The sequence below is a fragment of the Gavia stellata genome, chromosome 13 (genome assembly GCF_030936135.1).
Source record: "Gavia stellata isolate bGavSte3 chromosome 13, bGavSte3.hap2, whole genome shotgun sequence".
Taxonomy (NCBI): Eukaryota; Metazoa; Chordata; class Aves; order Gaviiformes; family Gaviidae; genus Gavia; species Gavia stellata.
The window spans coordinates 20,861,385-20,967,541 of record NC_082606.1 but is presented as its reverse complement, the minus strand read 5'-3'; the positions used below and the strand labels follow the sequence as shown (position 1 = coordinate 20,967,541).

General features: G+C 42.0%; 2 protein-coding genes across 2 annotated transcripts; one reads left to right on the top strand and one right to left on the bottom strand.

Annotated features, from left to right (window-relative positions):
* Nucleotides 1-64,836: 64,836 nt before the first annotated feature.
* Nucleotides 64,837-83,071, bottom strand: ASB7 (ankyrin repeat and SOCS box containing 7). Its single transcript, XM_009808401.2, has 3 exons — nt 82,861-83,071; nt 75,237-75,842; nt 64,837-65,015 (listed from the first exon to the last, which is right to left on the bottom strand). Exons 1-3 carry the CDS (start codon nt 83,069-83,071, stop codon nt 64,876-64,878), a joined length of 957 nt encoding a protein of 318 aa, XP_009806703.2. The 3' UTR covers nt 64,837-64,875.
* A 13,911-nt stretch (nt 83,072-96,982) lies between these two features.
* On the top strand, nt 96,983-105,185 carry LINS1 (lines homolog 1). The gene is made up of 6 exons (XM_009811686.2): nt 96,983-97,387; nt 97,484-97,573; nt 98,735-98,876; nt 99,141-99,731; nt 103,108-103,288; nt 104,297-105,185. Exons 1-6 carry the CDS (start codon nt 96,983-96,985, stop codon nt 105,183-105,185), a joined length of 2,298 nt encoding a protein of 765 aa, XP_009809988.2.
* Nucleotides 105,186-106,157: the final 972 nt, after the last annotated feature.

Here is a 106,157-nt window from a genome sequence, read left to right as displayed (position 1 = left end):
CTGCAAATCCCAGCTCTCTCCTCATTCCTGAAAGACACAAACATTAAGGTCTAAGGATCTACAGTTATGTATTGCATAAAATATTTCCTGGCTAGGAAAATCTCATGGGACAATGATCAGGAACAAGATGGTGCAAATAATTAGTTTAATTGAAAGTAAAGGCGCACTACTAAAAATAAAGAGATGAAAGCGGTTTTTCCTTTGCCGGTTTTAATACGAGCAATATTAGTAGCAGCTGCATTTCAACCCATTTTGCAGATAACTGCGAGAGGGGCATTCTGAAACCTAAACAGTTTAATTGCATAGGCTACCCTTTAATTTAGGGTGGTGAGAATGATATGAGGGACTCATTAAATTGGGGCATTAACCATGGCAGAAAATAAAGTAGTTTCTTTGTTGCAGAAGATCTCGCTACCCTACAATCACTACAGTAAATTGTTCATGGGAACTGCGGCAGGGTAGGATGGGTAGATAGAGACATGTTGAGATAGAGGGAAGCAAATGAAAAATAATTGGTACAGGGCTCTGCAGATTGTATGTCACTGCAGACAGTTATTTAATAACTCTCCAATTATTGCTGCCAGCTGGGGCATATTAAGACACTGCGAGAAGTCAGGCCAAAATCCCCAGGGCATGGCTGCTAACCCGGCCCCGCGCTTCCTCCCCTGGGACGGCGAGGGGGCACGCCGGGGACAGACTGCGGCATGCCGGGCAGCGCGGGAGGGAGTGCTCCGCTTTTCCCAAGGGATTCCGGTGCTTCCCTCGCCCTTCCTGCCCGTAGCTTAAAATATGAGGTGGTATAAAGCCATTTTGGGTTCTCCTTTCCCTGGGACACAGGGCAACTCTCGGCAAGCGTTTCCTTCAGTGTAAGTGTAATTAAGTGCAGCCTGATGGGCAGTTCGTTCGGCGGCAGCACTGGTTTAAGCAAACCACGTCTCCCCGCTGCCCCTGGAGCTGACTCGGCTCTCACAGCTCTGGTCTTGTACTTACAAAGTCTGCGCGAGGCGCATCCACGATAGCTGGGAGATTGGAGCTTTCTAAACCATCTCATCTTGCTTCTCCTCTCAGCAGTTGACTTGGTGCTTTGAATATTTTGCTTTCTTGGATTTCACTGTCCCCTCCTCCTACCTGCTGCAAGAGCTCCACGTCACCCGATTCATCGGTTTATTGTGGGATATGGAGTCCAGGAGTTCATGCGCAAATCATGGGCAACCAGCAGAGCAGAGGCTACAGCTGGTGGCCAATGGCTGCTAATACCAGAGCGGGCCAGAAAGAAGGACCAGCTGCACTTGAAGCTTGGAGCAAGAGACCACTGGTCACCGTGACACGTCGAAGCAGCCCGGGGGACACCAGTGCACCCCGGGCAGCTGCCAGACATTTCTGCAGCGAGCCTCACAGCCTTAGGGGCTGTCACTTAAGCTCTGGAGACCAGAGTCCTGTGATTACACAGCCTTCCCGTCCTTTAAGCACAACCTCAAAGCCAACAACCACCACCATTTCTCTCAGAACTGCAGAATAAATCTTGACGTCGTGAACCTCAAGGGCTCAAAAGCCCGGCTGGAAACCAAGAGCCCAAAAACACATTAAGACCCACCGCTGTTGGGTGTCACCAACACCGCGGCTCCACGCAAAGCAGGTAGCACCAGCCCGATGGGGACAACTGGTGGGTCATCCCCCAGGTCCGTGGATCCCAGTCCCAAGGTGGATGTGAAGACGGAGTAACCTTGCCCTTATTCCCCAACAAAACAAAGCCTTTTTAACGACTCCTTCCCCAAGCTCAGGATTGGGTCCATAAAACAGAAACCTTACTTCGATACCAAATGAAAAACATTACTCACAGACTGTAATTCCTTTCTGCAAATACCGGAGGAGAATATTTCATTTGGCAAACAATTGAGCCTTACAGTTTAAAGCTCTTAATGTGATTAGGGACAGGTTCTGCAACACATTTGTAACTCCAGGTGATTTTGCTATATCTTTTTGGACTGTGACCAGACATAAAAATGCCCTTTTGCTAGATTTGGATCCAACTAAAATTGAGGAGAATCAGATGTCGGTAAGTCCTTTCCAGTTTGATCTTTACCCAGGGGTATCACAACATGCTTCAGCTATGGGCTGCGCCGAGCAGCTTTGCAATCTTGGGCTCTTTTTTGCATTAAGCACATATCTCCTCTGACGAGTGATAATTCTTCTGCAGCACATATTCTGTAAATGAGCACGTGCTACTCCTCTGAATTACCGTGATGTACTTATGGGGCTGGGAGGGAGCGCAAGTACTTCCGTTGGCTCTATGGACACAACTTCACTTCCTTTTAATCTTCCTAAATTGCTTCAGAAAATGCCAATCTTGCTTAAAATGAGCTGAGACCAGATGCCCCCTCCATTTAGAAGAGCCCAACATTCAATCCCAAAAGCAAAGCCCCAGCATTTTGCAGGATCAGACCCCTCTGGGAAATTTTCTGGTCTCACAGGCTGTCCTGCCAGTGGTTCTGCCTTGGCTACCAAAGGTGGGGCGGCAAACAAATTCAATTAAGAGCACAATTTACAGGGGAAGGAGGCGGAAGGACAGCACCACAGTGAAAAGCTAAATTATTCTGTACATGCAGCTGAGAAACAAAAACAAGCTTGACCTTTAAACTATCGATGAGAAGAAAATCCTTAGTTTCTTGTTTGTGAGGTCTCGCACGCTGCCTTCACTGGCACCGGTGGTGAGGCTGTCCACCGCCTTCCCCACGCCCCGCCGGCAACTTCTTGGGGAAGTAACGTCCACTGCTCAACCAGAAACTGGGTTAACCCCTTAACCACAACCAGCGTTGTCGTAAGATGATACTATGGAATATTTATGGCAAGCTATAAAGCAATAAATAAAAAAAAAAACAGGGGAAAAAGAAAGAAAATTCACATTCTAACAGATTTATCACTTTCTAAGAGGAGGAAAATTGAACTAAGGACAGAACCACATCATTCTACCAAGCAGGTAGGTCAAAGAAGAATCAGCAATGGGAAAACCAGACCAGGGCTGTGCACATTAAAGCCTTGCTTCCACTAAATGGCCATCACAGCCAAGACACAACACAAAGGAATACGCTTGAAGTGTTTTACGATGTCGTTGATCTTTCTGACCCCGATAGCTCTGCTTTAGTAACACCAAGGGAAAGAAAGCTGGTTTAGGACACCTGAGGTGCGTACTTCATTGGGTGGTAGTGGCAGCTTGGATATCTGATAACTTGGGGCTCTTCACCTCCCTCAGGAACAGGCAGAAGAAGGTCTAATGGCAGGAATTTGAAGTCAGCAGCATTCAAATCAGAGAGGAGACATCTGGTTTTGAACGAGGGCAGCCAACCGCTGGAACACGTCAGGAAGGAATGCAGCAGATGCCTCAGCCCTTGCTGTCTTCAAAGCAAAGAGTGAATTTCTCTTCTGGAACGATGTGCTCCAGTGCAGCTATGGGTTACCAAGGCCGGTGGGGGAAGTGGCTTGGTCACCTACTCCGAGCCCGCGGGGCTGCCAACGCTCAGAGCAAATGATCAAAATCTGTAAGTGTCCAGCTTGTGCTGTGTTTGTACTGGATGCTGTGAAGTTTCACTGAACGGGTCATATATGTGACTAATTACACACACGTGTGTACATGCATGTGCAAACCGGAGCCGGGGAGGGTTACAGAAACCCTGGCACCAGCAGCAGGCAGAGACAAGCCCAGCAGCACTTCAGCAAATCTAAATAAACCAAATATCTCAAGACTTTGTCCTTATGTGCTTTTCCAGATTTTTTTTTTTTAAATGCTGTGGGACAAACATTAAGACCAAAACAACATCTCTGCCCTTTACCGCACTTCCACAATCCGGGCAAGAGGCCAGACTGCAAAGCGGGACTGTCCAGGGGTGCGGTTTGGTGCTGCGGCTGTGCCAAGGCGATGGCCGCTGTGACCCCAAGGGCCAGGCTGGATCCCCCGCCAACACCACCCCGCGGCACCACCGTCAGCCCAGCCTCACCGAGAGCCGCTTCATCCGGCCAAACCAGTGGAAAACCCTTCCCTTCCTTGCACAGGGCTGGATTTCTGATCATTTAGGTCCCTGAGCCATCTCACCCTTGGTCAGTTGGGTGATGGACCTTTCAGCAGAGCCGCTGCTCCACTGGGTTTTATGGATCAGCAAACCCCAACTGCGGCGACTTGCAATGATGGCCACGAGCAAGGCTAGGCATGAGCTGTCGCTGCGGGGCTCTCCCAGCCCCATCCCTTGATCCTTATTCCTGCCACCTTTCTCCTGCCAGCATCAAGACTTGCCCATCCATACAATAAACTGAAAACCCATCTGCTTTTGGTGTGCAAGATTATCTCTCAGTGGATCTGAGGTTTCCCAAGATGGTTTGCCACCTGGGCAGCGGGAGCTATCACATGCAAAGGGTTTTCTAGCACACAGGTACAGGATCAGTTTCAGATAAAATGCTGCTTTTTTTTTTTTTTTTCATTCCTATTCTTCCCCCCCCCCTTTTTTTTTTTTTTTATTTAATTAAAGCATTTGTGTTATCCTTCTGTACCATAAACAGGCATCAGGGCGCTCAGCTGGGATGCGAGAGATGCAGGTCTAATTCCTCCCTCCGCCCCAGGGGGTTTCTTTCAGCTTCTGTCAAAACCATACCCAAGTGCAACAGGCACGAGAAAAGTGAAAATAAATAAATTAAAAAAAAAAAATCACAATTCAGTAGGTCAGAAAGCAACACACAAATAAGCCAGATCCCGTGCCCTTACTGTCATTCCCAGGAAGCAATAACTGGGAAGAGGTTGAAGCAGGCGCAGTGGCCGGGTTCACCCCATCACTGGGGTTGAATTCCCTCAGATCACTTCAATTTGCTTGGGGAACCTTCGAGCTACTCTCCGCAGCGCCTGGCTTCAGCTACCTGCGTCCTGGGGGAGACTGGTTAAAGTCTCACGGTTAAACATGCAACAGAGTGAATCTGGGCATGGTCTTCCACAAGAATATGACCATCTCAGAAGGAAAACAGAAGCTCCTCTTCTTCTGGTTCGTGCTTTCAAAGGTTTCTTGAAACTTTGTGATAAATTCTTAACCGGTGTAAATCACCTCTCTCTGCATAAGCCAAGAAATTAGCAACTATAATTTAGGATACTGAACCAGTTCTAATGAGAAAAGTATCTTCTGTTTATTCAGTACCTTAAAAATAGTTATATAAGCCCCCCAAATGATCTGCTTTTGATTGTAGTGGGCAAGAAGCTGGGTTATTTTTACTGCCAAGAATGAAAAAATTTCAACTTTTTCAAATATTTGCAAAACCAGATGCCCCAGTAAAATTTTTTAGTTGGTTTAAAAAACCCTTATTTCTTAAAAAAACCATTTTGCATAGAAAACATAGCAGATGTAACAAGTATTTGAGGCACTGCATAAGGACCGCACGCTCCCCAGCTTAGCCCACAGGCAGGACACCCAGCACTGCAGTGACGGACGCGGTTCGGATTGAAGCGAACGCAAAGCTCGGAGAGCTGTGCTGAGTTTGGACCGAATCCTGCCGGGTGCTCAACGCCCTCACCTTGCTCAGGCAGCGACCGTGGGGAGCGATGGAGACCGATAATGAATATTGGGAGAGTCTGTCCCAGTGGGAGCGAGGAAAATCTGAGGGACTTGACTGCATTGAGGTGTACGCACCAGCTGTCACATCTTTACTCACCCCTGACATTTTTTATTGCCCTGGCAATTGAAAGGCTATTTGCTGAGAGCCTGCGGAGGAAGATAAAGATGACACCGTACCAGAGCGCCGTCCCACCCGTGGCCCTCCGCTTTGAACCGTTCCCGACGCCTTTCGAAGGGATTTGCTTCCTAAGGACAAAACCACACAAGACAAACGTTTTGGAGGCGGGAAGAGAAAGGAACCAAATATCCCTAAAGGTGAAGGTCCACGCCTCTGTGTCAGAACACTGTAAGGGAACCGACCGGCTCCGAGCACAATTACTTTGCAAGCAGCACAGTCATTAAATGTGCTCTGTGTGCGCGGGTGCACGCGCGTGGCAGGGAGGGAGCGCGGAGGAAGGCAGGGGCAGCTCTCCTTGCACTAAGCTGAGCAATTCGAATTTTAATTAACGAAAGGTATTGCTAAATGAGGAGGTCAGAACAACAGGCTAATCACACAGACAGCAGTCTCCTTTTATCGGCTTCAGAGCGCTACTTGACTTCTCAGTGGCTTGCGATTAGAAGAAATAATTACCGTCACCACTGAACCTGCAAAATCTAAATACAGAGCAGGAGCTGCCTGCTCCCTACCAGCACGGGGGTGCTTACGGCGAGAGCGTTTCTGTAGCTGTATCCTTCCCCCAGTACGAGCCATCTGACAGAGGGTGAGGATGGAGGTTACACACAGCCTCTCGCAAGAGACAGGCTTCAAGGAGGTGTTTTATGAGCTTTTTCCATGGCTTGGACCCTCTGAGAAGCTTCCAGGTGCACTTTCCCATTGCTCTCTTTGTTCCGTGACCGCAGGGGCGTGCATGTGGGCGTACGACGGGGGGTGACAAGTAGCAGAGGGGGCTGCTAACCTGAAAAATTCTTCCTCTGACTCGGTCGTTCACCAGAGCCTGAAGAAAAACTGCTAGAGGTCATGAGGGAATCCCCGGATAATGCAAATAACAGCGCAAGCTGAGAGCTGCAAGCCCTGCAGATTCCTCTTGCTGGCTGTCCCCAGGCGGCCACCACCCCCCTGCCCTGGGGTGCTAAATGCTGCCTAAAACCTTCCACCTGCCCTCCCCTGGTCATTGCCAGCTTCTGTCTTGCAGAACCATTAATTAATAAGCTTCCCATCACTGACATGGTATTTAAAGGGACACCGTCATGTAGTATCTGTTTTCAGTCACAAATTTGGGAAGAATAAGGCTTCATATACCCTGAGACCCCAGGAGGAATGGATTGGTGATGACGATGTTCCTTTAAATAGCAGCAGATGTCAAGACCTGGAGGAATCATTTTTCTTCCAAAGAAGGAAGCAGTGACAAAAAAAAGATACCTTCATTGAGCAAAACCTGCATTTTCTCCCTTCACATTGGCTCTGTTGAGCCAACGCAAGGGAAGAGCTCAGGACATCACCTCCCGCCACCGAGCAAACCCGAGCTGGCCATGACGGCTGCTCTGCGGGACGTCCCCAGCTGTGCAGCCTCCAGGAGAGAACCAGCTCCTGGAGCACCATGACCCTCATTTCAGCCAAGCACCCTCGCTCCAAGACACCTTCAGCCAGGACCCAGCCAAACCTGCCCTGTCCAGGTCTTCCTAGCAGTGCACGCATGGGCACTTCCCTGGCATTAACACAGATTTTAGCTCAAGCTAAACGCTTCAGTGGAGAAAAGCCATTTAGAAATGAAATACCGTGGTTCCCCAGCACGACAGAGACAGATTTTTAAGGGCACCTCAGTAGAAGGTCGATGCTTAAAATCTGGACCCTGGCTTAGAGCAATTGGGCACTTATTTCCCAGTGCTGTGGGCACGGTTCACGTTTACCCTATGGTGCAAATCAGGTTTCAGTGCCGTCCCCTTTGCACGGCCAGAGCTGCAGGTTCCTTGGCTTAAGAGAAGCAGGTATTTTCCCTAGGGCATCTGTGTAGATGGGTTTAAACCAGCCTGATCATCTGAAAACTGGCAAAGCAGCTCAGCAGAAGGGAAAATAAACTAGATGACAGCCTGAGTTATTAACCTCCTTTTTTCCCACCCCCAAGAAAAAACCGCTACCCTCATCCCCTGGTGACATAGGCAGGGCAGAGAGCGTCCAAGCGCAAAGCAACCAGAGACAAAGCCCGTGCTCTGAAGCCAAAACTTTGAGTTCATTTAAGTAACCCTGATCTTGAATATCTGCTCCTGGAGCCCAGGACACAGAGCCTGGGCTTTGCCTGCCGCTGCCCCCATCGCTTCGCAGCCCCTTCCTGGGGCACCTATCTGGTCCCAAGGGATTTCTAACTCCTCGCTAGCAGGAACAGTCTCTGTTCTTCCCCCACCCACCAGAGTTCTATAATCAAAATGCTTTTCATGTTGCTGGAGCTTAATTTTCAGTCTATGAATCCAAACTTACCCTTCTGGGATTGGATTTTGAACTCGATTCTGTATTGGAAACCACTCCTTTTCTTAGTATCATTTTCGATGTGGTAGAACTCTGCTTTTAAAAGACTTGGGCACCAGAAAACCACTTATTTCCATTGTTTTTAATTAAAAAAAAAAAAAATCAAGAACAATGCAACAGATTTCATCCCTAGTGGCTCTCAACTCCAGATCTAGTTTTGACTCAAGTACAACCCTAAAACTTGACCCTCTATTCAGCCTCAAACCCCAAACCTTTCCACGGGTTCTGGGTGGAAAGTTACTGACCCTGTATCTGAGCCAGTTTTCAAAAAACACAAATAACTTGCCTGATGAAATTTTGTAGGGGAAAAAAAAAGTGTATATATACGCACACACAGGCATACACACACACACACGTGCCGTATATACCAGAAGGGATTAAATCCTCATGTTGCAAGAATTTAATTTAAAAAAGCTAAGACATTGTAGGAATGCAAAAATATCACCTCAGCCTGGTAACCTTTGGCTTAGGCGTGCACTTCCACAGCTAACAAACGGGAACGTTTCCTTTCCAGCGCTGGGAGGACCGGTGCCACTCAGGAATGCCTGGCTTCAGCCCAGTTAGAAAAGGAAACCAGCAACCCTTTACTAGCGGGGCCTCCGCGGGCTCCCGGAGTCAGCCTCTCATCCCACGGGCTTGTTATAATTCCCACTTTCTTCATCATGCTCCGAGCACACCATTTCCAAAGGCGCTGCTAGGGAGGACCAAAGAAGGGTCTTTGAAAAACAACACTATGTATTTTCCCATTGCAAATCCAGATTATTATTATTTTTTTCTTTTCGGGAGGTAATGCGTGATTTGCATCCATACGCTGAGCTCCGGGGCGTTAAAAGGAGAACCATGCCCGCTGCTGTGTCATCTCAGCGGTGTGAACGCCACCAGGAAGAACAAACCGGTGTCTCCAGGCAAGTGCATCCAAACCGGAAAGAAACGGTCCTTGGGAGATATTTGGTACCTGCACAGGGGCAGGAATAAGTTCATTTCACACCAAGGTTAAGCATTTAATAGGACCCTGTGTATTAGCAGAATTCCTGGCACGTCCGAGCCTCGTTTAAAAGGTGGACGGGAAACTCTCTGCCTTTTGGTCTGATATCAAGTTAATCACGACAACCAAGGGACTGACCTACAGGAAACAATCCTCTAGGTACTGACGTTACCCAAATAAAGCTAGCAGTTTCTGCAGTTTATTGGCTGTGTTTTTCCCCCCAGCAGGCTTAATTTATGGTAATTACTAGGAACTATGGATTAAATTAATAAAAAGGAAATTATTAAGGTTTCCTGACCCAGAGGCCAAAGGTAAGTAAAGAGAAGCAAACGGCTCTAGGTGGGAATGCTTCCCTGCTGCTTTCGGGGCCAACGGAGAAGGTCTTTCAGCGCAGCAAGAGAGAGGGTAGGTTTTTGGGAAGGAGCTGTCTCACCTCGGATGCCGGGGAGGACCGTCACATCCACCAGCCTGGGGAGCCCTGAACCGCCACGGCACAACTATTCCCTGGCAGAGCAGTGGGCTGCTGCCGCCGCCTCCTTATCTGAGCTATGTACAGTGTATGCAACACAGAGTCATACGCTTTATGTTAGCAAAGAAATAGAGATCTCTGTCGGACGGGAAGAGACTATAAAAATAATACAATGCAGAAATACAGCTTAATTCAAATAATACCAAAGTCCAGAGTCCTGTTCTAAATCCAGCTCTGCCAGCTGATCAGAAGAAGTAATTCTCTCCTGCCTGGGTTGGAGCACATTTATTACTGCTTATAATTCTTATATACATCTCATACTTTAAATTAGCATTTTGAATGCTCTTATGCTGTTGCAAAGTCAGACCGTTAGTATTTGCCAGACCTGGCCTCGCAATCTCTGCTGGCCGGGGTATAAATATGAATCATGTTCATCAAAGGCAGAGCAGGGCGTACCGACGGCAGGGGCAGAGGGGATGGTTCCTGCTCTGCTTTCCCTGCAAGGTCAGCGCAGAAAAAAAAAAAAGACATCAAGTTTTGCTCTCAGTAACGAACCTTGCGTTCATCGCTCCTCTCCTCTGCCGAGGCCCTCGGTGCGTACGTAGTTTCTGCAACGGGCGCTTTCAGCTTCGTTAGCTCCGTTATCTGCTCCGTCTCCAGCGTCAAGTCTATCAATGGCACAACCTGAAATTCATCCCCCGCTCTGCAGCCAACTTTGGGCTCTGCAAACAGCCTCATCCAACGTGGCCCACGCCCTACCAAGAAGTTGCACAATTTTTAATACCACATATATCTATCTTAGAGAAAAAAAAAAAAGTCTGGATAAGCTTTTGACACAAGGTTCAAAAGAATGTCTGAAATCACCTTCCTCCTTATACAGATTAAGTAAATGCAGCACACACCTGAACTTGTATTTAAATACACCCGAACTGTATTTAAGAAAGAACTGCTACAAGCTTGAATCCTGAGAAAGGCAGCGAAAAGCTCCTGGAAGCAGCTCCGGTAGGGCAGGCACGAAGAAGCGTAACCAACATTTACAGTGGGCAATTGTTATAGTGAAAACAAGCCTGCCAGATTATATGTCACCGGGGAGGGATATCAGCGACTGATCTAGGTAAGGACGGGACACAGGGTTACCTGGAGCCTTGTCAAACTCGACGCTTTTATGTAGTAGGTTGAATAACAGAACAATGTTTACATTTCCCCTTGTGCCCTAAGTAGTTTGGAAGCTGGACACCTGAAAAGCATGAATGATTTTTAAAGCAGCGCCAGTGTCGCCTCTTGATCACCGAAGCCTTGATTATTCCTTACCCGCATTGAAAGAAATAAAAAAAAAAAGAAAACTAAAAAGACCAAAACAATCCCAACTTATTGCTGCTTCTGAACCTGGACATCCAGTAAAGACAATATAAATGATGGAAAATTCAGCAGCTGGCTCATACTATGGGTACATCAGCCACGCGGCACAGTGAATAGAACAACTCAAAATGCAACCATTCAGCTGAGAACCTGATGAATTCCAGCCAAGAAAGAGGGTTTTTTGAGTTTCTTCCATATTAACACGTCGAAACTTAATATTGAAAGTTCTCTAAATATCAGAACAAAACAATATGCGTAGTTAATGGCAAAAAACATAAATTGAAGTATGTAGGAAACAAACATACTGCGTGCACTGGAGAGCAATAAACGTTGTTACAGGAAACTATATAACAAATGCACTAGAAATACTCGGTGGAGGTAGTAAAAACTTTAGAGCTTTAATCAAGAGGATGAGAGGTCACAACTGGATCTGTCCCTTGGTCTGGTGAAAGATGGGATGACTTATCTGATACATTTATTATTTCTCCTTACTGCTGCCCTCTATACAAAGCATGCCACCTTCTTCCATACTCAAGCTCTCAGCTAGCTCTGATCCGCACAGAGCAGGCACCTAGGATGCACACAGCCTTGTGTTAAGAGCAATGCTGCCCAAAAAATCCCCTAAATGATGAGGTTTCCCTAAGCAGCACCCACTGAGCTAAAGGCAGAAAGGAGAATTTTTTCCTCTAGGAACCGATTTCATGCTCACGTGTCTGCTGCAGACACCTGAGATGTCAGAGCCCTGAACTTACCCCACAGCACCATCAAGGTGAGCTCTCCATGTGCTGCACCTCCAGGCTTATTTGATGCAATCTAACAGGGTCTCCTCCAGCCTTGGTTACCACAAGACTCATTCAGTTCTTCACCCTGATTACCAACACGGTTGTGCTGAAGGTGGTGACAAACGCTGGAGTACGGATGCTTCCGGCGTTCCGACAGCTATCAACCAGCCACAATTTTCCATCATTGTCAAATTGGGGTGACCGCTTTGTGATGTAGAATTCTATTTTGCTCTTGCCAGCCTGGATCCCAACACACTTCAAAAGCCAAATTGGTAGTTTCAAAATTCAGCTTCATCAGTCTCTTCTAAACTCATGTGTTCTCCAGAACAGTGAGTCCTAATCCAGCTTGAATTGGACCATTTCATCTCATCCCGGGCTCAAATGATTGTCAGTCCATCAAACGCTTCTTTGAAAACTGATTTCTTTCAGATGACCGTGATTGCTATGAAACAGTATTTAAAAACATTTTAATACTTGAAAAGAACCTTCCTTTCCTCTTATATCAACCACAAGTTTGAGAAAGGGCCTGGGGTTTACCACTGCTTGGTGAGAAAATTAGCAAAAAAAGAGTAAGGATAATGGGGTGATAATGACTGGAAATGTATGGATTGAATTTGGGATCTATTAAAATACAAGATGACAATTTGCCACTCACTAGTATACACAAACACAGAGAAATGTTTGTGGCTCAAGTGTGTATTTGAACACAGAAAAACGTTTTGTGGCAAACTATTTTTCTTTCAGCGCAGACAAATTCTGACCAAGTTGCCAGCTGCTGAAGCTGTGCTACCCACCCCAGCCCAAGCAGATGGGCTGTGTCTGCTCGGGAATTTCTAAGGAGACTTCCTATTCCGGCATTACCGCTGTAGGATGGTAATGGTTTGCAACCACCATGCTGACCCCCACCACAGCCAGGAACAAAACTCCTCCCTCTGTTTGACCTATTCCTAGGTGACGTCTTAACTTAGCAGTAATTAGCAAAAGAGCCAACATGAATCTACACTTCAACCAGGAGCTTCATTACAATGGAATCATTTTAGTTGTTGGACTAGATGGTGCAGTTAGACTAGATGATCGTTGTAGGTCCCTTCCAACTGAAAATATTCTGTCCTATCCTATCCTACCCTACGGTTGGACTTGATGGTCTTAAAGGTCTTTTCCAACCTAAACGATTCTATGATTCCAACAAAAGAAACTAGAGGAACTAGGTCTGGTCCCACTTGACTCAGGTTAGCGGTGTCTTGTTGTTCTTGGAAGGCTCAGGGGTTTCTGCTAGTTTTACGGTGCTGCATTTTAAGGAGTTTGGTGACTGGTGACAACACTTAAACCTCAGGTGTAATCACTGCCAGGCTCCCATGAATCACATTATTTTGATAAACAGTTTGTCACTTGCTCCACCAGAGGCAGGGAAGTCAAGCTGAATTTTGCTATTAAAAACTGTAAAATGTTTTACAAAATAAAATTGACTGGAAGTGAATTGCGACTTCAGGGATGCTGATTTGTGATCCCTTACAAGAAGTCTCATTTTAAAGGGGATTCACTTTGAGTAGGGCCTCATGAAGGATTGAACTTGTAAGTCTCCCACATGGAAACTGAGGCACATTCAAATAAAAATGTTTAAAAAAATTGGTGTCTGAAGAGTACATAAAGATGTAGAAGACACACACAGAGCCACTACACAAGATCCTGATGGCTCTCACGATCGTTCCTAGATTCACTTGTTCTTTTTCTCCTTGGTGTGTCCCATCTTTCAAAAAAAAAAAAAAAAAAGATGTAGAGCAAGAAAAAGGCCAAGCGTGAGAGTACGGAGAGGCTTATAAAAACATTCTTCCCTATTAAGCAACTGGGCTGATTTTCACTGTATAAAAGATGAAGTAGATTGAACAAAATGCTTACCTATACATCTCCATTTCTGATAGAAACCCTAGATTGCCTTTGTCACTTTAGCACATGAGCACGAGGCCAAATGAAACACATGTTTACAACTATAATGAGGATTAGCTTTGCACTAAAAAAGTTGAACTACAGTCAAAATTAGATGGTGACATGGGTATTTGCCAACAGCATTAAATGAGAAATAACGGAGTATGAGGTTTCTGGAATGAATAGAAAACGTATTGTTTAGAGACCTTTTTGGCCAAGTATCAACATATGCCAATACTTAAGACTTCTTGTTCTTATTTACTTACCCCGCCAATAAAACAATTGTTGTTTTGTGCCAACAGCCTGACAGACCGGTCCTGTACCTTAAGAAATACAGATTAGATATTATTTCTCTCGTATCAGCTTCAACCTACTTTTCCAAAAAAGGAGATGCAAAGTAACTGAGTCCAGAGGAGAGGAAATAAGTGAAGAAGATAATCGATTTTAATAACATATAGCATCAATACACATTAAGAAAATACATAAAACAGAGGAAAAAAAGCGCTTTCCCATCTCAGAAGACTGGGCAGCATTTGTAGCTTCATCCAGCCCTGGGCAGAGGTTATTGGCGAAGCCTCAACAACAGCAGTGATTGATCTTCCCTCAGCACCCTCCATCAGCACGAGCCCAAAGTGGTGAGGTAACCACCATCGTTCCCATTACAAAACCAAGCAAACTGATGAATTAAAAACCTAGGAAACGTTCTCAAAACCAGAGAACTTGAAATGTATTTGCAGTTGAAACATTCAGACTCTTTCCTGGTCTAACCGCTTCTCTGCATGGTATCGCCCGCTGCCAGGCCACCCTTGTGTTCAAAATGAACTCGCTCCTCGCCGCATTTCACACCTAGGAGCGTGCCTCTGTCCTCGTGCCATAACGCTACAGCTGGAATAGATAGAGACCCAAGCCAGAGCTCGTTTGATTTTAAAACAGATATTGCTAGTAAAGACATCAGGAAAGCCGTCAATTTTGGAGCGATTTTCCCCAACCCTCTTTACTACACCCAGTCCAGGACAGGCTCACTGAGCTGGCCTTCAGGTGGCCTCTGCGTGAGTGTGACACGATGCGGGGCTGGACGGGGCTGAGCTCGTACGTGGCATAGGGGGATCCTGATATTTACACCGGGACAAGGTTCAGCTCTGTTAACGGTTGGGGGAAAATGGACAGAATTCTCAAGTTTTGTCGTGTTGCGTCCGGTCTAGTGCTCTGAAAAACTGCTTGTGTTATTGAAAAAAATTAAAATGACATATTTCTTTAACTTGCAGAGATAGAGTAAAGCTTAACTCATTCATGTTTTCAATCAAAACACCAGCAATAGGTCCTGTGGGAATGCATGTAGAAAAAGCATCATTAATTATTATTTAACCTACTCATAAGATCATTTTGCAAACTCTCTGGTGGAACATTTCTGGCAGAAAACAATTTGTCAACGATCAAAGTGCTCCATGAAAATGTCAATATGAACAACGGTCCAAGGGAAAACAGGCAGGGTCCCAGCAAAGCCCAGCCTGCCACACCGATCTCAGTCCTGGCTTTGTCCCACCAGACCATCTCCTAGACAGTCTTATGGGGAGGACAGGAAGCAAAGAGCCTATGAGTCCCAGCTCCAAAGTTCCCAACTTGTAGTAGAGTACCTGACCCTGGTCTGAATGGGAAAACAAACTATGGGCCTGATACAATAAGCACTTAGGACCTTCCCTCTCCATGGAAGATAACGTCAGCACTACATGCTCGCAAATCAAATCATCAAACACCTGTAAGTCCTGGATCTTTGTGGTCAACCCTTCTGTTGGTCTTATCAATTGAGTAAACCCTATTTGATGTCAGGAGGATCAACTCTGTAACTTGCAACACCTGGATCCTGAAGGCAGGGAGGATATATGAGGTCCTGAAGCAGTATCTCGGAGCCTTGCCAGTTATCTCATCTGTATTTAGATTGTGGTCTCATAGCCCAGTTCACTGTCCTCTGACGGGGGATGATCTCACACCAGCAACCCCCCGCCTCCCCCTCAGAAGACCCAGTAAGGCAGGAAATAAGGTTTTGTCTCTATTTGATCACTTACAGCAACAGAAAAGATGAAAAGTTCATGTTCTGTCACAACTAACCACCAGAGGACTCTTCCAGTGAGATCTGTGTGAGATACAAGTAATCACCAATCAAATATTTGAGATGAAGAAAAGACAGATTTATCTCTATGTATCCATAAAGAAAAATATACAGTCTGTGTAGATCTGTAAAGAGAGATGTCATGTCTGGGTATCATCATCATGGTAGTACATGGTTAGTTGCCTACAAGAGCCTGTAGCTTTTGGGCTACATAGTCTAAAAGCTTATGCCACGAGTCAGTTCCTTACCCCAAAAGTCTGCATCAACAAGGAAGAGAAAGAAAGTATTTTCAGCATTTTATAGACTGGGATCCGCGACACTGGAAGCAGTATAAGATTTGTGCCATTTAGCCAGGATCTCCTAAATCGAATTCAGTAGTCACAAGAGCACACACACTGCTGCTATACCCATCACATCGCTCACTCTTCGTGACCACGGAGACACGACCAGGACCACGATTCAGAGAGGAGCCCCCGCACAGTCTTTCACTAGTGGACCCCACGGCACACGTTGTCCTCTCATCCCTTTAGCACCAAGCCACCACGCTTGGTGCAGACACCGTTTGCTGAACAAAACCTCGCAGGTTTTTTGCAGAAGCCCAGCCCCGGGCTCCCAGGGCGCTCGGGAGGACCTCTGCGCCGGGGGCCTGGGCGCACTCCCCAGCCCGGCTTGTTAATGCCTGGGGCAGGCAGAAGCACAAGCAGAGGAGAATGTATCTTCCCGTTGGTGACTTGCTAAGAGGATGATTTAGCTTTAGAGATCCTGGTAGCTGGGTACAGACCCTTCAAGTCTATGTGATGCAATGCCTACAGTATCCACGTACGAATATAATGTGTCTATAGGGATTCTATACGTTCACCTCCTCCCTTACGTGAGCTGTCCTGCCATCCCTTAAAAATAAATAAATAAAGGTATTGATCGCTTACCACCTGCGCTCTGGACTACTATCCTGCAAATGTTTTTGCTCTGGGAACATGAAGCAACATATGTTAGCATTAACTTTTCTGCCTTTTTTATATAGCTATAAACAGACCCATTGACTTCTCCCCCCCCCCCCCTTTTTAATTTTGCAAAAATAAATGCTTTCCTGGACAGTCAGAGTTCATTACTGAGACAGAGCACAGCTCCCCTTCTCCTGCCCACAAGAGCCAGAGCGAGGAAGCTCACATGGCACGCAGACCACCCATCTTTGATTGTAGCGGGCGGGGGAAAAAGCTCCCATATTCCATACTTTTTTGAGACTCTTAAGATCATTTTTCTAGGAGGATTTTTTTTTAATGCATCTTCCGTATCATAAAACCTGTTTATTGTTATTTCTCTGAGCCATTTTTATTAGAGAGGTCTTTTTACTGAGTTTTATATTAAAGATTCTAACAAAGGCAAATAAAATTACATCTATAACTAAGTGCATACTGTTACAAGCCTGCGTCCGTCCCCACGCCAAGAAGAGGCTTTGCACAGTAAAGATACTATAACAGAGTCAGGATTTTCAGAAAGGCTCGATACTGACAGTCAGGGCCAGGTTCATGTAGGAGCTCAGTTTCCAATTAGGCACCATTAGCAGATGACTTCAACCGAAGTACATGTGCTGTCACCCTCCGCTTTGGCTAGACCCGGTCAGCCGCAGCTTGTGGTCAGCATCCCTTAGGTGGGAGCTTTCATGCCCTGCGCCGTGCGGAAAGGGAACTACGACTCAGCATAAGACCAGGGAATGGATAGTTATGCTCAAAACCAATGGTCATCAGGACTACGAAGCACGAGGACATTTCAGCTTCCTGGGCAACAGTTAAATGAGAGGTGAGTTTGGGTAAAGAAACCCAGTGCCCGAAAAGGCCAGCTGAAGTGACCACAGCTCCGCAGCACCTCATTCAAGCAGCCCCAGATTAATTTACAAGGGGTCTGCAGGGAATTGCATGCAGTATTTGCATTCTGCAGGTCCATGCACAACTGTGAAAAGCAGCAGGGTCAGGCAACAAAGGGGGTCAACCAGGGTAAGGGGTTTTTGCTTGTGGGTTGGGGTTTTTTTTGTTTGTTTGGGGTTTTTTTACTACTTTTCTTCAAAATCTTCATGAAGGTGGCAAATGCTCAGCTACAACGGTGAAAGGGAGGCAGAGCGCTGCTCACACCAAGACCCCTCCCGGGTAGGAACCAGCCCTGGGAGACTTGACCTTGAAAGAAGCTACTTTGTCCTCCAAGAGCTGCTCTCCTCCCACACGCTCGCATCCTTCGCATGGCTTTTGCCTTGGCAGCCCCCAGAAGACCCCAACTAATCTCATTTCGTTCACGTTGGGTCAGAGCACAAGCTTCCCAAAACCATAATTGCCTGGAAAACCCAATATTCCTGCAGCTGGGTCTCCAGGAGGGGTTTTCACACACCCTCTGATTTTGCAGCAGGGGACAAGGACATGGGACCGGAGGAGGCGGTTACGCAGCATCTCTTCCTACTCAATTAACTCAGCGAGCCTTGAGGAAAGTTCACCATCTGCACAGCCCGTGAGTCACCTCGGGACTCGGGCAGTTTACTGTATATATTAGTCAACAGAAACAAGTAACACAAATCCCTAGACATTAAAAGCCTTCTTAATTTTTTTTTCCCTCCCTCCCCAAAAATTTGGCTACAGATCTCCAATTATAATTTTCTGGAGATTTTAAAATATTTAATTGTGGTTTCTATAAACATGAAGATAAATTACTACATCTAAATATTGATTCTCAACAGTTACTAATGCCTCTCAGGGGGCTGCTTTTATTTTACTAAGACAGGAAAAATAACTTGTAAAAGATTTTCTTTGTCCCTCTCGCTCAGCATAGAGGGGAGTGGGGTTTGAAAAGATTTCTTGTAATCGCCACCGAATGCTTTCTAGCTGATGACTTTAGACAGCATTATTAAGTAAACTAAAGGGGAAGACTGATTTCCAAGATGATACATTGTAAAGTCATGAGAAATAAAAGCTTAAGCTTTTATTCCAGAAAATGAAGAGGCAGTAAATGCGATGAAGACACTAAGACAGACACTGTACCACCCACCAGTTCCCCTTTTAAATCTTCCAAGCTGACTGGCAGACAGAGCTGTAATTGGAAAATTTTAAAAGTTTTGGGGCTTGGGTTTGGATGAGCAACACAACATGTGTGAGCATCCCCGAGGCTTATCCGGACTGTACGAGTTTCCTGGATCTAACTCTGGGGTTGCAAGATTTACAAGGACATGCCAAGGTATCACATATTCACAGCTTCTCACTGGGTTAAAAAAAAGCTCTGAGAGCATCGTCTGTTCCAATATTGCCCTGTTACGGCTGCGGATTATCAGTCTGCAGGTATGGATGAGTGAGAAAATGGAAAGCAATAGAACAACCCTGAGCAAACCTTCCCTGACCCAAAGCAGCAGCGTGGGGTTGTACCAGCTGCAGTTACACCTTACAGAGTTTGACCTCTCAATGTTAAAAAAAAAAAAAAAAGCCCCTAAAAAGGGCGAATCAGGAACTGAAGATGTTACTGAACTGAAAATATTGTGATTGCATTGCCATAGCTGAAATACCGCTGCCAACCCCGTGACTCCTCCGACGCAGCCGCTGGAGGAAATTGTTTCTGTACCACGCGTGGTTTACAGCCGGTCTCCTCAGGCCACGTCACGGGTGGGAGCCCAGCTGAGACGCGGGTGCAAGGCACCCCCTCCCCGAGCATCCCCTCCCCTCCTGGTGCACAGCATCCCTCCGCCCCGCTAGCACAGCTCTGTGCGTGGCCGCGCTCTGAAGCAGCCTGAGGAACTGCTCTCGCTTCAAAATAACCTCACGAAAACATCCCGATTTATGAGTAACTTCCATGGGTTTTGGTTTTTAACGCCAGATCAGTTCCCTGGTCCTGGCCACAAGGCTGAGCACAACTGAGGAACGGAGGCTGCAGCTTGGGACCAGCAGCAGAGAGAGGAGGTGGAGGCATCAGCGTGACAAGCCGATGCTACCACCAAAGTGGACAAGAAATAGCCAGCCAAGACGGAGAGGGACCTGGAGCAGAAGCCCTGTGCAGGAGAGGGCACCCTGGGGTCTTTAGATGGGGATGTCAATCAAACCCAAAGCTTCATGAGCAGAAAAACTTGGACCCTCCGGGTGAGCAAGCTGAGCTGCCACGTCAGGGTACGGATGCTGCTTGCCCATGGAAACCCATCCATAGAGCACTAACGTGTTACCTCCTCCTCCATGAAGTAGGTCAGAGTTTGGTGTTTTTTTTTTTTTTTTTAAACAATGACATTTTTTGCATTGGGTCTTATGCAAACGCTACAGCTCAGCTGTCTTGTAAGGAGTTTGCCTGGCCCAAAGAAACCACAGCCCTTGCTGGGACAGAAACACGTACACGGAGAGGCAGAGCTCAGTGACGGAGCCGAAAGTAAAGCTCCTTTTGCCCGATTACAAGCTGAGCCACGGCCCCGAGCTACCCTGCCTCTTCCACCAGCCCATGGTGTGCTGAGCTCCCTCCAAACAGACCCGAGGAGATGCGGTTCCCACCCAAAACAGCTTCCAGGCTCCAGCTGGGCAGAATACAAGGAAAGCACAAACCACGTATACAGCTATATTAACCGTGCATTCATAGACACATACTAATAATAGAGCCCAGAAACTGCTCCCAGGTTACTCATCTTGCATGTCAAGCCAGTCCTCACGGTTTCTATAGGCATAGGGGAGAGGTGGGTGTCTTTCTTGGTTTCATAACAGTGCTGCACGCTGATGTGTAATAAATAAAGATGAAATGGAAATAATCCAACCCATTCCTCTTTGAGCAGAGTTCAAGGAAAATATTGCAGCTAGAGACTATAAGCAGACCCAATAAATTTGTTCCCCCCCGCCCCATTCCCCTTTTGTTATTAGGGTGTGACCAAGACTTTGCAGCATCAACTTTAGGCCTTAATTAGAGATTCTTGCTGCAAGCTCAAGGGATATTTTAAAAGGACGTTTAAAATATCATAGGAAGTTGCAGCATGCATGCAGACACAATGCAAACCTGTGAATCGGGCCGGCTGAAACACGCGGTCATGGTCCCAGGGTTTTTCCTTTACCTTAAGCCTTGGATTCCTCTGGTGTTATATTATCTCCTGTGGATATCGTACCAAGTGAAGGCAGAGGGGGTTTAATAGACTGCATCCAGCTGTCCTCAAATATTTATATCCAAAGGACTGCTTGGCTTTCTTGAGTCAAAAGTGGAGAAAGTGGGGCTGTATTATTTATAAGGAAAAGCTTATTGCCTGGGCTACTGCTTAAGACATTATTGTCTGACCATGCTTTCTACCCAGCGCTCGCTGCAGACGACTGAACTTGACCTATCCACCCATCATAAATTAAATTCTTTGATCTCATCTGTAACAACACAGAGCTCTAATAACAATAGATCAAACCGCGGCAGGGACAATATGCTTATTCTTTACCAACTAACTTTTAATTAGTAAACAGCGCAGGGGAAGAATCCACCTTTGCAGAACAAAAAAGGGAAAGAAAAAGCATTTAGTACTTGAAAGAAATCGCTGATAAAGAGCAGAGGCATCTTTCAGAGCTCTACATCCTTGTTCTGTTCATCTGAAAAACCACATCATCCCCAAACTATTAAAACCAGGATGAATTTCACATTGTCAGAAATCGCTGTGAAAGCAAACATCAAAAGGAGCTGGGGAGGAGGAAGGAGGTCAGGTGGGAGAGAAATAGCATGATGCCTTTTATCAGCATTCGTACAAAACCATCTCACCGATTATCCGCCCGTATCCTTGTTTGGGCTGCGCTGGTCCCTGCGGTTTGTACAGTAAGCCCGGCTGGAGCTGAGTCAGGCTCCCATACCTCACCGGGGTGGTTAATGCTTGCGAAGCAGCTGGGAAAAACCGCACGGCTCCCATCGTCCTGTTTATTTTTCGTTTGCGCAGGGTGGATTTATTATTGCAGAGCTCTTCGTGGGTTCCCCTTTACACTAAATAGCTTCAGTCGGCTCCTGATTTCCAGGTGAGCTTATCTGCTGCTTAGCAGCGTGGCTTCTTCCAGGCAAACATAAATACTTAAATGAAGTTTTCCTATCAGCAGTGCACTTGTCGAGGCAGGGATTTTCTGTGGCTGTGTGTCTCGGGTCACTTTATGCCAATGTGGGAGCAAATTCTAAGTAAAGCCGCTTTTGCTGGAGCACCCACGGCGTCTCCCTCCCTGCCTGCTCCCTGGCATTTCACAACAGGGTGCAGCGACAGCTCGACCGGTCCCTGGGTGGGATGCTAATACACACCCCTCGCCTCTCCCTAGACCACTGCTTTCACAAAACTGGTGTGTATTTGCAGACCATAAGGTGCAGAAAGTATCACTGGGGAAAAGGAACATAAACCGATGTAGACGGTGCGCTCACGTCAGGCTCGTTTCCTTAGGAAAGCAGGCTAAACCCCCAACACGGCTTATTAAAACCTGCCTGACGCAGGAAGAAGACAAGCCAAAACCAACCCAAACCATTTATGTGGTGTTACCGCGTCCCAAGCAAACAAACCCAGCCTGCCGCAGACCGCGAGTGGGAAGCGAGCCCACGGACAGCGATACTTCACTGCACCTCTCCGAGCGTTAAACTCCCTGAGTTTAACCTCCGCAATCACCCGTTGTGCCAGCAATGCCCTCACCGGGGCTTAGAAGATGCCATGGCACTCCACGTATTCTCAGCCAGGATTGATATTAAACCAAATACCTGCTGAGCCCAGCTACTGGGATTTCATCGGTGGTATGTGTCTGGTTGCAAACAGCTAGCTGCTACCTTAAAAAATAGCAACAATCCAATTTTTAAACAATAATTCAATTAAAAAAGGAAACTTGCAAGCAGCGAATAAATAAGCCAACTGCAAACCCTTTTTTCCAGCTGGATATCAGTGTACTTGAGCCATTTTACTAACTAGCTGTACCAAAACCCCCCACGTTTTGTTTACCACTGAAATGCAGCCCCTCTGCAGCGCAAGGCTGCAGGAAAAGCAAAGAAAAATCTGGGTTTCAGCTGAAATTATGGGATGAGTTTCATGTAGGAAAAATCTTAATAAGCAAACGGGAATTCAGACTGGACACTAGAGCGAACACTGTGGCTTTTATCAAATGTCAAGTGACCCTCAATGACTACAAGTGGACAAGGTGGCCTCATTTTTATCTGTCAGCTGCCGATTTCCAGGACAGAAGACACGAAGTGCGATACTCCACAAGTCCTCCCTCTGCTACCTGTGCTGTGGGATAGGAACCAACTCCCAGGCAGGCGCCAGGTACAGTTCCCAAACCAGAAACATTTAGATTTCCTTTCTATGTTTTGAATGTCCACTCTTGAAAAGATATTTCATTTTTACAAGACAGATCATACGCAGACCACTGACAGATTTCATTAAGATGACAAAGACGACTGAGAATATGACTGTGGCTATTTATTTAGTTGAGTTTTCAGTTGTTCCCCTAGAAGTTAAAAAAAAAAACCCAAAACACAAATATGGTAAAGCTCTTCCATTGAAGTCTCTGTGAGCACTGACACAGGATGAAATCCTGCCCACACTGAACCAAATAACTGGCAAACACGTCAAACTTTGTGTGGTGCACATACGTACATGTAAGCCTTAGGACACAGAAAAAGCACAAACCCCTTTGCGAATCGTGCAGCCGCAACACCCAGGAATAACACGAAACTCAAACCAGCAGAACCCACCCAGAGCACTGGCAGGACCCAGCCTTCGGTTTGCTCGCAACTGGAAGGATAAAAGGGGGAAATCCACCACCTCACGGAATTTCAAACCGCAGTCACAACTTGCATCCATTAATTACTGATAGGGTTATAGCTGCTGGGCAGTTTTCAGAACCAGAGGTAGACATCTGGAAGGAGGGAGACTCGCTTCTCCTCACATCGCCACCGTGGACGGTGCCGAGGCCATGCAGCAGAAGTCCATTTTGCTCTTCAGTGGAATAACAGACGGTTTTGCCACCTACCACTACTCGCCGCCTTGTCAAAGCCTTGCATATTGTGTGTGGTCCGGAGTTGGGTCATGCAACCAGCCAAAGCCCTCTAACTCCATTTCCAGTTCACATCACTCTAATAGGCCCTTAGCTGGCCCGAGAAATTCCCAAACATTTCTTTCTACAAACAAGGAATTGGGTTTCTTTTGTCTTGCAATCAGGGGAGACAAATTCTCTCCTTAACCACAGTTTAATTTATTCCTTTTGGTTGTTATTGCCTCCACCTAGTGCAGCTGTCTAGACTGGGGTGGTGGTGGGTTTGGTTTTTTTTTTCCTTTTTCTTTTTAGTTTGGGATTTTTGGAAGCTGCCTTTGCTTCTTTCCGAAACAAGTTTATTTTTAGTGTCACTTTTTCCATTGGCAAGATATTATGGCTGAGAGAGCTGCTCTCAGAGGAACTGCTCTGCTTTCAGTATGAAAATGAAAAAAATCTGCCTGGTTGGAGGGCAGGCGCAAGAGAAGGCAGCCGAGGAAACGGCGAGATGGTCCAAGCAAACAAGGTCCCGCGCACGTCAATGAAGGTTGGCCGCCGGCAATGCTGGCAGCACGCGCTGCCATCGAGAAGAGCACAAGTCCCTTTCAAACCCAAACCTCCTTAAGCAAGGAGGGTTGTGGCATCTTCCGACATCCTCTTGGACTAATCTCCTTGGACAGAGCTCCGTGTGGGAGGATGCCAACAGGACTTGCACCTGCCCAAGCCACAGAACTCTCAACTCTTCTCCTGTTGGCTTCCAAGAACAAGTAAAGACTTGTCAATGAGCCACCTGAGAGCTTTAAATAACGGGTAACCTTGCCACCTGAACCTTCAACCAGCACTAGGCAGTTCTCAGGTGATTTCTCAGGAAAGGGGGTCACAGACACACCTTCATTTTTTTCCCTTTACTGTTTACCACCCTACAATGTCCTGGCTGCCTTCTTGCCCTGCTGACCTTGCTTGCTCCTGCTATTTCAGATCAGTATTCACGCCACTCTTTCTCCAAAATATGGAGCCTCTCCGATCTTCCCATGATTTTGCTGGTGTGTGTTTTCAGAAAGCTTCAGCTGAGAAAGGGACAGCAGAGTTCAGCCCCGAGTCCCCTTCTCAACTGCAGAGTTTAATCCCACTGCAATGGTCATCTGCTTAATTACCACTAGTTTACTACCTTGCAAAGAGTAAGGGCGCAAAAGTCCAACATTACTTTTGTAAAGGAAGAGATAGACTTGAAATAATTGGATAAAAATAAGACTGGTCTCTTATTTTTTCAGCGCCACTTTCCAGCATTCACAGCCCCCAGAGCAAAGGTTTCCTAGCTCCTGACATCAGCCCAGCCTCACTGTTGAGCGTGACACAGCCCAAATACAGCAATACCAAGAGGGGAGAAGGAAAGAAAGTAATACATTTTAAAGCAAATCCTGCAGGCTTTTAGAGTGAAGAGGTGGGGGAGGGCATGAAAACACACACGCACACAAAACCCCAGAATTAAGCAAGCGAGACCATTCCAGTCGAGCTGTTTCAGCCATTGTCTTACAACAACTTTAAACCCAATTGCTTCTTTTTAATGAGGTATTTTCTTCCTCTTAACCACCCAAATCTAATCCATGATGTTAGTCCAACTCAGAGAACTTAAAGTCAGAACATTGGGGCCTTTCTTAATCCTCTTAACTTGCCAAAGGTTTTCTGATCACACACCTCTTCCTTCCTACTTAAGACTGGTTTTTTTCTACCACCCTTTGTCTTCTGTTTACAGCTGTGAAAAATTAGGATCCAAGCAGCAAAATCTCTACATAACAAATGAGCATTTAGAGATGGCTTGCACGTTTCATTGAAGGAAACCAAGCATCTTTTCTTAATTATTTCATCAAATCATACATATCTAACAGTTCCCTGGGCTCAGATACTCAGCATTTCTTGAAGGACATTCTTTAATCCACAGTCTTTGGTTCTACTGAATAATTACCTTCAAAAGATAAATCCTCTCTCATGCTATGGTCACTTTGCACCTCTCACATGATGTGGTAGGTCAATAAAGCTATTGTGGTGGGACAGGATCTCACGTGAAACACAGGAATCCTCGCCCCACACCTCTCACAGGCCCTCCTGCCTCCTGAAGCCCAGTATCTCAGAAGAGGATGCAGGGCTTGATCACTGCTATGGTCTGCTCATTCCAGGGTGATGTCAGGGCTAACTGGACTTCTCATACGATAAAGCTGGAAAAGCTCTGATCCAGCACTGATTGACTTCAGGGCTCACAACCAGAGGCAGATAAATACATCCAAGATCTACCGTCCCCCTAAAGTTCTTCATCAGATCATGGCTAGACTAGCACGGAAGACAGACACTGTTGGGTATCTAAAGGATACCCTGCTATGAAGACAAGGGAGTGAAAATTGCACGTCAAGGTCTAAGAGGAACCCGCTGTCCTTTATTAAGTTTAATGACCAGAGAGGGCAGCAGGTGACCTCAGCGATTTTCCAAGCCTAGCCACTTCCAGATTTCCCTTAAAACTTGTGAAGTGTTAGAGCTGCTAGCTGAGCACTAGCTCCTGGAGTAATTTCTTGCCGTTAGACCGCACTGAAGAAACCAAGCATACATTAGAAACCTTTCCTATCCCACCAGCAGTACACGCTGACAGCAATAGCTGCTTTTGAGATGAACTACGTGATAGAGAGTAGGAAGGGTGCTGAGCAATGCAAGAGCCATGAGTAAGCAATTGTCCAAGGGACAATCCCCGTCACGTCCTGGTCCAAATTATGGTTAAAAACAAAAACAACAAGAGACTTCCTTCCTGCCCCTCGCGGCATCGGTCTTCGTGGAGGTATGGCTTTTAGCAAGTGGGCCACTGGGTTGAGATAAACTAGGAGCCAAGCAAAGGGCTTGAACTAGAACATGACCTGGCACTTATCCCAAGTTCCTTTCGAGTTTGGTTAACATTCCCCACCCATCATTTTTCATGTGCATGTGCCACATCACTTCCTGGTTCTGATTTGCCTGCTATTTGCCCCACGGGTAGGGTGTTACCCATCAAGACTCGAAAACCAGCAAGTAACCCCTCCTCCCCCTCCTCATAAACCCCACACCCATCTCTGAGGGATCCAAGCATCCCTAGCAGGAAGGAGTCCAAGAATTCTTTATGCGCATAAGAATGTCCCCTTGCCACATCATAATCCTGTTTGCTACCAGTGCCACACACTGATGGTCCAGGTCAAACTCCAGATGTTAATAAACCTCAGTAACAACTGCTTGGAGAAAATGCAGATTAATTGGTCTCATAACTACTATTAGAAGAAAAAACCCAACAAAATACATAACAAAAGAAAATGTGCAATAAAAAAACGCATCTTGGTTGCTTTTAACATACTTTTCTAAAAGCTAATTTTAGCTGTACGGCTGGAGCTTAAAGGCAGATGCACATCTGGTGTAATCGGCCAACTTCCATGGGTCAGGCCCATAGCACTTGTTTCCTCCTTTGCTGGAAGTAGCCATCTCAGATGGCTTGGCATGCAAAACCGTAGAGGGTTAATTAATGGGGGATTCAAGATGTTTCCCTGTGCTTCTTTCAGCTTTGGACAAACTTGGATGACGATGGCCTCACTGTGGTCAGGTGCTGACTGTAAACCAAACTTCCTTCTGTTTCCCCCAACATTCAGAAAGTGCTTGGGCTGCTCTGTTATAAAAGCATTAATATCTGGTTTGTTGTCACCATTTGTTTCACTGCCTTTGCTACCACCGTGAGTTATACGAATGTGCTATACTCAGAAGAATCCATGAGCAACAGGCAGAAGACAGTGGTCTGGGATGCCAGCCGTGCTGTCTGTAGGTGCATTTCTTCTGTCTTTGAATCATCATCATTACCATATATGCCCTTCAAAAATAGTTTCCAGGCAGATGTTTATATTTTGCCATTGGGTTGGCTGGGGTTCTGAGCAGATCAGATATGGTCAAATTCTGCTGCTAGTGCAGATAATGCAAATCCCCAAAAGATAAGCGAGGTCAATTATCTGCAATAAGTCCCAGGAATTACATGCCAAGCAAGGAGTTTTGCATTAAATCAGGAATCAGAGTCGTACGGGCTAAACTCCCCATTAACCCTAGCAATTGGCAACGTTATTGATCAGTGTTATTTCCCAGGGTATTTCAGTCTTTGCTCACTTCCAGTCACGAGTGGTTCACATTATTGCTTTGCAGGAACATGTTGCTTATCAAACTTGCTGCTTCGCTGCACATACTATATTAACATGCAGCATCAGGGGCCCGCAAGCTGCTCCAGCAATGATATGGGCTGCAGAACACAAGTTAACAATTTTGGACACATGTTCCTATATGGGAATCATCACATTCAAATACCTGAAGCACAGCATCCACTTCACTACAGCTCTCGATTTCCACGGTGTGCAGAATAATTCTGCCCAGGGAGCAAAATCTGTGCAGTGGGAGCTTCATCGGGCACCTGAAGGCAAAGTGAGCAGGTCCCAGCATCACCCAGCTTTGGTGATCTTTCACAGTCTATCCACACAGGGATCCAAAACTGCCATTAGCCTTTTTGTAGATATTTTTAAAGCTCTTCAAGACAGATAACGGGGCTCCGGAGAAGCACTTCTGCAAGTTTGTCACCCATGTCCCTCCAGGGAAGGTGGGTATGATGGAATTTGTGAAGCTTCATATACACCCTGATCTCTGAGCAACACATTCATCCAGGCTTTCTCTACCTGCCACCACCTCATTCACTGAGTCTGCACGGGCCAGTCCTTCAGCGGTGCCCAGTGACAGGACGGGAGGTAACGGGCACAAATTTGGTCATAGGAAGTTCCATCTAAACATGAGGAGGAATTTCTTTACTTTGAGGGTGGCAGAGCACTGGAGCAAGCTGCCCAGAGAGGTTGTGGAGTCTCCTTCTCTGGAGATGTAATGGTTGGACTTGATGATCTTACAGGTCTTTTCCAACCTTAGTGATTCTGTGATTCTGAGATATTCAAAACTCGCCTGGATGCATCCCTGTGCAACCTGCTCTGGGTGACCCTGCTCTGGTGGGAGGTTGGACTAGATGGTCTCCAGAGGTCCCTTCCAACCCCTGTCATTCTGTGATCCCCATCTCCTCACCCCAAAAGCTACATGTCACATGGATACCCACAACGAACACCCAGCAGGCCATACCATGGCCAACGCTGCCCTGCTCCGACGCTTGGGCTTTCGCCTGGTTTCCCCTAGGACAGAAAACATTCATAGATGTCCGCCTTGTGCCCTTCAATCCATCCTGCCAAACTTTCTCATTACGTGTTGGGTTTTGACAGACAAAGCTGTGAGCGGCACTTATTTATCCTGCTATTTACAGGGAGGAAATTTATAAAAACATGTTAAAAACTTTACAAGGAGAGCAAGTCTTTCCAAAAAAACCTCAGGAGCGCAAACTCAGTTTTGCCAGAACTGGGTTGCTTCGCACAAGAAACGTGGTCTCTGCAGGGCTTCATACCAGTAAGAAAGGAACAACCTGAAGATGAGGAGGGGTACTTGTCCCTAGGGCACATACTTTGGCAATTAGGACTTTCTCCAAGCTTTACGTTCTAATTTAGCATCCGTAGATGGCCTGTTTAGGTGAAACAGGCTTACCCTAAAGAGGACAGTCAGATGCTGGAGCATGCAATAACTCCACTTACAAGGAGAAAGGAGGCAGCTGGAGAAGAGGGGGAGAGGATGTGTGAAACCCTGAATCAGGCAGTTGTTACCCCAGCATTCTTCAAGAAATTGCCGTGGTCTGTATAATGTGGGCAGTTTGGAGCAGTTGTGCAGTAAATATTTTTCCCCAAGCACTTTTCATGCTCGGGTTTTAGGTTTTCAGAGGGATTTTTTAAATAAAAAAAAAAGGTTTTTTTGAAGGAAGATCAACGACTTAATGAAAAAAGTCTGAGATGCAAGAGCAAGGCTATCGCTTCAAGAGTGCTTCCAGATTTACATAAATAACATTCCTGCTGCATAAACATCTTGGCAAAGGCAGAGCATCTAACCCCCTCCTACTCTATTGGCCTCCACTAAATTCTGCAGAATATTAAAACCCCTTGATGGTAACATGTTCTCGGCCAGAAACAAATCATTAGTTTGGATGAGGGCATCAAACTGCATCTGCTCTGTTCCCTGAAGTTCCAAGTGCAAGAGATTTAGTAGGGAGGGGAAAGGATTTCTTTGATAGAGGGATTTAGAAAAACGGCAATTGATATAATTTTAAAGCAGATACAGATATGAGGGGATGCGTCGTTTACAGACAAAGACACATGGGAATGGTCTGGTATAATTAAAAGTGGAGATGGGCTCAAGCTGTGGAGTTTGGAGGTGGATCTGAACACTCAAGATTTTGGGGTCAGAGCTTTTGTTCTGCCCGCGACGCACTGCTAAGATGGTCCATAGATCAATTTTATCAAGAGTCAGGAAGGGGTAAATCCAGGCTCATCTCTAAGCAAAAAGAAGAAAAAAATGGTAAGAAGAGGGAAGCTATGAAATACTGCAGGGGAGCCTACTTGGCTGGAAGGAAGCTGCAGTGAGGGAGCTGCCCTCCACGCTGCGGGCCCAGTTCAGCCCTTGGCATCGGGCTAGCAGAGCTTCGAGCGCGCTCCAACACGCAGCAGAAAGGGGCTCCTGTGGTCCTGGCTGTTCCTGCCACTGCCAGAACTCCCTGCGAGAAGACAGCGAAGAGGAGCAGTAAGGATGAAGCCGTTGCCCATTTTTAATTCGCCTCTAGGTTTTCTTGCATAGAAGGAATTACTCTGGGATCGGTTTTACTCTTTCTTGAAAGCGCCCCATGGCCAAAGGCACCCAAAGCAACTCCTACCCACCAGAGCAATAAATGGTTGATCCTACCAGAGGAGGAAATCTCCCTTACCAGGAACATTAATGAAAATTAGGGACAGTTGAGGGTCTTTTTTCATCTCAGTCCAGTCTGTGTCTCAGGTTTTTTTTTCCCCTCCAGAAACAGCTAGCTTTCTGCTTCCTCAAAGGTTCTTCTTTAAGCCCACAAGAACATCCTGCGTGGATCTGCAGGGACAAATGATTTCTTGAAACACACTGGTCTTAATCAAACCTAATCTTTCATGACAGGACAGAACAGCCTGGACAGCTATTAGATTTAGCACAGCTACTCTGAGCAGCACTGTTATGTCAAAATTATGCAACCTAGGCTTTGATAGGCTTTGGGGATTTTCTCAATGGTTCCTTATGAGCCTGTTGGTGCCCCTCACATTTCAATGACCACAATATGAACATTAAATGTATTTCCTTTCCCACAGCTGGATACTGTCCCATCTGTTCCGAGACAGCCAAAGTGTCAAGTAAGCCAGACAAGGCAGACAATTTTTCATGCAAATCTGTTGACTTTAGGATTTTTAAATATATGTCTTTTTAATAACCCACAGATTATCTCACAAAAAAACAGGTCATTTGCAAGAGTTCCTCCAGCAGTCCTTGGCATCGTTAGCTAACATTGCAACGCACATATATTATTCTCAGAAGAAAACCTGGCAAAAGGACAGAAAGAAATGCCATGTAGAGTCAAACTAATGGTTTAGCCTGGGATGTTGTATCTGACAGCGCTCGGTCTGGATGCTTGGAGAGGGATGCACACAACCCCTGAGCAACTGCACCCTCGAACCACTCTCCAGCTGTGCAGCACAGGTGGAAGGGAGAAAACCAGATTCAAAGCATTGCACCAGCCCCAGGCAGGGGGATCAAGATCCTGTTCCAGACATGGGCTCATTCCCTGGCACCTTCAGCACCCCTGTGCCATCCTCTGCAAGGGTGGGCAACTCCTGACAGCTCTTCAGATAACGCCGCATGGCGTGGGAAGCGGTAGCACCCACAGAATCGGGTCTCAAAACGGTTTACACAAAGCCAAGGAAACAACCTGTTCAATCGACCAATATTACAGGTAGCCAGCTCAGTATAAGCACAGAGCTCACAATTAACTTAATTCCAGGAGGCAGCCAATCTCGCAGCCTAGGAGCAGCCTCTGCTCAGCACACGCTGTGACTCATTTACTCATCAGCTCTCTTGGAGCAAGGTAGGGATTTGAACAAATGAAGTGCCTTGTGACTATGAAACACTGCACCACGATGACACAGAAGAGCCTTTCTCGCCTCTTGGTTTTCAAACCACCATTTAAATCCCCTTGCTTTTTAATGAGACGCTCCACAGTAAAACAGACTGGAAGAAGCAGCTGGCAGAGCATCCTGCGATGAAAGCCAAAGACGTTAATTGCCTTCCTGCCTTACTTTATACGATAAATTTGCAATCAGTTAGGGATGCAAGCCCCCCACCTGGCAGGAGAGGATGTTACTGGGAGGAGGTTGTCCACAGCAGCTTCCAGCCTCTGGATTTCGTGCCCCTTTCCCAGGAGAGCCTCCTCTGGTTGGCACCCAGAGCACACCTGGTCTTACCTGGGGTCTGATGAAGGACCAAACCGAGCAGAAACAGATACCTCGCTCAGACACAGACCTTGTTCTTTTAAAATGTACGTGGACATTTGACTAATCCAGGTGCAGTTCATTTCTCCATATTTTAAGGTGGATTTAACAGGACCCAGAATAACCCTGGGAAGTTCATGCAGCCGGGGCAGGACGCTTCCGTCCTCTGGAATAACTGGAGGAAAAGGAAACAAGCTGCAGCAAAGACCTAACTTCTGCTAGCAGCTTCTCATGGGGCAGCTCTGCAATCACGGAGAAGGTGCCTGCCCTTCTAGCACCAAAATTACCATGAAAGAGGCAGTCATGGGCTAGACGTGGAGTAAGCAAGCATCACGTAGACCTAAGGCACCGTCTTAGAAAGTAGGCCATTCCCCTTTTCCTAACACATGTTTTTCCTGGGAATGGAGGGACCATAGGTCTCTGGATATCTTGGGAACTTTGCCACTTCCTCCAATTCCCTCCTTTAAAAAAAAAAATACAGCTTATTTTCTGAAACTCTGCTTTAAAGAGCAGTTGCTAAACTCAAAATGCGTGATGCAGAACAGCTGACTTTATGTAAGACTTGTTATTAGAAACAGTTCATTGCTGAACTGCTATTTCACGAGATGCACCTCATTCAGAGCGCAGGCATACGCACCACGTACGTACGTACACGCACAACAGCCTCGCTAAGAAGTGCGGAGTTTGCTGCCTTTAAGTGCCTGGGGCAGATCCTGACTCAGAGATTCCTCCATGTTATTTTCCATGGGAGGAAGGAAGAGTTATTTTGCAAAGGGTCTGAACAGACTAGATGCCAGCTTCTTGCTGGTAAATACCACTTCCAACCTCACTTGCAGTCTCCAACAGATGTTTCTGCTTTTCAGAGTAATGGAAATTTTATGGACCATTTTCTCCTCCTTCTCCTGTTCCCTAGGAGGGAGCAGCAGACCCAAAACGCCCTTAGAAACACAGTGGTCTCCTCCTAAAAATGCACTTCAGAGCAGTGTCTCCAGCAGATCAGGGAGATGGAGTCAAACCGCTCAGTTGTGGATCAGGTTCATCTGGAGAACCAGACAGCATCTGCAACCAGACAGCCGCATAAAGGTCTCACTTGTCCAACAGCTTTCACTGGAGAAGCTCAAGATGCCTCCTGAAGGGTGAGCTAGTGGCTCCCAAGCTGGGTACTGAGCCCAGGGGTACGCACAAAAACGGGGTAAGAAGATTTGGGAACGGCAGCATTATTTTTACGCCCTTGTTTTCGGTTGGCGTTCGTTACAGTTGGAGAAACTGAGGCACGTGAAGTCATCTGCTGGAGGACGTACTGAATCAGAGCAGAGCTGGGACTGAATCCACAGGTATGAGGCACTGGTGTGCTCATCGTGAGACAGCATTTCCTCAGCAAGAGGAGCTGAAACACAACCAGAGTGACGGGACAGAGAGGGGGAAAACCTCTGCCGGTGTAGAGAAAGGATGGAGTAACAGGGTCTGATGTGCATCCTGAGAATCCACATCTTCCCTCACCAGACTCTCACGTCTCTGGGCTCACCCAACTGCGTGCAAACACCGGCATCTCCCCAGACTGCTCAAATAAACCGTGCGTGTCGTAATGCTCCTTAAGCAAAAGCCAAACAAAAGTTGGGGAATCCCATTGACTCACACCTGTTTTAATTATTATTTTTTTTAAGGGCCCAGGACTTAGTGAATGAGAATATTATCCCATGGGGATTGAGAACACAATGGAAACAGGAAACTTTTAAAAAGCATTTCTGTGGAGATATTATCTCACTGCTGTAGGACACAAGATTTACTTAATTGCAGCCAAGGAAGTTTTAGATTACACTTTGCAATGTCTGCACGAAAGTCTCAGCTATCATGGGCAAGGCTCCTTGCGTGGCTATTTCTTTTAAGATATGTGCCTTTCCCCGAACATGTTAACTGGAGGGGATTTGGTGATAATGCAAGTAGGTTCAGAATACTTCAAAGCCTTAAATTAGATTCAGGGCATCACAACCCATGATAAAGAATATAAAATTGCTTTTTTAGCAGATGACATCCTGCTTTCTCTCAGTGAAACACAAGCCTCTATTCAATGCCTTGGAGAAGTTTGAGAGGCTAACAATCCTGTTTCTCGTTCTTTTTGTGTGCATAAATATGACTAAGACCAAGGCAATGCCTCCAGGCACCTCCCCAGCAAAATCCCTCTTAATTTTCCATGCCAATAGTCCCTAGAAGTATTCAATCCATAAGAAGCCAAATCTCTCTTAACTTAAATAAACTTATAACAGTAAGTCTCCAATCCTTTTATGTGACACACATCATGATTTTCAAAGATGGTCTAACTCCCCATTATCTATGCTTGATTAAGTCCACTTACTGAAAATGGCTGTCCTTCTGAGTACTTCATTTTCTGCAGGGTCCCCCGGTACTTGAGCCTTTAACAGTACTTGAACCTAATCCCACTCCCCATCCCTCCAAAAAAAAGACAAAAAAGGGGAGAAAATTAAGTAGAATACTCAGCAGTTTTATACAGCCCTAGATGGGACCAATTTCACCCCAATCAGCATCTAAGAATCTAAGTTCCCCGTACTGCAGGAATGATGGGAACTGATTCACTGCAGGTTTGCATCCTCTGCCCCCAATTTTTACTCCTTACACTTCATAGTCCTACCCCTGTTGCCTCTGGTGTTCTCGGACCACATGGCCAGGTCACCGCCGCTTGCTTAGAGCTGTGTGTGAACCGACCTCCTCCAGCATCCCGACCTGATCGCCATTTGATGGTTGAGGCGACCAGCTATGACCACTCGAGCTCCTCCAACCTTGCCTGTGACAGAAAAACTACAGCTGGGTCCCCATTATTCACTCACTTGCCAATTCTACTGAAATCTGCTAAGGACCTCCATCCCTTTCTTACTTTGTTGAACTGCGTTAGTGGGTCCAAACATATTGGGAGAACTGATGGATAGAAACAAGCCCATTTGAAATTGGTTTAATTTTAAGGGAAAACTCAGGTTGTCTCCTCAGTTCCACACTGGAACAGCAACGTGTCGTTCTCCGTTTCAGCCCAACTTCTTGGTACCACTGTGTGGCCCCAAGAAAATCAGATCAATGCAGGGTCATTCTGCAAGCGTCCCGGCAAGTGCCTGTGGCAAAAGGGCAACAATGAACAAATAACCAGGTCTCTGTACACCAGGGGCTTCTCCAGTGGTCCAGGGAGATACCGGCCATACCCCCAGTGAAGCTATGTTGAAAGGTGTTCAAAGTAATGGTCAAAACCATACATTAACTTGCCGCAACAGAAGAATTGATTCTAACACTGAAAGGTATCAACTCCAGCCTTTGGAGCCAAGGTTAACTCAACAACCCCAAACTGAGCAACCCAACTTCCTTGGATTTCTGTTCATTTAGGAAGGATTCAAGGTTATCAAAACAGCAAGGAGATGACGGGTTCAACAGCACAAACTCTATGCACACATAGGTTGTGTATTACTACATTCCATATACAATGGGTCAACAGATCACTCGCATAAGCTCCCAAAAATCTCCAAGGCAATCATTCCATACCTCTAGACACAACAATTTAGAATTCAGAAGTCAAAAAAAAAAAACCAGACCCCCAAAAGAAAAAGACTAAGTTGTAAGAGAGAAAGTAAAAAGAGATGTTTGTGCTTACTTTGCTTTGAAGAAGAAAGCAAAGCTTGGTATTCGTATCCAGTGAGTGCTTCTGGATCTATTATTACATCTGTTCTACCAGATTTCCCCGCAACAGTTCCTCTTACTTCCCCGGAACAATAAAAGCCACGAACTGCATGCCAAGTGGCGAGTGTCCCATGACCTTCTCCAGCTACTAAGTTTGAAGCTACTGAGAGGTTTTGACAGCTACTATGAAATGATGCAACCAGTTATTTCCATGTGCTAACTTTCAAGGTATCAAAAGAAGAACCATCTTTCAAGTAACATAAGAAGAGTAAACAAGCATTAATTTTTCAGGCTCCTTACTTCTTTCCTGATGCTGGAATAGCAAGCTAAAGTGTTTCTACAGCTTTTTCTGTAAATTTCTGTGCCTTTGAATGTACCCTTACAGCACAGTGGGGCTTTGATGCTCCCACAGAGGTCACAGAGACCTTAAAGCATTGCCAGGGTTATCTACCAGTGGTTCTCTAGAGCATTGCAGTGGCGATCCACACGTTCAGCTGTGTCCAAAAAGGCACCCTTCCCAGGGGCTGGAGCTCTGAGCTTCCTTTCAAAAGGTGGCATCACCAGGTCTCAGCACTGGTGGTTCTGCTTCTGAACAGCCCTTTAAATAAATCTCTGAATGGCCACAGAAGAGTTTCACTTTTCTTTTTTCCCTAGGACAGTCCAGTAGGTCGACTCCTTGAATAACACTTCTGCAAGCTGTTGACTTTCACTGGCACTGCAACTGGAGCCTCACACTCATTTTAAGCTTGTCTAAGCACTGCCTCCTGACAACTCGGGTCGATCTAACTCCTCCTGGCCTCACCTCCTTCCTCCCTCCCTTCAGCCAGCACCAGATCTCGCACGGTTAGTCAAAAAAAACCCCAAAAAACCCAAGCCTAGTGCTTACCAGCGTTTTGATGGCCACACGGGTACATGGGTTTTAGTGCTGGCAAGAGAGAGCGGGTGGAAATCCACGATTGGGATGAAGAGGGAAAGTGAAGCCTTTCCTTTTGGCAGCATCTTGCCTTTGTATCAACTTGAACTGCTCAGAAAATACCACCTGAGGGACTGAAGTCACTGGCTGCTTTTTGCAAACTCAACCTTCTGCAAAGTTATGCAAACAAGAAGGGAATTTGAATGGAGATGCAAGAAACAAGTTCATTTTTCCATCCCTCAAAATAAACAAAAAATTGTTTATTTTACTTCATGCTCCAAACCAAGATTCAAAAAGCATACTCCTTCATCCAATTAATCCGTCCTTGATAATACGAGGAGCTGTATGAGGAGATATGTCCTATGGGAAAGGCTGCCCTCAATTGGCACACACAGCCATTTTAATAATATAATTTTTCTTTTTCTTTTTTTTTTTTAAACTAAATCAGAAATACCTGGTCTTTTCTACAGTGACCCGAGCAGCTTTGCTGCCCTGGCTCATGGTTACATGGCTTCCATCAAAATTCCCAGTGGCTTTAGACCAGAAAGACGACACACAGCTATTCCCCCATCACTGCTGACTACCACTGACCAAAAGTTACCGGCTTATTTAACAACAAGAAAGCCAATTCTCATCATTTCAGCGGACAACAATCCTTTTCAGTTTCTGCATCAACATCATATAAGTTCACTCTTAAAAACAAAGGACTTTTCTAGAATACTGATCATTGAAATATCTCAACACTTGAGCGTACAACATCAGATCTATTATTAATATAACCTTCATTTAGAGCTACAATCAGAAATAGTAACGAAAAACGTATCAGAGGAGTTGTTCGTCTGCAAATCAGATGTATTTTTGCAAAATAAATGAAGCGTACTCTGCTCTCTCCCTCTCTCCCTTTCAGCTTCCCCTGCCACAACCCCCACAACCAACCTCAAGCAGGGAAGAACAAGCCATAATGCAGAACAAAACCAAAATAAAATTGAAACCTGATAAGGCCACATTCTCAGGGAGAAGCCATGTGTGAGATATTTTTGCTTAATTATTTCAAGAAATGTATGGCCCCTTGGCTGTCACCAAGGTTGGCCTTGTCAGGCTAATATCGTGAAGAACTATTGTGCAGACAATCGCTAGATACTTCAAGTATTTGAGACCCAGCTAATCGGCTCGTGTTTCATATTCTTTTTTCAACTTTTACACTGAAATAGAGCCCTTACTGTTTTGTATCAAGCCCTGTTTCTGCTCTTACAGGTGTTAGAGAGATGTCCACTTGCAGAGATGGGAGACTTTGTCGGCTTGCACGCACACACTTAGGTTGCTACCGTCGCTGGTCCAAAAGCAAGTTTTCGTAATGCTTTTCAGTCTCACCAGGCCTATAGAAAATGCAGTATGAAGTCTGATTACAATAAATACTGATTGTAGATTACGGCTAAAGAAATAACTCAGCAGGAGGGCATTCCAGTGCCTGGGTTTCAGCGGTCATGCCTCGGTGCCTTGTACATCTGGTTGAGAAAACAGGTACTTTCAGTCCTAAATTACACGGGATATTGAAAAAACACCCACTGATGATATTAGAAAGGGAGCTGTTTGCTTTCCAAATAGATCATCTTTGAGCTGAACTAGGTTTTAATATCGAGAGGGAATAATGGCATGATTTTTTCCTCTGTTATATGGTGGAGTACATATTAAGTAACCTGCTGTATGATTTAACTCTGCTTCCACAACAGCTTCAGCACTTTTCTTACGGAGAATGCAAAGGAAAGTCTAGCTCAAACACGCCAGAACACCGTACCGTATAGAAAGTCTCTAACTAACTTTGTAAGTGCACTAGTAATAACAACAAAAAAACCCACCCTCATCCCAAGTCAGAGCTCATTAATGAGCTTTAATGTTTCCAAGTGAAGCAAATTAGAAAGGTAAGGGGTAGGGGATAGCATGGCATTACTGAATAAAACAGCAAAAGAGACTTTACCATTAAGTGGGACTTGACCATTCACGCACCTGCATTAAGAGCAAAGAGCACTTCTCTCTTGGCGAGCCTGGCAAGTGGCATCGCTGAGCTGACCCTGGACAGCCGATGCTTGGGATTCAAAAGTCAAATTAAATCATGGCTTTAGAGCCATGCTTGCTCTGCAGAGGATCAAAAATCCTGCAGTAAGATGGAAAGATAATTGCTGGGAATGACTGCTAAAAGTCAATCTAACAAAACTAAAAATGCCTTAAGCCAAAAAGTTTGGTTTCCAGCCACTGAGCCACTGACCCGCTACGTGGCGGCACGAACGGCTGAAGGAAGGGAGGAGAACAGGGCAGCTGGGGCAGAGCTCTCCATCCACACCAGCACACACATAAATTACAGGATATAGATTTCATCTCCAGAAGCAAGGGAATGTTATCCCATACAGCAGGAACGGCACAGAGGTGCCAGCACAGCTCGCTCTTCGGTACAAACCTAGCAGGGACCTGGCTCTGTACTATTGCTCGCTCACCCTGAAGAGTACTGGTTACAAGAGATTTGTCCATAAACGCGTACCCAGATTTATTCTGGTAACAGTCTTATGTGACATTTTCTGATTTTTATTTTCTTGGCTCTCATGGTGTCACTGTCACCTGCCCAAACTTCTGAGTGGAGAAGCAAGGTAAAACCCAGTTTCTAGTACATACAGAAACAGGATAAACAAAGGCATGGTCAGCTCTTTTCACAAATAGGCAAAAAGCACTATAATAAATACTTGTTTAAACCTTAGCAATTACTTTTTGTCATGGGATAAGTGACAGCTTGAGTTAGGGAAAGTACGCATGAAAACTAGAAATACAGCACCTACTAAGCTGGCAAACAAAGCCATTTCGGGCTAGAAAACTGAGTTTAATTACAAAAGAGAACAAAAGCAGTAGTTTCGGTATTTTCCCACTCTTATAATCACTGTAGACTTTATTATCACTTTATAGGTAATTGTTTGCAGTGACATCAAAGGTGGCACAGTTCATGAAACTGCCTCAAGATGCTGAAGTTCAACAGAAAGATAGTAACAATACGCCTTTACAGCTGGACGTTGAGGGGCTGGAGCGTGTCCAGAGAAGGGCGACGGAGCTGGTGAGGGGTCTGGAGCACAAGTCTGATGAGGAGCGGCTGAGGGAGCTGGGGGTGTTCAGTCTGGAGAAGAGGGGGCTGAGGGGAGACCTCATCGCTCTCTACAACTGCCTGAAAGGGGGTTGTGGGGAGGGGGGTGTTGGTCTCTTCTCCCAAGTGAAGAGTGACAGGACTAGAGGAAATGGCCTCAAGTTGCACCAGAGGAGGTTTAGGCTGGATATTAGGAAAAATTTCTTTACCAAGAGTGGTGGAGCACTGGCAGAGGCTGCCCAGGGAGGTGGTGGAGTCACCATCACTGGAGTGTTCAAGGAACATGTGGATGTGGCACTGCGGGACATGGTTTAGTGGGCATGGTGGGGTTGGGGTGATGGTTGGACTTGATGATCTTGCAGATCTTTTCCAACCTTAATGATTCTGTGACTTTTTCACGGTAAGTGATAACACTGTATACTTGCATTTCTTAGAAGGGTATGATAAAGTAAGCTATATCACAAAAAATGCTTCTATTACAATAATAAAAGGACACAACCACAGCACTGTCAGAAGCCATGCCCTAATTCCCTGGTGTATTGCTATGCTAAGGTTGATATTAGTCCTGAGCAGTGCAATACGGGAACAAATCCCTTTATAGCAAATAAGGAGAAGCCGCACAGGGTAACAGCAAGGATGAAAACCCACAAGCGAGAACTGAGAAACTTCAGGGGAGCACAGAAACCTGACAGCACTTTTGGATGGAGAAATATAACAGCAGAATGAAGCTTTGGATGGCACAAAGATCCATCATAAGGAAAAATAAAAGAAATCTAGAGCAGCGCTCCCTGCAAAAGCTTGTTCCAGACAGTCCATTCTGGGGAAGAAACATGCGTTGGCGAAGGGAAGCGGGGAAGTCTGCAGTGTTTACAAACCGAATGTGAAGAGGTAGCTTGTAACCGGAGTGATGCGGAATGTCCCTTGAGGAAAGGGAGGGCGGGGAAAATGAAGAAATTTGGTAATTTAACTTCCTGGAATAATGCTTTTTAAATCTCTCTTAATAAGGCATAGATTATGCCTTGTAAAACGTGAAAATAATTCCTCTGACAGTAAAAGGAATATGAATACCAAACTTATTCTTCCTATGAAGCGCTTACTATGGCAGCTACATAGCAGCTGCCTGTATAGCTGCACGCACTTGAGAACAAAGCCAAACACAGCTGCCCTGGGTAACAATTGCATCCTGTGTTGTATTTCCAAACCAAACATTTAGAGGTTGCAGTTTTGTGGATGTATTTTGTTTCCTTTGCACCACAGTAGCAATACTGGCATTCCCACCCGACAGAAACAAGAAATCGGTCTGGTATCTGCGTTTTGTGAAAAACAGCGTCCCCAGTTTAATGTAGGGGTGGGCTATATTGCTTATCTTACAGGATTACATAAAGATAATACATGGATCTTGTAGTTAATCAAAGAGCAAAAGCATCTATCAACTAACAAGACCAAAGCTTAGCAACTCGGGTAACCAATTCAGAAAGTTTAAGCAGCTCATTTAGCTCTGCTTGTGTAAGAGCATCCCTCCCGCAGGCACAAGGTAAGACCTCACAAGCTTACGTGCAAGAGGAATATCCTCCATTATATACTGGAAAATGCAAGATGTCCAATATTCCGTCTGTTTCCTTTCCAACATAAGGTCTAAAATTCTTCTATGCTGAAGCTACCGGCTACTGGTGTTATTCTTACTACTAGGAGCTGGAATAGGGATATGGTGACTACTTTTTTTTTTTTTTTGAGACTTCATCACTTAAGTTGGGACTTTCAAACTTCTTAAATCACACAAATATTCCCATTAAAATGTTTATTCGAGATGAAGATTGATCAGTTATTCTTTCACTTTGTTTTTAAGGTTTCTTTCAGCTACATACTCGCTTGTCTACCAGTACACTTTCAGCTCAAGTGGCCATCCAGAAAGTGGACTGGACATCCAGGAACCCACATTCCAAGCTTCACTCCTTGTTACATGTACATGTGCTTTTCTTGTTTATATCGCAAAAGATGGATTTCCACCCCAATGTACATTTAGTTTGTTTACGAGAAACTGCTTCAGGCTGCATGAATTCCCTTGTAGAAGTTTAGAAGAGGTCCTGCCCTCCTATATAGCCTGCTGAACTGCGAGGGCTTAGGGATGAAATTACTCCAACCCTTCCCATTAAACTTCAACTGAATCAAAACAAAACCACCCCACTGAAACAGAGGCAGTAGTGCTTGAAGGAGCAGATGGAGCCCCTGGATTCCAGAAAATATCTTAACCTAGTAACTTTAGTGGCTGACTACATTTGATAGAGGAAAAACCAAACCCCAAGAGCCAGACATATTCGTCGCCAGAAGTGCCCGTCCCCAATAGCTGCTCATGGATGCAGGGGAAACACCTGTATTTCTTCCGTACTTTCCATCCAAGCACGTTGTTCATTGCTCACTGAATGGCCACCAGCTCCCCAAATAGCTATTAAAGCCACCTCCAGTGAGCCCTGCTTCTGCCCCCTTCCCGAGAGCTGTGCCTCTTGTTCCTGGGCCAAAGCACCTCCTCTATCCCACTGCTTCTTCAGAGGCTGGAAGTCCCTGCTCCACTCCGGTCACTATTAATTTGGCAGCCCATTCCTTTAGTATTGATGTGTCTTACCGAATTGTGGTAAAAGCTCAAGTCTTGGCCTTTCCCATCCTCAGTCACTGAGGATAAGACACTGAATGCTCCACATTCATAACTGGCTCATAGAAGTGAACACAAAGGCAATTAATCTTATCGATAGTGCAAAATCCTTCACGGTATTCAAAACTAAAACCTACCGTGAAGTGTCACAAAAAACTTATGATACCCTGAATTTCACCTGCCTTTGTACTACAACAGTAATGCAGAGTAACGCACCTGGAGAAAACCACTACTGATGCCATACAGACAGTGGTGGTCATCAAATTAGCTATTGCCACTAAGAAAAGAAGGCTTGCCATTACCATGAGTAGTACTTTAAAAAATGCTCAACAGCTATCACAAATGCAGAGAGAACAGAGAATCCAGCCAAATAAGTGATGCTACACTGCTTTGTAAATCCACAGCTCACCCATGCCCTGAGCATGGCATTCAGCTCCAGAATTGCCCTTTCCTACACCTCAGGGGTTTGTAGTAAGACCAGAAAAGTGATAAAAAACAGGCTGTGTGCAAAGAGAAGAGTATGGGAGTGATGGCTGGAACTGGAGGTGAAGCACGAAGGCAGCTCGTCACATAAAATGAATGGAAAAGATGAAGAAACAATTCAGTTTTTTTCCTCATAACATCAAAAAATTAGAGAAAACCAATGAAATAATCAGGTGGAAGAGGAAAGTATGGTTTCCTGCGCAACAGTCATTCGACTGCGGAACTCATTGTCATGGGATGTTTTGGATGCCAGATAAGGGGATTCGAGAAGAGTACAGGCAGATGACGTGGTGAGGGCTGCTAAAACACAGGTATGGAGATTATGGAGATGCAACAGATTAACAAGAGCCACGAGAAGGGATCAGCGACCCGATGCGTGCCCTTTTCTTACTTTTCTCTATTAACAGCCACCAGCTACTGTCAAAGCAAGATTGGTCTACTATAAGTGGAAAAAAGATAGATTGTTAAGGAAGGAGCTTCTGGGAAGGGAGCAGGATGTCCATGGCCCCTGTGCTTGATCCCAGCTGACTGCAGACGGTGCTTGGGACCAGAAAGCTCCACGGTGCTCAGGGGCCTCTTACTCCTACAACCACCTCCCTTCCAATAGGAAAAAATAAAAACTGCTGTTGATTTTTCAAAGCTCTCCGGAGATTCAGTCTCTGTGTTGTCCTGCTCAGCCCAAAAAGGGTTGCTGCCTCTTCCAGACCCACTTTTGTTTACTAACCAACTTCCAAGATCAAGGAGCATCTTCACAAGACAGCAAAATACTGGCAGAAAAGCCCTATTACATGTACTTGCACAGCCTGAAATCTGCACAGACTAACTCACTCGACCCTCTGACACATTTTGTTTCTTGTTTTTCAATAACATGTAAGAATTCAAAACAACTCTATTTTAAAATGTATTAGCCACATAATCAGGTAGTCTGGTTCTTGGCTTTCTACTTAACAGTATTTTAGACAGCAACACAGATTGTTCCAAAGGCGATCGCCTGGGATTTAAGTGCCACATACAGCCCTCAACTGCTTTTCAAAAGAGAGTTTCAAAAAATAACTTAAGCATTTTTTCCCCCCCATTACAAGGTCATTAAACTATTAAGCCGTTGCCTGACATGAAGGATTACAGTTTTAGAGTTTGGCAAAAGACTGATTTTAAACTCAAAAAATCAAGGTCCGTCCTTGCTCCGCTTTGGACTCTGCCAGAAGCCACCAGCCCTGCCGGTGGCACCCCACCTTCGGCAGCTGAGCTCTCTAACGGAGCCACCTCACAGCAGGGCCCCTTCGTCTACAGTTTCCAGGAACATATTTACACATTCAGCATGTGATTCCAGATAATGTTTCCTACCCGCTACCTGTTTTAGGGCAATATGAGCATTATTTTCCTTGGCTTTCTTCAAGGCTTTTGCCACATTACCTTACTCCTTCCCAGAGCGTTCCTTTGCTCCCATCTCCATTCCTGCCTCCACCTTGTGTACTGAGAACATCCCAGCATCTAATATTTCTGGGTTCCGGTAAAGGAAAACCACATACCCTAAAATCCTACATGACAACACAGCTAACTTCTTGATAATGAAGATGACACGTGATGAAGAAGAGAAGTACCCTGACTGATGAACATCTGCTGGTTCAAAATGAAGCTTTGAAAGTTTTAGAAAGATCAGTTTTCTTTACACGGGCAACACCTACATAATCCCACGCAAAACCAGAAGCGGAGCTCATTGCAGGTATCTGCTATCCCCAGACAAGCTGAGAACCCACTACTAAATACACCACAGGGATCCTCCTGTGTGCAGTTCCTCATCCTTCGGGACCGATTTCCCTTGACCTTCAGAAGACCCCAATGGACAAGATGGATCGGATCACGGAGCTTCACTGTCACCAAGGTATTAATTTCCCAGTAAACAGAATATGACTTGTACTTAGTCCCAACCATCTCTCTGTCCTCCCTGACCCCCATTCACCCACACTCAATGTCTCCTCATAAGAGACAATCTGTAAACACTAAGTCAAACCAGTCAATATCAAGATCATTAGCTACTCACTGTTGGCCAACTGATCTTACAAGGCTGAGAAAAGATTAGCTCACATTTGCCAGATAAGCTAAGCACAGAATACTATTAGGTTGAGACATTTCACTGGGGGTGGGGTGGGGGAGTCTGTTTATCTTTTAAAGATCCTCCTAAGCACAATTACCTATTAGCAGCCCAGACAGGTGGGTTCTGTCTTAATTATCTTGAAATTATTTAAGTATCTTAAAATTATCTTGATTTCAACAGCTGGATGAAGCATGCACAGCCCTGGTTTATTTTTATGGTTCTGAGGATCATGATGGAAAGAAGTTGGATGTGTTATTAAGGTTCACCTGTAGCTCACTTCATTTATGTTGACATCGTGTACTCTTTTTGCCTCTATAATCCTGATTTTTTTTGTAGTTTCTTTCAGTAGAGGAGCTCAAAACAGCTTGCCCTTATGGGAGTATCTGCTTCAGCAAGAGTGATCCAGGTGTGTCCGCTCATGAGAATCCTTATCTCAGTGCTAGAGCAGTTCCTCCGCCCTCCCACCCCAAGGTGCCAAACCTTGTTGTGCATTTTCTTTACATTTATCACCAGTCAAGTAGATGTACAAATTCCCTGTCCGGTTTTTGCTTCATTTTAAGTTTGAAATCAAGCAACCGGCAAGTAAAATCCCTCTTGATATTTTGAGTTGTCTGTAACATCCAGAAAGTCTCTTACTACCTCCCAGCACTGCTGCTGGGCCTCTCCCATCAGGACTCTGCCCATGTGTTACGACTGAACGTAGACATCAAACTCGGAAGGTAACTGAAATGAGCAACCAGAAATCATCCTCCCCACTATGCAAAATGCAGGAGTCACCCTTCCCAAAAGCTCAGCAATGCAGTCTTCTTCCAAAACACGTCAGACATGCAAGTTGTCTGCTGTCTCCTGATCTTCCCCTCCCTTATGGCATTTTTGGGTGTTTCAATACTTTTGATTCATGAGTCTTCCTATAGAGAAAAAAAACCCTAAACCTAAACATTCTTGTATTTGATGGTAATACAGCTCAGACAATGCTCTCCGCTCCCAAAAAGACAAAGGTTAAACCACTTAATGACCCCATTTTAAGTTTTCCCACATCTTGACCATAGCTCCAGCTCTCACTCCCCCTCTCCTTAGTTGCCTGTAATTCTTACTGTTGCCTACAGAAAAGTTACCAGAAATCTTGATCTTGAGTCATATCTTGCCATTACTCATCCTTAATCACTTTACACCTGGACTACTGAAATATCTGCTTAAAATATTCCAGGAACTCTCCAACTCACTTAAAGCACTCGGGGTCTGGAATGCTTTGGCCAGAAACATCTCATTTTCCAGGAAATGGATGATATCATCCCATTATCTGTCAGCTGCGCGGCACTGCCCATCATCCTGAGCTTCGCAGCTCTCTGCTGATTTACTCTCTCATCCACCCACTTGACTCCAACACGAGCAGACGTAAGAAGTTACAACAGTTCGGCTAAAATTCTGCCATTTTCAAGTATTTAGCTGAAACCATCAAAATGTGCCCCTACAGTCATCTTTACTTTCCTCAGAGCAGAGGAAGGGTGAGCAGTGATCTCCTTCAGGACACTGGAAAGGTTGTCGTCCCCCAGTGTGTTTGATTGATTGAGCAAGTCTATCCACATTAGAATTTCAATAGATTAATTGCAACACGAGCTTATTGCATGAACAGCTGCTAGTCATAGTCACAGTTCTGCTGAGCTAAATTCAAGCAAGGTTGGGGAGAAAAGTAATGATTTGGGGACTGTTTCTTCCCCTCAAACTATTTAAGTCAAACCAATAGGAGGAACCTCTTTCCCTACAAATCTTGCCTTGCCTAAATGCCGAGACGATTGTCACTGTGACCAAACTGCACCAAACATGGTTCAGTGTTTGAACCAAACATGGTGCAGAGGGGTCTGGAGCACAAGTCTGATGAGGAGCGGCTGAGGGAGCTGGGGGTGTTCAGTCTGGAGAAGAGGAGGCTGAGGGGAGACCTCATCGCTCTCTACAACTGCCTGAAAGGGGGTTGTGGTGAGGTGGGTGTTGGTCTCTTCTCCCAAGTGACAGGACAAGAGGGAATGGCCTCAAGTTGTGCCAGGGGAGGTTCAGGCTGGATATTAGGAAAAATTTCTTTATGGAGCGAGTGGTGAAACACTGGCAGAGGCTGCCCAGGGAGGTGGGGGAGTCACCATCACTGGAGATGTTCAAAAAATGTGTGGACGTGGCACTGCGGGACATGGTTTAGTGGGCGTGGTGGGGTTGGGGTGATGGTTGGACTTGATCTTACAGGTCTTTTCCAACCTTAGTGATTCTGTGATTCAGTGCTTCTACAGCAAGAGACCTGGGAGATCCAATGAAAATCCTGTAACACAGTTAGCAGACGTCTCTTAGTGACTGCGCATTTTGCAAAGCTCACTTTTTCACCCCACCATGGCCTGGACAAGTGAGTAGCTGATACTGGAAAATGCCTGTGACTGGTACGCAAACTCCCTGCAGGGCTGATGCATCTGAAAAGTTTCTGCCAAGAAGGGCTCTGCAAAGGCACAACTCACTTCCAAAAATCCAGTTGCGAGAAAGGCAAGGACATGGGAACAATCAGCGAGAGCAGGAAATGTGTTTCTAACTTCTTATCTCACAGGGTTATGGGTTTTGGGGAATAACCGATAAATTTATGCATACTAAATTCAGGACAACTACAAGGCGGTTTTACTTACCAGAAAGCCAACTGTTCTGGGCTTTCCTTACCTGGTAACAGCAGCAGCATCTGGATTCTTGCAAATACACAAAATGACAGGGGGTAGTGGGGAAGACTAATTTTTTTTTTAATTTGTGGGGTTTTTTCCCCTGCAGAAGTGTGTCTGTAGAGAAAAGCATGCCCTTTGATCCGGACAAGAAAGCACTGCATGCTCAGCCAACGGAAGAGATCCTGAACTCTGGTTTTAGCAGGACCAGAGATTAAATTAAAATACAGCAAAACGTCACTGGAGCAATGAGAAAAACAGAAGCATCACCAGGCAACCAAACTGGGTCAGTGGGGCTGCTGCACCGACCCCACTGCCATCCTTCCAGAGAGGCTACGCAGGACAGGAGGGAAGTCTTGGGAAAGCCTCAGGGAAGGACCAGAATGGGATAATTCATTCAAAACCATATGCTGCGAGGACACAGCGATCAAGCGTACCAAGTTACATCAGTCACTAACGCAGCCCCTGACAGCTAACCACATGGATCAGAAACATCTCCAGCACACAGCTACACATGGCAATGTGATTACAAGAGTGTTTCCTTAAACGTCCCGTTCGAGACGACTGCACAACAGCTATCAACAAATAGCAGACTATCACCATATTTCACACCACACCTACGGCTCACGTTAGGACAATCTACCCAGCAGCTGTTTTAGGAGAGCTTGTTTAAATAATTATTTATGGGTGTATTGCATCCTTCACTTTTTTATTTCACCCTTTTGGAACAAATGCTTTATTTATGCTCCTACTGTCCACAGCTTATCTGGAAAGCTCCCCTGCCACTTGAAGCCAGCTGGTGTGACTGTGAGCAAAACATAATGACTCCTATTCTGGATCAGCTTTTACAGTCCCACCCTGGAGGTCCTTCTCCTTTATCTCCAACTCTTCCTTACTTCTTTTCAACATCTGGGTAGCTCTCCTGAGGCTCCAGAAATACGCGCACACTATACATCCTGTTTCTCCACCCCCCCATGACATATTGTAATGAATACAGAAAACACATGCTCGAGTATAATTTGTTATCTCATGCAGAGCCATTAGCATCAGCTTCCTTCCCTAGATGGAGTCAAGTCAAGCTCATAGGCAAGTTTTCCAGGTTGCGCATGCCACATGTCTCCTTGCTCCTTCTCTCCCTCTCCTCCCATTAGGGACTATCCTTCCTGCTTATCTAGCTCAAGGAAAAAGAGCCAAACTTAGGACATCTCTTGAGATACCGATCTGCCTATCCTATAACGCAAAGCAGCTTATTAGAGTCATTTGAACAACTCAAAAGCTATATAAAAGCAACGCAGGTTTCACTCGTTCCCCCCAGCACTACAGCACCTTGCGATTCCTAGTAATAAAAAGGTAACGGCACTGATGGGACATAGTTTGGAAGCTCTCCAGCCTGTCCCAGCTGAGGAACGGAGGGATGACCCAGGGCTCTCGTAGCTTACACCAGACACTGCAGGCATGAGGGATGGGGGAGAGGGATGGAAACCACCTACTCTGCAAACTCAAGGGATAGCTTTACCGTGAACCCAACAGATTCATACACTCTACACAAGTAAACTGAGCTTTGACACACTGGTCAACATGCTTCCTGTCCTCTTTTTTTTGCCAGAAGCTACAAAAACTGTTAATCTCTTCCAGTTCCAGCTAGAGCGTATGGCTCTTTCACACAGGCAGTACAGGCTCAATGTTTTCAGCTCCGGGGGTCACTAGATCAAGACAGCGGCTGATGCGGACGACAACACAAGAGTATCCAAAGCTGGGCTATTCTTTGGCTCTTATGAGCTGGTTTTACTCACGACATAAAAAAGCCTTCCCAATACAGGGAAGCTCCTGCTGAAATCGGAGTGGCTGGTAACATCTTGCTTCGCTGCTGTCTCAGACCCAAGTCAGAAAGCCAGCAGTGGCAGTGGGAAGACCCGCTGACTTCACCAGGCTTCGGCATAAAGCCTCAGTACAGAGAACTGATGGGGATGAAGTTTTGGAAGCATGGAGGTAGCTGGCAGATGCCAGAACATGACAAAGCACTAACAATATTTGCATACAAGTGCCATTTGCTTGCTTATTGCTCCATTCACTGCTCGTAAGTCTTTTTAAACACACCCTTTAATTCTGTTATTACAAAAAGACTGGATGCAAATAACTGCCTGAAGTGAACTCAGGCAGGGAACAATCCATTAACCACTGTGCCTATATTAAAAAAAAGTGTTAGAAACCCTCAATAAGAAATGGTGGTTTGAGGGGAAAACCCTTAGGATTCAAGCAACTGTTGTAAATACACGCCCTGAGTTACAGGAGCCGGAAGGCAGAATTCAGAATGCAAATGTTCAAATTAAAACAGACTGCTAATTCAGAGCAGGCTTCATTATAGAGATTATACATTTTTAAAAGACTCTTACCAGGCAAGCACATTTTCATCCTCAAGCACAAACTAGGAAGCTATAGTAAAATACTCGCAGTTTGAACCCATTCGTTTCTCATCCTTCCTGACCCTAATGGCCATTACACATCCCCTTCTGTTTAGTCTAGAAAATTCAGGGTCAGCCTTTGTGGGGGAGCCATGAGAAAGGAACAGCCGTAGCAGGGCCAAATGACACCGTGCCCCGTCCCCAGCACGGACGAGGACCCCGCGGGCGGCTGCCAGCAGCAGTCTAGCACCAGTTCCCAGGCCTTGATGGGGCTCCTGGTTCTATTTAACAGTATGAGAGCTGCAAAAACAACTCGCTCAAAAAATGCCAAAAGCGACCTTGTCTAAAGATTATCTGCAAAATCTCCCCCACTCCCTCTATTTTTAATGAAAAAAGTATTTTTAATAGTAGAAATGTCAGGTTTTTGGCCAGATAAACCAGCTACAGAGACGGGGGAGTGCTGAGTTTCGTGGATGCAGACTGGTGTTTAATTAGGGCCAAGTACAGAAGTTACTTGTCAGATTTTAACCCTTGAGAAATAAGCTCCAATGTTGATGTGAGAAAACAGTATTTCTCAAGTCGTGGCCTCATTTTACTCTCATTATTTACCTTCCTATTGCCACCTGTTATTTTGAGAACTGTTTAAATACAAGAAACACATAACCAAGTGTTAGATAAAGCAGACCTATCACATATGACATTTCTCTACTGCTAAAAATGTCTTTTAAAAACATACAGTTAGTCCAGTGTACGGAAACTTGATTTATAAAATAACTTGACAGCCTGAACACAGATTTTTCTGAACTTCAGAGAATTACCTTGCTGTTGAAAGTTGGGTCTCAGACCTCTATAACTCATGCCCAAAACCAGGTAAACATCTTTTACAGCCACATTAGGTTGCTCTTTAAAACTTCTCTTTCAAGACAAGACAATCAATCAAAAATGACAAAATAAAGACCTGCCACATTGTCCCAAATTGTATTACCTGAAGAAAAACTGTCGGTATCAGCTCTAGTTCAGCAGAATGAGTTACGGAGAACAAAGTTTGAATAACCTGTGCCATCCATAAAGAGTCAGGCAGTCTGTCCTGCGCAACACCAGCACTGAAATAAGCAGCTCAGTATCACAGTTAACCAGGGAAAGGTTATTTATTTAAAAATTATATCTTGTCCAACTAAGACGACAATGCGCCAATTGTTTTCTTCTGCACTGAATCACTACTCCAAGAGTAAGCTCAGCTGGAGCCTATTCCTAATCTCATCTCAGTCTTAATTACTGCTTAAGAAGTAGGACTCTGTTTGATACACTGATATTTTTTAACCATCTAGAGGCCTCCAATTACCCTCCAGAAGACGAAAAATGCAGAAACAGCTTTTCCATTTTAGGCCTCAGAGGAAGCGTTTGCTTTTGGATGGGAAGGGTGAAGAAGCAAGCAGGGCTCCAACGCTCGTCAGGCTGCGCGCATGAAACCCCGCGCTGCGAAGAGGCTTCCCTCTGCACACACTGACGGGCGCTCGTCGTGTATCTTACTGAGCAACTGAGGAAAAAATCTGGTTGGATTTAAAGACTTATATTAAGGAAAACAGAGATTTTTCAGCTGAAGAAAGCAGTATCTTTGCTCTACAACTTCTCTTTGCTTGCAGAGTAAGCACAAGTTCTGATAACTGAGTGTAGACCACGTAACCTCTTTGGAGCGAGACCACATACCCATGATTTACACTGAATTCAGAACAACGCTTGCAAATCTGACAGTAGCTTTAACGTTAACTTTCGACATGGGCAACCATAGCTTCTTTTGGCATAAAAAGCTCAATGATGCAATCACAGACAGCTTCTATTCTATATTCCGCACGCATTCTATATTCCTAACGTAGCTATAAAACGTCCGCTCTTGTTTTCAGCGCCATGCACCTTTTTCACGTTGTACTGAGAACGGAGAACAACCATTTTGCTTCTGAAGCACATGCAGCATGGGACTGAGAGCAGACACATTTTCATCTCTCTGCCTGCTGGAGACTTGTTCTTCTGAGTTATGCTGTCTCAAAGAAAGAAAAAAAACGAGTCTTTCTTTGAGCACACACGATCACCACTCAACACGCTATCAAAAATGAAGGCTGAATGTACAAATTCTTACTTAGCAGAACATCAGAAATTTTGTAAAGGCCCAGGGAAACAAGTCATCACATTCAGCCAGTTCCTTCCTCTCTCACCTCTAAATAGAGTAAAGCAGATTTCTGCTGGCATTTTTTTCTTTTCAATTAGCTAACAGTAATTTTTCCTTGTATGGTAGAGATTCTTACTATTACAGCTATCAAGGATCAGATCACAGAGCATAACCCCAAGAATGAGTAATGGTCTCATTTTCCATCTGTGATACGGCGCAAGAGCCGAGGGCAAGCCACTGACACTGGAGTATTTGGACTCGGAGTTTCAGTTTTGCCTCGTAGTTTCAGTTTTGCCTCATGCTCTTGTCAAAGGGCCACTGTTGAAAGCCTCCAAATAGGATCTTATAAAAGCGGCGTTTCTAGGTTCAATAGAAATTCAAATTAACTTATTTGCTTTGTGATGGATTTCTGAGTCAACTTTTCCAAGGCAGGGGAGAGGAAATATAATCAGAAAGGGGGTTATTACTATTCTAAAAGAGGGAGCAGATCTACACTAGTCATCCTTTATCTTGTCATCTTCCTGACCGCAGTATTGTGAAAAGCCCACAAGCAGAAATAGCAAAAAACATCAATGAAATACCATGCTCTTTGTATCATTAAGTCCTGCAATGAGGAGGAAGGGAAACCATAGTATCTTTCAACCCTGCCTTTGTTACTCACACCACGCCTTCTCGAAGGGACAGTACACAAAACGTTATGCAAAACCAAGTAATTCCTGGTAGCTTCGGAAGAAGAATGCATTATAAGGCAGAAAACTTTCATTTCAGTGACTTCTTGTTGACTGAGCTGACAAAACCTGGAAAAATCTGCCCCAAGACCGCAGCTATCCTATGGTGGAACATGACATAAAGCATCACACGGTCCTGCTCCCACCTCCCATAAGTTTCTTCAGAGTACATCGTAGCTCCCAAGACCAGAAAGTTGGATTGATGGGGAGATGGGTGGTGGGGTTGAGGGAAGGTTGTACCTGGGTCCTACCGACATGCCAACAGACACGCAGCTCGGGTGAAGTCACAACCTCAAAAACTCATTGGTGCCACTCTGCAACAGGTAATGATGCTGCTCTGCACTGAACCTGGGGTTACCCTGACAGCTTTGGAACTCTTCCCTTTAAGACACATTTTCTGGGAATCTGCCTATCTGGGAGCTAGCCATCATCACCCCAGATACTGGAAAAGTATAGTGCTTTCTAGTGAAAGTTAAACAAACAACACCCTCTCTCAATAACTGAAAGGAAGGCTGATTTGAATTTCTAGTCTGCACATTTCCTCCACCTTCCATCTAAAAGAAAGATTATTTAGATGCAAGGGTGTCAAGCAATATGAATCATCTTTCAAGTATTCAGTTTAATTAGACAAGGATAAAGAGGTTTAAACAGTGTCACTGAAATCTAATTCTCTGTATTAACCTCTGTCATAAAGCAGAAGAGTGAAATCAGTTAAAGTGAAAAAGTGATGGTTTAGCTAAGCTTATTTGTTACAGCCACTGCTCTTGAACAAAGTGATTTTTATGGCCATGAACCTCCGTAAGAGCAGAAGTCAAGGTCACGATAGCAATACATCATTCTGGGGGAAGAACTGTACTGTAACCTCACATCTGTGCACTGCAGGAATAAAAGGCAGCTGTGACTAGCTACTTTGAGAATAAATGCTACTTAAAAAACATGACTTATCTATGCTGCGGTATGTTCTGGTAAGACAGATGAGTCAAGGGAACTTCACTGAGCATCAGCTCATCTGCTGTCTTTACAGGAGATCATGCTACGCAGATCAATAGCAAGCTGTGGAGCTGTAACCAGACTTCATTTACACTCTATAATAAAAAATTAAGTTTCTTAATAGTATACAAAACAGATATTTAGGATTTCAATTCAAAGTAAACTTTTTGTTGCAGAATAGTTGACTTTGCTGATGCTATAATGTATTTGGGAAAAAGAGATGGGAGAGGACATGGATGAGGACAAGAAACAAGAGACGAGGCTTGAAAAATGAGCTGTGCATTTTCTTCTGCATGGACAGAAAGAGCTAGCACTTAAATGCTATTTCAATTCAAGATCAGTACAGCTTTATGCTTCAGCGAGAGTGTTTCTTCCAGCACCAGCTCTGAGTACGGCTCTTAGTCAAGGAAAAATTTTACGGGTGAGCAATTAGAGCAACCTCCAAGGTTTCTGCCTACAAGGGCACTTTTGCTTGGAGCACTTGATGTTCTCTTGACCTAGCAGATAGGCTGGAGGGGAAAAAAAACCCCAACCCTAACACCCAAAACCAAAGTCCATACATTTTTCATGTTGTTCTCCGGGCAACCAAGTGGCATTGCTTCTTCATTACTTCACAAGAGACTCCTCCAAAGGTTTGGTTTTATAATGCCTTGTCAGAATCAAACAGCCTCAGTAAAGAAGTGGTGGGTCTGTACCATGCAAATGTTTGATAAAGAGCATGGCATAAGAGATGACAGCAACAAAAATGATGTGGGGAGTGAGAGACAAACTCTAAGTCTCATTTTAAAGAGGAAGTCTGAGTAGTAATCATTTACTACCCCCATGATTATACAAGAAAATGATATCATCAGCAAGATGAAAGACTGTACAGAGAGACAGCAACATTCATTACTTCCCAGCTGAAATCTGAAAGACTCAACCTGGAAACAAAAGCTCCAGCTCCTCTGCGGTAGGGTAATTAAACACAGAAGTGGCTGAACAGTAAAGGCTTTTGATTTGCCATCATATGGACCTTTAAGGTGCATTCAAACTTCTTCCCAAAGATAAACTTTCATCCAGTTATCGGGATAGATTATTTGGCTCAAGTAGATGGAAGTCTGAATTTCCCTTCCGGTCTCCCACGACCCACTGAAGAAAGGGGACCGGTCCACACGGAGCTCAACATTCCCGTAATACTTTTGGCTGCCTATAAAGAGTCAAGGTCGCACCACCTTTGGAGCTTTAGAGCAGCGTTCTTGTATAGACAACAGCTCTGTCCACAGCAGAAAGGCCTGGGGAGGTTAAGCATGGCACTTTGGCTAGAGGAAAGAGCTATTCCTACTTGCTGGCGAGCTACGGTTTCTGACTCCGAGCCACGGGCAAAGACTCTTTGTAGTGCAAAGTACAAAGTATTATACAGTCCAGATGTAGCTTATAACAATGACAACCAAATTCTCACTGGAGGGATACAGTTTTGCATGGCATAATTCACTACAAGTGAAAACTATGCAAGCCAAGAGAAAGATATAATCTAATTATTGCTGGTTTCTCAGGACTGAGGGAGAGAGGGAAATTTAAAAGCAAACAATGCCGTGTTGCTCAATATGGAATGCTGCAATATAAAGAAGTGAAAATTAAAGCACTGCAAAAAACATGTCAATTTTCAACAGATATGGCACTAACATATATTAATATTTCTGACAAGCCAAGAATGTTGAATTTCTAAGTACATTATGAATCACATTAGAATTAAGAACAGCTGAGCCTGCACAACAGATTATATAAGTATTTATGAAGCACAGGAAATACTCAAAGCCAGCAAGTTCAGCTGTATATGCGAATATAACTAAAAACTGTTATACTACATGTATCTGACAAAAAGCCACTTTATTGACAAGATAACTACAAATTAACAAAGTACTAGATTAGACATTGAACATCTGGGCAAAATGTAGGGGCCATTAAAAATGCCCTTTAAAACAAGGAGTCTGCTCTCATTAAAAGCCATTCTCTTACCAAGACTGAAGAAAGTCCAATGAATTGTGAAAGCAATTCAAGTTCAGCAAAGTTTTTCTTTGCTCAAAATGGTAGATTTCAAAAATTTTGTTAAAATGTCTTGAGGGGAAAAATAAGCTTGGGAAGAAGAAAACACAAACCACAAGACTCAATTAGCAGCAAAGGTTATCTGAAGTTATTTACCAGGTAAGATTGAAATTGCCCCTATCTGGATCATCTTTCAAAGAAGTCTTACTCGGAATCGTTTAAAGTGTTTTCTGATATTGGTTGATAACAACTGATGAGACTCTTAAAGAAAGCCACTTAATTTAATTTACTTGGACATGAATAAATTAAAAGCAGAGTTACCGGATAAAGTACTAATAATGCAGATATGTCACTATAAGATTTTGTTGTGCCCTTAGTCAGCTTGATCCATTAAAATAGTAACTGGCTGTGATGAGAAAGAAGTTTGCTAAGCGTTTTTGAGTCTCAAAACAACACCACAAGATAAATCAGTGATCTGGGATGAAACATTGGAACTGAAGTAAATGAAAACGCAGGGTAAGATATTTTGGTTTTATAAAAAAGAAAAAGTATTGATTCTTTAGCCAAGCAAGCAGATTAAAATGAAATAAAACGAAGCATATAGGAGTCCTGAGCAGTACTACAAAACCTAGCACCACATTGGATTTTTCACTTAGATTAACAACAGATCAATAGCAAACTCAACTACACCGCAACAAAAGTGCGATCTTTCCCCCAACCACTGCTCGAGGCACACATTACAATTATCACTGCCACCTTAATTATCATCCCCCATCTCTTCTTCCTCACCACCTTTCCTTTTCAAGCTACTCTGCCTTCATACGGTGAGAAAATGGTGCAGAAGAGGCTGACACGGTAGGAAACTAATACCCCTGAGACAGGCAAAGGACAGAGGGGATGGCAGTAAGATTGACACACTACACCCACAATATACCAAAGTTGAGGTGATGGCACATTCCTCTGATGGAAGAACAGGAGGTATAAGCTGCCAGACATGTCGAAATGATAGCAGTAAATATATTTCAGACAATATCCCACCTCCCCTTCTCAATCCTGCTCTATACATCTCAATTAACATTTGCTTTGTATCTGCTTTCATTTTTCTAACCACACAATCTTAGGTCCATGCTCCTGTATGCCAGCTCAGCTGCCCACCCTACTTACGCACTCAACTGACACAAATAAATATGTATTCATTCTTTTCAGACTCTGCCTAAATACCCTTCCACGTGCTTCACCCAGACTCCTTCCCTCTTCCAGATGCCTGCAGAGATCACTCCACCCATTCCTCAGTGGTTCTGAGCACTGCCAAGCCCTAGATTTGGGACTGGCGAATGTCACCACTACATGATGCCTGAAATCCCACCATTCAATCCACCTGCTAGGGAGGTCTCCTTTGCAGCGAGGAAGGTCTCATTCCCTGCCCTCCTCAGTGACCTGGTGTGGAGGACAGGTTGTGACGAGGAAGAGAAGGTCAGCACTTATATCAAAGACTAGAGCAGGTAGGTGCCCATAAATACAAACACCACCAGAGCTCAAGGTAAGGTGCTCAGGGAACCAGAAGAGGTCTGAATTATTTTTTCCAGGTAGATTACAGATCAGCAGTGACAAAAACCCCCACGTGCATCAGTCGTTTGTTCACACATGCAAGAGACATAGGGGTGAGCTCCATCCAGCTGGGTACCTGCTTTGAATGACTTTTCAGGGTCAGCCTCAGAGACTGCGTAACAGTTTTGTTACGCTCTCTCTCTGTGGCAGTTTTAAACCTGTAATCACAGCACTAGAAGGTGGGAACATGAGTGCAAATCCTCATCCTTAATTGCTTTGCCTGGTTCAGAGTGGGAACTTGAATTAAAGTCTTCCACTCATCAGGAGGGTGCCTGAACCATCAGGAAAACATGGTGATTTTTTCTGGCTCACTAGCCATTAAATAGCTCACACAAAGTAGAAAAGGAACAGACTCAAATACTCATGCAGATTATTTTATATTAAGGACATTCAAAACTTCTGAGCCCAACAACCCACATACCAAACATTTCTGTAAGATCAAAAGCCACATTTTCTGCTCTCTCACACACAATCCCACATCTCAACTTCATCCTCCTACCAAACATCCCGGTCACTTTATTTTCAGACTGACTGCTCTCTAAAAGTTACTTGGTTTTACTCCCTACCAGCTATATTAAAACCCATTATGAAACGAGCAATACCCAGATAGCTAGGGGATGGGTCTCACGTTGAGCTGCTTGCAACAGGCGTAGCTTGGAAGTCACATTTCAATAACCCATGTCCTGCAGCTGGGCACTCTCTGAGGTTTAAAAATCAAGCACTACATGAAGTTGAATCTAAATTTCTATTACCCCAAATGCTATAGTCAGGTAGTAACAGATGAGTAAAACATGACCTAGACATGTAACTTTTCCCAGCCTTACTTTAGGCTTTGACATACCAGTGACAAGGGCAGCTCTAACTGTTTCAGCCAACAAGATGCTACTCAAATTCACAACCTCGTACTTTAAATACATTGTGAATGCAAACTGCTGGCTGCAAGCAAGCACGCATTCAAAGAACAGAAGAACCTGCTGTTACACTGACATATGTAAAATTTAATCTGTAATGGCTTTAGAATTAATTAAGCCTTTAAAATGAGTTTACATTTCATTGCAGATCTACTTTAACTAATCTGCTGTATTAGAGAATAAGCAGATATGTTAAGATTCTCAAGATACAAAATGGACAATCAAACTGAAATGTCTTTCACCAACTCAGGACTAGATGTCAAAGCATGTAAGCAACTCTATCAAAACAGGCCAAGTTTTTAGGGAAAAAAAAATTGTCTACTGGTTGCTTATAAATTTGGCCCCAAGTACAGAATCTCTCAGCACTCCTTCACAAAGTGTTTTGCAAATACTTTCCAAAAATACTCTCCTCATTAGGCCATAAAGCAAGGAGCGGGACTGCAAGCTGGCCATCCAAATCAATTATTTGCTCTTTCACACTAGATTAAATGTTGAGTAACCACCACCTTCAGTGGAGTTACAATGGTGTAAGTCAGAAATGAGGACAGAAGTTAGTATAATACTTCCATTAACTCTTAGTTACTTGTGACAGAAGCAGAGATGATCTTCTGATATATTTGGAGAGTAGTAAGACTGCAAATAAACCGTATTTTTGCAAGTCAGAACAGAAGACTTATGGCCAATTTTGTGGTCTTTAACAAAGAATAGATGCTCTTTGCTGTACATCAGTTGTTCACAGACTTAAATTTTCCTCTTAAAAGCATTTACCCTTGCATAACCTACTGCCTATAAGCTTGCTTTTCATTCACCTTTCCCAGACCTTTCAGGAATATTTCATGGATGCTGAGGGGTCTGCAAAACACTGCGATCGATCAAGTCAAAGTCTGGGAAATACTCCCTCTCTGTAGCACCCATCGCTCTCAAACACACTTGCTGTAAGACTACACAAACTCCACTACACAGAAAAACCTGGCAAATTTAGAGAAGGCATAGAAATGCTTTCAGACCCTTTATAAGCACCCTCTGTAGGTGTGTCAAACATCCTTCTTGCAAACATGAAGACAAGCCTTAACAGCATTCAAAACTTACCTGGGACCTCACAAACAGCAGTCAGCAGTACTAGAGAGCCCAGATGTGGAGGAAACAGCTGGAGTTCCGATTTCTTCACTAGACAGTTGGAGATTTCCCAATAAAAGTCAACGCAGCTTTCGATCCCAACTTTTTGCTGTTCCAGCTGCATGTTGTGGATCCCTAGGGAACGCACTGGCTGAGGAATTCCTGGTAGCATGGTTTCATGAAGCAACATATATATCTGGTTTGTTTCTTATTGTCAGGGGATTAAATCCCATGTTGAGCTTTACTTTGGCTAATAACATAAGTCAAGGAGTAGAATCACACAGAAGAGATTCAATATGCCAGTGATACAGGAAAAGAACGACCTTTAGCCTTTCAATACTAGTCCAGTTTCAAAGAACAGTTCAAAACCTTGAGGTGGTGGTAGCCCCAACCAAAGCAGAGGGGAGAGACTAGAGCAAAGAGAATTTAAATGCTTCAGTCCAGACCGTTTGGGGAAAGACATGGCAGAGCCTGTTCTTTGCTCATTGTCATCAGCTCCATTACTTTTGCTTTCAAAGGTACAAAAGTTTTGTTACACACTATGGTAAAAAAAAGTGTTTTGCCACATAAAATAAGTATGCTTCCTTACCGCACACTTATACCAATATATGGAAAGATTGTATATTCTAACCAAGTAATTTGTCAACAGCTTGTAGATCAGTTTAAGTAGTAATATTAGTTATTACTTGTTTTAAACTTAACAAGTGAACACTCACACAGGAAATATGATATGTAAACAGGAACAAAGTCTAACACAGCATTCAGTAAATACACCAGTCAAAGTCTGGCCAGTCTGTTAGTAACCATCATCAACAGCTCTAAACACAACTGTTGGTTGTACGTAGTCCCAGTGATGTTTGTAGTTTGCTACTGAGCAATGGAAAACATCTTTTTTTTCCCCTACTACCCTTCAGCAGTAATGTCTTTAAATCTAGTCTCCTTCCAGTCCAAATTTTTAGGGTCCAAAACCTTACCGCAACTTTTGGTTGTACATTACTCATGACTGAAACCAAACGCTTCCAGTTCCCATTTGTGTGCCAGGAATATTCATATACATCCCCCTTATTCAACTTTTATTAGTAGTAAACGGACACCAAACAGATTCAACTGCAAAATATGACCTCTTTGGTCCGTTTTCATATCTTAGTCAGTACATGAACTTGAGGAGGAAAGGTCAATCTTTCAGAAAACCCTGAAGCAGCTGCACTGGAATCTGAGCAGGGAAAACCCAACTACTCATAGCTAAAGACCAGTTTGTTCCCCCTTCTGAAGTCCAGCTCTAGAGCAAGTTTTATGCTCATATTTACTGGTAAAAAACACATTACAATTCATGAGATATCTGAACTCCTATTTGCAGGGGCAAATTTGAGTACCCAACGCATTACTGGAATCACGTGCACCGGAGAAGGGAAAAGGAGTAGAAGAGACAGACAAACATTGAGAGAAAATGTGTGAAGTGGTATTATGTTATTGAAACATTACATTAGAAATAAACAGAACATAAACCAAAAAAGGTTTTAACCAGGTTTAACTTTTTTCTTTTTTTTTTTTCTTTAAATTTGAATTAACCCAAAGCAAAAACTTACATTGCAAAGGAAGAACAAAATACATGATGATATTGGTAACACAGTGTTCCATGGAAGCTAGATCTGTGGGCAAGTTGCTCTTGTCACAACGTCACTGGGGGCTCTCGACAGATTTAACTGAGAAAGTTAGGATCCAATTTTTTTTTTTTTATCTAGCCCAGGTCCACCCTGGTAAACACGCTACATATTCTCTTTTGCCTCTGGGTATTTATCTGATGAGTTTGTCCAGATGTGTTCTCCTACGATTGCCAACTAGAGCCAGAAAACCGAATTTTCCATGCTATCCCGAGGAAGCCAGAGTTATTCCAAGCATGAGTGATAATAAATTTAAAAAAAAAACCAAACCCAAAACAAAAAAACACTCAAGAGCTTTTCAAACTAACAAGTATTGTCTATAATGTAAATAGTTTAGAAATATGGTAATTAAATAATCTAAAAAACACTCTTACTCTGCTGTACATTTATAAACATAAATATTTACAAAAACTTTCTGCTTTGTTTTAAAGGATGAGGTTTGCAGTTTGTTAATGATCAGAGTCTTTTACTCATATTGATTCTTTGGTGTATTTGCCAATTTTTTAAGGTTTCTTAAAGTGTTCAACTGTGAATTTTAAGGTAATGGAACTAGGCTACATAACAAGTCTATATTATGCACTTCTCCTTCCACATTCTAGTCCGAATGAAAAACAAAGTTCAGTTTGTTCTTCAAAGTATTGTGCACAATATTTAAAATAATTTAAAAAAAGACCAGATTCACCATTATTGAAATTCGGGTAGGCTTAACAACAAATAATCCTACTTCACTCACACTCGAGCACATGTATAACCTAAGATAGCGAACGGGACTATCAGTAGGTTCAGAGACACACATGTGCTGCGGTGCTTTGCTGAATCAAGGTCAGAGAAACCAGCTACAAGAGATGGCTTAGCATTGTAAGAAAGGGCAAGGGCTTCCCTCCACCTTGAGGAGGGAAGAGAGGATACAGTGAAAATCAATTTAAAAGAAAGCCTTTTTACTGGCCTGAAATGTATCTGTGTTCCCTTTAGATGTCAGTTACTTAAAAGAAATAACCAAAAAACAAACCTCAAACAATAAATAATGGAATTACACATTTCTTCATTAAATAGCATTCTTGTTACCAACAAAGTCTTCCATAATTTTCTCCAGTCACAGCAACAGATAGAACAAATAATTTGCCTTAATATAGATTGCAACTAAAATATACTCTAGATTACCTTGGAAAATATTACTGTAAAAATTCAGTGGGGAAGGACATTGGTTTAGACCAACTTACAAATGTAGTGAACAATACTAAGTATTTTTTTTTTTTTAAAAGGAAGCAATTTTAAGGTTCTGCTCTCATGTCACAAAACCGATGCATGCCTACGACCTGCCAGTTAATTCTTGACGTCGGTCCTGTCTCCATATTGCAGAGCTTAAAGATCATAACGGCCGATCTTTCTTGCTTCAGCAGGAGCCGACAGACACAAGCTCACACGCACAGCTCACCCACGCTCTCGGGTTGTCCCTGCTACAGTGCCACCACCATCACATACAACCTGGAGGAAGCACTATAAAGCTCTGCTGCCTAGAGGTGACCACTGCACGCACGGCGTCGTGTTAAGCTTGGACATACTTGCTTGCTCATGCTGCTGAGACATGAACTTTTGGTCACTGCTCACAAGCAGGCTGGACTTGAACCGATACAAGTTGGAGATAAAAAGGTTCAACATCCCGTTACCAATCCTCTGAGCCACGAGTCTCCAAAAATCACTTATTGTTTTGAAACCTGATACAATGCCAGGCACAACAGGGAGAAATAATCCTCCTTGCTTGCCATAGTGCCAGCGCATCCATTATCAGTGATAAGGTTCGTGCTCAAGGAACTGCAGTCCAGGGTTATAAGATATCAAAAGGAACTAGCATAGTTAAATAAATGAGTATACCTGCTTCACCTTGCTTTTCATATTTTTAATATTAAATATTTTGAAAGTGACAGTGTTAAACTTAAAAGCCACCACCATTCCTTTCATCTTCCCGCTTCCATTGGTATAATTGGTACAAAAGCACTCCTGACATTAGAGAGGCTCTGTCGGAGCCAGTAAGATGGCAAAACAAAAGTAGAGGACACTGGCAAGAACCTTATGATGACTTGGTAATCCCTTGAAAATAAGAGAGTGATGCAACTGCACATTTTGGCCCAGTCTTTTTTTGATAGCAAGAACTTTTTTTTTTATGATCAGAAACAAAACTCTTTAACAGATCTTTTTAATACCTAGTATGAAAAACACATTCGGTAGCCAAATTTCAGTACTCCTTTCAGTTGCTGCTTTCAAATTAATTGGAAACCACTTAATGTTTGCAAAATTTAAACTTTCAATATGAATGGGGCTTTTCTTGTTAGTGCACATATAAAATGCATCTTAACCTATGTGCACTTCCCTCTCCAACCTGAAACAAATTGAATTTCAGAGCAAACCAAAAATCCATCACTGCCTTTAAAATAAAAGGGTTTGGCCAATTTCTTTTTTTTTTTAAGTAGACACAATTCAGCTGAGAACCCATAGATAAAATTTCAACTGAAAGTGAAATAAAGCAGGTTTTACATTCATGAAATTCAGGGAGAAATAAGGAACAGCAACTGCCGCATCACTTTAGTAATATCACATCAACGCTACAGCGAGGCAGCAGTTCCTATTCTCACAAATAATGCACTGAGACTAAATGAGGAATAGGGGGGGAAAAACATCACACATAAAGGGAAAACACATCAGAAAGATTATTGCACAGGAGGCACTGTATGAGAAACAGAATATATTGGCTTAAAAAAAAAAATCTAAATTTGCTTACTCTTAAGTTAATGTAAAAAATACAGAGGCTATGTCTCTTTGTAGTGTACTGCCACTGTTAAAAATAGACTTACAGCCGCCCATTTAACAGGGAATGTCAGAAAAGAAGAGGGCCTGAATTTTATGGGCATCCCAACTACAGTAATTAGGAAAAGAATAATATAAAAAGAGCCAATGTATAGACCCTCAAATTGAATGGGGTAACTGCCTTTTTTTCTTTCATTTCCAAGTTATATTCATACAGTACCCTAGGACATGTTGATTATCAACTCTTCCTTCCATCCTGCAAAAACATATACCCTGGCATAGACAAGAGTCCTGGACAACAGGGCTCTGAAGGTCTTTCTATCGGTATCTTTTTGTGGGACTGGTGCCTTGATTTCCAAACTTTCTTGAATAATTGCTCAGCATACCAATTCACACCAACCACTTCCCTTGAGAGGCTACCTTCCATCTCCACTGCAAGTCTGCACACTTAATGTGAAAACAAACAAACAAAAAACCAACAGCAATTTTTAAAAAGTAATATTGTATAGAAAGCTTAGACCTTGTAAACTTGGACCAAGAAACCAAAAATTAAGACCTTCTAGCGTGTGGTATAAAAAACCCAAGGAAGTGTATACCTGCCTTCTGACTTCACAGAAAAATCAGAATTTGCATAGGATATACTTTGTGCAAGGCAACAGGCCTCTTCAGTATCTGGAATATAACTAATCTTGCTCAGAGTTCTTATCTTCATGGATATCAGATATCATCAAATTTGTGTTTTAAGTAGTCTTTCATGACCTTGGCAATGGGTAGTTCATCAAGTAGTTTTAGGTTTTGAAGGCCTATACACTGACGGATTTTAATTCGGCATAGATCTTGCAAGTTTCTGGGCTGTCCTGAAAAGACAAAAGGAACACATTAAAGTAAAATGATCACATTTTAAACATATGTTAAGAGATCATTTAGTCAGTAAAATCACAGATGTTTGCTGTTTTCTAAGAGGCAGAGGGACGGGAAAAATTACATGAGAAAAGGGTGGAAGTTAATACCTTTCTAACGAACAACAAATCAATGAAATCAAGGCAGGAATCCTAAAAACATTTTTACATGCACATAATTTTACTGATGCCCGTGTAAAGTGATATTGTCTATGTGAGGACTCCCCATGAGGTGGCAACATACGCTTAAGCACTGTAGAACAGCATAACTCCTCTGTTTAACTTATTGTGAATTTTTTTTCTATCCTGGGGGGAAAACACCTAACAGTTTTCTAACACCTGGGGGGAAAAAAACCCCCTCAGTCTTGCTTCTTTTCAAACATTAAGACAAAAACTTGTACATTCAACTGTAACAGGACTAGGCAGTCTCCTTAGAGAGTGAGGCTTTATAAAAGTTATTCAAGGATTGTGTGGCAGAGTCAAAGATTTTTTCCCTTCTAATGAAAAGATGAAGCCTTTAGGCTTTGGATGCAGCTACAACCTCGTCAAACAGAAAGAGATGAAAAGATGAGTTAACCACTGTCCACAGAAGAAAAGCTTTACTGACATGACATGAACTTCAGAATTTCTGGCAAGGATTTTCCAAAATAACCAATTCCTTCTCAAACTCATTCTTAACAGGAAACTGTTCAAAGTCAAACACCTTGAAAAATGGTCCCCGACACAACATAACATGAGACAGATTAATCTAGCCTTGTATCTGAAAGTACCCAGCAATGGATCCCAAGAAAGAAGGAAAAAAAGAAAGAAAGAGCAGAACAACAGACATTGAGAAATCCTGTCCCAATATACCCTTCTAGCTTTCAGCACTGGTGCCTTTGGGCCTTCCTAAACCAGAGATTGCACACAGATCTATGTCTTTAACAGCTGTGAACGAACTGCCCTTTGTAAATCTGTCTAATGTTTTTTGAACCCATTCATACTTTCAGTATCCAAAACATCCTGTGGCAACAAATTTCACAATATAATTAGGCGTTGGCTGGAAAACTACAAAGTGCTTTTATTTATTTTAGATCTGCTTCCTGATCACTTTGTTGCGTGCCTACCATTCTTTGAGTTACAAAAAAATAACGAATAATTGTTCTCACACCAGTCATGATTTTACATACCTTTATATTATTCTCCGGCCTCCACTCATGCTTGGTACCTCCTTCCAAAGCTGAAGACATTTGCTCTATTTAATAACCTCCCACCATGGGAACCGCTTCAAACCTCTGACCAAACCAGCTGCCTTCCTTTGTGCTTTTTCCTCATTCTGCTATATCTTTTTTTCAGTTATCCCAATAACACATTGAGGGTGTGCTAGTCAGTATTTTGATTATTGACTTAACTGTGTCATGGCCTTAAAAAAAAAAAAAAAAGGAAAGGGCTTACACAGTTATGGCACCTGACGGCTGTCCGAGTCAAAATATTCGGCACCATGAACAATGTAGGTGCTTATGCTGGTATCAAGATAATCTGTCGCCAACAGAGCAACTTACTGCAGTCTTTTATTATCTGTATAATCGTTAATGGTAGAAGACAGTGCTTGCTTTTGCGAAGAAAGGCATGGCGATTTTATTGAGCTGACTGCTTGAATCAATCATTTCTTTAAAAAGCTGTATAAAACAACAAAAGCGACTTTAAATAACTTAGGTGGACGTTTCCAATTAGCTTTCCTGAGCTGCCACCAATTAAGCAGGACGTTTTTGAAAAAGGAAATGCCTTCCGTATGGGGCTGCGACACAGGCAGGCTTTACGGTGGACAGTAGGATGCTGTCAGCTCACCGGGCACAAACCTGTTCGGAGGAGACGGGAGGATTTTTCTCACTCAAGCCAGTCCCAGAGCTGGCCCTGGAACCCGTCCCTTCTTCCATCCTCCTCCTTGTTCAGCAACAAACCTTCTATCAGCTAAACAGACACTGACATTATGAGTTTATTAGACTTCCCTGGTAAGCACAGAGAAAAGAGATTATGAAACTATTTCCTGTTTTCTACTTTGGGCATTTTGTACATGGTTTCAGTTACCCTTTATAGCAAGTTCCCCCTTTTCTCCCCTGCGTGGGTTTTTCTATAGAAATGGGCTGACAGACAGGTATACACTGGGATTTATCTTAAGCACTAAAATTATCCAAGGTAAGCTAGCAGAAGTAATGCGTGAAAATAGTCTCAGTCTGTTTTTAAAGAAATTAGATTTGAAATTAAAGAGCATAAAAATTTGAGTTTCCTTCATATAAGTTTAAAATACTTTTATTATACTTATCACCACAGTATCTAAATGTCGATTTATTTTTAATTAGATCCTTCAACCATGACTTAGAATACAGATCATTAGTTATTTTGTCCACTGGTGGTTCTTCTTAGCAATTTTTTTTTTTTTCCCACCTGAAGGAATGAATTTATACAACTTGGACAACAGCTGAATGCTCAAGCTTCAAGGAAAGAAAAGTTACTTCTGGTAAGAAACCAAGCAGAGAAATCTTTATGGTGATAAATAAATAGTTCTAATGCTTTAAATGTGAATGCAAACTGGGATCAGAAAGGATGCACCTTCTCCAAAGTTAACTGCAAACAGCAGCATTAGAGGGTATAGAGGACTACAGATCTACATGTTTATTTTCTGTAGTAGAGTACACAATAATACAGCTGTGAGACACTGATTTCTGGTTTCAGAAATGAATGCCTTTTAATTAACATCCTACGGGCTTTTTGAGAACAAAACGAAACAGACAACTTAAAATACCCAGAAGAAATTGGTCATCAGTTAATTCAAAAAGACCCGATTATCAACTGTATGACATTTTCCCCCGATAAGCCTAAAAATATTTCCTGGGAATGTGTTAACAATGGACATTTCCAGTGTTAAGCACCAGTTGCTACATCTAGTGGCTGTTAGTGTCTTAGGTCACGCCTTGCAAATTCCAGGGTTATTAATGCATTTGTGATTTATTAGAAACGGTGTCTAGAACACTTACTCATTCTTGGTTGCATCTGAATGAAAAAGAAAAAAATAGAGGATTACGGACCGATGTCAGTGAACCTTGGCTTGGCAAATGAAAATTGTTATTAGTAATTCGGCAAAGTAAGACAAGTTAAATGGTGAATAAAGTTCTGTTTAAAAACGCTTAGGAAGTAGCAACTTTGGTTATACCCTGCATCATAAGTTTGGAAAGTTATTTAGGCAAATAAGCTAGAAAGGAAGGGAATTAAAAAAGAAAGAAACAAAAAACCCACAAATATAAAAGGTAAGAGTGACCTAATTACCACTATCATGCAAAACAGTGGCATAAAACTATTGATCACCTTAAAAAAACCCAACACATCCCTGATTCCTCTCAAAGGGACACCTTGATGATGGCAGTGCTGTTATTCTGGAACAGCCGCGTTATTGTTACGCTGTTACACAACCCGAGTTACCATCACCTGCTGCTGTTGTAGAGCTGAAGGTTTGCTAACGTGTTCACTGGAACAAGTTAAATACTTCAGTCAATTTAGTTTGCAAGCTTTATAGCAATAATCAAATAAATCAGAGGTATTAATTACAGGAAAAAAAAATGTATAGTTCATCTTTTGTATTCCGCAGCTTGTGCTATGTGCTGTAATGGAAAGTAGGAATCCCTACCAATGCACTTCTTGAGTATAGTTTCCCAAACACGACAGAAAAGTTTCCTCCAAACAGAAGAAATGTATAAAATAAAAAGGAATTGCTTTTCGATTTTTTCTCTCTAGAGGCAGCAGACTTCAGTGTGTATAAAATTTATACATTTTCCTAACTCAGTTCTTCAGCTGCTAACAAAGTAAATGACTGAGCTTTTTTTTCCCCCCTTAATAATGAAAAAAGCCTTTTAAATTATTACTATTAGATTGGCCTTCTCTGGTAAAGTAAGGGAAAAAAATGCATGTTCTCACAACAAAAACTTATTACAATTAATCCTGAATTTCCACTCAATACTCCATACCTTTCCTTTTTGCAGTTTCAAGATTTTTCTGCTACTCTGTCTGGGAGTTTGCTGTTCTACCCCAGAGACAGACAAAACTTACATTTAGGATTTACTACCTATACAAAGAACTGTATGTCATCGTTACAACTACTCCGGAGCTTATGCGTTTAGACCTGTACCTGCCCATTTCTCCTACGCAGACCATGCTCCCCAAGGAATAAAACACTAAATCACCTAATAGGTCTATATTTAAGGATCATTAAGGCATAATATCACACCTAGTACCTCTGACAACACTGATTTTTAGGAACTCGCACCCAGTTTTAAGCAAAGGTGTTGTAAAGGTGGAAAGGGGGAATCCCTACCAGTGTCCTCCACTGAAGATACAAGAGCACCTGTGCAAAGCAAACACCATGAACTGACCTGTTCTGTTGCCCAAGAGAAAACTTAGGAGTAGCTGAAATTAATACGCTTGTAGGCTGCAAGAAGATCCTCTCTGATGTATTGTTCTACCTACTAAAAAAAAGTATTTTTAAAAGCAAACAATCAGTGCCATTGGTTTGAAGTGGATAGGCAGTTTCTGAAGAAGTTGAAAAATGAAAAATAACATTAGTGACATATTTCAGAAGCCGCCCACAGTTTTATCTGCAATATTAATACATTTCTCTAGAAAAAAGCTTACAGTGGTATTTCTCAAACTGAGCCTCTGCCTCCCCTGGGACTTGTGATCGGCTGAAAACAGTAGCAAGAAACCATTTGGTAGTTTCTTTTTAGCTACAAAGGAAACTTAAAAATAAAAGTTTTGTGAAACATTAAAAAAAGTTGAAACCAGGCTGACGTACGGCTGGCAGCAGCTCAGTTCCTCTAGACTATCAGATTAAGTATTTATATCCGCCGTTAACTATTAAATCCATCCCTTATTTCAACTGTGAAGGAACTCAGCCACTGCTAGCAGTTAAATTTACTTACAATTTTGTTGGCTTGGGGGGGTGGTGGGAATTAAAAAAGGTAATTTAACTTATCGACTGGAAACTCACACCCACCAGCTGAGAAACGCATTGTTGAGGATGCACAGACAGGATCATACTGAAAGGATCACCTAGCAAATGGCGGTTGCTGAGCTGAATGGGAATTCAGCTGTTCACTGCAATAGGAGTAGGTCTAACAGTTTAGCAAATGCATTGTCTTGTACTCTAAAAAACAACAGGAAAATAACTAGAGAGGATATTTGGTTTTCCAACATTCAAAATGCCAGAAAAAGCCAGTACCAAGAATCTGTAAGTCTGAAATAGTAATATAAGACATGCAGGGCAGAATTTAGAGAGAAATAGAATTACAGACTGTTCACTGAGAAAGTGAACAAACTCCTTGAATCAGTATCAAGCTCAACAGGACAAAGAGAGCTTTTAATTCTTTTCAACTGGATATCATACAAGTTATTTTAAAAGTTCTAGTTTAATTTTGTGTTCAGTATGGCTCTGTTAGAATACTTGACCTTGAAGTAGGTTTTCATTGCTCTTTGAGAAATAATTCTCCACAATGAGTTTTAGATGTCTATTAAATTACAGGATTTCTGGCACAGAAGATATGTACCAAGGAAGAGTGTATTTTGTACTGAAAATTTATATATAGAAAAGCAGAATGCCAGTAAAGCTCAATATTAAGCATAACAGGTGTATTTAGCAATGAAATTAAGATTTGAATATGTTTGTGTAAGTCTGGGTTTGGTTTTTTTTTTTAATATTTTGTAACATTTCTATAAATTCTGTCTTACTGAAATTACTATGGAAATTCAGCTAAAAATTTCAATACCATAATGTTTATCTACTTTTAGGAGACAGTACATAAAGTGCTCTGAACATAAAGACAGGCTTAAGACGTGTTGTTACACTCTTATTACAGAGTACAGCATAGGTGTGCACATAGGTGTGCAAATGGGAGTAGGGGATGGCTGTACCGTACATGCCACATGTAAAAACATATATTTTAATTTTTTTTTCACATAGGCCTCTTCAAAAAAAACTCTTCCAAAGTATACATCTGTATATAGATAATATAAAAATGATTCAACTGCTTAAGATAAACAGTCAACTGCACTCTGATTTAATAGCTACATTTTTCAATATCACAATTTGAGTTGAGTTAAACAATTATTTGAAAGGTACCTTCCCTCTTCCTAGAAAGAAAAAAATTGGCTATGCCTTTATAAAGGTATCAGAAACGATACTGGTCTTTAACAAATACATACCTGCAATCTGCAGAAAGCAATCATGATTCAGACAGTATTTGTTTACCACTGAGCCAGCTAAAATGAGAACTATAAAACAACCCTCTTACCCTAGTTCCCTGCATAACTCTGGATGACAGACAAAACAGACCACAATCGTTAATGTAAGATTTCCAGCAGCACCCAATGAAGCAGACAAAGCTTGCAATTCCAGTAAAGTTGTTCTATGTTATAACAAACATGAAGATACTGTTTCATTTGCAATTATCCACATGCTAAAATACGTAGAAATCTACTTAATTCAGTATGGCACTTCTGTATTCATAAAAGTTTAAACTATGCAGAGACCCTTTTTAAAATGTTCTTCCAGTAAAAAAAAAAAATCCTAGTGAAAAGTTATCTTTATTTAGCAAAGGGATAGAGACAAAGAATATATAAGGATTTCCTTAACAGGACTTTTGTCTAAGTTTTTTGCTATATAAATCTAAACTTAAAATTACACTCTCTAGTCAAAGCCAAAAATTTGCCCTTTGAAAAATTAAAAAAAGGAATGCAGATGAAATATTTGTAGTTTAAATAATTTGGTGACCTTTAGATCTTGTTCCAGGTTTGAAATTAGTTCTTTGATACCTGTTAACATATATGCCATATTACACTACTGCGAGCATATCCATTTACTTAGCTGTCTGCCTCGACACGGACAAGCAACTCGCATAGCTAGTCATAGATAGACTCTCTTGTCTGCTACGTTATCTGAACAGTGATTGAATTAAATGAGAGCTATGGGGAGGGGGAAGGGTTCAAGCTTTTTTTATTCCCCTTTGAGATCACAACTGACTTTCTAGCATTTAAAGTTTATTTAAACCTTTAAGTATTTTTCCAACACTTGCATTTTTTCCTACCTCCAGCATTTTAAGTTTTAATATTCTCAAATCCCATTCAACTTCAGCTTCAACATAAATCATTCCATCCAGGACTGTAATTGCACATGTTAATTCTGTAGACATATACACTAGCAAAAAATAAAAAATAAATGTCTATATGTATCTCTGTTTTCATATATATTATATACATGCATCTCAATTTTGCCTTAGTGTATTCCAAGCTTAACCCACTGACACTCTTGAAGAGGCAGGTTCAGACCTCAAAACTGAGGTGCTCCAGAAAAACCCTTTATCAGATTATTATCCGGTATTATGGTGGTTGCCAATAAATGTTTTTTGGAGTAGGAAAGTGTAATAGGGATAAGGAAAAGGAAGGCGATTAATAAAATCATTGAACGATTTTCATCTTCAATATTGTTTTTTCACAGGGAGACCTTACTCATTTTTGTATTGTAAAAAAAAGGGGGGGGGGGGGGGCGGCCAGGAGAGACATGAGTGACCATCTAAACACCAAGTCAAGAGCAGACTCATGATGAAAAACTTTGTTGTTCTTAACTTCCAGCTTTGTGCTTAAATACTGAGACACAGCTACAGAATAACTTCCTTCCTCTTGGAATTATTCTAAGAGCAAAGGAATCTCCACCTGTAACCAGGAAGAATATCAGACCTTCAGGGTCAAAACCCAAAATCCAATATCTTCTTGCAGACTCTCAGGACCAATACTGAGTATTTCTGAGAGCTTGGTTTCTTGCCTGTTATTCACAGCTGGGGACCTGGGCTAAAGGCTGCGATTGTTACCGATTACAATACCTACCAAACCAAAAAGAAATTAACATATGATGTTTTCTGAGGAATTGAAACTGTACAAATATGTTTTCTGAGTATAAAAAAGCTACTTACATCTTACATGTAGACTGCTAAGTAGTATCCCATTTTATGAAGCATGCAACTGCTTTCACTTGAAGACACAGATCGGTTTGATAACTTTAATAATTCACATATATTAGTCTTTAAGCTTAAAAATTTTTATCTACTGCAAAAGTAAAAACTAATTCCTGTTTTACTATGAAATATACTCTTCAAAACTTCGGACGCACTTAAGACTTACAGCTATGGATTTCTATATTAAGCACTTAGTATCATGTTCAAATAAACAAACTAGAAATTCCTGTTAAGCCCTATGACCAAAGCACTGTTACCAACCGCAAGAGATAATTTCAAGAAGATTTCCACTAAAAGAATTCTATAAAAAATTTTGTAAATTTTTCTTCTAGTAAATACATATTGCAATAGACTCAGAAACAAGATTCTTCCCCGAAGTGCTACAGCATGAGGTGTCAACAATTCCCTGTACACAGTCTGATCTAATTGGGAACTCTGCTACCAAAATCCCAGCTCGCTCTTTATCCATTTCATCTCTCCTACACCATCTTATTAAAGTGATTATTCATGAAAACCATGGAAGACAGTATTTGGATATTTATAATAAGGGCTGCAGAGTCTGTTTACAGCTGTTTGTACTTCTGAGCAAAATTATTATGAATATATATTTACAAAGCTGAAGTGTTTTTGTCAGCACTAGTCCACTCTGCTTTCCCAGTTCTCCCTCTATCAGCACAAAACTGGGATAGTTCCAACACTGTTACATTGGCCACAAATTTGAGCTAGTTTTTTCGTAGCAAAATTTACTTCTCACTTAACATTAAACCCTTAAGGTATGGAATCTGCAACCTAAAGGTAAGTTACAGTACTGGTTTCCAAATTTCTGAATTAGTCTTTAGACATTGAGGAAACACTTAAGCAGTCTAAGCCTTCATGCTTACCGATACATTCTAAGACTGTGAGAAATTGCAAGTCTGCATATTATATCATCTACTAATAACCCTGACGGTGCTACGATATAGTGAGAGGCTTCCAAAAAGGAAAACAGAAAGAAAAGCATTTGAATGAGAAGGGGAAGGCAAATTGAAACAAAAATCTATTAGTTGCTTGTATTTCTTATTATCAACTTCCACCTTTCCAAAAAGTCTCTTTAAAAGACTTCAGATAAAAAGCAAAAATAACACTACAAATCATGAAGACAAAAATGAAATGCCAAACGCTTATTTGTGTCAGCTACTGACAACAGATCTCAGCTGATTCACCCCCAGCCCACACTAAAACTCAGTTTCTTTAGAGCATATAGGGTCCTTAATGCTCATTAAAAACTACCACATCCAAAAAAAATAAAAGGAACTGTAGGGGAAAAAAGGACATATGAAATACCCCACCCTCTGTAGCGCAAAGATCATCCTAGTAGAATGATAATTTATCAGGCTATCTTAACATGTTTGAATTAGTCAACTCCTGCTAATTGCTAATCAGCAATTCCTAAATGCTTTAGGCAATACTGTAATTATGAAACACTATTATAGCATTCCATGTTGCATGACAGAGGAAAACTTTCAGTAGATCTAGTACACCGAAAACTGACAAAAGTGACCAGAATATTAGCAGCCTAATACTCTTTAAACATCAGAAGTCACGATGAGTTAAAATCTCTTTCATATTTCAAAGACATCAACAAAATCAAATCAAAGCTACACAGCACACAAAGCCCCTTCAAATTGCACAAATGCACTATGCCATTTTGTTGTCTGGTGTAGGGGAGAGTGGGAGAGAGAATGTGGGAGAACACAAAGCAGCAAAAGCTCGTCTGCCCTAGTCATAGTGCCAGATGAAAAAGCCAGCAACTGCAGAGTATTTGCATGACGATTAAAAAAAACAAAAGACACTAAAAAAACAAACAACAAAACCCCAAACCCCAAACATCTTATGTGCTAAGGCCATTAATAAAATGAGATTTTTACAGTTCACTTTTTTTAAGTTAATGCTTCCTGTAGATATTTAAACGAAATATACTTAACATTAGCACCTTTGCCAAGCAAGAGATTCCCAGTATCACAATCCCTTCACTTTCCCAGAAACTTTCTAGTGCATTTAAATAGCATCAAGGGGCAGAGAGGAAGCATTTTTTTTCCGGGGCTAAATTCAAAGAAGGCTTTTAGAGGACATTGTGTCCTGTGATTAACTTCTCTTACATACATACTTGTCACTTCTTGTAAGAAATCCAGACAGGGTCGGCTACTTCCAGAAATACTTATTGAAACAGCCAGTGGGGTCTGTCCTTCATAGTTCCTTTTGTTAGTGTCTGCTCCGTAATTATACAACATTTGCGCACAAAGCACATCATCTCTAAGAGCAGACAAGTGTAAGGGTGTCTGTCCATCTTCCAAGCGACCCAAGTTTGTATCCGCCCCTCTCTGAAGGAACATTCGGCAGTAAGAGTGATTGCTTTTGATCACAGCGTATCGTAACAGGAAACCATTTTGAATGTCGATGTTGGCATTGTGATCCAGAAGGATTTTCACACAGCTTGACCTCTCTCGGATAATGGCCAGCTGAAGCGGTGTAGTACCTTTATCACTGAGCGGATCAACCTCAGCCTTGAACTCCAACAGGAGCCTGACAAATGAGTCTCTGCCATAGTGGGCTGCTACATGGAGGGGAGTCCAACCATCGTTGCTTTTTGCATTAATAATGTCACTTCTATATTCAGATTCCAACATCAAGCGTGCAATCCTCGCTCGGCCATGCATGGCTGCATAATGCAGAGCAGTGAAGCCTCCAATTAAGTCCTTAACTGTGGGATCAGCTGAAGTTAAAATAAAATTAAAAAATAATTAGAAGGCATTACAGTAATCTAGCGCTGCAAAAAAATAATCAAACAGTTGAATGTTAGTCTTTTCAGGCATAGTGTGACGGGATTTTTTGGACTTCAAATTAATTCTTGCTTTCATGAACATGCTATTTTTAAGAAAAAAGTTAAATATAATTAAGAAAGAGTTACACAAAAAAAAGACTTCTTTCATATACATATGTTTCCATTTGACAAATAGTTTTCCCCATCTTCCTAGCACTCTTAGGCTAATTACTCAAATCTCTCTGTCCATCCAGTTTTCTTCCAGCTCTACAATATTACATTTCTTTCTCAATGTTCAACTTTTTTTATTTTCCCTTGTGTTGCTTCTTGGTCTTAAAAAGAAGCATGTGTAGAAACATCTGCTGTCCCAAATTGCGGATGTTTTGTGGTCTGGCAGGATTGTATTGTTTTTAGGGTGTAATACTGTATTAGGTAAAATGTTTCTCTGTGGTCTGCAGGATTTCCAAAGCATGTAGGATATATGTTATTTTAGATTATCTTGATAAAGTCTGTTTTTATAGATGATAAATCTGTTCTGAATTTATAGTTTTACAAAAATTTAAGATTTTACAAGAATGTAAGCATCCACTTATGCAAGGAGTCAGCAAAAATATTAGTGCCGAATACAAGTGATTACACAGATTATTCCCCCCCACATCATAACACAAAAACTCAGTCTGATTTATGAATTTAAAAATTAAAATAAATCAAATCAATTTACTTAATTTCCTCAATACACCCAGACTTCTAAAGCAAGTGACTATTCTCACGTACCAAATTAATTACTGGAGGAAAGGCGCCTGCCTCGTTACCATTTCTGAGCTAGAGAACAAGTCACGCTGCGAGATTTCTCCTTCCACCATCCGTAGATGTTGCCTGTCGAACACTAAAAGGTACAAACTACAGTTTGGAAGTTTGAGGCACTTTCCTAACCTAAGTCTCCTAGCTGGTAAAGAAAGATACTATCTGCAAAAGACACTAGCCTTAAGTTGACATGTTTTCAATACTCCTGCATATCTATTGAAACAACTGCTGGGGTCTGTTGCTTCTGTTGATGTCTGCTCTGTAATCATACAACATTTGTGCACAAAGCACATCATCTCTAAGTGCAGACAAGCGTAAGGGTGTCTGTCCACCTTCCATAACCTTGACAGCCCTGTCCTGGCTTCCTGGCATGTTGAATTCTTTTTAATTTCCTCATCTATACATACTGCATTTAGAAGAAAAGTAGCAGTGGTCTAGAGGGGAGGAGAAAAAAAAAAGAAAAAAGAATAGGACATTATGACCACACAGGTTTAAACCAAACTTGACTGAAGGCTATGAACACGCAGTGCTCACACACATTGCTCAAGAGGAGCACTTGCTCTCCTGTACCACGTAGAGAGGGCAGAGTTTTCTGCTCGGTTGCCATCACACTCAAACAGGAGAGAGGAAGAGGGTGTGAGACACCAATTTGCATCTCAAAATTCAGACCTGCTGTAAGTTAAGTTCACAATACAACAGAAATTGCAAGCTAGTTTAGTCTGAACAGATCCAAAACACAAAAAGGTGCTAACGCAAAACAGGAATAAGGTTCCCAATGTGTGACCATATCCAGATAACACACCGAGATAGACATCATACCAAAATAAAAGGACTCACAAAAAAAAAAGAGAGTACAGAATACAGCTGCAAAGGTGATCCAGCAACTTTAAGGATTTTTTAAAATTTAAAGTGAAGACAGAGTAGGAAAACAAACAAACAAAAAAATCCAACATGCAAACTAATGCAGCGTGACTACACAGAGAAATAAAATGTGAGAACTGCCTCTTGTGTACAGAATAGGAACCTAGAAATAACAAGAGAGAGATTAAGGAAAGTTTAGTCCCTTAGTAGCGACAGCCTTTCTAGTCTTCTGTGAAAAGCAGGTTTCAGCACTCTAAAGTTACACTAACCTGAGTTAAAGTAATTGCCAAAGCATCCACAGGTTCACAGGAAAATGTAGTCAGTGACTGAATAGGTGGTTCCTAACCTTCACTATGATGATGTCCAAAATATAGCAAAGAATCAGTACAACCCACAAAGTCATTAAGACAAAGATAATATTTCAAAGTGATGTTTGCTGCTCCCAGGGTCTCTTTCTTCACACTGCTCAGACTGTTCTAGATTATCTCCTGACTGGTGATAAATAAAGCAAGTAGCATAAGCACGAGAATTAAGATGCAGAGGGACGACACATTCTGAGAGGGAGAATTAGGGAGAAAGATGGACATGATGGGAAGGCCCCGGCTGCTGCTGTCTCCATTTTCCACAAAAAAAATTAAAAAAAAAGAAAATATTCATGTTGTGCCTTCTCTCTTCCATGCTGCACAGGGCATGAAAGTCAATCATTTCTACCTCCCAACTGAGGTGCAGGATACTGCCCCTAGCCGGTTTAGTCTATGCTATTTCCAAATTCAATTAGATATGCCTCAACTTTTGTGTGTGCATGTATATGCATTCTTATACAAGTTGTTGCAATCCAAATCCAACAATTTACTTTAAAAATAAGGATGCCCTTTAAGTACCTTTCCATGCCTTCCCTCCTCCCAATGTTTCATTGCTTTTGACCACTAAAGTGAACCAAAAAAAAAATATACTAAGTCATGTAAGAGAAGTGTGTCAACAAGAATAGGAAAAAAGCCTCTCAGCTGGGCAACCAAACAACACAACCAACCAACCTTCCAAAAGTAAACCCAGTAGCAAAACCTCATGACAAAAATATTCTAATTCCTTTTAAGATTATGGGCTAGTAGTGAGCTAGTAGTACCACTCTCCCCCTTGATTAGGGAAACAATTTTAACAAGACCAAAACATTGTCTGTTGCTACTCAGTCAATGTTTTGCTGCCATCTCCTGGAAAACTTTTGAACTTCACAAGGGCTTTTAGCCGAAGTTGGACCTGCATTGTGTTGCATTGCAACTTCCATCCGTTCAGTCCCTATGTTAGTAAAAGCAATGCCACAAAGCTGATTTGCCTTAAGAACTTGGGTTGATGTGGCGTTTTTGTTTGCTTTTTAAAAGGCTTCAGTATTGGTACCATGCTGTAAAGTAACTCTCTGCCCCTGGAACACAAGCAAGGTAGAAATGAATTGGGAATGATTCTCCTGGCTTAACTTCCAGAATCTGCAGAGGGGTAAAAAAAAAGTACCTGGTAGAAGCATATTTAGCTAGGAAGGGATGAAGCCAGCACTTGCTAGTATTTCTTTATCTTTTCTCCAGCCTGATTGTCAAACAGTTATAGTTATTTCTTCTCAAGATTCCCATTAATTTGGGGATAGCAGAATCTAGAAATACGAAGAGCTGCATTTGGTCATTTCTAATGTTCTTTAATATAAGGCATAATACAGTGGCATAAACCTTGAACTGCTTATCAAGGGTACCAAATTACTGCAATCAATCTCACCTGAAATTGAAAATTTGCAACACCAAATGATATTCAGATTATTTTATTTAATGTTAAAGTTGGGTACCTAAGGTAGTCATTTAAACTCTACTGTTAATGAAACTCTTTCCTAATACTGTAATCTAGAGGATATATAGATTCCTAAACAAAAGTCTAATATTTTAGAGTTTCAATTTACAGCTCAGTGGGATGGTTTCCCTTCTTTCATGACACCTTCATTAGGTCACTATCACAGTCTAATTTGGGAAGCCAAGAAAGCAATGCTTCTGGCTTCATAAGGTACTTATATTATTTCAAGCTTACTTCTCCCAACTAGGGCTTAATTCCTACCACCAGGTTTAGAAATATGGCTACATATAGCTTCTGTTTTGAATTTTCTAGGGCAACATCGATACAAAAGACCTCCAGGAAAGCATTACTGTTCAGACACAAAAACACTTTATGAACTGGTTTAGGGGGATGAGCGTTTAGCATTCTCTAGTTTCTCCCAGATTCTGCATGACCTTACTAAAATTTAGATACCTTACTAAAATTTAGATACCTTTGCAGCCTAGACTAAAAATAAATACGTCTGTTTGGCTACTTCCTTCTGTTACTCTTCAATTTCTAGGAGCTTTAGTGAATCAGTTCTTCACTTTAATACGAGTAACCAGAAACTGTCCTGCTCAATTAGTATTGAGAAGATATTGCCAAGGGACAGCTAACAACTACGCACTTTCAAGATTTTAGCCGGTTGTAACATTAACAGTGGTGGTTGGGGATTAATAAAACATAGTTCTTGTCCTGCATTGGATTATCTGTCTCAATATGTCACTTTGAAAGTAAAAAAGTACACTGAAGGGAAAAAAAGGCTTGTTACACAAGAATCCAAGATTATTGAAAACTACACTCCCTATTTTTGTGTTGCTTTCCTGGTGAGCTTTGTGACTCTAGATTGTCTCTATGGATGGAAAGAGCAGGCTTCATAGAATCTTCACTTTATTAAAATGAGACAAGTACACTAAGAAAGTAAAATTCACTATTTTTCATGAAAACTAAGTTTCTCCATGGTTCTGATCAACTTTCCGCATTTCAGCACTTGCTGAAGAATTTTATTATCTGACCTATTACCTCTGTATCTAATTGGTATTTCTGCTGGCTTCATCCTTTAGTCTGGACTGGTTTTTAATGCATTTTCCCCATCTATCTGTGTCTCCTTGCTCAGCAGATAATAAAAAGCTTCTTCCTGTTCCACTACCTCCACTCAAATCAGCCTATCTGCAGGCACAACGCTGTCCCCTGGCTCTTTTCTTTGCTGGTGAGCAATGATGGAAAAGAAAAAAAAAGCAAAAGCAAGAGGCAGCCAGGTCATGACTCCCATAAGCAGCTACCTTTTATCTCCAGGTCAGTGACCAGATTCCTTCTCAGCCTTTATTAGCAAACTCCATCTCCATCCCACTACCATTCAAGACTACGTCAGTCATCTTCCAGCATCTCAGATCTGAGGCACAGCACTCTAGCCTCAGCAACAGCCCAGTGTTGTTTTCTCATTCCTGTACTATGAAATTATTTCCAGCTCCGCTAAGCTTCATCATCTCTTTAGACAGCCACAACTATCACCAGTTGCCCCTTCCTTCCCACAAACATCTCAGCTCCCTCTCTCCTCCAGAACTCTGTCCACTCCCTCTCACGATCTTCTTTACTACTACTATATATAGTCAGTTCAATACCCTGTTTAACCATACGATTCACACCAGAATATTACTTTTTCCTTCACCCCAGTATCATTTTGGTCCACAGGGACTAAGCTCCAACATCAAAATTATCCACTTCTTCAGAGGGAGGAAGGTGGAGACTGTGTCAAGAAAGGTAGACACAAACCTCTCACTAATGAGGCAGGCATGATTAACTCTGCTTTTAAGAGTCAGCTCATTCACTGCTTAATAGCTCATTTGTGACATTATTATGTTTTAAATACTCATTATCTTTTATGCCTCTGTTTTGAGGGAAAACAAGGCAAGACAAAACAGTGCCAGTTTTCTGAAGCGAGGCTCAGCTACAGGAAAGCTGCCGTAGATGACTAACCCTCACACTATTTGTTACTCAACTTTCTAGCCCTGGTGATTAAATGCTATACTGCTTCCAGAACAAGGATGTTTCATTACAGGCAGTTTTAACGAGGCATCAGATTCAGCTGGTACTTCATATAGGAAAGAATAACAACAAAAATAAAAACAAAACAGTGCATCAGCAGCTATTTAATACCAAACCAATGAAAATACATAGGTATACATAAGGGTTTTGTTTTCAGATCATCTTCAAGTTTACAGAGCTAAAACCAACATATTTCAAGACTTACAACCTAAAAATTCCGAATTATGAAACTGAAAGCTTGAGATTATCCACATGTATTACATTTAAAAAGTAGAATTTAAAGTTATTTATTAGTGCAATTTAGCAGCTTTTTCCCCCTTCCAGTAAGGACATGAGGGTTTGCCAATATTATATGGTTAGAATCTGCAGTAGATATATCAACAGGGTTCAGTTGTTCAGGCTGTATTTTACTATTGCTCTTAAAGGAACATACCACTAACTGTGCAAATACCACAACCTATTAATGCCATTCAACTTTAAAGATGATCCATACATCTGACAAATACTGCGATAGACATAAGGGGCCCATATGGCCTCAGATACGCAATGCATCAAAAAGATAATTTCAGTTTCCTTGGGACTAAAAACATCTTAGTTCATAATTCATTTGATAAGAACAGCGCTAAAATAGAAGATGCTATTCTTTTAAGAGCACTAATCAGAATGTGGAGTACAACTACTGATTTTTATTTTTTCCTCTCCAGTATCACATTAAAAGATTAAGATTATCCATTTTAAAACTTAAGGCGGCCTTGAAAGAATATATAGCAGAAATTCTGACTGTACCATTTGAGGGGTAATCATCATCACCCAAGCGAGTATATCACTTAAGCCAAAAAAACCTCCATCAGTTCTTGAAATAAAGCTTCATTATGCATGGATGCAGGAGAGGTGTAAACTCAACTGGACTAGCTAACACTGAAGTCCTTTTACAAAGAGTACTGTTTTCACAAAGTTTAGCAGACTGTGTTAAAGCCCATACAGAAACTTAGTCTTTAATGTGACTTGTTAACTTGCTTGAGAATTATGAAACAAACTTCCCTAGGATTTCAACTCAAGGACCTGCCTTCCTCTAATAATATCACCTAACAGAGAAGAAAAGCCTATAGTGAGTGCATTTAATTTTATAATGAGCCCTTCCGCCCTATTTTCATAATGCTTATTCATTCTTTTAACAATTCCTAGGCAATGCTGAAAAAAAAAAGAAGTAATAAGGTATTAAGATATAACGCTAATCTATTACCTCATTCACAGAGTATGCATCAGAAGGAAACAGAGACGAAGTACTACTCCGACAAAAAAAAAATAATCAGAAGTAGTCTGATAACTAACTGGTGCTGGAAAGCCCTACAATGGAAATTGGGATAGGAGAAACTGAGATGGGTATCAAGACTTTTCTCTCTAAGCAGCTCACCTCCATGTTCCAGAAAAACACGGACACATCTCTCTTTCCCTCTTGCTGCAGAGAAATGAAGCAAGGTCCAGCCATTGGCATCTCGACCATTTGGAGAATATCCTTGCTCCAGCATCTTGCGCACAGTGTGAACATCGCCAGCAGCAACTGCAGCCTGAATCTGCAACTCTTCCTGTAGTTCAGGGTGTCTCCGACAGTGATGGTGTAACATCCTAGCTGAATCTGGCTTTTACAGAAGCGTCATGAGGTCACACTAGTCACCTTGAATCAATATAAAGCATGAATAAATTAGGATTGGGACCAGGAAAGAGATATCTAGGAAAAAAGTCAGTACTAATGAAAAGCAATGATAAGATTTACTCTCTATATGCAGAACAAAGTCATCTTATACATAGGATAAAACCCAAACAATCTCACTGTTGCTAGCGAAATCATACTACATGGTTCACATTGCTGAACTGCAAAAGAAAAGGACGCTTACACATTATAAATAGTAAACATTTTCTTCAGAAATGACAGCATCAAACAACAGTCTATAATTAAAAGCACCTAAGCAATAAGCAAAATGAAAAATCTGCAGAATCCAACATTCATTTAAAAATCACAACATGGTTAATCTCACTAATTCCAGAGATACTGGTTAAATAGACGATCTAAACTGGTGCATGAAAAAGCACTGCACTGCTAGAGCAACTGAACTATGATATTCTTTATTTTTTTCTAGACATGTATCACCTCTAAGCTTCAGTAGAAATATTTTCATCTTACTAATATAATGTTTCCCTGTGACCTACTGCACGTGAATATTAGTAATGCTAATGTTCAAACTGAAAACTTTACTTTTTCTCCCTTCCTTTTTTTTTTAAATTAAGAGTCTACTGTCTGTATTTTGACCTGTGGACTTCTTTATTAGTACATAAAAACTGCAAAGAACCTCTATATTCCAAAAATCAAACACAAAGATGATCATATATAAGACCTGAAAACACATAAGGGCAATTAATATAGCCCTGTCAAACACCATGAGAACATATACCAGAACAATTCAATTTATAATTACCTTGATACAACATATGAGAGAGCTGGGCCAAAAGGCTGTGTAAAATAGCCACTGTAAAAGAGCCTAGATACAAGCATACATTGGGAAAGAAATAAGTACTATGCTCCATGTTCTACTTGAAAAGTATTCATCTACAGTTCTACTTGCTACCCAGCTAGGGACAAGAAAAAAAATACAGGTATTTAGGGATTTTTTTCCACAGTACATGAAGTCTATTAAGTGTTTACATTTTCACATTGTGTATCATATCCCATCAACAGGTATTCCTAGAATGGAAAGGAATATCAGAAGAAAGAGAATAAAAGCAGGGTATTAGAAAGGTAATGCTGAGCAATAGGAGTTTCAAAAAATTGTGGCAATGGATATTAACACAGAACTAGGAGATAAAAAAAGAGAAAGAAGAATGTATTTAGACCCCTGTAAAGTTAACAAAGATTAAAGTATAAGGAAAAGTTCTAAAGACAAAAATGAATTTTAAGCAAAACAAATTTACAGCAGCCTTGTTTTATTAGGGTGTCACCACACATCATCACCTAAACCTTCTTTTATGTAAATATCATAAGGATTTCCAGATCCTCATGATTCACAGGACATTCAAAAGACATTGCAATCAACTCCCTATACCCCACTGGGCACTTGTTTTCCTGTGATCCAGATATATACACAGACAAGAGAAAAGTGAAAACATCAATCACTGCCATCTTTCCAGATAAAGGCATAGCTATCTATTCACTCTTCTATAACCTATCTGTGCCCATTGCAAAAAAAAGTTATTTGCTTCTTGGAGAGATATAAACTCATAATTAACAGGTAGTTACAATGACCCTACTTACGCTGCAAATATGGAAATTACATACAGCAAATGCCTGTCTTTGACATTTATAAATGCTTCAACTAACCATGTATGGCAACAATCCCTATTTCAGCATAGGGTTATGAAAGAAGACTTTATTTAGCTTGATAGGTTATACATGGCTTAGATACCGGCTTTGTTTTGTTTTATAGTATGAACTCCATCATCTGACACTGGAAGAAAAGGGGATTTACAAACCGGCAATCGCTAGCTCAACTTTTGCAGCATATTCCAAAATCAAACCTGGTTAATCTGATGACAATAGAAGTACTTCTATTGACTCTAACAAGCTTTTGCTAAGCTCTTTTCTAAACTCCAATTAGCACTTCGGAACATGCTCACCTATAAGACAGTGAGCTTGACTTCATTCTGGATCACACCACTAATAGTACTGTTAATGAAATTCCAACTACAAGAACAAGATCTTTCTTTGGATTTACAGATGAAAACTGATAGTAGAACCTGACTGATAAATATAAGCCAGGGGGAGATGCTTCAAAAAACATCAGAGCATGCCCCTTTGGCCCTACTTTCTGAATGTGTACAAAAACAAGACATGAAAACTTTTCTCTCAAACTGAGAATATCTGATCAAAAGTTAATATAAACAAACTTTCTACTGCCATTTTTACAGTCCCTTCTTGTAAAGGACTAATACTTGCAAGATCTCATGCGATCCTGAAAATTAAGGTCAAACTAGTTGCTCAGAATGCTACAGAAATAGATAAGATGACTAAACAGATGAAGATAAATGGGATTTCTCATTTAAGGGGACAGCAGTATCCCCCCTGCAAATATCTATGAAGACAGTTGGTTAAGAAAAAGCAAAGCTCTTTATATCACACTTCTCAGCTGGTGGGTATATTTGTAATGCAGCATTATAAGAAGTTGGCACTGGCCCCATATGTTGCATGTGACTAGCAGAGCTTATTCAAATTAGCTAGTACTAAACTACATAAGTATTAAAACATACAAAGCAGAAGACAGAGTCAGGCATAAGCAGGTCCTTTTATCACTTGCACAGTTTCTGTAAGTATCTACTCTATCTCACCCCTATGGCAAGCAATGAAATTCAAATTACAAGAATACTTAACTGTAACATTAAAAGTTTCAGGATAGTTCCAGGTACACACCAGCTTTGAAAACATTTTCACTTTTGCTCCATAGATAATTTAAAATTCCTGTTTGCAAATCTCCATTTACACCATCAATCTTTGGAGAAGGAAAGGAAGACTACTGGAAGTCATTAGCCATTTGGCACTTAATATTTAATGTTTTGCAACTGTAATCAATCTCATTCAGAACACAGTATGCATTTGTATTGCTACATATTGGCTTTCTCCATGCAAGCAAAAAATGAAGTAGACGGGGGGGCGGGGGGCGGAGAATGTATCTATACATTCTTGGTTATAATGATTGTATAGGGCCATGAAAATGAAGGACAACAACAACTACTTAATTGATTTTGCGAGTACAACAGGATAAACTCAATGTGTTTCTGAATTACCTTATAAGAGGTTGTCACTCTTTGATGGATGTCCCACTCTTCATTGTCTTTACTAGTCATAATCTTGTGTGCCCATGTGCGTCAAAATCTGCTACCCCTTAAAAAAAAGGTATTTCTTATTAGTTGCAAAGAGCAAAAGTGAGAGGTCTACTTACTTTTACTTTGTAACTGTGCCAGAATGCTACATTTTAATGCAGTTATGTCCTGAAGTGTGTTTTCTTTCATTATCAGACAGTCCTCCAGAGTTTGGGGTGGGGAGAGTTTGCTTCTGCCAGATGAGGAAAAGGCTACAGAGAATATTTTATGGAAGACTAGAGAAACGAGAGATGTGCTTCCTCTCTGGAGTAAACCTTGAGGAAATGGTCTAAACTCTTCTCTAAGGATTATGTATATCTGCTCCTGCCATGGAACAAGAATGGATACAAAGGTTATAGTAGGTATTTCTGCCTAACTGCTCAACATCCCCCTGTGGGAGTCAGATGCCAGGAAAAACCTTCAGGATCCATTTAGTTCCCCCCAACCGATTTTTGCGGGGTTTTTTGTTTCTTTGCTTGGGGGTTTTATTGTTGTTGGGATTTGTTTGGTTTTTAAGATCTCCATCCCACCTATGCTTCCCTATCTAAAGAATAAAACCTGACAACATAGAACATTGACTTCTCTGTCCTTCAGCTGGACTTCTAGCGCCACCAGATACTCGTCTCTCCCTCACATGACGGACCAGGCTAACACCCACTGCGTTTCACAAAGAGGGTAAAGATACTTTCACAATACAAGCAGTACCACCACCTCAAAAATCTTCCCCCTTTTCTTCATATATAAAAACTATCCTTTTAGTATCAAAGTTTACTGAACGCCAGTTACAATCCCTGTCCAGATTCCTCCTTCAGACTAGCCCTCCTTATCCTCCCTCCTTGTCATCCGCAGTTAACAGGATCAGTCCCAACAGTTTGACCATTTCTCACAGCACTGTTGAGAGCCCGTACTCAATGTTATTTCATTAATTCTTTGTACACCTCTATGCGACCTTTTGTTCACTTTGGCTGCAAGCTTCTCACGACAGAACCCCTTATCATGTGTGAGCACTGCAATAATATAATAATAAAAGCATTAATTACTTCATTGTATAGCAGATCACACAAAACCAACTGTGACTTGTTTCTTCTGCAAATGAGTTGCACCAGAACAATTATATGAACTCTGCAGCTTTTAGCTTAATTTAAAATTTCTGCCACTTAATGCAACATAAAATCTTGCTTTCCCAATGCTCAGAAGAGGAGGATGAAAAAAGCTCTCTTCATCCCTCTTATGCACATTTTCCAGGAGCTTTGCTTCCCAAGATAAAGCATACAAGGTCTGCAGATACGCTCACAGCCCTGCACAAAACTGCACTGCCATGACCTAATTTGATCACATTTCTAGCCTTGTTTTTTTGCATAGATGATCAGTCGTTGGTTCACCTTTTTTTTTTTTAATTTTTGCATGATTTTCACTTTAAAACCCACACATTTTTTATTAGCTGATGCAAATTAGAATTGCACTGACTTCACAGACTACAGACAAGGTAACAGATTGCTCCACTAAAAAAGTAACAAGCTTTTTTCCCCCCAAAGGAAAATTAGCTGCATATGGCAAGAGTAAGATCTGCAACTTTAATAAAAAGAAGTCATATTTAGTGAAAGTAAAGCTTAGTTACTCAATGACTTAACAAAGTTTGCTTAAAATACTAATAATTGTAGTAGAAGTAGCACACTAAAAAAATAAATAAGACGAACATCTTCATTATCTATTGATAATGACTCATGTTGTCAAAGAGATCTTAGACTTTTCTATATCAATGTGTCACTTCATTAAAGTCATTGCAAACATCATGTGGAAAATTAATTCCGACATATGTATATACTTACTTACTTTAAAGAAAGTGCAAGGTGGTGCTAAAAGCAAGACCTTATAATACAGTATTTTGCTCATTCAGACCGCCTAACAGATAGACCTGATTCCCAAGATTATACATCCAAGAGCAGAATAAGGACCGTAATTTACTGATGTTAGCCTAACTCCACACAACAAGGAAAGCATACCATTACACATGACATTTAATATCTAGCATAGACCTAATCAGTGTAGATCCTGGTTGTCTGTGGTTGAAATATTCCAAGGCATTTAAATCAAATAAACAAAAAAAAAAGAAAGCCTTGTGGAATAAGGATAATCACATCAGCATTCATTATTCTCACAACCCACTTCTCCCACCCATTTTAAAACTCGAACAAGCTAAATGTGTTCTCACTCAAATGGCATTTTAAAAACGGTCAATATGTGTTCGACAAAGAAACTAAATGCGACTATCATCTTCATTTGTCGCTCAGCTTCCTACTTCAGGAGCTCTTCAGACAAGACAGTAAGGCAAACAATCATATTATTTGCATTCTCACATCACAATCAAAGTTTGCAAATAACATGTGAAATATTAAAATTTCACAGAGCCTTATAATCCTGAATATATTTTCTGCTAGATATTCTATGCTACATCCCAGACAGACATCAAGTGAGGTATCCAAGTGGCTGAGATAAAAATCACCAAGCAACACACGCGAATTGCTGGGTCTGAAAGCAATGAGTTAACAGTGCATGAATTGAAAACATCACAGAGAAACTGCTACTTCAAAAGGAAAGAAGCCTTCACTCTTCATAAGCGGTCATTAAAAGTTACGCATTTCTCGTTAGAGCTTCTGTAATGCCATCTTGTAGCTTGGACATACTAAATTTAAAATAAGTAAAAGAGTTAGTCTAAAAGTGCTCCATCAACTTCAGGCGTTTATAGCCCTGTATGATGCTGACTGGTGTTGTTGTATACTAATAAGCAGCTGTTGTGTTGTTACATTCTGCAGGTGGCTGAAACTGAAGTACAGAGGTATTGTTTCACCAACTGTTACCCGTTTCACAGAGAGGTTGTGAGGTCTGACTTTTGGGCCTGATGGAGAATTAGTGAAATCACCCAGCTCAAGTAACTTCAGGTGTGCAAACCGGAAAGCAAAAGAAGAGACCTCACCTTCACAAAGCACTTGGTAACGCATCAGCTATTAACTGTCCTCAAAATTCCCACCCGTACATTGGCAACCTTAACCACAAGCAGAACCCAGTGAAGAAGATACTGCAAATCCTTCCAAATCAAGGACCCCAATGCTAGTGCTAAAGCAAGGCCTTACAGATCTTTTTCAGTAGAGACTGCCGCATCAGGTTTGCACAGCCACAACTCTCCTCCTCAAGATGTGCGCTGACAAACTGCAGGGAGCTTGCGCTCTGCAGCGTGCTTGGAGATCCTCTTGCACCAAGCATATAATACAATCTCTCTTCTAACTTGCAGTGGTGCTGTTACTAAGTTTTAAACAGTAAAAGTCAGATGAAGGCTTAGCCTTAAAAGTAAGTAATAATTTGTAGCAAGTGATAATGTGTAAGACTTATGTATTTTTACATGACTTGCTATCATTAAAGAATCCAAACACCAATATTTCACAGAATGACAGAAGCAGAAAACAATGGTTAGTTCAAACCACATTAAAGCAGTCACTTCAGCCCTAATACTCATAGCACAGCTGATGAACAAAATGAGTGCCACTTATAGAGTTTATTTCATTCAACAGTCTCTGGAAGACTTGTATTTGCTCTGTATTTCTTTTTAATACAGCCTAGAAGAATTCAAGCAGACAAAATTGATTGGATGACTTCAGTGGATAACGCAAGTTTTTCACTGCGATAGTATCATTCTGTAAGCAAATGCTTCAACAACGGAAAACAGCCTCTCAGACAGCACATTTCCTTTAAGGGTTTAGAATTCACAATAAGGCAAAATAAAAACAAAATGAGTACATAAAAAAAGGGATGTGCAACTTTATCTAAGGGGCTAGCTATACTTGCAATACACTGCATTTCTTCCAGAGATCAAGACCGGGACTTCAGCATATCATTTATCTCTGTTCCTTGTTCTGACCATGTGCAAATTTCTGCCAGAAGCTAATTCCCTGATTCCTGTGAACTCAATTCCAGTCTCTGCATCTGAATCGAACTTTGCTGCACTGGCATTTCACATTAGGAAAGAGCTTCACAAATCAAATGAAAACTTACATTTCCTTCCATGAATAAATCCCAAAGACCTTACAACTTAACGGCACCAAGAGGTGTCCTGTTGGAGTAGCTACATTAATGCAAGCCCAGACATTAGATACACTGGATGGGCTCTAAAGAGGGTGTTGTAGTAAACCAATTTTGGATGAAATAGGTGTGCCATAACTGCACTGGTAAGTTTGTACTGATGCACATCTGTCTCACCTATTAGCATAAAAATTGCTCCTGCAATCACACTGGGCATGTCCATATGTTCCACTATTACTTGTGGTTTTGCAGCGTGCTATCAAAGTAGCATTAAATATTTCTTCCCTGTACTTTCAAAATGCATCTCAGCATTTGTTGCACTTATGTTACGGGGGATTTTCTATTTAATCTTTGACGTGTTGCAGCTCCTTTTTGTCATATGCTAAGATACCTATATTAAAAAAACGATCCACCCTTGACCAAGACTGTTGGCAACAGGTACTGCTCTTTCCCCTGCAACTAATGCTAAAAAATAATTTATTGCTGACAATGAAAAACATTCTGGTATAGTCAATGACACCTCTGAAAACACAACAAAGACCAGAGGGACCTATACAGTGGATATATTTGCCAAAATAACACAAACTCACCTACATTTGAAACAGATTAGAATGGATTCAAGACAGACTTTGCATTAAAAGAATGTGCAGAAACTCCATTATTTGGAGCACACTAACAGTAGGATGCAGAAAAAGGCTGACCGACATCATTCACCCCCCCACTCTCCCCCCTTCTAGAACCCATCCGTTCACTTCATCTTAACAAATAAAGCAAACAATTCTCTGTAAAAAACGCTCTCCCCCTGAAACCGAACCCTCCTCCTACCAGCAGGATTCAGTTTTTGATGACTCCTTTCATTTTTTCCCTTAAACACCTAACAGCATTATCTCCTTCTGTGATCTCAACCCAAAAAGCAAGTACTTGTAAACAAACACCATCCACTTAAATGAACTTCAATTTTTGCAGCTCTGTTACAATACAAAAAAACCTGACCCATGCAAAAGTTAAGTATGACTAAACCAACATAATGCCATTACCACGACCTACTCCAATAAAGATTTTAGAATCGGAGCAGAAACAAATCCAGCATTGCACCCATAAATTTGTGAAAAGACTTTAAGAAAAGACCCTTTTAACTACTGAGAATGAAGTAATTTTAAGTGACATTCCCGAGATGAGGAGACACAAAAAAAACATTAAGTAGCAATTCATAATCAAAATAATGTTTGCAGATCAAATTTAGAAAATGACAAAGCATTACAAGAAGAAAGAGGAAACGTACTTCAAATGGGCTTCAGAGCTTTCAAACTTTTAAAGCTCAATAGCAAGTAGGTTTTAAGAGAACAAAGAAATCTAATGCTACCATCAAATCCATCAAAAACCCAACAAGAGGCCCCAATCCCAGCCAAACCATGTGTCTAGGATGATTCTGAGAGCCTACACGAATTATCACCTTTCTGGGGTTTTTTTTGAGTGCCGTTTTCTCTCTTCTCTCTTATTTTGTTCTTTGGAGTCACAATTTTTAATTCTCCTTTAAGGCAGCTTAAACCTAAAAAACAGAAAGTAGAACTGAGCCACACAATGACATAAAAGAGAGAAATGCAAAACCAAAATGGTTAATACCAAAGCAAGAGCAGGTCGAGATAGGAAAAGCCTTCAAAAATGAGGAAGAAAAGGGTTATTTACTTAAACCGGGATCTCAACTCGAGAAGAGGGGCACTCTCTGAGGATACTAAAGCGTTGGAGGGACAATAACGGCAGGACCGCTACCCTGTCAAGGCAGCTCCCCCAGGGAGCCGAAGTGAAAGGCAAGTACTGAAGAATGGGACAGGAAGTAACCCAGAAAGCTGAGCTGCTGGGAAATTAAAATCACTCCCTTGCAGGAGTTCATGCTTCAGGAACCGTCAAGCGCGCACACACACACAAAAAACGCCGACCAAGCCCCGGCGCAGAGTTCCAAGGCCCGGCGGCGGGGGAGGCAAGCCCGGGCGCCGCCGGGGTCTGGGGAAGCGGGGGACGCGCTCCGGAGGGGCCCGGGGCTCCCCTCTGCCCTCACCGCCCCGGCAGCCCCCCGCCGCCGGCAGCCCCGGGAGCACGGCGGCAGCGGGCCCGGCGCCGGGCGGGGTGGCCCGGAGCCTGTCTGCCTTCCCGCCGCGGGGGACCAGAGACGGCGGGGGACTGAGCACCCCGTCCCGAGGTGGGGGGCGGCGGGGGGAGCCCCCTCGCAGCTCGCGGAGGGGAAGCGGGGCGGAGCAGGCCGGCGGCGAGCCCCGCCGGAGGAGCTGCCCGGCAGCGGCGAGGGGAGGCCCCGCCGCGGGCCACAGGGTCGCGCCCCCCCCGCCCCCCCCGCGCCCCGTGAGGGAGTCTGAGGGCAGACGGCGCTCCACTGCCCGCGGCCGTTACCTGTCTGCCGCCGGGGGGAGGGGGGTGGGGGGGCCGGCGCGCGCCCGTGCGTAGCCACCCCCAGCGCTGGCGGCGGCGGGGCGAGGGGAGCCGCGGGGCCGGCTGCGGGAGGGGGCCGAGCCGTGTGGGGACACTTTGCACCGAGCCGCCCCCCTTGGCTCTGCTCCGGGGTCAGCGGGCAGGGACTGACCTCCGCCGCCGCCAATCCGCTGCCGCCGCGCTGGGCCCGCCCCCAACCGCGCGCCGCCGCCACGTCTGATTGGGCGCCGGGCTGACGGCGGCTCCGCCCATGGCTCTTCCCCCTTGCCGTAAAGGCGCGGGGGAGGGGGAGGGCTTTGCGACAGGGGAGGGGAGGGGGAAAGGGGCGGTTGCGGCGGTTCCGGCGTTTTGACGGAGGAGAGCTGGGCCTTACGGCGCCCTGTCTCCCGGGGGCGGGTGAGTCGCGGCGGTTGCCTAGCAGCGGTTGCCTAGCGGCGGGACGGGGAGGGGAGGGGCCCGTATGCGCGGCGGCTCGGGGTGACTAAGCGGGGCCGCGGGCTCCCAGGTGGGGGGGGGCGGCGAGGGGCGGGGCCTGGAGGGGGCGGTCGCGCGCCCCGGGGGGAAGGGGCGGGGTCTCGGCGGCGGGGAGCGCGAGGCGGCGGCGGCGGCGGTGGCGGGTGGCCTGAGGGGAGCCGGGCCCCGAGGGCAGCGGCGGGCAGGCGAAGGGTCGCCGGGTGGGCTGGGCGGGACGAGGGGGCTCGGGACTGGCCCGGGTGTGTGAAAGAGCGCGGAGCCGCGCCGGTTGAGCGGCAGGAGGGGCGCGGCGGCGGCGCTGAGGGGCGCGGCGGCGCAGAAGGCCTCGGCTGGCCCTCAGGCCGGCGGGAGGGGGTTGTGGAGGCTGACGGGCCTTCTAGAGGAGGGTAAGGGGGAGAGGGCTCTCCGCGCCGGCTGTTTTGGGGCAGTGATGACACACGTCCGTGCTGTCCCCTCCGTTCCCTGTCAGACTGGAGTGTGGCTTTTAGTGAGGTCTTCCTACCAGTAACCCCGTGCTGGCGTTTCTGAGACGCCAGTGTGAGAGGTACAGTAAGGGGCCACTGAGGTCGGATCGGGTCCGCCTAGTCCTGTCTCTAGTGGCTAAAGATGCTTGCAGAAGAGCCGATAAAGCATCTGGCATGCTTAGGTGTCAAAGCTAACAGTCAGGGATGGGACAGCTGGCAGCAGAGGTTATTTGCAACCTCTGGAAGGAAATGACGTTATTTTAGAGGTGTTCACAGTATTTCAGCACTCAGTGGAAGCATATTCTTTATTGAGAGATGAGCCTACGAAGTCATTGCAGGTACAAGTAGTCCGAAGTATATTTTATTTCTTAAATGATTCAGCTATTGCATTGTGAGGAGATCCAGAGCCTTCAGACTCGTACCCAAAAGTCATGGACTGTGGCTTCATTTTGCTTTATCTGATTTATTTTTTTAATGAAAATAGGGTTTTTTGGATAGTTCCTTTTCTCCCAGTTGCTACTCATGCAATTAACAATTGATACTGTATACAACAGGGAAAGACTAATATAGGGACTTGACAATAGCTTTCTCTAATTGTGCCTCTTCACTAATATCTCTGAGTAATTGTGTGTCATCGTAAGCCATTTGTGTTGGTAAAAAAAAAAGAAAATGTGATATCAACAATGTTAGTCCAGTCAAATCAATGCTTTCTACGGCTTTGTGCTAAATTAAGTATCCCACCTTGTAGAAATATGTATATTTTATAACTCTGATTCAGGATATTCCGGAGGCGTTTGCAACCACTTAAACTTCACTTGCTTGGTTTATGACGGTCCTTAAACCTTACAGGCTTCAGCTGCCATCTGAGTTTTCATCTCCAGTTCTTCATTTCCTTTTCCATCAAGTTTCTTCTCTCATTCTCTCTGCAACTCCACATGACTTTGGTTTTGATTTTAAAGCCTAACTAAAGTAGTCGTAACATATAACAAAATATTTATTTTGTTTTTTTTCTGTATAGTTTTCCTTTCTGTCTTTTGCCTGATCAGTGTATATATAAGGTTTTTAGAACTGTTTCCTGTTGTTTATGCAGGAGTCTGGCACTGTGAGGCATTACCTTAATTGGTTTTTAGATGCTGTCACAAATAAATAAATAATACAAGCAAGGGTTGGAGTTTGTCATTTCTTGGTATGAATATGATTGCTTTTCTTTATTCTTCAGCTTTGAGCTTTTCACTGTGCTCTCTTACTAAGTATGAAACAAATTTAGTCATTGTCTGACGTTTTCACCCTCTTTGAAGTAAATTTCTTCAAAATAAGCCCCCTCACATTTCATTTCCTTTAATGACTTCTATTCATGAACTGTTGTCATGTGTGAGTGAGACACATCTTATAGACGTTTTTGTAAAGTCTTCTGCAAATTAATGGTATAATATAAATGTATTATGGTAGGATCGGGGAAAGCACAACCAATATTGTGTGGTGAAGGTAAAATCTGATAGTGCATGTCCTAGGGGAGTTCTAAATCTCTTCTGCCTTAACAACCTTGCAGTATCATATGAATTTGTGCATGAGAGATCTGTTTGTTTACCAAGTAGGCTGATAATTCAAGTTGATCTTGAACACAGAAGTAAATGTGTTGAGATAATTTTACTTTATTAGATATTCATTTAGGAAGAAATAAAACTCAAAGATAGGAACAATAGCTATATAAAATATTCAGAGTGATTTCTGAAGAAATTTTATGAGGTTTCAGGTCATAAATTTCCACCTTGAGTAGAATTCCAAATAGATTCTGCAAACGAAGAAGGAATTTATTGTCTGAAGTATCAGATTTATTCTTAACATCTAAAATGTGGAATATGGGAAAGGATGGGGGAAGGATTCTGAATTCCATCAGGTGAGGGTTAGTGAGGAACAGACTATAACATTTTGGAGTTGTCAGGTCAGCTATTGCTGAGTGTGTCTTTAAAAATACCAGTTGCAGGCAACTTCTTATTCTCTAATTTTAGTTTCTCTTCTGAAGGAAATACTGCCCGATGGTGGAAGAAGTGAGGGGTCTGGATAGCATATCTTGGTCTACCCCTAATCCTTTGTACTTTTGGGAAGCCATTTTGTCAATGCATACTTCAGTTGCAGTTAAAAAATTCAAATTGTAAAAATGAAGGTGTGGTTCTCAGTGTTTGATAGTGTTTTAAAAACTTGTGAAGATTATAAACTAAACCAAAAATGCCTCATATAGTGAATTTTATAGTTTCATTGTTTACTAATATTCTGCTAAAAAGCAATAATAACTTAAAATATGTGGTGTGATGATAAAAGCAGGTGTAACTGATACATAGATGGGAAGATCTTTAGAATTTCTTACCAGTTGGAAGACTGAGCTGCTTTCTTCCACTGGTAAGAAAGGGGAAATACAACATTTAAATAAAAGCCAACTACAGACAGATGGCTTCAGGAGTCTGCCTGGGTGTCTACCTGGTTGATTATGCCAGACTTAAAGACGGGGATCCAAAAAGCATGCAAAAAGAAAAATCCTATAAACAATCTAAGTCCCACTCCTGACTTCACAGTAGATAAAAGGTAATGAGTTTGTTTGTTGGGTCTTTTTATTAAAAGAGTTCTGGTTAGAGAACATGTTAAAACTGTCCTAAAAAGATAAATATTGCAGACTAGCATCACTCTTAATATAGGTGGAAAAGGAACCCTGATGTTCTTAAGTATATCCTTTTTGTTTTCTGGGGAGATACTGTATCTAGTAATAGACATCTTTGGTTTTGTTAGTTCCAGCAAATGAACCTTGGTGTCAGTAGTATAATACTGGAACTGAAAACTTCTTCACAGCGTGGTAATTCTTGTATCATTTTAATGTCTCACTGGGACAGTTTTATGCAACTATTGCTCTTACTGTTTTTAAACAGTGAATTTGTGTTTTCAAAATAAGTTTAATAATGGTAGTATTAACTCTAAAAATGTGTGTTGTTCTTTTGTATCTGTCTAGTTGTCTGTTAAGTTCAGTAATAGTAAAATACTTATTTCTAGGTAACTTAGAAGAGAAATGCCTAACAGTGCTTCTGTATCTCTTACTGGATAAAAATAACTTCGAAGCTGATTTGCAGTGACCATGAGTAATCAGTGAAGACGTACGGCATTTTCTGGAATATTGCATGTCTCATAATGAAGATCTCTCTTCTGCAGCAGATGTATAAGGATGTACTGGTAGGCATTCCACTAGCAAAGGAAAGCCATCATTATACCTCTTTACTTAATCCGTATGTTGAGCAGTCACCAGAAGGAGATGAATCATGTAATCAGATGCATCTGCCATCGACTAGTGGTGGTATTAGGAGCCATCAGAACACTGGCATGTCAGATGCGGTTGTCCCTACAACAGATGATATATCAAATAGCTTTGCAAACGTGAACTCCTCATTCTGTCCACGAGAAGTGATGCTGCTTCAGTTAACCTTGATCAAGATGATGGTTGCTAAAGCAGAGTCCCAGGAAATTGAATTCAATGTGAGACAGAAGTACTGTGAAATCTTTGTCCTTCTGAAGGAGGCAAAAATTGACTCAAAATTGGTAAGCTTTTATAAACTTTTGAAAGATTTTTGTGAAAGGAGGGGGGCGGGAAAAAGGAACGTGCCTTAGATACCTTTTCTTTCTACACGTCTGCAGATTTGTGTGCTCGGTAGTTATGATCAGCTGTTATCTCACATGGCATCAAAAAGTTTAGCATCTCTCGTGTATTTCCAGCTGAAGGAAGAAGTGAGTATGGCATAACTTTTCACAGCTTAAAAGAATGACTTTGGGAATATGTGCCTTCAAGTTGTTCCATTTGATTCTAGAGCCAACTTTTTATAGTGTTTATATGGCACAAAAGCAGTTGCTATATGACTACTGTAAAATCTAAAAGTACTTCTAAAGAGGCTTCTTTTGTAAGTAGACCCACAGAGCAACATCAGAACTGCTCCTTTTCTCTATCTGTTGCCTGCGTGTCCACTGCTCTATCTTTCTGAAAGGCACATCTGCAGTCTGCTGACATTCAGCGTACAGACTCTGTGAGTCCCCTCAAAACACCACACAGTTGTGTTGAAGTGTGTTTAGCTCCACTGTCAGGAACAACGTGAAGGTTATACAAGATAATATTATGTGATAGTTCTCCCATCAAGTGTGTGTAGGTGGGGCATGGAGTATAGAAAGAAAGGCGATCCAATGTGTAAAAGAAGTTTGTAATGTGAGGTGGAATGTCTTTATATATAAAAATCTGGAATTTTTTGAAACTATTTTAAGGTAAAATGTGTCTTGATAACAAGAAATATTCTCTTCAAGGTTTTTCTCTTCAAGGTATTTCCAAAAAACCAATAATCTACACTATCAATATTTTTACAGTAATTTGAGATCTCTTAGGTGATGCAGTAGATAAAAATAGGTAATAACCGATTGAAAGTTAATCAAATACTTTTCTGTATTTTCTTGTTTGAATATTCCAATTACTTAAGATTTTTTTTTTTACTTGCTGTATATTTGGTGAATACATATAGCCTCCATAGTGGCATCTCTGAACATAGATTTCTCAGAAATAGGTTTGTAATGTTTCTTGCAAAGTTGCCTGGGTATCATGAATTCAGATCTGGTCTGTCTACAGTATTGTCTGATTTTGGGTCGGTCACATGACATTAGGAGATTTGGTTTTCCCTTTCTGGAAAATACAGATAATTTCTGTTGCATGTGTATGTGACGTCATGTTTATAAATAGAGGCCTGCATACTTAAAAGGCACTGGACAGATACATTGTTTCTACCCATGTTTTGTCTATGCCTACATTTGAATCTTTTTAATGTACAATTTTAAATCATTGTATTATGATTTAATTTGCATCGCAATTGTAAAGCATACATGATTGGTTTTTTGAACTCATTTTCTTAGAACGCATTAAATGTCACCTGGCTCACCTTTAGCTTGAAGACTCTTTCAGGATTCCCTGTGAATACCCTGGTAGCAGAATGTCTGTGGACTCTTACAACTATTATCAAGGACATGCTGAAAGAGAAGGTTTTACCCAAAGCAGGTACTGTAGCGGTTTTATGATGGTATCGATGCGTAAGTGCCCACTAGGGGGAGGAATGTTACTTCTAATCTCAGCTAGAGCAGCTTGTCTAAAGAACACCTATTTTCTTCGTTAAAAAGAGGGTGACAAAGTACTACTAAAAATGTAGTGGTTTAAACATGCTTAAAAACTGACAACAGTCACAATCACCTGTTTTCTCCTTATTTGATGATTTAGCTGACTGTGTAACACTCCAACTCCGTAATGTTGTTCTTGTTGTTTTAGGTATTTTGAAGAAGTTGTTGGCTCCTCTTGATGCTGTGCTTGAAGGATTTTATAATTCCATTCTGTTCCATCATTTTGACAGTCACCACTATACTTCACCTTATTCTGAAGCTGCTAACACTTTAATCAGTTTTGTAGATCTGCTTGAAGCACTTTTGGCTTCCAGAACTGAAGTAGAACTATTGCTCAGATGCCAGAGAATATTGTTTTTGAAAGTTTCTTATGTCCTGAACCCCATTAGCTCATCAATTCACTATTTAATCAAGAAGAGGTTCATTATGCTCCTTAAAAAATGTGTACTTTGCAAGTCTAGAGAAGATGCTAAAAGTGGATCAGTGGTCTTACAAAATCCATCTTTGCATGAGGATATGCTTGCACTGAGTAATGCTGTTCTGCAAGTTGTGAATTTGACTTGGCTTAATCAGATCCCACTCAGTGAAAAGGCCAGCTACTTTGGAGGCAGTGAAGCTTCTCCTGGAGATGATACTCAAGGTGGTTCCGACCAAACTGTTCTCAGAGCCTTAAGCCTGGTTGTGCTTAAAGCACTGGAATTCAAGCTTCAGAACTCTGCTACAGAAGATGAAATCAAAGGTAATAGTCTCTTTCAATTTTGTTCATTAAGCAGCAAGAGTTTCAAAGCTTTCAGATTTTGTAGTCACAGCTCATTAAGACTAAATAGAATTCAGCTGAATTAGGGGTGGTGGGAAGGAAGAAAGAGAAGACCCGCCCAGGAAACCTGCTATCACTGTGTCCTGCCTGATTAGTTGTCTCCTTGCATTTTATCCTATCCTTAGCCCTGCAGTATGGGGGGTTTGGAACAGCTGCATTTGCGATTGAAAATTTTTCCTGTTAAGAACATGTGTTAAGATTTGAAATAGTTGAGCCAGCTTGGGAACACCAGGTTCTTCTCCAGTTGGAAAAGAAGAGAGCCCATAGCACAAACATCTTCTCTATTCAGGGTGGAGAGCTAAAAGGAACAGGAGGTAACACTCTCTGTTTTTTAATGTGGAGGTAGACCTCTGAGTACCATTATCTTGGTTGAAGGTACTAAACATTACTGTTGGACAAATAATGTAATAGGGCAAAAACCAGCAGTGGTAGAAAACGTAAAAGTAATGAAGCCGTAAAGCAAAAGAGGGGAAAATTACGGGTGTTGGCAGAGTATAGTGGTTGTGTTCTTCTCCCTGACTTATAGGTCTAGTTCTTTGAATTAGTAGGTATTAGGCATACTTTCCGTACCTGCTTACCTGAGTATGTTTGTTCTACTGCAACAGGTGAATTAGATTAGTAGAAGAGCAGATCTGGCTTTTGTGCTAGGGCTATGCCACAAGGCAGGCAGTGGCATGGCAAGGGAATGCTGTGTAACTTGCGTTCCTGACGGGAGAGGACGCATTGCTGTGTCATGCTGGTAGCCAGTTAGTAGTCTTCTCCTATGCTACATTGAAGTGGTGGGGTGAGGCTTTTTGTTTGAGAGACATTCCTGGAATCCCATCTTCCCAGTTGCCTTTTTACCTCTGAAAGACACATGATGCACATCTTCTGATGCTAAGCCATGTGAATGTGGATGTGCAAATTCTATGATCAAAGCAGCTCGCTGTCCCTGGATTACAGCCTTCGTGGTAAAAATGGAAAGACAGTTCTGAAGCAGCGTTTCTAGTCAAGTACAAGTAAGAATGGGTGTTCCTTATTGTCAGCCAACTGATGATGGGGCCAAAAGTAAAAATTAATTTATATATCTTTTTAAACAAGGATGACATTTTACAGCATGTTAAATATATTGAGGCAGTTTAATACAAGCTGTAGATGTAAATGTTATTTTACTTTTTATATTTCAACATCACGTAGCAAGCATAAAATCAATTTTTAATTCATCTGACTGTGCAAAAGAGCTACGGACTTCTGCAAGACAGCTTCTGATACTTTTTCCAGATTTTGGAAGATGTTATATTTGTAACACCAGTTGCATTCTTAGAGTTTTTTCAGTATTTGTAGAGAATGTTTTGCTTATGGTCCACCTTCTGAAAAATGTGTAAAGACTGGGATTGTCTGAGAACAAGTGAACAGAAAAAAATGTGGGTTAAATCTATTTTAAATGTCTCTATGAAAATTCTTTCTCAAAGAAAAAACTCTCCTTTCTTTTCCAGATTAATGAAACAAAAATGAGTTCTTTAATTAGATTCAAATACCTCAACTGTCAAGAGGAATTTCAAGTTGAAAGGAATGGTGCTTCTATTTTAGTGACGCTAAATTAAGTGGTTAAAACAAGCACCAAAATGCTTTAATATGCTAACTTCCCTTCCAGGAAGCTGGTTGATCTTATCTCTTTTTATTAACGTGAATTACAGTGACTTAACTTTAATTCATTTCAATTTTGAGAGTAATTTTCAGATAGCTTTGATTTATATAGAGGAATTTCAGTCTGAATAGTAACTATTAATAACAAAGATAATTTGCTGTTCCTATTATTTGCGAAGAGGAAAAGCAAATCTTAAAGTCAAATATTAAGGAAAATGACATAGTGATGGTTTTGTGAGTAAAATTGATTCCCATGTTGCATGGAATTTTTCAAAAGCAGTAATCACTATTTATATAAATGATACAACTGTGCTCTTCAAGCCGTGGTGTACTTCCAGCAGCATTAGAGTTCTTACTTAAGGAGCATCTTTGGGGTAAAGATATATTTTTCACTATATTTTTTCCATTTTCTGAATGTTGAATGTATGCTGTGTTACTATCACAAAATTCTTTACATCTGAATGTAGGTACCAGTTTTTCATGTATGTCATTAGTATTGAAGAGTTAAGTTTCTTGACTTAAGGGAAAGAGTCTGTCATATGAATGCAAACTTATTTTTATGAGTAAGCTACTGCACTAAAATGGCATGAATTTTGAGGTACTTCTCCCATCCAGGAGTGCAGAGTTTAGAGGGAGGGGAAAAATGAAGATTTGCAGGAAAAACGCTGCTTACATTAATCCTTCCAGCAAGGATTTTAGACCATCTCATGAAGGTACATTTATCCCAAGCCTGTACGTACTTAAGAACGTACATCATCCATGAAGAATTTATTTTATAAAGAATATGGCTATACTACAAGCTTCATACTTTGTTTTATTGTAGAAATTACAATTTATTCCTATCAACTATAGATCATTGTAGTTAATTTCTACACTGAATCACACTGGGGGGGGCGGTTAGCTTCAATCCTATCAAAACATTACAATTGTATTGTTATTTCATATGGGAAGAACTACCTGAGATGAAATCTCAGCAAAGTGCTTGTATTGAATCATTACACCAGTGGCATTGACTTGATTACAATCCACCTTCCTTTAGTTTGTGATGTACCAATGAAGCTACCTAACTGGGGAGCTAAAGGAAAGTATACGTCCCAGCTGCGTAGGTATTGTAATGTTTTTGTAGGTTTTCTGATGTATGCAAATTTTTGGAGGCATAATCTTCTTCATTAGTTTGCAAGATTAGGTGTGGGAGGATTCATCCTGTTGTACCCAAAACTTTCTAGGTCACCTCTGATTATTCCTTGAACTACAAGGAAATGAAGAATGCTGTTAGAGAAATAAATTGTGTCGTTAAGTTTTATCTGTTGGGGGGGGGGGGGGGGGGGGAGGTCCTTGACCTAATGAGTAAATGAATTTTCTGCAGGTTACTAATAGTTGTTAACATTGGCATCTAAACATTGGTATGGTTAGAGTTTAATAGAGCAGCCATTCACATTGGATTTAAGGCTAGATGACTGCTTATGGTTTTCTGCAAAATATTTCTTGATTTCTTTGGTACCAAGAAGCAAGAACTAATCTATAAAATTTGATGCTCTGTTAAATCAGTTGAGCTAAGGAATCATAAATACATTGATGAACTGTTACGCACTGTTAATTTAAAAAATAAAAAGTGTATGTTGTTAGTACCAAAAAATGTATGGCAAAATTCATGGTTACTTCTTTTTTTCAGGAGACTTTCAGAGTTCCATGTCCCAGCTGTTGATATTCTGGAGGAGTCACCTGAAGATTTCCCTGCTGTCTCACCCAGTTGTACATCACTGTGAATGGCTCTCCTTGATTTTCATAGAGCAAGATGATGATATGTGGGAAGCTGCTAAAGTTTTATTACTCATTTATTTAAAATTTGATAGGTCAGTGTACATTTTATTTGACAGAACTATGAAGAATTGTAATTTAGTGAGGTTATTGTGATACACATAACATTTCCATTGATTACTTTTGTATAAAGAAAAATATTTTTAATACTTAAAAAAAAAAACCCAAACCTCAGGACAATGTAATAAAGTGTGGTGTAAAAGCAGTTAACTTTGCTACTGTTTTGATTAAGTTGTTTTTGGATTGAAATGAGGGAGTTGTGCAACAGTTTCATATTAAATGCTTTATCATATCCTGTAATTCAGAATAATTGACTTCACAATCTAAAATAGTGGTTAGACACAGATAAAAGGCAAGACTGTTTTCTTTCAACACTGAGAGTTTGATAAGAATGGGTTGTTATAATTAAACTGCAAGAATTCAGGGACTTCTGGCAAAGTAGCCCTCTAAGGATTGGAACCATGTTAATTCTAGCTAGTTGGTAAAAACTGTTATTGCTAACAACTGAAATGTGTTCTTCATTAATTTGTCGTGGACATTCACTGCTTCATTGTTGTTTAAATTACCATACAAGATACTATTCGAATTTATAAAAGGGGCCTCAAGCTTCAAATGTGAAGATATTGCAAGTGGTATCTTAGATACATGCAATTCTTCTTAGATACCTGAATAAAAGTAGGCCACTCTTTTCCAATGTGTTTAGCATCCTAAAAGTTAATCTATGTTCAGGTTTACAAAAATATTAAAAATAAGAATTCATGTGTTGTAAGTAACTTTGTTTATTCCAAAATCTTTCCTAAAGAGAAGGGCTGTTTAAGAAGGCCTGCTTTAGGTGTGTTGGCTTCCTAAACTGATCCCCTAGCCCCACCTGCCTTCATTCATTCTCATTCTAATATAAAAACTTATTTTTTGGTTTTTATTTTTTGACAGAATCAAAAAAGAGCAAGAATACCATTTTCTGGACATACCTATTAAAAAAACCAAAACAAAACTAACCTGTAAACTTCCATTCAATTTAATCCATTTCATTACTTACTTTTCAGGTTACGACATGATACTGCTGATAACTTAAGCCAAAAAGAGGAGGAAACCTGGAGCTTCCATACACATGCAAGTGGATATAATCCTCACTGTATCTTTTTATTTTTTCTAGAAAAAATCGCATTTGATTCCACAGTACTTCTAGATTTTTTGATTTCATCAGAAACTTGCTTTCTGGAGTACTTGGTAAGGTACTTAAAGCTTCTTAGAAAAGACTGGCATCAGTTTGTAGATGTGTGTAACCATTTTGATACTAAACATGGCACTTTTCAATCAATTTCTTCTGTCAAGCCACCTCATCGAGAAAAGCAAAGCTGTATGACTGATGAGAGTTTGCAGAATGCTTGTTGTGAACCAGAACCACAGACTCTGATATCTCACAATCACTTAGTGTTTACAACAGAGCAAGGTGATAATGAAGTTGCGGAGTCTAACCAGTCTAACTCATTGATATGCACTGATAGTACATCTCTGACGGGTTCTCTTCAAAGCCTTGTTAATTATGACAGCTCAGAAGACTCTGAATTAGAATCAGATGGAAAAGAGTGCTTGGTAAACACAAAGCAGGTGCCTTTAAATAACAAGGGTGAGACGAGGATGAGGGAAACTGGTTGCAGCGACACAGGTGGTAAACGGAATACACTCAAGTCTGAAGCGTTGCCTCTGAAACAAAAGGGATCTAATACCTCATCCTGTTTGACTTGTATGGTGTCTTCGGATAACATCGTTCCCCTAAGAATAATGCTTTACAAAGCAACAAAATGTTTGGAAGAACTGCAAAAAGCTATTTCTAGGTTGCAGAGAAGAAATCTTTTCCCATATAATCCATCTGCATTGTTGAAGCTACTGAGGCACATTGAGAGGATCAGTAAGAATGTGAATCCACAATAATCCGAAGAAGTGTTCTAGTGATTTTTTTTTAACTATTACACTAGGAAGCGTTTCCACAAGATTAATGACTTCTAAAGCTCATGCCTCTTGCACCTGTCAGCGTATTTAACCTGAAACAGGATAAACATGTTTTTGATTGACACCTTAAAAATCTGCAATTGCATTCAGTGATATGATCCATTACCTTAGGGTCCTAGGCTTATTCATGGTATGTATGTCAGTGTATGGTATATTAGGATTCATTGTTAGGTATTCATAAATGGCTAATGTGAAAGCATATCAACAATATATAAGACTTAAAGTATTGTCAATTATACTTAATGTCATTCTATATATGAAGTCATTGTCAGACTGATAGTGATTTATGGACTACAGTGCAGTGTTAATGCAAGACTTGACTGTTTAGAGGTTGAGCTAAGTGAAATATTTTAGTTGGGGACCGTTTTGGTGTTTATCCTGTGTGTTCTGCATCAATGCTTTGCCCTAAGTGGACATTTAGATGTGCTACCAGTGTCACAATAATCCGTGCCACACTTTTCTTGGCTGAAGTGCTTAATTGATGTCTGGGATGTACTTTAACTTTTACTGTTTGCCTGATTTCATCAACAGTGTTATTATTTCACTGAAAATTGAATATAGTTTTTCTTAATGCTGTATGGTATATTCCTTTAATTAAAAGGAAAGGTAGATGTGGGGCTAATGCTTATATTGTGTATTTGTAGAACATTTTAGTGGAGCATTATATCTAAAAGGTAATGCAGAAGTGAAATTCCAACAGAATTCCTTGCATCCATTATGTATTTTATATAAGTATAGGATAGATACTTAATAAATGTGTTAAATCAGAAACAAATAACAGGAAATTAGTGTCTACAGTGAGATGGGTATTGAATTCAAACTCTTTTACTTATATCTTTTATTAGATCTAATTTGAATAACCTGAAAAGTAAGTGTCTAAGCTTTGCCTGGCGA

Bases quoted from the DNA above. Each gene is read 5' to 3' on its own strand.
- ASB7 (XM_009808401.2), bottom strand. From the start codon at position 83,071: ATGTTACACCATCACTGTCGGAGACACCCTGAACTACAGGAAGAGTTG. The intron at 75,843-82,860 runs GTGAGCTGCTTA...TTTTAACTTCAG, and splicing joins TGTTTTTCTGGAACATGGAG to CTGATCCCACAGTTAAGGAC. The intron at 65,016-75,236 runs GTATGTATGTAA...TTGTCTTTTCAG, and splicing joins TTTCTTACAAGAAGTGACAA to GACAGCCCAGAAACTTGCAA.
- LINS1 (XM_009811686.2), top strand. From the start codon at position 96,983: ATGAAGATCTCTCTTCTGCAGCAGATGTATAAGGATGTACTGGTAGGC. The intron at 99,732-103,107 runs GTAATAGTCTCT...TCTTTTTTTCAG, and splicing joins TACAGAAGATGAAATCAAAG to GAGACTTTCAGAGTTCCATG. The intron at 103,289-104,296 runs GTCAGTGTACAT...CTTACTTTTCAG, and splicing joins ATTTATTTAAAATTTGATAG to GTTACGACATGATACTGCTG.